Genomic DNA, 140,223 nt, shown 5'->3' with positions numbered 1-140,223 from the left:
CTTAAATGTTCTCAACTTCTCAAAAGACAGACAAAAGTTCATTGATCTTCAAAACTACATAGGGCTGTCATTGGGTTGTAAGATACATTATAATATTTGAAAAAATGTCATGCCTCATATTGAAGAGTTGCAAGAATTACCATTTCAAATGTTGTGACCAAAAGTTTTGAAAAATTGTACTCAAGTAGATGGCTACTTTAATAAGGTATTCTTTGAATAGGTACAATGGTTATTTTAATAGGTGTCAGAGGTAAAACCCCTCTATTAAAGAGAAGCAACCCATTGATTAGAAACATTGACATTATATATATATATATATATATCATCCTCTAGAGATGAAAATTAAAATCTTTTGTTTTTTTCCCTCTTTCACTATAATAATCATACATAGTTCTTTAAAAAAGTTCTACGAACTTCTTCAGTAGTGCTAACTGCAGAGTTCAGACTTTGTTGCATCCTAGAGGCGTTTTGTCAAGAATCTGATAGGAAATTTTATTTGAAATGGAGACATAACACCTTAAAGATAATGTTTCGTGCGCACTTCAAAATCATCATTTTGGATTAACTATATTTTTCTATTTCTTCATTGTTCTTCTTCTTTATTCTAACATGGGTTTGGGTCGAGTTGTGAATTGTTTGGAGTTTATTCGGGTAGAAAGTCCTAGCCCAAGCCCAGATCAACAAGTACTGTTAGGGCCTATTTATGAGTTGGGCCAAGCTCGATCCAATTTGCAAGATGTCTCTGGCCTGCATGAAAAAAAAGTTGAAGAACAGGGAGTAGAGTCTTATGGTCCACATATTAAATCGTAATTATATTTTTATATTAGCACCACATAAATCATATTTTTATACAATAACACCCTTACCCCAAATACACACAACAACAACAATAACAACAAAGCCTTATACCAAACATACATAATAATTTCATAGAGTTTCCCACACTTCCTCTTATAATTCAGTAATATAGCACTAACATAGGTAACAACAATCTAGTAGTCTAGCGATAAAGTAAATCTGCAGTCTTGATTTTGAAGCTTAGGCAAGTGAAGTAGGTTCATTGCAATGATTTGCCAGCATATGAAACGATTTCTGCGCTTCCTCTCCCTCCCTTTCAATATTTTCTGGTTTGTTGTTGCTCATTTGATTGATGGTATCCGCATAATAGTTGTTCAGATAATCAACCTGTCAGAACAAACATAGAATTACTAAGATGAAAAGTGACATAAAAAGCTTCAAATAAGCAATGAACCATATAAATAAGAAAAAAAGGCTTAATTTGTTTACCATATATGAATTGTATAAAAAGTACCTCATTTCGATATTTTTCAATTTCCTCTCTTGTCCTCTGTTTCATTGTTTCGATTTCATGTTCATATAAGCAAAGCTTTTCACGAAGTTGAATCAGCTTGTGATCGGTATCTTCCATTTTCTTAAAAGGTTCAAGAACCATCATCTTGTACGACTTCATCTCAAACTTTTGCTTTTTTTTGCCTGTAAAATTAGTAACATAGACAACAAATTAAATATTAGGACATGTAAATATGTTGCAAAAATGTTGAGAAATACCCATTGTGCAAATGGTGAGAGAGAAAAATAGATTCACTTGGAACACTTAATTAAAGTACCTTCTGAATGCTTGTTGAATAACTTCATATCTCCTTCTGAAGCCATATAACAATACAAGGAACGGTCCCCATTTGACTGTTTATTGCTGCTTCGATAATTTTCCCACTCGTCTTTCCCTCGACCTTCTTTATGAAAATTTCTATGTAAGCATGCAGCTTCCAAATATCCCGATGCAGAGCTCGGAAAGACAAGCAGACTGCTCCCACAATGACCCATAGGTCCATAGGAGTTCTTGACTTCACTGATATTGTAGTCTTTAAAACATTTGAGCAATTTCATTTTTCCTATTCCCACCCACTGAAGTCCACGACAAACAAACACTTAGTTTGATCATTGTAAGCTAAAATTGACACAAAAGCGATAAAAAAACAAAGATTACACACAAAGCATAATTAATTTTCGTGGTTTTCTTTGATAGATCAAATTATTATAATTTTAAGTAGATCAGAGCCTTAGAGATCTCTATCTGCCCCCACACCTAACCATTTTTCTTTGATTTTAAACTCTAATCCCCTTACCCACTTTCACAACAACGATGCAAAAAATTGACAAATACATACATACATAGGGCAGCATTCGGCAAACAATGGGAGACAAATTTTGTCCTATATGACTTAAAAGTTTCGGATTGAACAAAATTTTTGTGAGGATGATCTCTATGGTGAGGAGACCATTCTCACAAAAATCAACCCAATCTGAAACTTCTACCCGCATCTAAGTGATTTACAAATTAATGGTAAAAAATCGACGATCCCCAATTCTATTTCACTTTTGATAGGGTTTGAAGTTTCAGATTGGGCTGAATTTTTGTGATAATGATCTCCTCACCATAGAGACCATCCTCACAAAAAATCACTTCATTCCGAAACTTCTAACTCATATAGGACAAACATGTTTTCTCGCTTGTCTGTTGAATGGAGCCCACACACACACACACACGGATTGAGCTAATTTTTGCGAGGATTATCCTTAGGATGAGGAGATCATGCATCCTCACAAAACATCAGCCCAATCTAAAACTTCTAAGTCCATAAAAAATGGTTTACAAATTATCGGTCAAAAATTGATGGTCAACAATTCTAATCACTATAAATGGGGTTAGAAGGTTCAGATTGGGCTCCTCATCATACAAAAACATCTTTAAAAAAAAAAAATCAGCTCCTTTGAAGCCATATAGGAAAAATCGTTGGCTTCGAGGTCCTCATTTCTTTTTCTAAAATTGATAAAATTCTGTGCGACTTATGAAGGATGACTCATGATAAAACGCATGATCATACCGTCTAAGCACGAAATAAATATTGGATTTCGTGTTTAGACAGTTGGGATGTGAAACAAAAGTAATTAAAGGATGAAAAAGATAGAAAATTATACTTTTCCATTTTCATCGGTGCGAGACCGAGTGTTCTGGACGATGACCATCGGAGGCCACAAGATCATATGATCAGGACCCTCCAATCCCTTCCTTAATTGTTGATTGAATGTTCGGGAATTCGAGGTTTCTCCTGTTCTTCTGCTGATTCGATAATTCGAAAGAGAGAAACGAGTGCGATCGGGTGATCGAAGAGTTGTGTTTCTTGCCCGATGTTCTTCTCCATTTGATGAAGAGGAATTTCTCGGAGAGGGATTGGGAGCCCACATGTTGATGAAGTTGCCGATGAGAGAAAGAGAGTTTAGAAGAGATGGAGAGATTGCTTTGCTTTGTAGAATAAATTGCTTTGCCTTGCTTTATATAGAGAGCGACATGCAGAAACTACTTGGTAATGTGGAGAGAGAGAAAAACAGAGATTGCTTGGTGTGATAGAGAGAGAGAAACTGTACAGTAGTAGTGATGTGGGAATAATGTTTTAGTAACGGAACCGATGTTTGGATCGAATATTTGTCATTTTAGTTGGATCACGGTTGGACCATGTTTCTGTTGGATCGATCGATTTTATTATAAAAACCCAGTCAAAGCGGTCGGACCACCTGTCCCTCTATCTAGGAACTTCCAAAAACTTGGAGATAATGACTGGTTAAAGAAAAAAAAAAAACGGTTCATTAGCGGAACCGATTTATTACAAGATCGAGTCGAATCCGGTCGGACCACCTGTTGCTCCATCTAGAAGCTTCGAAAAACAGGAAGAAAATGACTGATGGAGTCAAGCGCGTTTCAAGCTTACCACTCGTACTGAGATACGATGGATTCTGATTGGTTGGATCTTCGCTTGGACACCAAGCTTATTTTTAATAGTTTAGGAGTTAATAAATTTTGATGAGAACATGCTTTATACAAAGTTGATGATACTTCATGGGCCTCCAAACTCATAAATGGTTGGGCCGTGGGCCTATTATTAATAGGTCACACTAAAACAATCAGGATGTCTCAGCCAAAATAATATCGAACTGGAATTCAATTAAATATAATAATTACATGGAAAATGCTGAAGTTACATTGAAACTGACATCATTTCTGACATTGTGGATGTGTCTATAGAACCATAGATGATTTTCATCGAGATACGAGTGAGTAGCAACTATGCAATGTTACTCCAACACGACTCTAATTATATAATATATTATAATATATATTAAATTCAAATTGGGTATTATCAGATATTCGATTTCGAATTCGAATTTGAATTTGAATTTTGATATTGAGTATCCATAACATTTCGGAGGTCATACACAAGCTTATTGGCAAGGGCGGAGCCATGATTTTTTCTACTTGGGGGCAACTAAGAACTTATTAATAATATTAAATTTTATTTTACAAAATCTATCAAAATCAACTTCTAATATATATATATATCTACAATAATTTAAATTGACAAAATATTAACACATAGCAAATATACAAAATGTTAACATTGTTTTCACAAAAAAAATCAATCACTAATTTATATGCATAAGTTTTCACAATTGTTTCTAATGAGTTCTCATATTTTGATCACAAGTTAGTGGTAACCAAACCTTAGAGTGGGGATCCATGCCGTAAATTTTAAAACAATGTGATTAGTTTATTAATTAGCATACTGTGGAGTGGATCCTAACTGCATCAATTTGTGGCATCCAAAAACATGATCTGGTGCCACAAGGTTATAAAGGAAAAAATTTTAAAATTTTTGAAAAAAATGTTAATTTTATCGTTGAATTTTAATTTTAAATTTTGGAGTTCGGTAACCATCTATTTTTAACATATTTGATTAGGCTAAAAAAAAAAATTATTTCTTTTATTTTTTTTGAATTGATGTTTTCCATGAAATCTAGAAGATTGTGATGTTGGATTGCAAATTTTATAATCCATATAGGCCCAACGACCCTTGGTAAGATTTGAAATCTAACTAAATTAGTTATGCTAGTCTAATTCATAAGGTTGGTTTGTTCACTAACAAACTTGATAAAGTAAGAGAATTTTTACAATAAAGTTGCAACATATAGGTCTACCCAGTAAAGCTCTCTTCAAAAAAATTTAGATTATTCAAAAATCCTTCTAAATATTAGAAATTTTTATGTGGGCTAAACTCTTAAGAAACTATTTTAAATTATTAATAATTTATTAAGATTTTTAAAATTCTTATGGGGGCAATAAGAGGTTTTAGAATCTTTTGTGGGGGCAAAGTCTTGAGAAATCAAATTTTCATTACAAATTACTTAGTTACTCCTTGAGGTTTTATAAAGTCTTGTAGGGGCAACTGCCCCCATTGCCCCACTGTAAATCCACCCCTGCTTATTGGTGAAGCCCATGGGAAAAAAATTTATCAACTGGTTAAAACTGCCAATCAATTTGATGGGGGTCTGTCTCAACTTTTTAGATGGGAGCAGTTATTTTTACAAGAGTAAGGTTAGCCTTACAAACTTGGTAAGATTGCAAATTTTACCAAGGGTCGTTGAACTCACCATGTGGTGTTCGAAAACATGATCGAATGCCAACCCCATCTATTTTGGATAAATTGGGACATTTCCTAGCTTTATGAAAGGGGTAGGTTATAAACAAACTCAGGCAGCCATAAACTTGTTATGGCTTAAATGAGGAGAAGGGTGGGTTGTAGATTGGCTCGTTTGACATCTCGGGTGGGCCAACAGAGATGTAGAAGATAAAATTTTAAGAACCTTGAAAAAAAAAATACTGTAAAAAAAAAAAAAGGTTCTTTTTCGTTTTTTAATATTAATTTTAATTTTAAGTTTGGGAGTTTGGTGGCAGTTGAGTAGTTGTCCAATTTACAAGACGTCTCGGCCTACATGAATTATTTTGAAGAATAGGGAATAAAGTCTCATGGCTCACATATTAAGTCATAATTTATTTCTTTATACTATCACCATATAAATCATATTTTCATACAACAGCAACAAAAACCCTTAAACAAAAATAACAACCACATCAAAGCCCTTAATTACCCAAATACACTGAACACAAGAACAACCACCCCAACAACAACAACAACAACAAAGCCTTATGCCTTTGATTCATAATAGTACTGACATAGGCAACAACAATCTACTAGTATAGAGAGAAAGTAAGTCTGCAGTCTTGATTTTCCTTGACCATGAAATTTTCAAGGATTTAGAGGCTTAAGCAACTGAAGTAGTCTCATTGCAATGATTTGCTAGCATGTGAAATGATTTTTGTGCTTCCTTGCCCTCCATTTCATTTTTTTTCAAGATTTTTGTTGCTCATTTGTTTGATGGTATCCACATAATAGTTATTCAGATGATCAATCTGTCACAAGAAAAAAAAAAGGTTTATTTTATAAGTAATTAACCATATAAACAAGAAAAAAAAGCTTAATTTATTTTACAGATATGTACCATATAAAAGTACCTCATTTTGGTATTTTTCAATTTCATCTCTTGTCCTCTGTTTCATTGTTTTGATTTCAAGTTCACGTAAGTGAAGCTCTTCACCAAGTTGAACAAGCTTGTGCTCGATATCTTCCATTTTCTTAGAGGGATCTAGAACCATCATCTTGTATGACTTCATCTCAAACTTTTGCTTCTGTGTGCCTTTAACATTTGTAACATTGACAACAAATTAAATATTAGGACATGTTTCAAAAATGTTTAGAAAATACCCATAGTGCAAAATGGTGAGAGAGAAAAAAAACAAATTCACTTGGAATGCTTAATTAAAGTACCTTTTGATTGCTTGTTGAATAACACCATATCTTCTTCGGAAGCCATATAACAATACAATAAATGGTCCCTACTTGATTGTTTATGTCTGCTTCGATGATTTTCCCACTCGTCTTTCCCTCGACCTTCTTTTAGAAAATTTCTTTGTAAGCATTCGGCTTCCAAATATCCTGATGCGGTACTTGGAAAAATAAGTAAACTGACTCCACAATGATCCTTGGGTACATAAGAAGTCTTGAATTTACTGATATTGTAGTCTTTGAAAGAGTCGAGCAATTCCTGTCTTCCCGTACCAACCCACTGAAGTCCACAACAAACAAGCACTTAGTTTGAACATTGTAAGCTAAAACACAAAAAAGAAAACAACAATCACAAACAAAACCCATTAATTTCCCGATTTGATAGATCAAATTACTATATTCTTAAGCAGATCATGGTTCTAGAGATCTCTAACCAATCCCCACACCAAGAAAATATATATACACAACAAACACTTATATAAAAAAAATTAACATATATATATATATATATTAATAATACCTTTATTCATTTTATCTTTTAGTAAAAAAAAAATTGGGGTATGTTGGTATTTTATATAATAAATGCTTATTTGTATTGATTGTCAAATTCTTTATTACAAACAAGTCATTTAATTCTAAAGACTAAATTTTGTTGAATTTATAAAAAATGTCTCGTGAGAAAACAAATGATCTGACTATCGAAGCACAAAATCCTATGTATCCCTAATAATATATACATTTTGAGAATATTTACATTTAAGATAAACTCCAATAATTGGATTTCATGTTTACACAGTTGAGATATCAAACAACATAAATTAAGGGCTGAATAAGGATAGAGAATTACTTTTCCATTTTTATCGGTGCGAGATCGGGTGTTCTGGACAATGACCATCGGAGGCCACAAGATCATATGATCAGGATCCTCTAATCCCTTCGATGACTGTTGATCCTTAATAAAATTGCGAGGGACGATTGTAAGGGAATTTGATGAAGATGAATTTCTCTGAGTGAGATATTGAGCCAACATGGTGATGAAGTTGCAAATGAGAGTAAGAGAGTTAGAGAGATGGAGAGTTTGTTTTTGCTTTGTTGAGATAAATTACTCTGCCTTGCTTCTTTATATAGAGAGCAAGAGAGAGATTGCTTGGTAATGTGGAGAGAGAAAGAAAGATAGGTTGCTTGGTGTGATGGAGATAGTAACATTAGTACTAATATTTAAAAAACCGGACCGATGTTTGGACCGAATATTTGTCATTTTTGTTGGATTTACGGTTGAACCATGGTTTTAATTCGGTTGGATCGATTATGTATATGAGAAAATTTTAAAGAATATATGTATATTTTTTTTCTAAAATGTATTCTAATTTATATAAAAAAGATAATACTAAAAAAAAGAGAGGTTCATTAGTTGAACTGATTTTTCTTAAAACCAGTCGATCCCGGTCTGACCACCCGTTGCTCCATCTAGAAGTTTCGAAAAAGTTTAAGTCAAGATACTCGAGACTCAAGCACCAATAAAAAAAAAAACAAAAACAAAAAAACCTCGTACCGAGATGTGATGGATTCTGATTGGTTTGATCTTCGCTTCCGAACCAAGTTTCTACTTTATTTTAGGATTTAATAAAATCTTTATGAGAACCTGGTTTATACATGATGAAACCCCATAGATGACTGGGCCATGGGCTACCCATTAGTAGGCCCACACAATGGTAATTTCTAACTGTTGGATCTTAGTGTTTGCTATCATGCGTTTGGGCCTCCTCGATGATCTTATTAACCCCAATCCAACGGGTACAAAATTGCCAATCAATTGTGGGGCCTATCTCAATTCAGATGTCAGATGTCATTTTTACAAAAGACTTTCTGAGTAAGTGATGACATATACCCCACTTTTTTCTTCAGTCTTCTCTGAAAGTAACAAAGACAATGACCTAAATGCCCTTTTCGATTAAAATTTTGATTTAGTAATTTAAGTATTTGAACAGCATTTTGAAAAGAAAAGAAAAAAAAATAAATAAAAATTTCACCATTGAATCATCAAGAAAGCATAACATTGACTTACGGTCAAAGGGGGTAAGCTTAATATCATTAATATAACAGATGCGTATTTCTAAAATACTCAAAATTTTACCCTCCTCTTTAACCTCAAAGTTCTATCTAGGGGTGTCAATGGGTACCCATTTACCCAGAACCAAATCGGAACTGAAACCGAAAACGCTGGTTCCGGTTCTCTTTTTATTGGAACCGATTAGAATTGGGTCTAATATGGAACCGAACCGATAGGAACCAGAACCATTAGGTTCTATCCAATGGGTACCCACGGGTACTCGGAACCGATTTATTTTGTCAATTATTTTTACATTAGACATGATTCAAGGAAATCCTATATTTTAAAATTAACATATATGATATAAAATTCTTCAAATTTCATATAAACTAAATATTTGAGTTTAAGATGAGTCGTTTCTTTTTAAATTTATTACTTGTAAAGGAAATACATTTTAATATTTGAAAATAAAAGTCATTAAATCATCATTTTGGTGGAACAAATTATTATTAAGTTGATACTTTACAAATAATATGTTATTTTTTAGAAGGAATTTTTTATTATAATGATTTTGAAATAATTTTTCTCATTCGATTATTGAGAATCGGATCCAACGGGTACCCGTGACATGGTTCCGGTTCCGATTCCGGTTCTGGTTCCACTTATTTTAAAACCAAAATCGGAACTGACGAGAATCGGAACCGATAAAATATAAAGGTTATGATTCCAAATATCATAAGAACCGAATCGGAACCGACCCATTGACACCCCTAGTTCTATCACATTCAACCTACAAACTTAAATTGAACCGAATACTTTGAAGCCAAGCCGGGCCGGGCTTGGGCAAAGAAATTTTTTATTTGGCCTGGATCAGCCATTTAGACGAGTCATTGAAAACCCTACTTTTGAAGCTCGTTTAACAACAGGCCATTCATGGCCCAGTCCGACCCATTGAAAACCCTACTTTTTAGTATATCCCTTCAACATTCTTTATGGAGAATCATTCTAACATTCTTTTAAAATGTTTTAATTTCAACATTCTATGCTTTAATCACAATAAACTCTCATTGATAGAATTTGATTATTTTTGAACCTAAGTCCTTTACGAGAAAATATTTACCTTGATCTTACTTAAATCGATTACTTCCCATCTTCTATTGACAAATGAAGGGTATAATGTCAATATATTTCACAAAAATTTGGAAAAAAAAAATATTGTTTCAATTTTTCTCATGTATAGAGACTAACATGATCTCATAAAAGACAACATTGGTAAGAATTGTTTCCAACCAAATTTTATTCTTTTTTAGTTTACAATACTTAAATTTTTTAAGTTTTCAAAGGTCTTTAACTAGGAAAAGGGCTGTTAGGCAGGTTCAGGTCAAGCTTGGTTGAGCCATAACTTAGACACAGTCTGATAGAAGTATATTTATATCGGGCGAAAATTTATAATTAGGTAGCCCAGCCCGACAAGACTTGGATTGATTTTCAGGTCTATAAAAAAAAGGAAATTAATGCATTTTTCATATCATTTGGAACAGTTTGATTTCATTTTCTCATCAACATAGGGTCAAATCGCTATCCTAATTTTTTATTTAAAAAAAAACAAAAAATAAAGATGGAAGTAAACTTTATATGAACAATATGCCTTAGTTATCTTCTGAAGAAAATTATATATCTACCTATACTTAATATATACATATAATATACTAGTGGGCAGGGCTAGGGCCTAATAAATTTTGAAAACGACCCTATGTTGTGGGCTCAAGATCAAGGCCCATCCCTTCTATTTTGGGCTGTTCCATACTGGGTTGGTGGGCCAAGAGGCTCGATTGATACCCCTGCCTTGGAAGACTTAAAACAAAAGGTATGCTGACAACTGGTGAAGAATTTTGTAAATGTGCAATGCCATGCCCTTAATTCTTTTGTCTGAAATTCCATTTGTTCTTAATTGGGTTTTTCCCCCTTTAAGCAACAATATTTAGTCCTTTATGTGGTTATACAAATATTTCACAAACTTAAAGTGCATTTTAATCTTTTTCTCATTCTTATTCGTTCTTGTCTTGGGCTTTCTCAAATGAATAATGATTTTCTGATGCCTCCTCTGACATACGCCCCCATCACAGAACCGTAGATCATTTGCCTCTAGATGCGTAGAACTATAAATCTTTTTCTTCTGTGTCCCGAGGCAAATGATCTACAGTTCTGTGATGGGGGCGTATGTCAGAGGGGGGTGTCAAATTATCACGACTCTTCTCAAATATCTCCTATATATTCAACCTTATTGTTGAGTAAAACCTGCACATTAAGAATTTACTATAATATAGTTAATATTTTAATTTAAAGATAATGGGCCTTTTTTGGTCTGCTAATAAATAGGACTCAAACTTGTGGGCAAAGAGAGATTTAAGCAGGTGAGTTTTTTTTGGCCCAGTCAAATCATTAGATGAGTTGGATTAGGATTTTAGGCCCGATAAAATTGGGCCATTTACAAGCCAAGCCGGCCCATTGACCACCTCATTCAATTATAATTATATTGGATCTATACAAACTTGATAATCACAAAGATCTCAGAGACTCATAACCTAGAGAGGCCCAAGCAGAGTTTGATCATGAAGGATTAAAGATTGGGAATAGTTATCTCAATAAATATTTTGTTAAACCACATATTTTCATTTTTTTTATGCAAATGTAGTGATTCAATGTATCTCATACTGATGTGATTGGTTTCTTACACAACGACAATCATTGCTTTACTTTAATAGTCTTAAAAGTCACGAATTTGATATCATATTAACTTTCTTTATTCATTCTTTCTAGCACTCCATTTAATTTATTGAGTTGTTGTGATAGGATATTATGTTCTTCTTTCATGCTTGGTGGCGTTTCTTGGCATAATAGTCCATGGAATTCTTGGGATGTACAAATTACCTATTACCCAAAGAATTGGAATCAAATTGAAAAATTGAAATCAAAATCAAACTCAGATTGAAACTTGAATGGATCGAATTGAAAATTTACAGTCTGGATTCAATTTCCACCCTTGAAAATTGGACCAGATCGAAAATTGAATCGAAAACCAAATAAATAATAATATATTTATTTTTATTAGATTTAACACAAATAACAACTTGGTGAGATGGTAAGATGTTGTGGCTTTGCTGCATCTCAGATTTGACTCCCTTAAAACCCTCTTAAAATCACTTTTGTTGAAATATTATTTTAGTAAATTTTGGTTCTATCAGAACCTGAAACCAAAAAATTGGTTCAGTCTCAATTCTAATAGTTGGATGTTAAACCCAGACCCAAAAGTCTAAGGTCAGTCTCGATTTCAGCCTTACCCAAACTCTATAAAATTGTCAGTATTGTCCTTTGTCTTCATGAACAAAAATGTTGAAAATTCTAATTTTTTTGTCTATATTCTCATGAGGCACACCAATAATTTTCTAATTGTATAATCAATATGCCTCCAATAATTTTCTAGTGGTATAATCAATGATTGTTATCAAGTACCGCACATGAATATAGGTGCATCCACAATTTTCAACAATACCATCCAACAATCTTTATTATTTATTTATCACTTTGCCTTTTTCAACAATATCATCCAATGATCATTTTTATTTATTTTTCTTGTTTTTCTTTTAATTCTTTTTTGAGTTTTCAGCATTAATGTTTCTATACGTACCAACTTGCCATAATCCAAACAATAGATTTTAGGATGTATAGATCATTCTTTTAGCTTTTTCATGATTAGACTCTAGACTTCAATATGGCTCTCTATAAGCTTTTAAGGGTGTGTTGAAAAACGGCAGTGTGAGGGTTGACAACTCTCCCAAGTTCTTAACTTGTATGTTTGGAGGTTCAACTCACAACTACTTCCTAAAATTGAAAATTGGAGGATTCAACTTTTATGGCATCTAATTTCTAAAGAAGACCTATAATTAGGTCAAATTAAACTTACAATAAATAAACTTTGAAGTAGTGTTGGAACTTATCTGTAATTTGCCTTCCTGCAAATCGCAAAAGCTAAATTGAGTCAAAAGTAGAAATTGGCCAAATCATGATATTAAGTAATGATCAAAAGTCTAAAAAATCAAAAGGAGTTGTTTTGTAGAAAGCGTCATGGTTTGTGGGGCCGATGGTACTGATCAAGAAGGAGTATTGTTCATCATTTATAACATTGGTATTTTGTAAAATCCTAGTTAGGTGAAAGGGTGTAATATGTAACTACGAATTTTCTTGATCTTGAGAGAATCATGTAAAAATCTATGTGTTTTGTGTGTGGTTGCATTTTTATTTATTTTCTATCTTTATTATTCTTTGATCAATTTCTTTACAAAAATAACTTCCTAAACATCATCGCCAAATGACAAGGTTTGCAACTACGATTCCTTTGGAAAAAAAAAAGTGTATAGAGAGGTACTTCTACTGGATGCACTGCCACATCAAACAAGGCCTACATTTTTTGGAGGAAAAACTTGGATACGTACAGTTCAATTGCTTTGAAGGTTTAGTTCAAAACTTGCAAAGTGCCATGTGGCCATTGTTTCCGATCATTTGACACAAAAGAATATTTTGATCCGTACCAAAAATAATAGCTCGATTGATGACTTCTAGCGATATGAGTTTATTTTTAGGGCTAAGAATAGAAATTGTAAGTATTTTATTGAAAAATCACACCATTTAATAAAATCACTTACAGTTTTTATTCATAATACAATGATGTGGTAATATTATTGCCCTATTTTTATAACGGGAATAATGAAGTGGTCAATCGTTTTGGCCTACCAAGAATAGGACCCTAGTCAACTTTTGGAGGTTAGATTAGATTAAGGGTATCAATGGATGCCTAATTGCTCGATTATTTGATGTACTTGAAAGCGATTAGTCGATTTTGGGTCTACCAATATGGACTTGATCATTTAAGGGTCCGATTCTAGGTAGCTATCTTAAGGATCAGATAAGAAATGGGTCTTTTTCAGGTATTCAATGGGTATTCAAGTGGTAAATTTATAACATTAATAAAACTAGTAGTCTAGTTTAAATGCTTACAAAGAGATATTTTGAAGTAAATGTTGTGGATGTAAATTTAAAATAAAAAAGAAAATGTGAAGGGTTTTTTTTTTTTTTTTACATGAACTTCCATTCATTTTCTACATTTTTATATAATTTCAATGAAAAATAAATGGTTTATATATTAATTTTTTATGATTTTATTCTCAAAATTTTGATTTGCTTGAAGAATTTATTGTTGATCTTAACTTTCAATTGAGGAATTACAAGTTAAATGATCACATTTATAAATAATTGTCTATTTTATTGATATTGATATCTTTTTTCTCCTTAAAGAAAAACATTATCTTCCTTAGAGGGTACTCGATGAGTATCGGGTATTTGTAGGTTGGTTTTGGGTCTAATGATGTCATACCCAGAACCGAAATCAATAAGAATTAGAACTGCGATTTTATTTAGGTTTCGATTTTGGGTATTTGTGGAACCAAACCATTGACACCCCCCAGGTTAGATATTAGTTCATATTGTTTTCGGAAGAGTTCTATATAAACTGAAGAAATCAAAAGAGATGCATGATATCCTTTAAGATTACATGAAATATTTGTATAACTATCTTGCACAATCCACATTTCTAATTAAACTAACCGTCTTTATCTTGAGTTTTGATATAATTAATTTATCATCAATGCCATTTGCTAAATAACATCAATCTCTTTTTTTTTTTTTTTTTTTTTCAGACCTATCACGCTTAATTTGACCCTCCAATTGGGGGCTTACATTTACACAGGCGAAGTATACATTCCAAATTAGGGGGCTTACACTCATAGAAGCCTTACTATAGAGAGATTGGAGCCTCAAGAAGAACTGTTGAGAATTGTTTGGGTATTAGATTTGAAGCATTGTAATAAAGAACATTGCATTTCTAAAGAGTTAGGTAGGATTAGACATTAGGATAAGATCTCATTAAAATTTAATTCTATCTAAATCTCTAAAAGTATGATTTGATGTATCTCAATACATCTTATTACAATGTTTCAAATTTAATATTCTGACAACAATAATGTTATTCTTCAAATTTAATACATACTCAAATATAACAAGACCAGACGACTTGGAGTATGCCGATCTACCTAATAGTGGGTCAGACATTCATGATCCGGTACTGGGTCCTGAAAAGACTGTGTAATGCGTGTGGTGTACAGTTATACCCGCTCTCACCATCCTTATCCAAGTTGTGAGGTCGTGAGTCCTCAGGACAATTAAGGCCACTAGTTTTGACAAATGGTATGTCCTTTTGAACTTACATGATAGATGTTTGAGCTTAATAATTATTCGGCATATAAAAGTAATTGATTTTTACCAAGGTAGGTATGTGATCCTCTCAGGTTTCACGGGCAGATTTCTAAATGGAGTTGAAATCACCTTCTCACATCTTGAATCAAAATTATTATAAGATTGCAGGTTTTTTAAAGTGACGAACTCGTTGATGTAAAGTAATGAGGTCGCTAATATATATTATTTTCAAGGTGACAGTTTTGTTGATTTATGTGGTGATGATCTCACTACTTTTAGCAAACTTGCAAGTTCGTTATTTTTATAACCAAAGAGATCGTCACTTTGAAAAGAAAAAAAAATATTAGCAATCTCGCTACTTTACATCAACGAGATCAACACTTTGAAAAATCGGCATTCTCGCACTATTAGAACCAAATAACTTGTGGCCCATTATCCTGCACATTTTGAGTTTTTAACTTGCACAAAGATTCTATACAATTAAGAGACTCTAATAATTATCATTAAATCATAATATAATTAGAAATAGAAATACTCTTTAGGTTTTATGAGAAAATCTTGATAGATAGGAATTCTACTAAAAGAGGATCTCTAGGCCCTCTATTTTCATTTATTTAAGAGGATCGACACCCCATAATAGGCACACATGCATATGCATAGAACGTGTGTAACAAATAAGAGAGAGAGGTTTGTAACGTGGTGATCTCCATTAATTAGTAAAGTCCTAGCCGAACCAACATAGAGAGAAAAAAAAAGGTGAGTCTAAAAATTAGAGAATATATTCGGTACAGATTATTAATAAAAATAAAAACAAAATAAATAAAAATCTTAGCAAGTAATGGTTGATCCATAGAGACAACGTTGATTCAACAATTTTTTACTTCAAAACAATCACGGTTTGAAATATTAGCGGAAACTAAACTAAAACTATTCTAAGATTAATAGGAATGAAAATCATAATGTAAAGAATTAGATCAGTCAAATCCACCAAAACAAATCACCCAATCAATTTATTTATTTATTTTTTTATCTCGATCCAATTAACAAAACTAATATTATTGGATCGAAAGATGAAATCTGTTAATCCAAATAATAATCATAAATCTTGTGATGATATTTAATAAGATGAAATCAAAGGTAAAACATTGAATCTCTAACAAAACATAGTTTTAACTTAAACTTATCAAAGATTAAATTATCAGAATCATAAGAATAAACATTCTATCCAATGTTCACCACTTAAGAAATTGGTATCACACTAAAGTATTCAAGTATGATTGAATCAAATAATTATGTAAGATGATCTTGTTTGAGCTTCGTCGACATCTCTAATAGAGGTCTAGCCACAAATCATAGCAATAATTATAAAAATAAAAATAAAAGAGAAGATGAAAAAAAATTTATGATTTTTTACTAATCTTGGCTTGAAACTGGAAGAGTACTCCTTCTATTTATAAAACTTGAATAGAAAATAAATCCGAAAACCCAAAAAGTAAAAAATAGAAGAGAACTAGAAATGATGATCTTAGAGGATATGAGATTAGAATTTGTTCTAGTCTAGTCTCTTATTTATAGAAATCAGATAAGGATTTCATAGATTCAGAACACTTTCATGTTTTACAAGGACCCTAAACCCTAATTTGCTACATTACAAATCACACTGCCTCAACATTGTACAAATCTCGAGAAAATTTTTATCAACATCACCGTGTCGCCCAAGGTGTTCACCATGTTGTTGTGCTTGTAGGCCTATTGACTTTGGTCTGCGATCCATGCTTTTATCTTGGGTCTTGAATTGTAATGCATGTCTTTAATTATCTTGCTTCATTTTTTTTAATATCGCAATTTTGATTTATTACACGTAAATAACCATAATTAATCCGAAAATTAATAATTTATTAAAAAATAATAATAATCATGGACTATCAACGTATTATGTCTATTTAAGGGATTTTATCTATTATTCACCCTTAAAGTATCTGTAAATAGGACCTTAGAAACAACTTTCTAAGCCCTGATCATAATACCTGGAATGATTCATACGAATTGGGAATTTGCACATGTTGGATCACAAGCATGGAATTTAGAAAAACACGCCTCAAATCTTGGATCATCAATTTAACTTATGGCACAATATAAGTGTATTGTGCTTTGGGGCTCATTTGGGACTGCTAAATCTTTAGATCAAAAATAGATATGGTCCCAACTATAGGTTACCCTGTTGGTATATATGCTTATGCAAAATTCAAAAACAATCATAACAACCTTGAGAGAGAGAGATTCACAATCCCGCAAAGGGACATGAAATCACAACCCTAGTCTTGTGGAGTGGCAGTTATAACAATTTTTAGTGTGTCATTGAAAAATCTGAAATTTTATAGGAATCCCAAAATCTTTGTCCATATTTTTTGTGAGCAAAAATGATGCAATAAAAAAAATAAAGATTGCACAAAACACATAATTTACATGATAAGGCAGTGTGCCTACTCCCTGGCTGAGATCTGGATAAAATAATTACCATATTCTTTATAATAAATAAATAAAAATTAGTCCTAGAGATCCTTAGTCGACATAAAATTAAAACAAACGAAAACCCTAGCTAATCCCCTCACCAAAGAAATTTCATTCAAGAAACATGAAAATATCCCAATTCGATTTGGGGTCTTCCCACACTCCATCAAGAGGAGCAATCAAAATAGTTCCCTGCGTTAATCTGCAGAATATGAGACACCTATCACAACAGTTTTCTAGGATTTTGACAGTGTGAGCCTAAATTATGCCTTCCTTGGACGCCAATGAGGACTTTGGATAGTCCTTGCTTACTTGTCAACCTCGACCCACGTCAGATGGTCCAAAAGTAAATTTGAGTCCTTATTTATGCCACTTGGTTCTTGTCAAATTTCGATGGATATCTACTCATGTGATAAGTAAACAGTCGATATAGCGAGTGGAAGACAGGGTCAGCCCCACACATTTGCGATTTGCAGTCTTCAATATTGTCATTTAGTAACACAATGACAAAGAGGATGTAATGTTAGACAATTTATTTCAATGTTAGTTGGCCAATCACATATGTTTCTGATAATAATGATGCGACGCATTATTCCTAAGTAAGTTGAGAAGTCAGATTAAAAAAAAGTTGTCATAAGTTCCATCAAATATCACTTAGATTCGAAATAGAAAACTAGTTTTTGATTTATTTTTCAGATTTTTGTTATAAATTGTACCTACCATGATTTTCTTTCTTGATTTGTTGATGATAAGTGTATGTGGGACGAAGTGGAGTTGCTCAAGAAACGTGCATGGTGGCCTACAAGTGAAGGGATGTCGATGCATATTAATTGGATTGAATAACAATATTCAAAATTCAAAAACATATTGATATCTATATTTGAATTTGAAATCCTATAGATAATCTTAAATCAATATTCGAATTCAAATTCAAATTCAATTAACTTATCAAATATTCAATTTGAATCGGATTCTTCGATTATATATCCATTAATGCCTTTACCCGGGTTGACCATGCAATCTGAGGTTTTAGCTTTCCACTAGGTTTTGGAGATGCTGAGAAATTTAGAAGAGTAAGAGAGTCGAGGAACATTGTCGATTATTTTAGAAGGATTTAGAGTGTTGTAGAATATCTTAGAGAAATTCAAAATAATTTAAAGATAAGTATAATGATTTTCTAACTAAAAAACTCACTGACATGGCATGTGCAAGAATCATAGATTTTTTTCCCTTACGATGCACATGCACAGATGCACATCCCCATAAACATGGAGTATTTTTTGCTCACTGCCCAACGTGTGTTTCGCTTAGATATGATAAATATGACGTCATCAAATAAAGAGATGATATTTCTCTCTTCTGCCCATGGTAAGTTGAAATCCCTCGATTTTTAGAAGGAAAAATAATATTCTCTCTCCTTTAGTTTTCTTTCAATACTAATCTTCATTTTCCATAACAGCCGCTCGTATAACATCCTAAATCCAAAAAATTCTAGCCCCTACCCCTTAAAAAAAAAAAAAACAATAAAGATTTTATTAGCACTCCAATTTTTATTTTTTTATTTTTAGATTTTAAATCTTAAAAAGTATTGTGGGATCCACATGGATTATCCTATTGGCAATTGAACATCACAGACTTCTAGATTTCAATAAAAACTTCATGGTAAAAAAAAAAATCAAGCTTGATAATAGGATTGAAAATGAGTGGTTACTGAGCACTTTAATTAAAAATTAAAATATAACGAAGAAAAATAATTAAATTTTTTTTTAAAATTTTTTTTAAAATTCATAAAATTTCATAGTCTACAACAATTTTGTATTGGATCATATTTTTGAATGTGACAAGAAGATCTTATTAGGGAGATTCCGAATTTTTAGCATGGGCAGGAGAGAGAAAAATTCTGTAATTATTGTTGGTCATCAGCACCACATGTCAAAATGGTGTTGGCCTGTGAACAACCAATCACTCATGAGCAAACAAACCATTTACTTGTAAGAAACTAAAGAACTAATTTTTCACTTTTTTTCTACTTGACTTTTCTTACCATAATTAATCTCAAGTATAAGAATATTGGCATAATAGGATATGATATTCTTTTTTGTATCACTGAATATTCAAAACAATGTGCTTAAGAGAGAAATAGAAATGCTTTCTATGTTTTTTTTTCTTTATAAAAATTGAATTACAGGTTTTAGGGAGAAATACTCTACAAATATTTATAGGAAATCATAACTTTCAATCACATAAGTTAGCTATCTAGCTATAAAAATGGATCCATTAAAAATGAATTATATTATAAATTAATTTTATATATTTAGATCAATTATATATTCTTAATAGGTAGGTTTATTATGATCACACAATTTTACAATTTAATAATTCCATATGAGTGTTGATAATTTAACGTACTTTTGGCGTACGCACCTGCATGTTGACGTGGAAGCACATAATTTATTATAAAAAGAGAGAAAATTTCTCTCTCTTGCCTGTTTTCTGCTCACATATTTATTTTTTTAGATTTCAAATCTTAAAAAGGATCGTTGGGCCCACATTGATAATCCAACAACACAATCATTTAGATTTCATGAAAATATTCATATTAAAAAAAAAAATAAAAAAAAATTTCAAGCTTGATCCAAGGTGTTTAAAACGGACGGTTACTGAGCACCCAAATTTTAAAATAAAATTCAATGATGAAAAATAATTATTTTTTTATTTTTATTTTTAAAGTTCATATAATTTTTTCATCTACAACTGGATTTCATTAGATCATGATTTTGAATATCATAAGGTAATCAGATCTGAAAGTTTTTTTTTCACTATGGGTAAGAGATTTTTTTTTTTTTTTTAATAAGTTATGTGCTTCCATGTTAGAGTGCAACAGGTGTATGAGCCAAAAGTATGTCAAATTATTAGCACTCATTCCGTATATTATTTAACAACAAGTACATAGCATGTGCCACCTACTAATAAAAAGTAAATCACACTCAAATATATTTGTGGAGGGTAATTCTCGTCTCCCCCATACTTTGAGATGAAGAATTATACCAACATTCTAAATTCCTTACACTTTGACATCAGTGTGGTACCTGTTAAAGAAACTTCGATGTCTATATTAGTCTCAATTATTTTCAAATTGAAATTTAAAAAAAAAATCTTAAAGAAAATAATTAGTTTATATAGGCTTCCCTCACCTTTTTGGTGATTTCTCACGTATTTTGCTTAACATATGGATCATTTCTCTGTCTTGGATTTTTTGTGATTAATTGTGATGAAATTTTTTGCAAATCTTTCCATTGGTTACAAACACATGCACAGCATTCCATATCTTGGATTACAAATCTGGTCGATCATTCACTCACATGTGCACTCACATACAAGAGGAGCTGTTATAACCATAGTTTTAAAATTCAGTGAACATTAAATTTATTAAGAATATAATATCTTAAATTTAAGAATTAGATTTATTTTTTCCCCCAAAACCATTAATGATAATTGCATAATTAGATCCAATCAAGTTTCTGAGTTCATTATGGATGGACAATTGATTCACATGAGTTTTAGTGAATGTGAACTCAGAAATTCAAAGCAACCGAGTCGACTTGGCCGAGTCTGGAGTGGAGTTGATAAAATTTGAAACATAGAATCGTACCTACTATTGGAGGTGGTATCTCAAGGTCCCACTACCAAACACACCAAATGTGAGAATAGCATCCCAACTCTTTTACAAACTATTATCTTCTCTTGCATTATACTCCCCCTAGGCCATGTGAAAGGGGTCCACTAGAAGAAAATGGTTGGTTAACCATGTCAATCAAGATTGGTTGTTTTATTATATGATGGCATCACATGCAATAAATCCAATCATTTACAGATTCAATGGTCAAGATCATCTTGTTGGATTAAATTTGAATTTAGTGAGACACATCTTATCAGGAAGAGTGTTTCAACCATTTTGATTTTGTGCCACGTGTAACATGTAGTCACCACAATAGGATTTCGTTGGGATTCCTCAAGTTGATGTATTTCTTCTTCCATGTTTTGTATTTTGTAGTTGTATGGATCGAATTGGACAAACTTTTTACACATAGAATACCTCATCAATGGAGGCAAAAATTTACTAGAATCCAGAATACATAGAGATTGATAAAGTTGTCTTATGGGCTACTTTTGGATAAATTTTTTCCTTTATATAAGATCTTTGGAGGAATATAAATAAACATTAAAGTTGATTGATGAGTACTAGTCATTTGATTTGATAATTTTTAATTAATTTTTTAATCATTGATTTAATTTTTCTTTTTTTATAATAATCAAATCTAAAAGATGTTTTTCTTAGACTATATAGTTCTAAGAATAGATGGGTTGGAAGTGATGAGGTTATAAGTGGACCCAAAATTTGTGTTTATTAAACAAATTATGTGATGACTTGTCGGCCATTGGGTGCTTTGCGTAAACTAATTTGTTTTTAAAAGAGGTGTTCCTATCATACATTTCATCCTTCCTTAATAGTGCTAAACTGTTGGATGTTTCACACCAAATCTCATTTGAGATTAAAAAAGTCAAGTAGAGGATTTTTTTACTTCTTATCCTAATCTAAAATATGTAACAGCGTGAAAAAAAAAGACTATATTTGACGATCCAAGGCCGTCTAATTTTTCATTGTTGAGAAAAAAATTGACAATCAAAACTGTCAAATTAATGAAATATAGGAGAAATTCGACTTCTTTAAGCCATCAAATCTGAGGAATGTGAAAATTTTAAATGGCCCTGAGCTGTCAAATACGATTTCTAAAATTTGTGAGTTTTTGTCCGTGGTTTGAGATTGAAAATAAAAAAAACAGTTGAGATTAGGATATCCTAAGAATTCTCAACAAAATGGATTAATAAGAAATTAATATTGAACTCAATCGAAATAAGTGAAATCATCAAATGAGATTTAAATCCAACAAAAATAGGTGAAATAAAATCTTTCAAGTAAAAAATATTTATTTTCATTATCATTTGCTTGTTAGTTGAACTCAATCGTAAGATTCAGCAAATAATAAAGATTCGATTAACAAAAGCTATAAATACCATTTGTGGTCCTATGCATTTCACTTCTTATCAGTACTTGTTAATGCGTATCCTAAAGGTGCACGTAAAAGTACAATAAATATACACTTTGGAAATTGGATTTTGTACCAAAAATGCCCTTAATATTTATTTTATTTTTATCAAAATACCCTTTGCTTCTAATTTCCAAAGTGTATTTATTGCATTTTAAAGTGTGTCTTAGGGCACACGTTAACAGAACCCTATATATATATATATATATTTGATTCAAATCATTTTTATGTATAAAAAAGGAAACAAAAGCGATGAAAGCTTAGTAAAAAGCTATAATTAAAGGAAAATGAAAAAAATAAAAGCCAATAAACTTAGTAAAACTATTCTGATAATCCAAAACTTAGTATCAAATGGTTTATTTGAGTCTAGTCAGAAAAAGTTTTACAGTAACCGGATTGACTATGTAATTTAAAGGAAAAAAAATTATATAGAGGAATTGATTTTCTCCCTCCTTTATCCGAGTTTTAGATCGATAAAAGAAAAATACATAAGCAGAGTTAAGAGTCAATTTGTCTTTGAAATGCAAGAAGGGAAATTCTCCACTACAAAGAGAAGTACTAAGAGTGTACACAATTATAAAAATAAATAATTAATTCAAGGATATGGGATTTGTCAAAATTATACATATTTATCTAAAGAAAATATATTAGCTCACTACAACCATTTAAAACGTGCTATATATTCATAAATACATTGGGGATCCGATATACATCTATTGACTTATATGTTTTATTATTTAAAAATAAGGTTATTTATAGCTCACTACAACCATTGAAAATGTGACATATTAATAAATGTATTAGGGACTGGATATGCATGTATTGACTTAATCAAAGCAATTCATATTGTTTGATTATTTAAAAAATGAGGTGATTTAGACATATACAGTGGACGGTTTGGTGAATATTTGAGAAAGTTTTAAAATTAATGGCAAGCCTTCCTTGACCTCTGTCCATTTTAATAGACTAATCAACAAAACGGTTGATGAAATACCGCCGACTTCAATATGTAGTAAAATATTCTTGACTATTCTTTCTCAAATTAAATCTGTAATATTTAATTTCTTGAATGAAAATGTACTCCTTCAACTTCAATTTTACAATTCTATCCACTTCGCTTCAAATCTCAAGAATAATGTAGTATTTTAGGAAAAGTAGAAGATAATGAAATTTTGGGTAAAAAAATTAAAAATTTTCTTCAAGGATTAACGTGAGGTTGAAGTTGATCGAGTGAAGTTAAGTTGTTTAATTAGAAATAAGAACAATGTTGCAGTGACCTCAAGATTGTACCTCATATCGCACTTTCCTGACGTGGAAGTGAAGGAATTATAGATGCTTTTCATCGAGTTACGTTTGAAAACATCTATAGTTCCTGCATATTTCCCCGTCAGGAATGTGTGATATGAGGTACAATCCTGACGTCACTCCAACACAAGTCTAGAAGTAATTTATCATAAAGGTTGAAGAGTAATTTGAACATTATAAATAATTAAAAATAAATAAAATATAAGAATTTTATTTTTTTACGACAAGTGGAAAATGAAGTATGCCATTTCCTATTAATTTAGGAGAGAAGGTGCATGTTACCAATTTGAAAGATTAGAAGATATCTGAAATTTACCAGAAACGTGGATGGTATGTCTGATATAAGTAATTATTTTAAATTATCATTAAAAATATCTTATACATGGCAAACTAATAAATGCATTCATTGATTAATAGTAATAATTTAATTAAAAACTTGTAAATAATTATACATGGAGTCTCTATAAATAGTAATAATTATTAAATAATAAAATATACTAAAAATTAAGTTAAACATAATATATATATATATATATAGGGAAATGTTCAGCACCCTAAGTTTTATCACACACTTTAACAAATGTTTTTTGTCCTACATGGGTTAGAAGTTTTGGAATGGGCTGATTTTTGGTGAGGATGATCTCTATGATTAGAAGATCATCCTCCCCAAAAGTCAGCCCATTCCGAAATGTTTAGCCCCATGTTTACAAGTTGAAAAATCGTGGACCGTCCATTTTTTGTAAATCATTTTTGATGGGGTTAGAAGTTTTGGAATGAGCTGATTTTTTGTGAGGATGATCTCCTCACCATAGAGATCATCCTCACCAAAAATCAGCTCATTCCGAAACTTCTAACCCATGTAGGACAAAAAACGTTTGTTAAAGTGTGTGATAAAACTTAGGGTGCTGAACATTTCCCTATATATATATATATATATATATATATGGATTTGATGTAAGTGAAAGATATTGTATATTTATTTTTATTTTTTACTCAAACCTAGAGTTATCCCACTTTTCATCTCATTTAATGTAAAGTGTATAACATAATATAAAGAGAACTTATTACAAAAAAAAAAAAAAAAGATATGGATTTGACATATATTCAAAGAAATCTTTATAGATTTAATTTTATTTTTTACTTAAAAGCAATAGAGAATTTTACTAACCCTTTAAAACCTTGCCTGCACTGTACATAATTTTAAACATCTAATCAAACAAACTCACAAAGTATTTCATTATCGTAATGTCTCATTGGATGGAGAGAGAGAGATCTACATTGGATTCTTATTGTTTATCTTCCATAGAAATTTTAAAGGAATCTATTATAAGCTCTATGTTTTTTTTCTTATGAAGAATTTAAACATGAGAAATTCATCGAATGAACCTCAAATGTTATATTGATTTAGAGTCGTTACCATTCTTTTTTAGAAAACGATGTAAATAGTCACCTGATTTTTTTAGGCCTTTTTATGCACGAGGATCGTTCAAATTGTGGTGTCCACAAAAAATATATAAATTTTTATGAAGAAGAAGATGAAGAAGATATCTTGATTTGAGAAGATAATCTTGAAGAGAAAAAAAATCAATGGATGTCTTTATCAAAAAAAATATATATATATATATATATATGGGGGGCGTTCAATGGCAAACTTTTTGGCAAAACATTTTTCAAAACATGAGTTAGAAGTTTTGGAATGGGCTGATTTTTGGTGAGGATGATCTCTATGGTGAGGAGATCATCCTCACCAAAAATCAGCTCATTCCAAAACTTCTAACACCATCAAAAATAATTTACAAAAAATGAACGGTCCACGATTTTTCAACTGGTAAAAATGGGTAAGAAGTTTTGGAATGGGCTGATTTTTGGTGAGGATGATCTACTCACCGTAGAGATCATCCTCACCAAAAATCAGCCCATTCCAAAACCTCTAACCCATGTTTTGAAAAATGTTTTGCCAAAAAGTTTGCTAAAAAGTTTGCCCTTGAACGCTACCCTATATATATATATATATCTTAAAAGGAAACATTCTTATGATTTATTTTTATCTAAACAATAATTCTAAAATAAATAAATAAAACAAAATTTTTGAGTAAAATTGACTCGAAGAATCAACTCGTGGAATTATATTGGGTCGAGTTTACACTCCTTGTCACCTCGATTTTCAATCGACTCAACTCGACGAATTTTAAATCTATGCTACTAAGTATAGTGACAAAAAACTGTGATTTATTGAAAAAAAATCATATTTTTAAATATTTTTTGAATTAAATCATGATTTTTTTTTAAAGATCATAGAGTTTTTGAAAAATTCACGATTAATTAATGATTTTTTTTCTAAAATCATGAATTGTTTTTATTTTAAGTATTATTTTATCATTATATGAAATACATTTTTCATTTTACATTTTTATACTTTTAAAAGATATTTTTATTTTTTAAGTTATATCTGATATTTTTCCGACATGATCAATATTTTTTCGATTTTTTTCCAAAGTTTTCTATCGTCAAGCTTTTCTCGAACCCCCGACTTTGTCATTATGCTGCTAACTAGTAAGCAAATCTCCCACCTCATACAAAATAATAATAAAAAAATACATTAAGTAGAGCACAAAATATATTATAAATTTTTTTTTTTTTTGAATTATTATATGAAATAAAGGAGAATCTTTGTAGGCGCTTGTGGCACAAAGAGAAAGGTGGTTGGAAAATTAGTGGGACCCACGATTGATACATATAAAAGGTATGAGGAGTACGCGCTTGTAGCATAAAAAGACTAACGATGGTTAGAAAATTAGTGGGACCCACGAACGATGCATGTAAAAGGGATGAGGGGCACCTGGACCTATAAATACTAGTCTCCCTAGTCTTTACGTTTCTTCTAATAATGCAAAAGGCCATTAATTTGACAAATGTGATTAATATTAAATATTTATATATTATGTAGAGTTTTCCACTAGCCGACTATTTTATGACGTCATATTTCCTAAAACATACGTGAGAAACCACGCTCAGTTTTGAGGATTCCTACAACATTCATTCAAGATATGTTAAAGATACTCCCAGTGCTATATAATTGAATTACTATGGAACAGTTGTGGGCCCGGTTCATGGATAAAATTGATGAATACAAATTATTGCCCTGATTAATTTTAATTTTTGCGTTACAATTATAAAAATTCTAAAGTAACTTCCTACTACATTGAGTCCAACACTATTGATGTGGAGGTATATACAGAAACGTAAATACTTTTTCTTGAGATACGAGTGAAAAATATTTATGATTTGTAAACACCATCACGTAAGCATGACGTTAAATGCAATGTTGTAGGAAGTCACTATAGAACGGCTCCTACAAACATAGTGGAGTCAAGATTTTTCACCCTTTTGTAATGTATGATCAATTTAAAGATTCCTACTTTTAATTTTGATGAATATTTGAGATGTTCTTGTATTTTTAAAGTGATGAAATATCTCTTAGATTTGGTTTCTTTTTAAAGACTGATAGAAATAACCAAAACATCTATCTCTTAATAAAAATCCATATTTTTTTTTTTTGAATCGTGTTAGAGTGACCTCGAGATTGTATTTCATATCTTACTTTTTCTAACATTGAAGTGTGTGGGAAACATAAATAATTTTTCACTTGTATCTTGACGAAAAGTATCTATGATTCCTACAAACTTCCATGTCAGAAAAATGAGATGTGAGGTGAAATCTTGAGGTGACTTCAACATTATCCTTTTTTACATTTGTAATCTTTGATTGATTTATTTAAAAATATATGATATATTATCCTTGATATAACTAACAATAATTAAAGATAACTAGAAAGTCTTCACTCGGTTAGCGTGTACAAACATAGAATCATAGATATTTTTCCTAAGAATACACAACTACACATTTTTTATAAGAATATGATTTTGTGTTCGTGCTACATTAGTTAAGTATTGACCGAGTGAAGACTTTATGATTAGAAAAAATTATTCAAGATAAATTGGTTAGGGGTATTTGGTTAGAAAATACAAGGGTATCCTAGTATTAAAAAAAATACAGAGGGGTAACCTATAATATCAATGAAAACGTGGGGTATGACAGCAAATATTGCCACAGATTGGCTGTTCGACAAATTAATTACAGTCACTCAATCGAAAGGCTGTGATACATTGGAGAAACAAGTTGGTGATGGTGATACGCTGTTCAGCCTGAGACACAGTGATTGCTATTAGACCACTGAGCACCACACATTTAATTAGTTAGGGCATCAAAATTAGCTAACTCAGTTAGACAATTACTTTGAATTCAGCGAAAGAGAGAGGCGGTATCCGGCTCGTGGAATTCTCTTAGGCCGAGTCCTCGCAAACAAACAAAAACACACTTCTCAGTCTGACGCAATTTCTGAGTTGCTGCCTCGGTCTGACGGTCCTCCCTGGCGACTGATAAAACTTTATAACTCGTGGTGGTCCAAATGAGTCCGAAGAGGCACTGCTGTACTAGTCAGATCTGTCCAACTTTTAATTTATAACCGTAGGATTCAACAATTTTCATCACAACCGTTCGAAGTAAAATCGTCAAATCTAAGTAGAATTGGTGTAACAGTGCTGACGTGTTTGATTTGATGTAGACATCTGTATAAATTACGACGGGTGTAAATTCCATAAAACCCCTATTTAATTATTCAATAACAATTGTATCCTTGCCTAAACTTATAACTGATATAGACACGTGTACAAATTATTACGGAGCATGTAAAGTCCGTCAGACCCTATTTTATTATTTAATGGCAATTGTATGCTTACCTAAGCATATACGCGGCACTTATGTTGTGGAAGCAATCATGGGAATAGTTATTAACAAAGAACAATTGTCATTTTCCTTCTAATTCTTCATTATGTTATTGGCCCACTAAACGAATATAATTCACTTATTGGGTTTGATTACGTTAGAAAATTTTAGAAGAAAATAATTTTTAGGGATTACAATTCATTCTTGAGTATGATTATGCATTCTAATGGAAAGAATCCCATATACTTTAATACACAAACTTGATCTTCTAGTTAGGAACTTAGGTCTGTATTATTGTCCAGGAAAATAGAGGAAAATTTTATTTTCTTTGAAAAATACATATTTAGATATTTTGATACTATAGTATTTATTTTTCTATTTAAAAGGATATTTTACCTAATTTTTGAGAGAAAAATTTAAATGAGGATCTCTTTCTCTTTATGTAGATTTATGTAAAATATGTCTAAATTTCTCAAATGTCTTTAATCCAGAATATTCTCATGATTTTTAAAATTATATTATATATATATATATTATGTATTTTTAAATTTTTTTTAATTCTAAAATATACTTCAAATGTTTTAACATTATTCAACTTCTTTATGATTTAATTTAATAATGAAGAACTAAGGCAAGTCGATGATGATATAGTCTTTTAAAATAATTTTGATTTCCCATGATTACCGCCACCTAATAACCCTTTTTTGTCATTTTCCCAAGTTGGAATCAAACACCTATAATCCCTCTAAAAAAATCAATTTGATGGAGATATTAGTTCATGCATATTATCTTTTAGGCAATCAATTACACTACTGATCAAAGTTTCAAGTCATTGAGTTGATTCAAAACTGATCGAGTCAATACTCAAATGACTTATTATTTGAGTCAACTTGAAATATTAACAAATCAACTCAATACTCAAATAAAAAAATAATTTTTTGACGCCTCTTCTAACATACACCCCCATCACATAATCATAGATCATTTGTCTTAAGATACATAGAATCATAAATCTTTTTCTTCTGTATCCCAATGCAAATGATCTATGATTCTGTGATGGGAGTGAATGTCAGAGGGGCGGTGTCAGATTATCACAACTCAAAAAATAATATTTTAATTAAATCAAAACTCTGCCAAATTAATTCATTGGCATATAACTAGTCCAACTTCACTCGTTAATTTTTGACTTGATTCGTCTAATTGGAGAAATCAAATTGAGTTTTAAAATTATATTATACCAAGCCACCAACAAATTGATTAAGGGGTAATATCGTCATAAAGTGAAAATACAAGGGCGGTTCACCCGACAAGAGAGGGTAACTTGGTAATTTCCTCAACCAATATTTCGCCTATATAAAGATAAGCGAGAGACCAAACCAACCACAAATCCCCTATCAATCAAACTCCCCAAAAATACCTTAAACCTCTCTCTCTCTGAACGACTCTTCAGATTTGCGAATGCAGCAAAATGAGAAGATCGTCGCAAACAAACTCTGATTTGGGAGGAAGATCAAAGAAGAACAACGGAGTTCGAGATCGTAATTGTCACCGTAAACACGTCGAAGACGGTTAGATTTCTTCCTCAAATCTCCTCCTCTTCATCTTCTTCTCCTCCTCCCTTCTTGTTCTTGCTTCTCAGATCTTTTTTCTACCAAAAAAAAAAAAAAAACCTAAAACAAAACTCTCGAAGATCTCTCAAATATGGCGGAGAAGATCAGAAACGAGAATGGATCGAACTTGCTTCATGGGAAATACGAACTCGGTCGTATGCTCGGTCATGGAACCTTCGCGAAGGTCTACCTCGCTAGACACATCCAGACTGGTAAATCAGTCGCCATGAAAGTTGTTGGTAAAGAAAAGGTGATCAAAGTTGGGATGATGGATCAAATTAAGCGAGAAATCTCTGTGATGAAGATGGTGAAACATCCCAACATCGTCGAACTTCATGAAGTTATGGCGAGTAAATCAAAGATCTACTTCGCTATGGATCTCGTTCGAGGTGGAGAACTCTTTTCCAAAGTCTCTAAAGGAAGATTGAGAGAAGATGTTGCTAGAGCTTACTTCCAACAATTGATCTCCGCCGTTGATTTCTGCCATAGTCGTGGAGTCTACCATCGTGATTTAAAACCAGAGAATCTTCTCTTAGACGAAGATGGGAATCTCAAGGTAACAGATTTTGGATTAAGCGCTTTTTCAGAACATTTGAAACAAGACGGATTGTTACACACGACTTGTGGAACACCAGCTTATGTAGCTCCAGAGGTGATTGGGAAGAAAGGTTACGATGGAGCGAAAGCAGATCTGTGGTCTTGTGGTGTGATCTTATATGTTCTTCTTGCAGGATTCTTGCCTTTTCAAGACGATAATGTCGTCGCGATGTACAAGAAGATTTACAGAGGAGATTTCAAATGCCCGCCATGGTTTTCCTCTGAATCTCGTCGAATTGTAACGAAACTTCTTGATCCAAACCCTAACACAAGAATCACAATCGCGAAACTCATGGAGACATCCTGGTTCAAGAAATCTCTCCCAATTTCAACACAAGAAGAAGAAATTGGACTAAAAGGGAAGGAATCAGAGACATTAAACGCTTTCCACATAATTTCGTTATCAGAAGGGTTCGATCTTTCACCATTGTTTGAGGAGAAAAAGAGAGAAGAGAGAGAGGAATTGAGATTTGCAACAACGAAGTCTGCAAGTAGTGTGATATCGAGATTTGAAGAAGTCGGGAAAGCGATGAAGTTCAATGTGAATAAGAGTGAATCGAGAGTGAGATTACAAGGACAAGAGAAGGGGCGAAAAGGTAAATTGTCCATCGAAGCGGAGATATTTGCAGTAACGCCTACGTTCTTGGTGGTGGAAGTGAAGAAAGATGGAGGAGATACTTTGGAGTATAATCAGTTCTGTAGAAAAGAGCTTCGACCAGCGCTTAAGGACATAGTTTGGACTTCTCCAGCTGATAATCCAACACTTGCTTGAAGAAGCAAACAAGTGGGAATATTTGAGAATTTAAGATATCTAAATGGTATTGCTAGTATTGAAGACCAGAATTAGGAGAGAATAATGTGATATATTCTGTTTCTCTACTAATTTCTTTCAATTTGATTTCTTTCTTATTTGTATTATTTGTGTTTATATTATTGTGGTGGTGAATTTGTGGTATCTGATGTAGTGTTATTGGAGTTGTTTTTATGTGGTTTTGGATATCTTGGTTTTATTATTTGGCTTTTTTTTTCAACTGTCTGTGGCTCAATAATAGAGCTGTCCTTTCGAATCATTCTAATCAACTTTATGGTTGATTTAGACTTTACCCCTCTATATTTTGGTTAAAATTTGAGATGAACCCCCGTTAGGTTTTGCAAACGATGATAGACCGCCCTGGACTTGGGTCTTGACGTCTTGTCTTACAAATAATCATAAAGTTTACGTGTGCCAGTAGAAGAAGCCAAACCAGGGGCGGCCTACCTATACCAGAAAAGCCCCAATCCCTTTACACGCGTCAAGTGTCCTCTTGATTTGTCCCTATCTACACAACCTGTCAATGTAAGTGTAGGCCTCTGATCTAGTTGTTGGATTTTGATATGACATGATCAACTCACCTTCACCTTCAATCTCTAGTCGAATTCCTAGATTTTCTCTCGATAAGAAGTGTGATAAAGGGACATCATGACTGGTCAATTATTTATAATTTGTTTATTTACTAGAGTTTGTAGTGTGCTCTTTGGGATTACTGGGTACGAGGTAGAAAGGGAGAACAGAGAAAGTAGAATTACGTATGAATTATTAATAGAAGGGTGAGGAGAAGAAAAAGGTTATGTATGAAGTTAATAGAAGCGGAGGAGAAGAAAAAAAGTAATATATGAAATTGAGAGGGATATTATATTGAAAAAAGTCAAAAAGAGAAAATACACAAAAGCCAGAGGGGTATTTTTGTCCGTAGAAAATAATAAAATTGGCGGAATATCATTAACAAAGTATGATGATAAAATTGAAAGAATATTATTTAAAAAAAAATGTAATAAGTAAAGTTGAAGAAGATATTATTGAAAATGGGTGGAAGAAAGATAATAAATTTGGAGGGTATTGTTAAAAAGAGAAAAAAAAATAATAAATAATAAAATTATATTCATTTTTGTTTGATTTCATTGAAATACATGAAAAATTTGTGGTGGAAAGTGGGTAGGTTGAAAAAATGAATTTTTAATATTTGATTGTATCAGAAAAATACCAAAAAAAAAATCAATGAGAAAAATAAGAAGAAGAAAAGGACGATAAGGAAGAGAAAGAGAAAGAAAGAGATGGAGGTGGAATGACGACGGACTAAGGTGAAGATGAAGAAGAAAAAGAAGAGGAGAAACAGAAAGAGAAGGAGAAAGGGACGGTGATAGAGATGTATCAGGGATAGAGGTTAAGACAAGGAAGAGAAGGAAGGAGAGAGAGAGAGGTGACATTGTGTTGATGTTAGTGATGATGGTGATGGTGGGAAGGGAAATAGGAAGAAGGAGATGCATGGGTTTTCTAAAGTGGATATGTGTGTGAATTGTGTTTTTTCACCATTTTCCCATCGACTAAGGTGGGAAAATGAAATTTAATATTGAATAGACCTTTTTATGAGGATGAAAAGTCAATTTCCATGGAAAATTTTCATCAAAGACAAGAAAATTATAATTTTTCATGTTTAATTAAGCATACCCTAAGTTTAGTGATAAGATTAACTACTAACCCCTCTTTGTGTTGGGAATAAAAAGGGGAGGACAACCATTCTTTTCTATAATATAGATTATTTAATAGGCAAGTAGGTTAGTGGATAAATTAAAGGGATGTTTTTAATCTAAATCATTGCAAAGGTGTGAGTTTGCAAAGGTCTTTTTTTTTTTTTTTACTTTAACAGGTCGTACATACCATTTTATCTGGCACGTGTATAATAAATAAATAGTCACCTTTTTAGTGAATGGGTATATTGAAATTTGAAATCATGACTTGGGAAGCAAATTTAGTCAATCTTACTATCCCAACTAATACCTGGTGGATATGTGAGTTTGCAAAGTTGGTTGAAGTCAACGAGGGTTCATACCATGACCTATGTTCAAAACCCACATTCACCTTTTAATTATTGAGAGCTGCTATTGGCACCCCAACTTTCTAAATTATCTATCACACCCCGATTAAAGATTAAAACACACTATTCAAGCATTACTAAGGTTTGGCTCAAATTATTATCTCAACATTTAACACTTGTTCAAACAATTTTAATAGTTGTGTACTATTATGATTAGGCATATATAAATTCTTAAACCCCAAAAATAGAAAATTTTTGTTGGCACCCTAACATTTACTTATTCTCAACTATTTGCTTATTTTCTTTAATTTTAATTGGTTTGTAATAAGTAAAAATTGGGGTGCTAATAATAATTCTCTAATTATTAACCATTAATTTTGCTTGCCTAGCCTAGAAGGAAAATACAAGTCATTGCAACTTGTATTAACCCTTCCTAGAAAATTCTTGATTTTTCTATGTCTACCATAAAAATCATGTCTTGTTCTCAAGATTTGAAGGTTGAAATAGATATAAGTTAAACATAGGGTAAAATATTTTATCAAAGAGATTATAGATTTTACTAATTTTATAAAAATGAAGAATTTTTGGCTAATGGTTGATGATGAGGGCAATTAGATGTTATATTGATCCTTAGAAAGATAAAGATTAAGGGAGCATGTGAGAATCTCATTATTTGATGGACAATAATTCAAAAAAAATTAAGATGATATTTAAAAAAATTAGAATTGTTTTTCAAGGGAATGTGAAGAGCTCTTTTGGATACACTAAAAATATATATTTTTTTAATTATGAAATTTGAAAAGCTAAAACCATTTGTTTGACTTAATTATAAAATATTATTTTTCAAAAGTAAACTGAAATTTTAAAGAATTAAAAGGAAACTACTTTCTCACAAAGCTACTTAATTTCTTTCCCGTAATTTACTAATTTAACTTTGTATCCAAACAAGGTCGAATTCTTCTCGATTGTTCGTATTTGGCTTTTTTTTATTTTTTTTTATTTTTTTTTATTTTTATAAATGAGTTGATTTTTGAGTTGCTGTTCTGAGTTCTGACATTCCAAAAGACAAAAGGAAAATGCTGCAATGACTTTCTTGGACACTACGTTCAACGCTGTGTTGACGTGTTAGTTCATAGAGAACCGTTGATTTTTAACTTGCATCTCGGAAGAATATAGTGCAATAAATACACTTTAGAAATTGAATTTTGTATATACCCTTAAAAATAGAGAGATTTGTCGGCAACTCTATCTTTTGCAATTTTATTAAAAAAACACTCTTACTCTATCAAGTTTGTTGCTACACAAACATTACTTTATGAATCATGCTACCCTGACTAACTCAGTAAGATCTCAAATCGTACTAAGGGTCATTGGTCTAACATGGATAATGAAATTAGCAATCCAACAACACAGCCTTGTAAATTTCATAGAAAAACTCAGATTAGATAGAAAAAATGAAAAAACAAATCTTTTTGAGTTTGATAGTAGATGTTGTAAATAGATGGATATCGAACTCTCAAATTTAACGGTTAAAATTAATTTTATTTTTTTCAATATTTTTTTTTGTAAAGTTCTTAGAATTTTGTTCTTTGTAATATTGTATATTAGATCATGTTTTTGGACAACGGAAATTGATGTGTTTAGAATCCACTCCAAGGTTTATTGTGTAACAAATAAACTCAATTTTCTTGAAATTTATGACGTGGATCCACTCTGGTGTTTGCTTAGTGACGAACTTCATAAAGTAAGGTTTGGTGAGTGACGAACTTCACAAAGCAAATTCTCTTGGAGTTGTTAGAACTCCAATGGAGGTTTTGTAATAAAAGTGTAATAGTTAGGTTTGTCGGATAAATCTTTTTAAAAAAATATTTAGGTCTGCTAGGTAAATATCTCTTAAATTTTAGTTTTTATTTTTTTACCCAAAATACCTTGATGCTAATATTTCCTTTTCAGAAAAAGTAATAATTATATCTAAGCAATTCACTTTAATTTAATATCATGTCAAATTTGGGCAAAAAAAAATATAAATCAACTCTCCTGATGTAATAAGTTTGGTAATTGTAGATCTGTACTTCTAGGAATACGTGACTCCCTTGAAATATATTTTTTGTGGGGAATTGTAATTTTGTATCCCAAGGCATACAAATCTATGATTCCAAACTTATCATGTCATGCGAGTTGATTGAGTGTGCCGTGTGAGGATAGTCAGATTATCACAATTCAATATAATAACTACCCGACATTACTGTAACTATTCACAAAATGAATGCTATATTATTCTCACAAAAATAATGTTGAAATGTTTAAAATTTGCATTCTTTACTTTGTTTCCAGTCGAAATCATAAGTGCTATTTGGTTTTGTTAAAATGGGGTGCCACCTGACCTTGCTTCGGTGGTTTCATTAATGTGACAAAGAAGGAGGTTTGAAATGAGTATTTCTAATATTTGAAGACCAAAATGTTAATATATATCATGGAGGATTGAAAAATACTAAAACACCCTTCATTCTTAGTTTTGGAGATGGCAATATATAATACTTAGGGAGGGGAGGGGGAATAATTTTCCGAACTGTGATTTTAATTTATAGTTTTGGTCTCTCCTTGCAAAATTTCTTATTAAGTCTCCACTTGTCACACTTTCATTCCTTATAACTTATCAGTTTGTACATCTTGTACCTATAAGTATACAATCAAATCATCACCAAACTCACATCAATTATTAATGGTCTCGCTAACTCAATAATGTGAGCGTTCTTCCATCGTCAAGATTCAAGGGTGCCATCATTTTGAAAATGAAGGGTTATCTCAAATATTCACCAAGACTTGAATGGGTAAGGCCTCTAGGTTGATAGGTATGTCAAAATTATCCACAAAAAAAAAAAAAATAATAATAATAATAAAAATAAAATAAAATAAAATAATTTTGATCTTGGGGGTTCTTTGGTGGACTCATACATAATTCAACTTGATTGATGATGATGACTAACGATAACTAATTCGATAAATTTCATGATTGAATCTTAAATTATTTAATCATTTTAATTTTAGTTTATTAATTTATTTTGATTGATCTAACAAGAGAAGGTTTGAATATCATAGGATTTGTGGGCCCAAATAATTTTGCAAACAAAGCAATCTCAAGAGACCATCAAACATTTTTGTTTAATGTACTAACTCCAATAAAATAATGTCAGTTAGAAACTCTATTTAATGGTGATTTTCAGATGCAATTTCACAATCAACACTGGTGAGTAAAAGATATACTGCGACCTCCTAATCATCCAGGTTAGAGTAAGCAATTCACTATCAGCAAAGGCATTTAACCAAATCATATTTGTAGGATGTTTATCATGAAAATTAAGATTAGCATAGTTTCTTATTTGATTGAATTTTATTATTTCTATTTATTAATAGGTTTTTTTTTATTTAGAATTGTTCTCTATTATTTTCTATATAAACCCTCTTAGAATTCAAATAATCACTATCAAAAGAATTAATTAATTCTATTTTATTACTCAACATAGTTACGCCTCGCGGCGCACCTTGAAATGAGGCAAATTAAAAATGTCTAAGCCGTAAGGCTCAAAACTAAAAGTAGCTAAGGCTTACACCTCATACCAAGGGTCTCACTAAAGGCATCTACCATGGTGTGAGACGTCACCGAGGCATACGCATTTTGACTGAAGCTTATGCCTCACATTAATTTTTTTAATCTTTAAATAGTGAGTTTTCTTATTGTGTGCCCAAGTTGAGGGTGCTTTTGGTAGAAAATTTTCTTTTTGAGAGAATTTGGGTAGTAAAATTAATTTTTGAGGTGTATTTAATGCATCTTAACGTGTGCCCTTAGGGCACAGTTTAACAACACCCTTAAATAATACATACTTCGTCCCTTTTTTCTTTTTCTCTTCTTCACCTTTTTTTTACTAAGATTTTATAAAATTCTTCTCTACTTCCATTTTTTTTTTGTTGCCATTAGCATGCAACATAATTGGAATTAGAGTTAAATTCTAATAAAAAATAATTGTGTACCCAACAAAAGTTGAGTTGATTTGATGTACAAATTTTTTTTAGTAATATTTATTATTACACAGAAGTAGTTAATGAAAGAAATATCATTTAATAATATTTTGCAATAAACATAAAATAATTATTTAGTGTGGAAACTTTCAATTATTCAAATATAGGATAGAATACTTTTTGTTAGACATAAAATAATAATATTTTATATTATTATTTATTTTAATGTATTAAAATTTAGAATTTGATTATGTAGACTTTAATTTGGAATATGGGGTGGCTATCCTAATTTTTTAATTTTTAATATTAATTATTTATATGTTATATTATTAATTTTAAAAAATATCATGGGTACGAGACTCACACTTTATGCCTTGAGGTTTACACCTCGGGGCACTGGTCAGTCGAGCACTTGGCTTTACGCTTTGGCGTCTGAAAACATTGGGCCAAAGAAGGCTAATGGTTAAAAAGAAAAAAAAAAACTCGATTGAAATCTCAATTTGGTCTTTCTCATTACCTGTTTGTGAAAACATGGTCCTCAGACCACTCTTGCCTGTTATGGAAATGGTCAATATTTACTGTAAACGAGGATTATTTAAAATCATGGTAAAAAATTAATCATTAATTTTGTTGTGACAGGCCCATATTTAATCACAAGAATTCAGAAAACTATATTAAACTTCAATTTTTTGTTGCATGATTAAGAGGTATTAATAAACATATAATCTCGTAGGGATCAGCACCTTGCTATGGGATTTCATACTTAGTTTAGTTTAAGAATCTATAGCATGTAAATAATGATTAAATGTCATATCAAACCACTAATCAGATTTTGTATTAGTATATTAAAAGACACAACGCAAAAACAAATGAAATATTTTAATTTTTAACCAAAAAAAAAGTCTTAAATATTGAGATCCAACTAAGTTATATTGAACTCTATCTTTCTAGCGAATCGACCATAGGGTCACCCAATACGACAAGTAACCACCAAATGGCATGACAAGGGTGAGGCCCCCTTATACCAATCACTCTTGTATTTTTTAATACATGTGGCGTCATGCCATGGTTCATCAGTTTAGCACATATAACACTGAGTCAAAAAGGGCTAAATTCAATGTCCAGATCTGTCAAATTTGGCTTTTTCCGTAGTGTTTTTCAAAACAACAAATCTTTGTTCCAACCTCGAGCTTATTGAAGGAAAAAAAAAAATAAAGTGTAACGATTTTCTCTGATACACACCCCCATCAGCGGGATATGTATAATCATAAATCTTTTTCTTGTGTAATCTGAGGTAAATGATTTACGGTTCTGTGATGGGGCGTGTGTTAGAGGGGAACGTCATATTATCATGACTCAACAGAAAGAAAAAAAAACGAAGACGGACCCCCTTTTCAGGAGTTTTGTGACTATGGCCATAAGGAAAGAGGCTTCAATCTTTAGTCGGGTTACCTTTGTCTTTTAAACATTTTGTTATGCTCTTATTTTGTTGCATAATTAATTGTGAGCCAACACTACCAACCCATGTACAATGAAACATCCAATTAAGAGGTTTCAATAATATTAATAACATAAATAATGCTGAAAGTACTGATGGTGTCTCCTAACTACCATTTTAAGATAATTTATTATGAACGATGATCAGATGGTGGACGTACAAAGATAAACAAACGAGATCTCTTGGGATTTGGTTACTCTAGCATGATAATGTTGCCACTGCTTCTTTCAAGTATAATAAATTTGGTTATTAAAGCTAGCTAGTGATATAGGTGATTAGAAGTTCATTTCTTGTTAAAATATCGTACGACTGCTAAAGCCCTTTTTTTTTGCTAATCAAGTTAAGGCGTATTAAATTACAAAATGGGTTACACCTCCTAAGACCACACAATTTGAAGGTTTCCCAGACCCAATGAGTCATCATAACACAAACATTTTCTTGCTGCATCCAGGCATCTCCCTCTCCTTGAGCATAACATTCCAAATGCTTCATTCTCTATTCCTTTCCCTAAAGAAATTGCTATGGTGCTAATGCGATTTATTATCTTTAAACACTACATGAAAAAATACGACACCAAGGTCTGTCGAATTTACCCTTTTTTGCATGTAGTGAAATTACTCTTAATTTGACCAGGTCACCACCGGTTCGACGAAAAGCACGCAGATCTGCATGGGTCTCAATAAATGAGACCTCTACGAGCCTCCCCTTGACCTGTCAACATCTATTTTAATACAATCCACTTAGTTTAGATCAACAAATTTCCTTAACATTAACGAAAGGCTTATATTGCTTACCAAATTACCAGGCTTAGATAAAATTCTCTTATCTTTTGTTGTCCAACAATGATTTTGGGGCATTAATCTCTTAGATCCATACAATAATCCTTGGAGCCGCTTTACATAATAGACCTGATCTTAGGGATAAGTGAAGAGTGAACTGATTTTGAGACGCTGCCTTTGTTGAATTTTGAGTAGGATAGCCATGCAATTTATAGCATGTAGAAATGGTGTGGCCTTCTCTTCCACAATGTTCACACTTAGGGCGAGGTCGAGATTTATGGCGAGAATTGACACCTGATCTGTCACCACCACCTGATGTCTTATTGGAAACAATAAGTGCTGAAGCTTCCATTGACACATTTGTCTTGATGTGAAGTTCTCTTTGTTTATCCTCTTGAAGAATCAAAGAGTAGACTTTGGTTACAGAGGGTAGAGAATCCATGAGGAGGATTTGACTCCAAATTGCCGCATAAGACTCATTGAGACCCATCAAAAACTGCATCACATGTTCTTGTTGTTGGAAATCTGATATCGCCTTGAGTGCTGCCCAAGAACATGGGGGAAAAGAATTATACAATGGTAACTCTTCTCCAAAACCCTTGAACTTAGTGAAATAAGATGCAACAGAAGAATGATCTTGTTGATGTGACCTGATGGCACATTTGATCTGATAAATCCTAGGAGCATTGTGCTGAGAAAATCTTTCTTGTAGATCAATCCATACTTCATGAGCAGTTTCAGCATAGATCACACTATTGGCCAGATCCACAAAATTGAGGATCCAAGAAAGCACCATCTCATTACATCTTTCCCACTGTGAAAGTTTCAAAGGCTGATAAGTTTTGAGTTGGACCCCCAAACTTATCAGCCTTTGATAAAGGAATTCCAAATTGTACTCATTAGATTATATTAATGACCAATATGCTTTCTAATAGAAGATACCAGAGAAACTATCAGGACTAGCTACTCTTATCATGATCATTTTGTGGATGACACAACAATTATCTCTCTCCCCATTAAGAATAAATCAATGGTTCTAAAAAAATTCCTTAAGAACTATTGGCAGGAAGATCACCCATAAAATAATTCATTAATATTTGGCCTCTCTAAAGTTAATGCATGTGGATCCTTTGATCTAGGGATGTATATGATAACATAAAGAAGAAACAATCAAGAAACCAATGTAACATAAGATTAACGAGATTTGGTTAATTATGCCTACATCAACGTATACAAGTTGGGAAGTTTCAATATTTTTGAGAATGATCACAGCCTTATTTACAAACCTTAGGTTACCCACAATCTGAGATCGACTTCCCCTTTTGGTTACCAAAACCGTAACCAACTCATTTTTCTCCCCCAAAATACCATATAATAAGAAATAGGTTAAAAATATTATTCCAAAACAGTGACTTGGTGTACAGTCCGTTTTGCTAACAGTATACAAGGTGTATACATAACCGTTAATAACTTAGAGAGCTCTTCAGAAGCACACTTCCCAATTTCCTTCCTGATTTTACAGATACAATACTTCTAGTTGTTCGCCTTAGCCATCATGTAAAGGAAGCAAGCATTCCAGTCTGCTCCACTCAAACCACTATAGAATTCCATTCCTTGAGTGCCAATTTCGATCTTTTCACCTTCACAAGGAACTTATATAAAGAGGGGAGCCTAGCTAACATCCTTAATTTCCTTCCATGACTTCTAAATCACTTCCAAAAAATCCTTCCTATGTGCCCAAAAGTCTAAAAACCAAACTGCGTAGGTTTAGACGGACAACTATCAAGGATATGGAAATTGGCAGATAGTGATTTGAAGCTAATCTGAGGTTGTGCTCAATAAGAGGACTCTTGAATTTTGCAACCAAGTTTGGGGAAAGAAGAGCTCTATCCAAACTAGCCCAAATTTTGGCTGCCCCATGTCTATTGTTGCACCAAGTGAAACCAGTTACACAATGTGAAAAAAACCTATATTTGACAGCCCAAGGCCGTCGAATTTGACAAAATTCGACCGACCAAGGCGTCAAAATTTTCATTGTCAAACATTTTTTTTCGACAGACCAAAACCATCAAATTAATGAAGGATTGCATAAATTTGATGGCTCTAAGCCATCAAATTGGGGAACATAAAAAATTTCAACAGTTATGGGCAGTCAAAATTCAGCTTCTAAAATTTGTGAGCTTCAGCCCGTCAAATTCTCGTGTCAAAATTTTCAATTTTCACATAGTGTTACCTATAAAATCAACACCCACTAGTCCCAACAAAGTGATGAAGCCACCAAATCTTTCAGAGATCTCTGGTTAGGGCTAATCCCCCCTCCTCTTATAGCAGAATAGCATTAAAATATTTAGCTTGAGAGAGATCTGTGAGAAGAACACCCAGAGGTCTCATCTCTCCTGAATCTAACAGGCTCCACAAAAATATAAAAGTATTTCAATAGGTTATTGATGAAGGCTTACAAAATTAAAATGTGAGGGATTGCCTTCACCAATTTAATTTGAGAAGGCCATACCATAGAAATCTAATGATATCAAACTACAACCATAATTTACATAAATATTAGAAGTTACTGTGGAGTCTTTTTAAGCCCCACCCCTCGAGATGTGTGATGCCCTTGATTAGGCTTGATGGATCTGTCGACTTTGCTGCTTTAGCGGATGTTGTTTCAATCTTGCTCCTTTGCTCCAAGAGGCTAGGTTGCATCTGAGTTTTTGATGATCATGAAGATGGAGAAGGGTGAGACCTTGGTATGGTGCTTGACAATGATTCTCCAAAGATCAAGTTAGATTGGAATAATATTGGAAGGTAAAACTGAATTCAGATAACTTAGAGAAGATGATGAGCAGTGAACTCAGAAGGGTGATTTTGTTTAAGCTTGATTCAAAATATGAAGTTCTGACCATCTGTCAGAAAAAAAAGAATGAATTGATCTTATAAGATTCCAAAGAAATTCTTCGTTTTCTTCCGGAAGTAGATGATTATTCATCTGCTTCTCACGTTCCGGGAATAGCCGGGACATTGAGGAAAATCAGGAAAAACATTTCGGGAACGATCTGATTCTATTTCTGGTTGCTCCATTTGAAGAAAGGAGGGATCCCGACACAAGCAGCTAATGTGGTGCCCCTACTTTTGAAAGTGGCTAGATTTAGATTCTTTGGAAAACAACTAGTAATCTCTTGGAAAGACACATTCTTATGGTATAGTATTGAGATTTCGAGTCACTTATTAAGCAAGGGAATCGAATAGAGTATTTGAAAGTTGACTATAGTGGAATCAACGTGATCAACTGTAGGTCACAAAATTTTGTAATGTGTGAAAAGCGGGCACCTTGGTCTCATAGCAGCTATTCCAAGCAAATAGGGAAAGGGTCAATGTAATATGAGGATTAGGGACACATAGGTCACGGAGTCGAGGGAAGAAGAATCAATTCTGCCAAAGACTTGACACGGTGATAAACGGACTAATCTTTGAACCAAGCAAGACAGCGGTTGACTTGAAGGTGCAGGAGCCATAGGTAGAGTAGTGTGTTAATGTTACGATTGAAGAGCAAGTGTACTTTAGGAAGCTGTTGAGTGCCCGATGAGGTAAAAACGTTTTCTTCCGAACAGGAGCCAATGGATGAAACACTTTCCCTAATTTTTCCAAAAAACCATTTTCTTTTGTCGACCACTCATTTTCATTCGGTCCCGAAAATGTCTTCCAAAACACCTTATCTTTAATGAAACACATGCTACACAATAAGAAAAAGATTTGGAATGGGGTTGGGGCCTAAAATTCTTATTGAGAAGCCCTTTTTGGAATTCGCATGCTTTGACATGCTTTGAATCCTGCTAGTATATAGACCAATACCTTTCCACCTATCGAATTATATCAATCATTTATTTGAAGAAGGCCCTCGCTACTTTGATTCTGTAAAATCTCCAATCCTTTGTCTTACTTTAAGTGGGGTTTTTATAGTCCTGTGTTTGGATAGGTGTCACGATATAACTTACCTAGGTGTACAAGCCAAGTAAGTTATGAGCTGGTTAGTGCAGCTAGTTGCGTTCTTGGGTTCTGTTCCATTGCCTCATTAATGTTTGCACTTGAGTTTGATTAAAAATACCTCAATGGATTAATTGATGAGTTGAACCGATTTCATGATTTTAGGGTTGGTGAGTCAGAGGATGTCATTGTCAGCTCTGTCTTGATAAGTGTTAGTTGATATCGCATTAAATACGAAGATATCTTTTGGGTTTCCAACTTATATTACCTTGAATTCTTTGTCATCTTGACTCTGAGGTAAAAGCTCGGGTGTTATTGTTTTTCCTTTCCCGCGGTGAATATTTATATGGATTCTTAGGTCGTGTATATTAATACCTCAAGATTTTCTAGGACACATGTTATTTCTCTATGTTGTGACTAAAATGGGATCCATAATTAATAAGGCACCAAATTTTTTATTCGTTCTTTAAAATAGTAGATTGATTCAACCAAATGGTTTAAGTCTCAAAATTTGTATATAACATTTCTACTCTAAAAAAAAATCAATCAATGTGACTAAGTACTCTAAAATATCACAAACAATCTTTTTTGGAGATTGTGGACATGATATTTTCGTTTTCGAATATCTCTCCTACTTGGGTTTGGAGTCGTCAATATTCTTTTTTGTAAAAGAGGTATGAATGGTCACCCGAAAAATAGTTTTTGAAATATCATTTTTGTAAGTGACTCTCATGTGGAGAAGATCTATTGATCTACCCTAGATCTAGAAAAGGGGTTCCATATTAGGAGTAGGGAAGGTGTTAGGCACCTTACTCTCTCCACCATTAGTGGTAACCTCGAATTCGATTTATTTGAAAATAAAAATGAAAAGTCGGAAAGATCTGATTTGTGCCCTCAAGCACGAGGGACATTGATTTTGGTTTAAACCGTTAATGGCCTCTTTATTGAAAAAAAGGGATCTTCTATGATTTCAACCTTGGGACAAATTTTAAAAGTGTAGACTTTTTGGTCAAAGTCCCATTTCCATAGGGAAAGGGCTTAAGGCCATAGTCTCAAATTTTTTGTGGTGTGTGTGCATAAGTGTAGGTAGAAGGAGAAAAGTGGAAAATGAGAAGTGAAGCAGAGAGAAGGGGGATTATTTGTTTATTTTTTATCAAAAAATCCACATTGTTCTTGATATGACCTTCTTTGACCATTAAAAGACGAGTCTTCTTTGACTTGTCTTGGTAAGTAGAGGGTTGAGAGTGAGTAGTGAGTTGAGAGTTGAGAGTTGAGAGTGATTCTTTTAATTCAAGTTTTGGGAGTTCAAGCATGTGTGTTTTTTGCATATGTGCTCAGGCATGGTTTTTTGCATGTGGGGGTATTTTTTCAAGGGGTGTGTGTTGAGAATGAAAGTGATTTTATAGGATTTTGAAAGTTATTTTTAGGGGTAAGATGGGGTGAAATAATGAAAAGAAGTAGAATGATTTGAGGTTTATAAGAGGGGGTGTATATAAATTGAGGGTGGTGGAAGGACATTTGTGGAATGGTGTATAAGTGGGTCATTTGTGGGCTAAATGGGTTGGATCTTTCAACCCATTTGGGTTGGATGTTAGTTGAGGTGAAGATGAGTGGTGTTTGGTTAAGAGAATATGGGTGTAAGAGAGTGGTTTGTTGATTGAGTATTAGGTGAGTTAAATGGAGTGGATTTTAGTTAGAAGAATGAGTTATGTAAAGAATTAGGTGATTAGGTTTTAGGAAGATGAATGATGTGGTGACATGTTTCCAAAAAGTGTGGAGTTGGAGTGTTTAGATGAATTAATTAGAAAGAATGAGTGTTTAAATGAGTTGAATGGAAGTAGATATGACTGGTGAAGATGGGTTTGTAGGGAATAATGAGGGTAGGTTAGATAAAAGTATGGGTTGAGATGTGGGTAGATGGATTTTTTTAGAGAAAGGTGATGGGGGTAGATAGTTGAATGAGAGAGGTGAATTGAGGTGGCGAAATGTGTTGCACTTTGATGATCTTGGTAATTGATTGTGATCTTTGGGCTTGGGTAGAATGGTTGGGTAGTGAGTTGAAATGATAATGTGTTTTAAGTCTAATAGGCTTAAGTGGTGGGTTGAATAGGCATAGCAATGGGTTAAATTGAATTGGACTAGGGTTGGGTTGGGTTAAGAAGTGATGATAGTGTACAAGGGGGTGAGGTAGGTCTTTAGCTTACGGGTCATGTAAAAAGGGCCTTAGGCCATTTATTAAAAAAAAAAAAAACTTTTGAAGGTTTGGGCTTTGGGGCCCATTTCAATTTTGTAGATTTGGGGCATTTTGCATGGAGGCCCTATCAAATTTAGGTGTCTATATGATATGTACCTTATAGGTTGCTTAGAGGAAAAGAAGTGCATCAGTGTCCCAGTCTAAACTTGAAGTCCTTTTCGCCTAAGTCGTTAAGGGTTTATGAGACGTGAGCTATGAAAGATTTCCAAGTTCCCTAAAGCATGTGATCCTCTAGTCCAATATACCAATACAATCATCCAATTTCTATTTGCTAGTCACAAATTTTGAAGAAAATATATGCATAATTGAAATAATTCCAGTCATTGCGAGGAACTATGACTGAGATTGTATCACTACTAAAATGGGGCTGCTCATCCTCTAACCATCCTCATTAACCCAGATTGTATCCCCTGTGATCTCTCACTTATTTTATTGCAGGATATGTCTTGTGCGTTTCTTCGATTTCAGCCATTTTTAATCGAAAGGGTGGGGCCCCTCTATAGCCCCTGGTTATATATATAGGGGACGGTTCATCGGACATAAGTAAAAACATATGTAAAAATAATAGTTTTTCAAAATATGGGTCAGAAGTGTCAGATTGAGCTGATTTTTTGTGAGGATGATCTCTATGATGAGAAGATCATCCTCACAAAAAATCAATCCAATTTGAAACTTCTAATCTCATCAAAAGTGATTTACAATGTGGACCGTTGATGTTTTACTAATAATTTGTAAACCACATTTGATGGATTTAAAAGTTTCAGATTGAGCTGGTTTTTTGTGAGGATGATCTTCTCATCATAGAGACCATCCTCACAAAAAATCAGCTCAATCCGAAATTTCTAACCCATATGTTAAAAAACCATTGTTTTTACATAAGTCCCATGATCCCGCCCCCATATATATGTATATATGACTAAGCACATTGAAATAAACATATCAAGTTTCAACCACAAGCAGTTTAATTTACCAGCATGATTAATAGCTAACAAGTTGTTAGAGAATTACATGTTTTGCATAGAGATGCAAGAGGTATGTTGTCTCATTACAAATGATAGGTTGTGGTGGACATGTATATCTTTAGTATAAATCAATTAGTATTTTATATTCCGAAGTAGTGGTGATTGGGATTTTAACTCTAAATAGTAGGAGTGATTTAGGTTAATTAAGATCTTTATTTTAGGTTTATTGTCTATGTCCTGCTTGATGTAATTATCTTTCTAAAAACTATATTAGGATACATGTAATGATCATCCAAGTTGTCAACAAATCTAGTTCTTCACCAGTAATAGAATGAAGTCATGGTGTATATTGCAATTTAACTGTTCCTAAGAGACTCAAGTACGTTAACATTGGCATGGCTACTTGACCTTCAATTTAGTCACGAGTGTCAATAAAGGTTGTACTATTTGGCACCACTAATAACAGAATGATCAAAGACAACATGCACTAATTGGTACCTATGGTGTTTTGAATTCAGATGTTCGGACTTCTGTCATCTGGTCTATCTGTAGTGCCCAGACTTGGGTAGAGTACTTCAAATCATTAGTTTGCTAGGTAGAACCCCATCTTAATCAATTTATGTTTTTTGCTGGCCACAAACTTATTTGCCTGTAGTAGTAAAATCCACTCTCAATATACATGTGATGAGCTTGGGTTGCTAGCACTACGTGAAAACTGGAAAATTGTACAGAAAAAATTGATGGGCCAATGCCCACAAAATTTAGAAACTGAATTTTGACAGGCTAGGACCATCGAAATTCTTGATGTTCCCAGACTTGACGGCTTAGAGCTGTCGAATTTCTCTCATCCTTCATTAATTTGACAGTTTTGGCTCGTCGAAAAAAAAAATTTTGACAATGAAAAATTCGATGCCAATTCGACCTCTTGATCCGTCGAATTTTATGAAATTTGATGGTCTAAGGCCATCAAATTTGGGCTTTTTTCACATTATAGCTAGTTCATTCTTCCTATATAAGATTCATACCGTAGAGCGATGATTTCATGTCCTTGCTCTACAGGTGCCAAAAATAAATATATAATGAATCAAAATCCCCAAAGCATATCCACCATGCAGAGAATTTCTTTCTTAAGATCAACAAAATAAATCAGCGATTATTAAAAATGCGGCACAATTGAGCAACATCGAAGTACTTTAAGAGTTCTACCCTTCTTTCTACAATGCTGAAGGGCATCAGATTAACGCAAAATTTTTGAAGATGATTTGACTACATTGGAAAAAAAAATCAGGTCGCCAAGGGAGCACTACGGGAAAACTGGAAAATTCGACAGAAAAAATTGACGGGCCGAAGCCCACGAGTTTTAGAAACTCAATTTTGACGGTTTAGGGCCGTCGAAATTCTTGATGTTCCCAGATTTGACAGCTTAGAGCTGTCGAATTTCTCCCATCCTTAATTAATTTGATAGTTGCAGCCCATCGGAAAAAAAAAAATTTGACAATGAAAAATTCGAACCCTTGGTCCGTCAAATTTGGGTTTTTTTTTTCACATTGTGGAGTAGGCCTTGATTGATGTAAATTTTGGCATTTTTTCCTCTTCTTCCAAAATTTATGGAACATTACTTGACTGAAGCCGGTAGAACAGCTGACTTTATGCCTCCTATTGTCATGATACCACAGATTGTAAGTGTCACGTTATATATGCTTTCCATAGGGGATTTCTTTTGTATAATGTCAGATGCTCATGGTTGTATATACGTTCCATATTAAATATTTTTTTCCAGTTTGTGGCTGGTACATGCCCTGCCAAAGATATGTTCTTCATGATGCCAAGAAGCATGGCAAACATGCTCCAAAGCAGGAGATATCATGGTTTCTCCTCATGGTAGGGTTTTTTAATCTTGAAGGTGCTATTAAGAAAACATGTACAGTCAAAACAAGAAAACAAATCGAAAAACAAACATAAGATGCAATCACACAAAGAAACACCAATTTTACATGGTTCCTTGTCCACGGATCACATTGATTCCACTATGAAAAGAGACCTCGGAGTTACAGATTTTACTCTTTCACCAAAACGAGAAATATACATAACCCAGGAAACCTAACTAGGGTTTTACTTAATATTAATGAAATTATGAAAATACCCTTGAAAATTCGGGGGCGAAGGCGTGACTTGTTACAGTACCTCCTTGTTGACCAGTACTATCTGGCTCCACAAACCACAACAGGTGCCAACTTAGCCAAGTTGGTAAAGACGTGTGAAGTGTTGATCTCATGACCTAAGTTCAAATCTTGTTGAACTCACCTTCATGTTTACTACTAACCATCTTGCTTGCCTAGAAAAAAAATGTGGGTGTCATTTAGTTCTTGCATGTATTTATGAATGTTTGGGGCATTTGGAAAGAAAACAAATTGTGGTGTTCCGATAATAAGGAGGAACCTATCAACGGTTTAAAGTTTAAACCTTATGATTTAAGGGTTAATTTTTCAGAAATCTAAGATCATCAGGGAAGCCAAATAATATATATTTTTTGACAACTTCATTAGGCGGGAATTTTTTTATAACAAATGGCTCCTAATTTAGTAGTTGATGATGGGTCAGCTTGTCCACCTAGTTAGTAACTGAATCTTATATTTCCAAGAAGAAGAAAAAAAAAATTAGATATATGTTTTTTTTCTTCTACTGATAAGCATAAACATATGCTTTCATTAAGAGCTACGTGGTTGATTAGTCAGAAATTCAGTATGCATGCTGTGCAATTTCTGCTCCAGTTTCTTGAATACGCCAGTTATTGCTAATATAAATTCAACAATAATGAAAAATTAAAACAAATGCTAAAGGCAGTCCACCTAAGGAAGATGCAATTCAACCTACTACCTCTTATGCTGTAAGCCATCGGAGTTTTGTACTCATGATTAAGCACTAAGATTATCGATCTTAAAAGAAAACTAAAGTAGAAACTAAAAAAATTAAAAAAAAAACCCCATCTCCAAATCACTTCATGGACCAAGTGACAACAATCATTCGGTTTCCCTCAGCAGTCCTTATTCCCATCCAAAAAAAAAAGAACATCTTAATTTGGATGTCCATTTAGCGTCGAAGGCCCTCTAAGACTCTAAAATTTAAACCACTTATATATCCACCCCACCAATTAAAACTAAGCCAATACACCAAACACCTAGTTTTTTCCCTTTTTTGTTCCTTTTTTTTTTTTTTTTTTTTTGGGGGGGGGGGAGGGCTAAATTAACAATTTGTTTTAAGGTAAAATAGCATACATCAACGAAGAGGCATAACCCTTATATTACAATAAGAGAATTGAAGGAAGACCTAGCCAGTCTCCTATGTCAGCCTTTCTACCAGAGAGGAAGATCTAAGAAAATAGATAATTTCATTGAGGACCTAGAATTCAGAGCGAGATTTGCAAGGATATCAACTACTCTATTTCCTTCATTTCAGATATGTTTGAATCCCCAATGCAAGGTTGAAATAGCGTCCTTTATCTCTTGTAAAGAGAAATCCCAAAACATGAAGTTATTAGAACTATTTAACATTAGAAAGCATAACAATGACCACCTTCAAATATATTATGAGATGGATATGATTTCCTAGCCTCACGAGGCACCTTCTACTCTCCCACAAACATTTCCTATATATTTCCAATTTCTCCAATGTCCAACAAACAACAGAATATTCCGAATGGATTTTTATGCATACGCCATTCTATGATTTGAACATTAACCATTTGAAGTCAATCTTGATAAAATTTTCAATGACTTTTCAATTGCTTGTATTGTCAAATGACCAACACGGCAGCTCCATTATTGTATTAGCAACACTTCAAAGAAAAAGCTTTCATTAAATTGGTTGATCATTACATGGGTCCTAATAGTGTTTCCATAGAGAATTACATCAACTAAAAACATATAAAGCATACTTATTTAGAAAGATTCTAACTACCTAATTAATTGTTGTTTTTCTAATTTGAGAATCCTAATTTTCTCATAGATCATAAGATACAACTTTCCCATTTTAATGATTCGGTCTTATGAACATTTATTCAATACACCTCTATAATCTAATGCCTTCCCTCAAAATCATGGGGATCAAGTTTCTCCATCAGGTTGAAAAATATCAAGCCTTGAAAGTAGTTTTTGCCTTGGATTGGATTGCCGAAAAAAAAAAGTCCAATAGTGCTGGTTGGTAGTCACCCTTTGTCTATGAAAGTACATCACTGTCACATCCCACTCATTTTGTTTGGAGTTGTAGAAATCGGTGGTTCGCAAGATTAAGTCTGCCATGATCTTTCCTAAGAGCCTATAAATAAGAATTGTGCGCATGATTAAAATAAATCTCTCATTGGATGTTGGATTGGAGAGAATTGGATAAAAAGAAAATAAGGGATTGTGCGGCATGAGTACAAGGGTCAACACATTTACAAAGATGTAGAGGGATATAGCATTTGACTGAAAGCATCGCACCTTATTACAGTGCATCATAACTAATATTATAACAAACACATTGACTTCTATAATATGAAATAAAAATGGAATGATAGATCTAACATCTAGGAACATATTTGGCACCTTTTTTTTATTGTCAAATTACCTACATAATAATGTATAATTTATGGTGAGGAGCCAAGCAATTAGGTTTGTGTGGAAATAGAAGGGGACTAAAGTTTCCCTTGAAGTACCAACCAATAATTTCTTATCAAGCTTAAACAATTGAAATCTCAAACTTTTTAAATCAATAACAATTGAAAATGTCAGCAACTACTCAATTGTCGGTGATGATCAAGATTTATCGAATCAGGAGACACCATTTAATGATGTAATCTTTCTATGATAAGTGCATGCTTGATAGACCAACCTTGGATGAAGGTGCTAACTTGCAAAGTTGGTAAAGTTGATACACAACCTAGGTTCAGAACCCACTTTTACTCACTGATTACGGACCATTAACCTATTTTCTTATTGAAAAAAAAAGGGACCAACCTTGGATGTCCCTTCTAAGCATTGGAGACCACATAAGGCCTTCAAAGAGAACTGTGAGTCTCTTGGAATGGCCAATGTACTCCACAACTAAATACATCAAGGAATTTTTTTTCATTCAAATCAAATAGGGAGGAGGAAGACTCTATGGAAAAATGGTTGTTCAATTCAATGTTGTCTAACGAGGAGTTAGAACACAAGTGTGATCTAAGGGTATGTTTGATTGCACATGGAAAATAGGGTGGAAAATCACATTTTTCAAGTGTTTGATTGCACTTGGAAATGGAAATTCATTTTCCACCCCATTAAAAAAGTCCACTAAATCATGGATTTCACTTTCCCACACATATTGGTGGGAAAATGAAATCCACCCATATTTTCCATCCTCAATTATTCCCTACTACCACCACTACCACCACCACCGCCACCATCACCATCATTACACTAACCTCGCCGTCGTGTCATCGCCGTCGTCACCTTCACCATCGTCGTCGGCTCCATCTCCGACCACCTTCTTTCTCTCTTCTTCTTCTCCTTCTTCTCCATCCCTCACCTCCTTCGCCACCACCACCACCACGTTCTCCCCCCATTCTTCCTCACTTACCTCCGTCGCTGCCATCTTCGTCACCACATCCTCCCCCCACCTTCTTCCTCTCCCCCTTCTCTCATCTTCTTCCTCCGTCTCCTCTTCTTCTTTTTTCTCATATTTTTCCATGATTTTATCCAAGTGAAATCAAACAATGGAATTTGATGTTCCAACCCTACCTATTTTCCACAACTAATTTTCCATGGATTTCAAATTCCATGGAAAGTGACTTTCCATGCAATCAAACATACCCTAAATGGAAAAATGGTGGTTCAATTCAATGTTGTCTAACAAGGCGTTAGAACACAAGTGTGATCTAAGTAAATCAATGGATCACGTTGGGAGCCTCCGTGGGGTTGGGAGTGCGACCTAGGGACTAGTCCCATCCCATTGGGAAAACCTGCAATATCAAAAAATAAAAAGAGAAGAAGTAATGATGTCCGTATATACCATTTCTATTTGACTTCTAATTCTAGTCCATCACCATTATAATATCTTCAGTACTTACAGTGCACTACGTGAAAATAGGGGTAAATTTGATGTGACTCTTTTAAACACTACGTGAAAAAAGGGCTAAATTTGATGGATCTTGGCGTAGAATTTTTTCACATAGTTATAAATAGGTCATCTACTATTAAAGGCAAAACCATCCCACAAATAGGCATTATAGTAGGGGCTAATCACATGAAAATTAATAAATTACTCAGCCAATGCACATGAGATATATTTGAGTATCTAAAGAAAAAACTAGAAAGATCAACAATCATATAGTATAAACCCAATATGACACCAGACATATTCTCCAACACTATTTTGATCATTCCTGCCTTCATTCAGTTCCTGATTGGAATTGCATGTTAAAACTGGAGAGGGAGATAATTAGAAATATTTGATTACCAGAACTTCCATTGCAATATTGATCTGCTGATTGTTTGGGCATGATGGGAAGCATGGAAAATGGATGGTTTGACAAGCAACTGAGATAAGTTTACATTTGCTCGAATCTGCACAGTACAGGGAGATGATGAAGGCAATTCGTTTGAGCAATCCATAGAGTACTTATAAAAGTGAAGAGCGTGTAAGAACTAAGGTGATACCATTGAATAACTGATGTCCAGTTCATAAATTGTGGGTTCCAAAAGATAGTAGTGTGCCCAGTTCCAATAAGAGTGACACCGCTGATACAGAGAACGTGCTGAGCAAAATGACCATGAAGAAGGAAGAAGATAACCAAAATCTTGGCCATTGAATATAAAGATTCAAATGTCGAATGACTAGAAAGTGTGATGAGGACGGAGCAAGTTCAGGGATCCAAAATGAATCAAATTTGGATTCAAATCTTGAAGAATGTAGCATTTATGGGGATGGGGGTTAACAGACATGTTACCAAAAGAGATTCTTTGGAACTTGGCTCAGAAGGAAACCAGGTTGCAGAATTTGAAACCAAGTTCTTCCAAACTTCCTTGGAGGGAGGAGATTAAGTTAGCAAGTAAAAAGGAATTAATTCCTTTTAAAGAGGAAAAGATGGGCTGGAGTGAAAATCGGGTTTGGAAGGATGAGAAAATCCAGGATCTGATCCATACGGGTTTAGAAAATCCAAATCCTTTCCAAACTCTTCAGTGGGTAAGGAGAGTATCCAGAAAATCCCAAACACCAATAACCAACTAGTGTGCTATGAGGAACAAAAGTAATCCAACCTGTAATAAGGAGAAAAAGCAAGAGATGAAAAAAATTGATGGAAGAATCATGAGTTCAATCTTGAATATTCTTGAGCAGTTATAAATGAAGATAGCTGTGTGGAATACTTGGGGGTCTCAATCACCAGAATAAAAAGGTTGAAATAAAAAAAGACGATATTTGAAAATTGAGTTTGAAAGGTGGGATTATGCGAAACTAAAGATCAAGAAGTAAAGACAAGGTGAGAAAAAGTACTGAAAAAAAAAATAGAGTTCATTGATAATATAATTTAGATGCCTTCGGGAGAATTTGGATATCCAATAATTTTCAAGTTGGTAAAGATAAATGAATCTAGCCAATTTGTTCTTTGCAAGGTCATGAAGTTAGCATACTCTTATTTTTTTAGTGTTGTTTGTGCTTCAAATATAGCTTTTGAAGGGAAAATATTATGGAGAGTTATAACTGAAATCTCACTAGAGATGAATGGACCTTGAATGGTGTCTAGGGGTTTTAACTTGATGCATTCAACCCAACCTTTGGTCGGGTTTGGGTACAGTTAGCTAGGGTTCAGGATGGCCTTTGGGCAAAAAAGAATTTGACCAAATCAAATCGGGTTAGGTTTGGGGAAAGACACCCAAACTTAATATTGTTATAATTTTAAAATATTTTAAAATTCTTTATGTCTTTGTCATTCACAATTCACATTTCAAACTTTGGTCAATCATCATCATCTTTTTCTTTACATTTGCTTATAATTTCATGTATATGAACTTAACTAACAAGCGTTTGGTGCAATGGCCAAGACATCCCTCCAAAAAGGGAAAGGTCCAGAGATCAAGCCCCCTTGTTAGTCACCCATAGGGATTTATGCATGCTTACCTTGTATGTGTGGTTTGGGGGTATTGCATGTACCTAAGGGATTTGGGCGAGATATGGTACTCTAAGAGGCCAGTTGTCTCGCCCTTTTTAGTTGGACTATGAGTCCAGAACCCCCAACATAAAAAAAATTGTATGTGAAATCTATTTTTAGGACAAAAAATTGTAACTTTCTACATACCACTCATCTTTTATATAAGTCATTATCATTACTAAAGTATCTATTTTCTTGTTTTAAACGTTGGTGCATTCTATGTGGTTGATGTCATAGAAATCATTAGGGTGGTTTCAAGGTAAATATATCGGTCTTTTTTTTTTTTTTCAATCCATCTTTTCTATAAATTTTTTGTTGTTGTTGTTGTTGTGTTGTTGTTGTTGTTGTTGTTTATTTATGAGAAATCAAGAAACCATATGGAATCCTATAATCCTTTTAAGAAATCAACCCATAAACTTTGTTTTCTTAATTTTCAAGAATCCTTGAATCTTAAATGTTGATTTCTTGAAACTCTCATTTCCTCATTCTCTTAACATTTAATCCTTACCCTACATACCATAACCCTTTCCTTTACCATACAAACATAGATCATTGATCATAATTGCAAATTGCTATGGTTGAATCCCACAACCAAAGCTTTAGGCTTGACCATAAACTTTTAAGGTAACCCTATTGTGATCAAATCCTTAACCCAATCTCAAATCAGATTTTCCTAACTCCCCTTATTTTCCTCTTCTTTCCTCATCATCCTGTATGAAATTGGTATTAGAGCCTCAGTTCTAGAAACAAAAAATTAGCAGATCATGTTGGGGGAAGATGGACTCGACAAGCTTGTTCTCAAATGAACTAACAATTATGTTGTCAAACACACCACTCTCGGGCATATTCTCATTGTGTTCATGACTGAATTATAAAGGAAAGTGAAGAGTACAAACAACAATGTGAACTACAATATGAAGAGCTCAAGCAACAGAACTTATGCATCAAGTGCAATTATTGTGGACATTATAAAGCAGAGTACTTGAACTAGAAGAATGAAGATAATGTAATCAAAATCCATATGACTAAACTCAAGGTGAGTAATGAAAAAATAGAGGAAGAAATCTATGAACTTGGTTTTAGCGAGAGTGAAATGAACGAGTGCGAGGCATCATCATTATTGGATCTTGAAGAAGAATATATGTTTGAAAAATCTAAACAATAGGAAAGGAAAATTGTTGAGTCGCTACATCCTTTACCATTTACACAAGTTTTATCACATGGAAAAGAAAAGATAAATAATATTTGGGATAAACCAATGAGTTACATTATACATGGAGCAATTCTTACAAGAAAATTAGAGTTCAATGGCTATTTATTTGATTTGATGATATTAATTGGAGCGTAGAGGGAACATTGATTGAGAAGCAAACTAAGATCATATTGCACGTGGATTTTAAGGACCTGATCTGTTGGGAAATTATCACAATTTTATTTCACTAGTGGCTAAATCTTCCCAGTCGGGGAAAATTGATAGAGACATCAACGCTTGAAGAGTAAATTTTATTTTTATTCAATTTTCTATTTTAGGGCTTCATTTCTATATGTTTTGGGCTTATTTTCATGTTTTATTAGCTCATGACCTAAATATAATACTTAGCGATAGTTTGGTAAATTTAGTTTGTCTTTTATTTAAGTTTATAAAGATTAAAAATTTAGGAGCGAGAAAGTTACAAAACTTAGGTTATTCATTTGATATTTTAATTTTATTAGGACTTTGATAGGATGCTAAATCCATCAGATTCGATTTACTTCAAGGGTAATCATTCCACCAAAACTCAATAAACTTTTATGCAATAATCAAAATAGAATAACAATCATCCTTAGATAAATAAACTGAATTAAACTCCTACCTAGACTAGGACTTGATTAATTTAGATATTCTCCTAAAATAACTGAAAACCCCAAGAAACTCCTATTAAAATATGACCCAAGTATAGGGTTCCCAACATCCTATCCCTTTAAAAACAAGACTTGTCCTCAAGTTGGAAAATCTGGAAAACGAGCCCAAAAATCATGATATTCTTCCCAAGTAGCTTTATCCACGGAATGCCCTTCCCATTGAATCAACAAGCTCGTAATTGCCCGATTACGCTTTTCGAAAATACAACCATCTAAAATATTTTCAGACACCCACGAATTGAAGTAATTTTCATCGAAGGATGGAAGATGCGGGACAATAGTAACATGGACGCCCAATTTCAGCCTTAACATCGAGACATGAAAAACTGGATGAATACGACAGCTAGAAGGAAGATCCAGTTTGTAAGCGACTGGACCAATGCGTTCAAGAACCTGATAAGGTCCATAAAACTAAGGAGAAAGTTTAGTAAAACCTTGTGGAGCCACCGTCAATTGTCTATAAGGGGTTAAACCTAGAAAAACTTAGTCCCCCGCCTCAAATATGCAATAAGAGCGATTTGGGTCTCTGAAGAATTTCATACGAGTCTGAACTACTTGCAAATGTTCTTTAAGAAGTGACAAGGTACGATCGCGATCAGGAAGTGCCAGATTGATTGCATGAACTGTTGTGGTGTCAAGTAAATATGATGCCATTGTAGGTGGAGGAAGATTATACAAAACTTGAAAATGAGTTATTATGATTGTAGAATGATAATTGGTGTCATACCACCATTCAGCCCATGGTACCCAATGCGTCCAAGCATGAGCTTGTTGCCCACCAAAACAACGAAGATATTGGTCGAGACTACGATTGGTGACTTCAGTTTGTCCATTAGGTTGAGGGTGATACACTTGAGCTTTGACATAATTGTGTGCCTTGTAAGGTGAAAAAAAAAAAACATCCCAAAGGGTGCTAATAAAAATTGGATCACGATCGCTTAGGATGGAATGAGGCATTCCATGCAAACGAACTACAAAACAGTAGTGGTGGTGTAAGGATGAGAAAGGGTGCTAAAATGGGCATACTTGGATAGATGATCCACCACAACCAAATAGAAGTTTGACGACCAGAAGTAGGCAGCCCTTCAATGAAATCCATAGATAAATCTAGCCCACATCCTCTGGAATTGATAAGGGATTGAAAAGACCTGAACTCCATGAGGAGTAGCATGAAACTCATACATTAACTTTGAGCACCATTGTGAAAAGGGGAGGGGGAGGAACCACAAAACGACATTTTAACGAAGAATCCCATAGGTATAGGAATAATGTTTTTCTGGCTTTGAAGAGTGTTTGAGACGATTGATAATGGACATCATGGTAGAGTATGTATGACATTCCTAAATTATGTCATCAAGCCTGGAGAAAATAGAAGAAAATAAAACATGTAGACCATAAGCCTTGTGTAGTCGAGAAAGAGAATCCACGGTGGTGTTATCTGTACCCCGACGATAAATAATCTCATAATCATAACCAAATAGCTTAGAAACCAATTTTTGGTGCTCGATAGAAGAGACATGTTGCTCCAAAAAATATTTGAGACTACGATGATCATTGTAAATCTTGAAATGTCTACCCAATAAATAAGGCCACTATTTTTGTACTGCAAAGATAATAGCAAGTATCTCCTTATCACAAATGGAAAGGTTTAAGGTTTTACCAGAAAGTCTTTTACTAAGATATGCAATAGGACACCCTTCTTGCATGAGAACAACTCCCAACCCGCCTCCTGAAGCATCATCCTCAAGGCAAAATACTTTTGAAAAGTTTGGAAGTGATAAGATTGGCATTGAGGTCATAGCTTTCTTCAATAAGGAGAAGGCCTAAATAGCCTCACCACTCCAAAGAAAATAATCTTGTTTGAGCAATTGGGTCAAAGGAGCACTAATTTTTCCATAATCCCTAACAAATTTGTGATAATATCTGGTTAGACCCAAAAAACCATGTATGTTTTCAAGGTTGAAGAAGTAGGCCAATCCACCATATTGCAAATTTTTTCATCATCTACGGCCACACCATGTGTTGAAATCACGTGCCCTAGATATGCAATAGACTCTTGTCCGAAGGAACACTTGGATTCTACAAAAGACCAAGAACTAAAGAGAGATGGCGCAAATGTTGAGAAAGAGATGATCTATACACAAGTAAATCATCAAAGAAAACCAACACAAATTGCCGCAAACATGAGCGAAAAATATCATTCATAAGACCCTGAAATGTGACTGGGGCATTTGAAAGACCAAGAGGCATAACTAAAAATTCATAACAACCATCGTGATTACGAAATATTGTCTTGGAATGTCTAGCTCATGCACCTGAATTTGATGATATCCCGAACAAGGTCAAATTTAGAAAAAGTAGCCGCACCATGCAATTCATCTTCAACTACTGGAATAGGCACATGGGTTTTAACTATGATTTTGTTGAGTGATCAATAATCCACACACAGATTCCAAGAACCGTCCTTTTTGTGAACCAATAAAACTAGAGGTGAATAAGGACTCGAACTAAAGCGAATGAGTCTCACCTCTATCAATTCCTAACAACCCGTTCAATTTCATTTTTTTTAAATTGAGGATATCGATAAGGTTGCACATTGACTAGGGAACAATCAGATAAAAAAGGGATGCGATGATCATGAGATCAATGGGGGATAAAAACATGTTGGCCCGCCAAAAATACCAGAAAATCGATATAGCACGATTGCAATTCCTTTTGGAACACGTGTGTTTATCAATGAAATGGGTTGTACCGATAACTGTAACAATATGCCATGACGTTTCTGTAGCAGCAATCGGTGCATAATATCCCTATCGGTGATCATAGAGGAAGGAGATCCATCCCCACTCAACTTATAATCTTGATTATTCATTGTAAACATCACTGTTAAACTTACAAAATCCTAACTAATCAGTCCCAAGGAACGTAGCCATTGAGTTCCCAAAACAACGTTGCAACCACTAACATGCAAGAGGATAAAATTTGTTGTGAAAACAAAGCCTTGTAAATTAAATTGAATGTTATCACATGCACCTAGGCTTTGGATGAATCCGCCATTGGCTACTATAACTTTAAGAGGCTGTCCACGATGAATCGTACATCCACCATGTTTTGCTAACAATGGATTGAGAACATTGTGAGTGGATCCCAAGTTAATTAGAATAGTAATCATTCATTTCTTTAACATATCCATGATGCGCATGGTTTCAGGTCGAGTAGAACCTGTAAGGGCATGCAAGGAGACTTCAAAATTGTGGGCAACAACATCTGCTTGATGTTTTGACTGTTCCTCTGGTTATAATTCAACAGCTTCCATGAGTAAAACTTAAGGACGTTTGCAACAGTGGTCTGGCTTATAAAGGCCATCACAATCGAAACACAAGCCAAGGGATCATCTCTCTTGTTGTTTGGCCCCAGTGAGCCGTTTTGAGACTGGGGACAAAGACAATGCTGATGAAGTATGTCCTGAAGTTGAAATGACTAGATGAAGGTTTAAGCACCATTTCACGATTAGAAGGCTTTTTAGCCGACAAATCCTGAATCGCAGCTAGTTCTTCTTCCTTTGCCATAGCCAATTCAAAAGCCTTCATAAGGCTCAACGGTCATAAATTTTGTACGCTCATTCTAATGTCGTCACGTAAGCCTGAAGTAAACATGTTGATCAGATGCATTACCAAGAAACCTGGGACCAAGTTAACTAAACGTTCTAACTTGGTTTGAAATTCTCGGACTATGCTGGTTTGCCTGAGCTTTGAGAGTGATCCACCAGAATCAACATGTTGTCGAGAGTCGAACTGAACACACTTGGCACAAGAAATTTTTTGCCAACTCAATACATCCACCGAGTGTGACATCCAACAATACCATGTAATGGCATCACCAGTCAGATGTATTGATGTGCGTGACACTAATTGGTTATTCGAAATACCGTGAATTTGTTGGTATTGTTCAATGAGAAATATCCATCCTTCTGGATCCGCATCGTCAAACTTTGGAAGTGTTATACAAAGGGTTCTACCTTAGAGCATCACCCTTGGCGGCATAACGACATCACGTTAGCACTAATATTGGCGGCCAAGTGGCGCATCTTGGAGTGGTAGAACATCTAGTTGCTGGAGAGGACGACCACCTTATAAATCTGAATCTGGTCTCTGTGGGACATTCAAAGCGAATCATTCACAATGTCGTCTTGCATTTTGCTAGTGTTCTAAATCCTACCCATCGAAACGAGAGACAAGAGACAAGGGATTGCAGGGTCTCCTTAATCTCCTGCACGTGGTGTTGAGTTGATCGAGCCAAACATCTTATTAATCTACTCGATCGTTCACCTCCTTCATCGACACCATGACTGAACCCAGGTAAGAAGTTGTTGGTACCAGAAGATAAGATGCTAAACACTATCAGTTTCGATTCACTTCAAGGTGAATCGTTCCTCCAAAACTCAATAAACTTTTATTCGATCAAATTGAATAAAACTGAATTACACTCCTACCTAGATGAGGACTCTATTAATTTAGATATTCTCCTAAAATAATTGAAAAACCCAACACTCCTATTAGATATGGCACTCCTACTAGAATACGACCCAAGTATAGGGTTCCTAACATACTCTTGGTTGATTTTCTTTATTTATAGATTGTATTGGGGTTTATTGACGAAGAGGAGAATGAAAAATAAATAAATTATTTTCTTATTTTGAATGTTGGTGCATTTAACACGGTTGAGTCATGGAAATCATTGGGGTGATTCCAAGGTAAATAAAGGGGCCAACTAGTTGCACACCACTAATCGTTGGTTGAACACCAACTTTAAAAAAATTCCCTTATTTTTTTTATATAACCACTGTTTTATCCTACTCATTGCATTTCAATAGGGTTTAAAGCTTATTCATCTTCTTGTAGCTTTGTATTCTCTACTTGTGCTCTACTTTTCTAGTGATCTCTACTCGTGTTCTATTTTTCTCGTGATTGATTTTGCTCGTGTTTTCTTGGAATCGAGGTATTTCTTGCAAAATGGTTTCGAAACGTGTCATTTTGTAAATATGGTTTAGAAATAATCAAGTACTCCTTGCAAAAATTACTAAACCAATGATAATTTCTACGAGCATGCTTGAGGTAGAAGAAAATGAAGATTTTAGAGACAGAAGATGAAAAATTGGGAGAGAAGTTGGAGATTTTTTCTCATATCTTTTCAAACGTATGTACAATAGTATAAATAGGACTAGGAAAATTAACCCTCTAATATAGGGATACAGCTAATACACCTCCTACAATCAGTCAATATAGAAAAAGGAAACTAAATCCTAGGAAATTAGGTAATCAACTACTCGAATCCCTTATTTACAACCTATACAAGTCGGCAAATCATAAGGGAAAATATTCCCTAATTTTCGAGAATAAATCTCAGAAATTCTACACTCCCCTTCAAGTTGGGTGATATATATTAATCATTCCCAACTTGCAACTCAGTTTTTCAAAGATGGTTCGAGGTAATGTTTTGGTGAGGACATCTACAATTTGATGACAAGTTGATGTATATAAGAGGTCCACAGTTTTTACATCTAACTTTTCTTTGATGAAACGTCGATCAATTTCTACGTGTTTGGTTTGGTCATGATGAATTAGGTTTCTTGCAATTCTTATAGCAGCTTGATTGACACAATGCATGATGATGGGTTCAATAGTTCTGATGCCTAGTTCATTGAGTAGTCTTCTTAACTACATTCCCTCACAAATCCCATGGGTCATAGCTCTGAATTCAACTTCTACACTGCTTCGAGCAACTACTGATTGTTTCTTACTTTGCCAAGTTATGAGATTTACCCACACAAATGTATAGTACCCAGTAGTAGATCTACGATCCATTGTAGAGCTTGCCCAGTCAGCATCTACAAAGACTTCAATTTTCTTAGTGGCATTCTTACTGAAGTACAATCCTATTCCTGATGTCATTTGAGATACTTGATTATACGATAGACCGCCTCCATGTGTTCTTCAGTGGGGCTGTTCATAAATTGATTTACAACACTCACTGAAATACCAATATCTAGTCTAGTGTGAGATAGGTAAATGAGTTTTCCCATTAATCTTTGGTAACAGCCTTTGTCCACAGGTGCACTGTCTTCTTTGATTCTGAGCTTCACTGCATAGTCCATGGGAGTTTCAGCCAGTTTACACCTCATCATTCCAATTTCCTTGAGAAAATCAAGTACATATTTTCTTTAAGATACAAAGATGCCTTTCTTTATTCGGGCTACTTCTATTCCTAGGAAATGTTTGATATTTCTAAGGTCTTTGATCTCAAATTCCTTGGCTAGGAATTCCAGTTAATTCATTTCTGCTATCGTCTACAAACACAACTAGGATAACTATTCTGCCAATAGGGAAATGCTTGACGAAGAGTGTGTGATCTGCTTGGCATTGATTGTACCCATATCTCTTTAGAACTTAAGAAAACCTATTGAACCAGGTACGTGGAGACTGCTTCAATCTATATAAGGATTTCTTAAGTTTGCAGACTCTATTGGTTGTAGCAGGAGATTCAATTCCAAGAGGAATGTCCATGTAGACTTCTTCTTCGAGATCACCGTTGAGGAATGCATTCTTGATATCTAATTGGTAAAAAGGTGAATCCAAGTTAGATGTCAGGGAGAAAAGGACACGAACGGTGTTAAGCTTTGCTACAGGTCAAAAAGTTTCCTGATAGTCAATTTTGTATGCTTGAGTAAATCCCTTAGCCACAAGATGAGCCTTGAATCTTTCTACACTTCCATCTATTTTGTGTTTGACCATAAATATCCACTTACATCCAACAACTCATTTTCTTGGTGGTAATTCTGTGAGTTCCTGGGTCTTGTTTTTCTCTAAGACACTGAGTTCTTTAAGAATGGTTACCTTCCATTCAAGTACCTGAATAGCTTCAAGAATGGAATTGGGGACCTACATCTGATCAAGATAGCTGATAAAGGCCTTATATCCTGGTGAAAGACTTTTATAGGATACAAAGTTGTAGATGGGGTAGTTTGTACAAGATCTTACAACTCTCCTTACAGCAATTGGCAAATTCAAATCATCAGAAGGTAGCTTAGTAACAGGAGTTTCGGTGATGTTACCTTGCAAACTGTCAGGGTGGCATGTACTCAGGTTGGACTCCTGGACTGGCTCAAGATATGCTCGATTCTCCGTTCCCCCTTGAGTTATTCTCCTCTAAGAGTAGTCAAGAAGACCACTCTCGGGAATTTGAGGGATATGGTTTGAGACAAAATTTGTGGGAATCACTATTTGTTCGGATGAAGAGGATGACTGAGTAATGATATTCCAAAGCTGGTATTCATTGCCTATGTTTTCCCCTCGAATGGCAGGTTTGGGATAGTATGGATATTGTTCAAAAAAGGTGACATCCATTGTATTGTAGAACTGTCTTGTGATGGTTTTGGGATCCAGTTTACCACTATGATGCACATGGACATAAGTAGAACATCCGAATTTTTTTAAGGGAATGTTAGACACATCTAGAGTGTGGATATGACTCAAGGAGAGTACTGACAAGTATTTTGAAATTTAAGACACGAGAGGACATTCTATTGATAAAATAGGTAGCCCTAAGGACATCTTCCCCCCCCCCCCCCCACCCGAACTGTTTAGGGACATGAGTTGTGAACATGAGAGATCTAGCTACCTCAAGAAGATGCCTATTTTTCCTTTCACCCACCCTGTTTTGTTAAGGTGTGTCAACATAAGAGCTTAGATGAACAATCCCGTGACTTAACAGATAATCATTAAGAATTGAAGCGAGGTATTCCCTAGCATTGTCAGTTTTCAATACTTGGATCTTCGTTTGAAATTGGGTTTGAATCATGGCATTGAAAATTTTAAAGATCTCACATGCTTCAAAATTTTCTTTCATGAGAAATAACCAAGTGATTCGAGTATGATCATCTACAAATGAAATGAACCGACGTGTCCTTGTTATGTTTCTGATTTGAGAAGGTCCCCAAATATCAGAGTGAATTAGTGAAAAAGGATGTGATTTTTTATATGGAAGATTGGGATATGAATTTCTAACATGTTTTGAAAATTGGCACACTTCACATTGAAAATGCTTTGAATTTTTATTTCTAAATAATGATGGGAATTTTTTTTCAAATACAAGAAATTGGGATGACCTAGGCGATAGTGATTCAACATGATTTCACCATCATTATTGGACTTACAATTTAACAAAGCTTTATTCTAATACTAAACATCTGACATAGCTTGGAGGACTTGTCGTTCTGAAGGGTCTTCACCTTTGAGAAGAAAGAGTCCCGAGCACTCTTTAGCACTATCAATCGTCTTCCCTAGATCCAAGTCCTGAAATTCACAGAGGTTATGAACAAATTTAGCCACACAATTTTCATCACGGGTGACTTTAGTAATTGATAAGAGATTACAATCAAGGGTGACATAATCGAGAATAAGGGATTTTGAAATTTTGGTTGAACCAATCCTTATTACTTTGGATATAGATCCATCGGCAATTCTGATAGTGTGTCCTTGGTAGGTTTTAAGATTTATGAGAAGAGAAGCATCACTCGCCATGTGGTCTGAAGCACCTGAATCAACAATCCATGGTTTCTTAACCTGCTTCACACTAAGAGTGTTGAGGGTGTTACCTGATTGAGCCAAAATTGCATATGATGTCGGAGTTATCAAGGATTGTCCAAACATTTTCTAGAAAAGCTCAATTTGCTCTTTGCTAAATAGGGTAGATTCGGTTGAAGTAGGTCTATCAGTTGTAGAGGCAGTATTTCCATGGCTTTCTTTGTTGGTGTGCCGTGAGGACGATGGCTTCCAATCAGCTAGCTTGCCATAAATTTTCCAGCAGTTTCCTTTGTGTGACTAGGTCTACGACAGTGGTCACACCAAAGTCTTCCTCTTGTCCTCGGATAGCAAGTGTAGACCCTTTTCCAATTACTGGAACGACAGATTGAGAACCCATCATCATCTTTTTTCGACTCTCCTCTTGGCGAACTTCGGAGAAGGCTTCACAGATGTTTGGTAAGGGCTTTGTTCCTAGAACTCTGCATCGCATATCATCAAGATCTTTGTTATGCCCCATCAAAAATTTGAAAACCCACTTCTTTTCGACAATTTGTTTGTACACACTTCCATTCATGAACCTCAATGAGGTCTAACTGCTGACAATACTGAGTGAGAGAGTGAAAGTATTGGGTAACCAAAGACTCACCTTGACGAAGATCATGGAGAATGCTTTCGGCCTCAAACAGTTCGGACATATTATCGGAACTGGAATAAGTATCTCTAGCAGCATCTCATATTCCTTTGGCAGTATCATAGAGAAGGAAGTTCTCTCCAATCTCGTTCGTCATGGAATTTATCAACCATGACATCAACATATTGTTATCGGATTTCTATGTTTTGTATTTCAGATCATCTTTGTTTGGGGCCGCTGCACCTCCGGTGAGGTATTCATCTTTCATCTTTCTGCATACGAACATCATGAGGGATTGGGACCACTGAAGGTAATTGTGCCCATTTAATTTGCGACTGGTGATGGGTAGAGTGTTGTTCTCAGTTCCTCTATTAGAGCCTATCATCGCAGGTTCGGGATTGGAGGTAACTTTAGATGAGGAGCTATGTGTTTTTGTGGCCATACCATATTTTGTCATGTGAGAAGATGGGTTTTAGAAAAGCTCTGATACCATGAAGATTTTGCAGGCAGAAGATGAAGAAGAATTGGGAGAGAGAAACTGAAGACTTTTTCTCATATATTTTCAAATGTATGTATAGCAATATAAATAGGACTAGGAATTAGAAAATTAGTCTTCTAATCTAGGGATACAACTAATACACCTCCTACAATCAATCAATATAGAAAAAGGAAACTAAATCCTAGGAAATCAAGTAATCAACTACTCAAATCCTTTATTTATAGCCTATATAATTGAGCAAATCACAAGGGAAAATATTCTCTAATTTTCAAGAATAAATCTCAGAAATTCTACAAAAACAAGTGCAACATTTTTTTGGTAATGAGATTTTTTAAGTGATGGAGTGCAATTGCTAATGGATGGTGTGCAACTAGTCAATCCCTAAATATATCAGTCCTTTTTTATATAAAAAAAAAGAAGTTAATCCTCTATCTTCTTCTTCAATCTATCTATTCTACAATTATTATTTTTATTTGTGAGAGATCAAGAAACTATCAAAAACCCTCTAATCCTTTTAAGAAATCAACCCATAGACTTTGTTTTCTTGATTTTCAAAAAATCTTGATTTCTTGAATCTCAAATCTTGAATCCTTGAATGTTGATTTCTTGAAACCATTTTTCCTCAACCTGTATCCCTTTCCTGATTCTCTTAACCTTTAATTCTTACCCTTCAAACCATAACCTTTTCTTTTACCATATAAACATAGATCATTGATTATAATTGCAAAATGCTATAGTTGAATCCCACAACCAAACCTTTGGGGTTGATCCTAAATTTTTAAGGCAACTTATTGTAGCCAAATCCTTAACCCAATCCCAAACTAAATTTCCTTACCCCCCCCCCCCCCCCCCCTTCTCTTATTTTCCTCTTCTTCCCTCATCATTTTACATCAACTAATTTTATGGTAAATCATATAAAAGTATAGATTCTTTATCTCCAACAATATTTATTAGTGTTGAAAAGGTTCTTGGTAGAATAAATATTTGTTGATGATTTGATAGTATTTTACAAAGCCACAAGAAAATCCTTATCCCACCAAAAAGAGTTATTAAACAAATATGAAATATTTCAAGTCAAGGATAAATGTAGAGAAAAGCCATTTCTATGTGGAAAGTAGATATGGATCTAATGAAAATTCAAATGATTAGGGAGATTATTGGCTTCGTAGGAGAAAGGCTTCTCTCAAATTATTTGGGGTGCCCCTCATTTACTAGAAGATTGACAAATGAAAAATGTTTCCAATACCGACAACAGTTCCCATTGAAGCTTACAAGATTCAGTTTGTTTGGCTCCCCCCAGCAAAATGCTAGAAGCACTACATTGAGGTATGAGTTTCAATGAGGGCGATTCCTTGTCGAACTCGCAAGTGAACCCCTTTAGAACCTTTCTTCTTTCATATATTTGTGTTTTGTTGGTAGAGAATATCTTTAAGAAGGTGGAGAGCTTGAAATCCAAGCTGTTGTCTTTCGGGATCATCTAACTTTATTGAATCATATTCTTTCTGTAGACACCCCAATTTGAACGACCCCCACTCGAAAAGGACCAACAAAAGTATATTTTATCCAAAAAATCCATCAACGGGCCTAAGGGCCCAAATCTTTAAAAACTTGTTCTTTTTGTTCAAATAAAGGCCTTAGGACTTCAATCACTCAATGAACCCCCACAATAAGGTCAATTCATCATTTAAATTCAAATATCTTCTCAATCCACCACCATTCTAACCCTAAACTTAAAATCAAGTCTTGAGCCCATTTCTAAGCCCATCTAGAACCCACCAATCCTAAGTAGCCCCAAACCCCCATTTTAGCCCTATCTTAAATCAAAGCCTAACTCTAACTTAAGATGATTCCAATCAAATTCCTAACCTAGACCACAACCAAATCCTAAGCCCAACCTAAAGAGGCTCAATCCAACTCATCCTAAAATTAAATCAATTTATCCATGGACCACCATTCACCTCTCCTTAAGCCCAACCTATGAAAACCCAATCAATGCCCATTTGACCAAGGTCAAAGTCATCAAACCCTAAAAAAGCTCATGCTGACAAAAAGGGACACTTGTCACCACCACCATTCACATCCCAAAATCAATCTATCAAACCCAATCATCATCCTCAACCCACACCACTTGTCATCATCAAATCCCATCATTTCATCCAAATTTTCATCACAAACCATCCCTCCACCCCTTCTCCTTAATCAACTCACCTAACCTACTTTCATACCATTTTTCACATGTTATCACCAAGGTCACTCTTTCAAAACCTTTTAACCAAACACCCACACCTCTCAACATTAACCAACACTCAATCTAGGTATGGGTTGTCTAACCAATCAAATTGGATTTTATCCATAGGTTTGGAATCAAAAGAAACCCACCTTTGCCACATTTACCCCTCCCTAACCTCAAAATCCAAACTTTTCATACTTGAAAGCCCATGTCATTTCCCTTCACCATTTACCTTTAACCCTTCTAACCCTAAAAGTAACCTTCAACACTGATAAAAACCCATATCTCCCTCTCAAAAAGTACATGCTTGAACTCTCCCCCTCATCTCAATCTCATATACTATCAAGCCCCCTCCTCACTCTAAAACTAATAAAAATCCCTACTAATCTTTCTACTTTCTCTCTTTTTCATTCTCTTCTCTTAAAAAAAGGAATTCAACATAATTCTACTAAGGACCTAAAAAGAAGAAGGAAAGAAGAAGTCAAGGTCTCAAGGTGAGTTTAGAATAGGGTTTCCTTTTATATCCCCCTCTCAATCCCCCTCCTCTATCTCTACATCTCATTTTTTTAATTTAGTTTAGAAAATCATATGATGTAATGAATACCCTCCCCTACCTCTGATAAATAAGACTTTGATTCGATTGAAAGTGTAGGGAATGTAGTGAGTTTCAAAAGAAAATTATTTTAAACCTTTCAATATTTTGTGCACCCACCACAAAACTTGTTTTAATGTTAAAGTTGATTGAGCCCTGATTGGGTCCTTCTCATTCCATGAGAGTGGGCCAATAACCACAAAGTCGGCACTTTTCAAAACTTATTTTCTCAAGGCAAGACATGTTAAGGGTGCCCCACTCAATGAGGTGATCCTCATAGTCTAAGCAGACATTACAAATTCCTAGCATTCAAGGGCATAAAACTATCATTTATTAGAACTTTCTATTTTTTTTCTCTAAAAAAATGGTTGTGTTTTTAAAAGCTATCACCTTTGTGTGGAGAGATAGGGGTACCTAATACCTTCCCCGATTTCTAATTGAATCTTTACCTAAATCTTAGGTAGACTCATGATGAATCTTTATAAGAGTCACTGCGATGCCCAAAATGTTAATTCTTCATAAATACTTTTCGGGTGACCATACACACATTTTTCTAAAAAAGAATGGTGGCAACTCCAAATCCAAGTAGCATTAATCTTTGGACTCAAAAATCATATAGCTATACTTTCATCTATGCCAATTTACCTAATCTCTCTTGTTCCAATTCAAACATTGGTGATAAATGCAATTGAGACCATTTGTTGAATTTTTTAGAAGGGGGAAAAGGAGAGTTCAGAAAGAAATTTTGTCTTGTTAGATGGAATACACAACAAAGCAAAGTCAAGAAAGTGGTATTGGGGTGAGGAAGCTTCAAGATGTTCACCAAAAGGGCATTGTAGACACCCAAACAATGCCGAGGTAGTCTAGGAAATGTTCAAAAGTCTGTGAAAGAGGATGGAACCCAAATTCTCCAAAAATCAAAGGAATGGAAGAGTCCAAAAAGTTTTGAGCTAAGTCGAGCAAGATTTAAGCTGGGTCCTTTCTTGAAACATAGACTAGTTCCAAGAAATATCGAGTCTACTCTTAAAGGATAGCCCAGTGTATTTTTAACCTAGGTCGTTCTTCTAGCAAAGACCAGTACAGTCTTGATCTAGTCCTTGCGTCCTTGTTTCAAGAACGGACTCAAAAAAAATTGGTTACAATTTTGGTCCCAACTACCACGTGGCACTCCTCTGGCATGGTTCTCTTGGACCACCTCCATTTGTCTCCGTTCTAGAGCCAAAAAAATAAATCTTAAGGTGTTTTTACACTTTAACCCACTCTAATAAAAGAATTACCCTCTGTATAAAAAATTTCCATCTTTACTCTGACTATTTTGCCAACTAAGTTTCTTTGAAGGCTTTTTTATAATTACTCTTACTTCTTCAAGGGCTTCAAGCTCATGTGCCAAACATTGTGGAGAAATCTTAAAAGTTAATTACTTTGTTAACCTCATTGGTTGAGAGACAATTTAAGGTAATTGACCCTTAGAACCTGTTATTTGAATATAATTTTTTCCCTCTTCTATTAAGGCAGTTGTTGAAATCTGGGCTTAACTTAAGAATATTGACATCTTTGCCCACCAAAATAAAACTCTAGAACCTAGGGATAACTTACCCTCTTAACCCCAAGTTGTTAAAGCATATGAAGCATATGGGAGGGCAATTAACCCTTAACACCAACTGAGAGTAGATAAAGTTGTGTCATTGCCTTGTTTTTAAATGACATTATCCTCTTCCTCAAGGCTTTGGACAACTATATCCTTTAAAGAATTCTCTAGATACCTTGAAGAAAATCACACTCTTATCCTTTGATCTTCTTGATTGGTGAGACTCATTAAGGTGTAATTGACCATCAAGGCCTCTTTAATGGAGGGTAATCAAGGTCCAACACTTAAAAATTCTTGTAAATAAGTTGAACTTGTGATATGTGGACACTTATATCCCCAAAGGTCTAAAATTGCATATAAATAGAGGAGGCTCTTTAGAAAGGGAAAAAAAAAATCTTTCAATCCCAAAACCTTGCCCAAATCTTTTCTCAAGCCCATCTCCACCTCCATTGCACCTCAAGACTAGAAGGCCTCCATAGGAGGAAGCGATTGAACATTAAATTCTTTTTGTGCCCCTTTGTCAAAGATGTTTGGAAGAGGGGGTGTCAATGGTTTGATTGTCGAAAGCCTACGCTATTATATATCTTGCTCATCATTAATTGATTGAGTAAAAGAGGTGGAAATAATCAAATGTGCTAACTTAACAAAGATGGAAAGGCATGTGGAGTGTTGATCCTAGGACTAGGTTCAAAACCGGTTAAACCGACCTTCACGTTGACCCCTAACCCTTGTAGCTTGTAAGCTTAAAAAAAAAAGTGGAGGAAATAATCAGGTTTGGATACTTATAAAGGAAGCTCCATGGGTTGTTTTGATATGCTTATAAAACCAAATTCGCTCTTGGTTAACTAGCAAATTGGAAATTGATTCGACTGCAATTGCTCATGGTATTCTAAAAGTTAGGCAATGATCGATCTCAGACCTTACCATGAACTCAACAACTAGCAAAGTCTTATTCTAAGATAAGGCAAACAAATAGGGAGTTTATCTTTCAGAGGAGAAGCTCAGCACTAACAGAATTCTACCAATTCCTTTCAACACCCCACAACTGAAAGATGGCCTGACCCACCTACTATTCTAGCTATGCTATGAATCCAAACTTGGCTTTAATAATACGCCTCCACAAACTACTCTAACCAAACAAATCACCAAAACCAATTCCCGAAAAGAGCCGAGTTTATACACCTTGGGTTTCGAAACCCAAGCCTCACTTCTTTTTAAAACAAATACTTCTCAGATGAAATTTTCTTTACCGGTACTCACCAGACCAAATAAAATCTCTAAAAAGCTAGTCAAAATTTTCTTCCACACTTACAAGGATTGAAACTAGGGAAAGGAAGTAGACCAGTGACAGTGTTCTTGATCAATGTAATCTTTCCCCTTTAGATAAGTATCTCGTGTTTAATAAGCTTACGGCGTTACAACTATTATACAATGCCCCCAGTGATAACCCAAGATAAAAAGAAGGAAAACATCTCACTTGACAACCCATCGAATCAACCAAAAATTTGTGACATGACCCATAACAAACACTATGTGAAAAAAGACCATATTTGACTGCCTTGGGCCGTCAAATTTCATAAAATTCGACGGACAAAAGAGTCGAATTGGCGTCAAATTTTTCATTGTCAAATTTTTGTTTTCGACGGGTTGAAACTATCAAATTAATGAAGGATGGGAGAAATTCAACAATTCTAAGCCATCAAATCTGGGAACATCAAGAATTTTGATGGTCTTAGATCGTCAAAATTCAGTTTCTAAAATCTGCGGGTCTTGGCCCATCAATTTTTTATGTGGAATTTTTCAGTTTTCACGTAGTGAAATACCTTGCGTTTTTCAAGATTCATCACTAACTCAAATGCTGCATAGAAAGAATACAGAAGGCCACAAAGAAACTATCAGATAAGGCGGCCTCACATCTTCACACACCATCCCTATCAGTTTGAAGGAGAATATTAACGGAAAAGGCATTGTAATAAGGTGCATGCATGCGGTACAATATCACTTTTTTTCTATCAAAAAGCTAGGGTGTTAAAATGGCCCCACTCTACATCAAAATCAAACTACATGTATACTTCCGCAAATAATTACAAGTTATTTCATGATGACTAAAAGCTAATTCTGAATATTACATTACAATAATCTATAATGGAAAACTATATCTCGAACCCCAACTTTTACATTACAATCATCTATGATGGAAAACTATATCTTGAACCCCAACTTTGGAAGGGAAATTCACTACACAACGAGAAGTTGCCCATAATCTGGTCTAATCTTCTCAAAACCAAATCCACTCCCACCTTCTGAAGATAGGGCTTCGTATTTATATTTATCTTTATAATAACCAAATCCACTCCCACCTTCCGAAGATAGGGCTCCATATATATATTTATCATTAATAAGACCTTCCTCAAGGGTCTTCCAAAACAAATGTTTGATAGGCTTTTGAACAATACTACTGCATCCCCAAGCACTGAAAAAAGATTGGCTTCACTTAAGACCATCATAAAAAATTCATCTTTGATCAAAATTATTTTTGATGTCCACCTCAATCAATTAGAAGAGGGGCTAAACTTATGATTTCCCCCTTGAAAAATCATCTATTTTGTTCCTTCCTAATATAGTAAGTAGTAGCCGTGAAAGCTACATAGGTTAAAGCATATCATGGACTGATTTGGAAGGGAACGGGAACTTCAAACTATAAGACTCTCTTCCATCACCAAGCCAACTCCACTTCATCTAATCCCAAACATAGCAAGAATGAGCTTCCAATCCAACAGCTATAGGAACAACAAAATAGGATGTGGACATGTGATCATTCTACTCCAAGTTGATCCAACAAAGCACATATCTTGACGGGATCACGGAACCCTTTATAACCAAAATTTCCAACATTGAGAGATTTTAATGCAAGGCCATCCAAGTAGTGAAAGAGTATCTAGGGAATTGTCTAGTATTCCACCAAACCTTGCTCTATTCAAGGTAAGCATCATTCTGGTTTACAGTTTCCAAGCACTCTTAAAAGTGAACTTACCCTTGGTCATCAATAACCAAACAAAACGGTCATTTCTACCTTGATGACTTGGCAAAGGGTGGCACTGAACCATGTCAAGAATTTCGTGCATTCTTTCATTATACGAACTGATGAAGAACAGCCCATTACCATCATGCTTGTGGGACTAAGGAACTGCCCAATTAATTTTTCTTCTAAACTGAACCAGAATAGACCTGCTCACCACCCACGGATCCTTCCATGTAAAGTAGACCTATCATCCCCAATAATAACCTGAATATGAGTTGTTGCATGCATCCTCTCTAACCTTCATAATTTCACACCATGCCCATAAAACATTTTGAGGAACCCATCATGTCAACACATCGCCATTACAAATGTATTCAACTTACCCATCCATAAAAAAATTATCATTGATCACATTCTAGAAAAGTTTAATCACACGATCACAATGTGATAAAAGACCAAATTTGACGGACCAAGAGGTCGAATTTTTCATTGTCACATTTTTTTTTTCGGCCAAAACTATCAAATTAATGAAGGATGGGAGAAATTCGACAGCTCTAAGCCGTCACATCTAGGAATATCAAGAATTTCGACGGTCCTAGACCGTCAAAATTCAGTTTCTAAAATTTGTGGGCCTTGGCCCATCAATTTTTTCTGTCGAATTTTCCAATTTTCACATAGTGGAGCTTCATTCTAACCCAAAATACTTCTAATGCCATGTCCACCTTGATCTAAGGGCCGGCAGAAAATTTTCCATCTACGAGGATGCACCAAATACCCAAGAGAGGGCCCTTTCATAGAAAGCATGCAAAGGAAAATTCAATTCTGTTGATGGCTTATTTAGGAAGGAAGAAGATTGAGCTCTAATATATCTGGAGACTAACACAAAACCAATTTTAAGAAGTTCTAATTGATTTACAAACTGCAAATGACAAAATACGTATTTTCTCTAGCCCTCCAATCTTGGATGCATTCTGTCGATGAGGGGTTGTCAAAGGGAAAGAGACATCCAGGGAAAAATAAAGTAATACCCAAATATTTAACCGAGAAGGACCCTTCCTTGGACCATAGGGCATCAACAATTTCACATTTATTAACACGAGCCACATAGAAAAAACCAAACTTTTCACATAGCTAACAAGGAGGCAAGATATCATAGAAATTTAACAGTCCTTATACCTCAGACTAAGTCCATGGAATTTTTGGGAAAACGTAACACATCAACAAATTTTAAATTAGATAGAAGAGCACCTTTATCACTGGGGGCATAATAACCCCCTCTATCTTTTCTTCAAGGAGGCAGAAGAAAACTCCAAGGCTACAGTAAAAGATATAAAGATAAGGGTGATCACCTTGACAAAGACCACAACCACAAGGAAAATAACCATAACTCAAATAATTTAGGATAACTGAAAAGCGAGTAGACACATATTTCATCACCCACATGACCCAAATACTAGGACAACCAACTGGTTAAGAATAGATTCCAAAAAATCCCATATTACTCTTTCATCTAAGCTTTTCTTAAATCATTTATAAAACAAAATTTTTGGGAAGATGACCTAAGAAGATAATTCCTCACCATTGCGTGAGGTATTAGAACTGTGAAATTTAATTAATCCGCCTACCTTTCACAAAAGCTGATTGATTTTGATGAACCAAACAAGGGAGGAATGAAGCTAACCTATTGGCCATTAATTTAGTGATAACTACAAAATTACATAAGAATTTTGGCCTAAAAGTACGTAGACTTTAGACAATGATCTTTTAGGGATAAAATATATGAACGTGGCATTTACTTCCTTTTAGCACTCCGATGATGGAAGAAACTTGGAATAGCTACTGCACACTTCATCCCCAAAGGAGTAACAAGAATTTGGCACCAAACCATCCTGCCCCAGGGGCTTCATCATTTGGGGCCTCACAAATCACACTTTTTATCTCCTCCCTAAAACGTCTTAAAAAATTTAGCCGTAAACTTTCCCATTGTCTCGTCCTAGATAGAACTTGCATGTTGTCAACTAGCTCATTAGTTCCTTTTCTAGTAATGTTAGAAGCCACTAATGAGTAGGAAAGAAATTTTTTTCCGATTTCCTTGCTTGAGCGGTTTTGACTTTGGACTTTTTCCTTGCAAACTCTCTTCGGCTTCCATCTCTAGAAATAGCCACTCAGTAGCCTTGTCATGTGTAGCAAGATTCAAATTTAGACAATCATACTGAATTTGATTTTGTATCACATAAAACATATTGGTATTTCACCTTCCCAACATTGATTCAACCAAAAACTTCTCGATTCACCACTTAATCACCTCATTCACTTTCTTCAGCAAGCTAACCACCTGGAACATAGTATTGCCTTGAAAAGTGGAATTCCAAGCATGCTACACCAATATCATTATTGAGGTGTCTCATCACACAGGTTGTTGAACTTTATTAGGATCACATTTGCATCCAATTAGGGCTTTCTTTCTAATAAATTGGATTGATTAACAACATCTTTTTAAAAATTTAGACAACTGTTTTAATTATACATGGTGAAAATTAAAATAACTTCTACATCCAATAAGGGTTTTCTTTGTATTAGTTTGAGTGCTTAGGATATATTGTCTTCAAATTTTACTTGTTAATTGTCTCTCTCTCTCCCTATGTATATATAGAATTTCAAGTTGACATATTCGCATCTAGCTATCCCTGAAATTCATTTTCTATGAAAACTATTACACTCAATAAGATCTTTCTAAAGGAGAAGCTGCAACATCAAATTTAGGGGCCAAAGGAGGCACCCATAAATTTGGGGCATAAACTTCTTTCCATTTATAATATTTGAGAATTTTAATATTAAACAGTCTAGATCATCAGAAGGTATTAAAATCAGAATATACCATGCAACTAATTCAAATTAACTACTTTATGATCTACATAATGCAAATCAAACTGCAAAAATAGGGATGAACTCTCACAAATTACATAAACAAATGAAAACAATTCTAGAGTGAACTGAGTGTACCTCAACCGAATAAGGGATAAGTTAACCACTATTGAATTGAGCCTTGAGGTTTGTAAAGCTGTCACTTCTGTCCAATACCTAATTGTGTTTTCTCCTTTAATCTTCTCCATTGACATTCTTCTCCTGTTGCATCCAACAATAAGGAATTAAGAGAGAACAATAAAGACAACTAAGTCTTGAGTGATGAAATCATTTAAATTGTGCAAAATTTGATTTACATTAAGGAATGACTAAAGATTCTCTCTAAAAGAAATTCAAATAGCATCAAGTCTTAAGATTCAAAATCACTAAACAACAGATAAAAATTAAATCATACATATTTGTTGCCCACTTAGGGTATAACTGTTTCCTTGGCAAACAGTTTTTCTAATAGGAAGATTTTTCTAACTTCTAACCCATCAATAAGTTTTATTTTCTACAGTAACAGCTTTCTATAAGAACACCATGTCCATCTGCCACAAGAAAAGAAAGAAGAAAGAATAGATGGAAAATATGGATTTACTATATTTAGCAAAAGAAATTAAGAAAACCTGTTTGATCCTTCTAAAAGAACCCAGATTTAGGCGAGAATCCGATTGAAAATAATTTCTACAGAAACAGCTTTCTTCAAGAACATGTCCATCTGCCGCACTAAAAGAAAGAAAAGAGAGTAGATGGAAACTAGAGATTTACTATATTTAACAAACGAAATTAAGAAAACCTTGACTGATTCTTCAAAAAGAACCTAGATTCAGGCGACAATCTGATTATAAAGAGATCTCAATCTACTTTTCCCTCTATGTCCGACCAACACGAAGAAGAAATCAAACAATAGGGGAAAAATAGAGCAAAATATTATAATATGTAAAATAATATAATATTCCACAATAAGTGTTACAGTTTTCAGTTAAATTCAACCAGAGTACAAGCGTACCTTCTTATCCCATTTTGAGCCCCAAGGAACCCTCAAAAGTCATACCTTTTGACTTTATTAAAATAAATAACTAGCACAAATAAAAATTCATTCCAATTTTAAGCCTTACTTAGGGTCATTATGTGTTAAAATGAATTACCATATTAGCAATCCAACACCACAGCCCTCAAGATTTCATAGAAAAACTCAGATTTAAGAAAAATAAAAATAAAAATTCGGCTTCATCCAAGGTTTTAGAAAGGATGCCCACCCAACTTCCACGAAACTCCTAAATTTAAAAATTAAAATTCAACGACAAAAATTTGCTATGTTTTGAAAAAAAAAATTGAAAGTTCATATAACTTTGTCCTCTGCAACCCTGAAACTTGGGATCATGTTATTAGATGCTAGAAGGTGAGCCCAAGGACCCTTCGTAAGGGTGGAATCCTTACCAACTTAGTAAGGCTAGTCGGACTGTTTGCAAATTGATTTATATTACCCCAAAAAAAAGTGATAAAATATATTAAAACCAATCAAACGTAAAGATGTTACCATGTTTTGCTTTACTTGGACTGAGATTGAAGGAGTTAACTGAGAGACTAAAAGATAAAAGGAACTAAGAGAGAGAGAGAGGGTCGGGCTTTAGTTTCCTTAAAGAGTATGAGTGGCAAAAGATATTGGTTACAGCTTTGGCCGGGAAATAATAAGAACGTCAGATTCGGGCAAAGATGAGCTGACAGAAAGAGGAGTGAGCACGCAATGGCCACGACATACCCTTGGTACAGTTCCCTGAGTGTGCTCACTCTCTTCTGTCAGTATCTCTTGTATCCAAATAGAAACATAAAGAGGTTTTCTTCCCCAAAAATATATATATATAAATAGAAATGAAAAAAGAAAAATGAATCAGTTGTGAAATCATGCAATAAAATGCCACCATTTGAGGAAAGATAACAGAACCCATGGACTCTCTCACTCACTCAAAAATAAAGAGAAGTTTTCTTTAGGGTAATTAAGATGAAAACGCAGGAAAGCAAGAAACAAAGCAAACCCACTTGCAAAATGAAAAGCAAATGGTCAAGAAGTCAACTATAGACGTTGGATTATATTCAAGATGTGTTTGATGTGAATCTTGAGGGAAAATAGGTCATTATCTAAGATGAACCACCATTGAAGACAGCTACAGTAGTAGGTTATGGCTAGCAGAATTACACGTAATCGATCATACGACCATTGTCTGTACTTTATGAAGAGAAAATTGTGGAGAGTGAGAGAGAGAGAGAGGTTTATTAGATTTAGAAAGGACATAGAAGGACAGGAGTGTAGGAGTAACTTTGGTTGGGGGTGTAATTTTTTTATTGAATTAATTTGATGCTTTTTAATTTGACTGGTAGGTCTGTTTACTCGAGAACGGCCATTGTAAGTTGGAACTGTTAAAATTTTAGATCGATCCTTGATGTCTTGGCAACGTTTGTTGGAAATTGTGTAGATTTCTGGGAAGATAAGACTGGATAGCGTTTATCTCTATTCATCAGCTTGGGATGGTGACCTCTCCTTTGCACCCCCACTTAAAACCTTCCAATTCTACCACAAATTTTTTTCTTGATAAGTAGCATTCCACAAATTTTGTTATAAGCCACCTAATACATTTTTACTATTTAATATTAAAAAAGAAAAAACGTTTAATCAACGTTTCAAATTACAGATAAGCCATTTTCTTACATGTTCGTTTTCACATGCCACTTCCTAGTTGTTTCTAAAGATTGAATGGGGTTTTTCACTCCAAATGGAAATTAGTTTGGAATCTGGTCCAAATTTTTGGTTGGAAGGTTCTCCATCTCGTTTGCCCAGTTTATTCCTTGAGGAAAAAGCGTGGCACTCATCTTCCTTCTAAATGTCCTCTATGCAAGTCAGTGGAGGAAGACCTTCGTCATCTTTTCTTCCAATGTCCTTTTGCTAAGGATATTTGGAAATATTTTGGTGGACTCTTCGGTTTACCTTAACCACGAGGTGGTTTGATTTCTTATTTAATTCGATGTACCTCGGATGCAGAAACTCAATTAGCCAAGTTGGTCCCTTGGATTGTTATGTAGGAAGTTTGGTTAGCTCGTAATCTTTCGATCTTTGACTATTAGAAGAGAACAAAGAATGATGTAATTAAGAGGTTTAAAGGTTGGCTGTGTCAGTTGAATGAGGTCTCCTTTCAAAGTCTCAAAAGATGTTCAGTGTCATTGCTGTGAGATGGGAAAGGCCTCCAAGGGACTTTCTGAAACTTAATATTGATGGTTCAAGCATTGGTAATCCAGGTAACGGAGGTTCAGGATTCATTTTCAAAGACCATCAAGTACTTTCATCAAGGCAGGTTGTTGCTTCTTAGATAATGGAACGAACAATTTTGCAGAATTTAGTGCACTCCTTCTTGGTCTTCAAAGACTTCCCTTGATTGGCCTCAAGTTAATCATTGAATCTGATTCAAAGTTGTTTGTGAATGCCCTAAAAGGAGTCGGATCCCCTGTGGAAATTGGAATTTATTGTTACCAAAAGCCTATATATTCTGCATCAACTCGAGTGGGACATCAGACATGTTTTTAGAAAGGCAAATAGCTTAATTGATGCTTTGGCTGTTTAAACATCAGAAATTTGTACTTCTGAACATTTTATTCTGTATTTAACTTAACTTTGTTAGCCAGTAAAGCCTATGTGGGAGACCAAAAGGCTCTCCATAGCCCAAGGCATTTGTAATATCTTCCTCCTTTAATCTAAATCCTTGCTTGATTAGCTAAAAAACAAGGATTTTTGAATTTGAAGAAGCAAAGAACGATCGTTGAAAAATTTTAGAAAGAAAAATCTAAGGGTTTATACAAAAGATTAAGATGAGGTTGAAAACAATGGAATGAAGATGTGGTTTAAGAGAAGTAAATCTCGAAGATGACCCACTTTTTTACACCCTAGTTTCTTTTCACAAGCACTCATCTTCAACCCCTTTGGTACAATTTTTCTCTCTACCGTCCATCATTAGTTCTCAACAATCATGTTTTGGAAGAGAATCACAAAAATGTGAAGACTTTTCCCTCTAATTTTTCTTGTAGGTGCCTTAAGATCCTTAAGCTTTTAAACTTGTAGGGTCCTCCAAATTTCCCTATGCTTTCTAGTTTTCTCTATGGAGGTGTTTCTACTATAGGGAAAAGAAAAATTAAAACATTTTTCAAAATTTTAGGCATTTGAGGAATCTTTCCATTTACTCAACTTATCATACTTGTTACAACACAAGGATTTTAAAAAGTTGAGGTTTAATAGATTAAAATAATTTTCCATAGACCTTGAAGATTGATTGATATTGGGAAGAAAAATCAAGGGATTTTGGATAGGTCGAAGACAAGTCTATTTGACATTATTTTTTCGACGGTCCATAAGAGAATACTAAGGTAAAAGAAAAAAAATGCTAGTTCAAAAAAAAAAAAAAATTTAAATTAATTTCCAATATGGTGAATTTTCCAATTTAAAGATTTATTGGAGTAGACACCCCATATTTGCATTCACTTGATTTGGCGATCCGTCATCCAGTTGTTGTGGATTCCTAATGATGAGCGTAAAGAACTAGAAAATTTGGGGGAGGCTTCTTCCAATTCCTTATGTTTTCCTCCTAATCTTTCTAATTCTGCTCTCTTCTTTCTCCTTGCCACACGACATAGAATTATGCACACTTAGGATCACTATATTATACACTTGATTTTGTAAGTACGTACTCTTAGATTCGATATAAACTTTGATAACTTAATAACCTCGCTACGTTAGAAAAATATAACCTCAAGACTTAGAAATAATCACGTTGGGACTAAAAGAAATCTCACGTCAGAATTCGTAAAAATATTTAAAAATCATCAAAATGACAAGAATATCCCTTATGAATTTTGGACCTCCAAAAAGTCTTTAAAGTACCTTCATTGTCTTTAGAATATGATTTCAAGTTTAACGAGACCCAAATCAACAAAATCAGAGAATTTATGAAAAATCGCAAAATGGCAGAAACGCCCCTTGATATCCGACTTGTACATAGAAACCTTGACTCTTAGGAAAATCGAAATAAAAAAAATTATAATCAATTAATCAACCAAATATAAAATCGACCAATCAACATTTAAATTAAAATTTAATCAACCAATCAAATTGAAATTAAAATCGAATGAACCGGTTAACATTAAAATTAAAATCTGATCGATCAATCAAATTGAAATTAAAATTTAATCAACCAGTTAACATTAAAATTAAAATTCGATCAATCAATTAACATTAAAATTAAAATCCAATCGATCAATTAAATTGAAATTAAAATCCAATCAACCAATCAACATTAAAATTAAAATATAATTGACTAATCAAATTAAAATTAAAACCCAATCAACCAATCAACATTCAAATTAAAATTAAAATGAACCAACTAACAAATCAATTCAACCCATAGACGTAATTGATAATCCATCGGTTAATCAAAATAAAAAAATTAAAACACAATTAATCAATCAAATTAAAATTTTGACTTAATCAAAACAAAATTGAAAATTAAAATTAATTTACCTAAGTCATTTGAAATTTTAACTTAATCAAACAATCAAAATTAAAATTAAAAAATTAATCATCAATGATCCACCAATGTGCCACGAGTTGCGAAGCATGAGATCATGGTTCCTTTCATTTTTTTCATTAAAACTCAAGTAGAGAAAGAGAGTCTCTCTTTGGTTCGGTCAAAGAAGAAATAAATAAAAGAAAGAAAGAGAAAGAATAGAAGAAGAAAATAGAAACAGTGTGCTATAAAGAAAGAGACTTCTCTTTTTCTTTGGGGGCTCGCATTTTTTTAATAGAAAAAATGGGAAAGGTACAAGAGAATTCTTTTGGTCTCTTTCTCATACACATTTGTGCAAAGAAGGTCTCCTCTTGGACAGCAACTAAACGAAAAAAAAAAAAGGAAAAGGGAGAGAAAGAAGAAAAATGATCCTACCTTTTTTCGTCCTATAATAGCCTAACACCTCATTTCATCTCCTTCTATTCTATCTATGTTTTGCTGCCTAAAGATCCCTTCACCATCATCACAAACCAACCACATCATTCTAATCATCTCTTCTTTACAGTAACCCACAAACCAGCACATAACTCTTTCATCCCAAGTAGGTAGAGTAAGACATTCAACTTTTACTCAGATTATGCTCAAATTATGCTCAGACCTTATGCTTAGTGTATGCTCATATTTTACTCAATTTTTAATTCATAATTTTCTCAGGTTTTGCTCAGATTTCATTACGCAGTTTTCTATCAATAAATCTGTTATCTTCTCATCATGAATGCGTTGAATGGAGATGCGCCTTTTTAAAATCATCACTATACTATTGCACACACATGTACTTGCATCAGTCAAGGAGAATTTCCTAAAATTCAAGGATTTGACATTTTTAGTCCAAGGAGAGGTTACCCTCAAGAATCGATCCTACGCCCTACGCCCTCCACTCATCTTTTTATTACAGCAGCCCACAATCTTCATGTTCTCCTTCTCTCCACTTCTCATGTTTTAATAATAGCAAGTTTACTACTATTTATTCTCCACAACACCCCAACAACAATTTTTCTCGACAAACCTCCTAACAACAACAAGATGGTTGATCATCCTTCTCCGTGCCATCTTTATAAACATCCTAACGACAGCAAGTTTGTGTTTCTCCCTCCCCATAACACACTGAATATAGCAATAGCCATTTTATGTCCCTCTCTATCTTGATCAATGTCTAGAGCGGTCTGACATCATCCTCAATGTCTTTGTTGTCTTCTGCCAATGCCCCCAGCAGCAACGGCACCATCATCTTCTTCACGCAACTTCATCGTCTCCTCAATCCTCTCCTAACGTCGCCACGGAACAACCCTCTCTCCTCTCTAAAAACGTTCAACCTCATTTTGAGTTGCGCCTGAAGGAAAGCGCATAATCATCATCTCGTCGTGGAGGTAAGTTTCATGATACTTTATGTTATTTTTTTTATTTTATCTATTTTTATTTTGTGTTCCTTCTTTTCTTTCTCCTTGTGTTTTTCGATCATATCTTCTTCTTTTTTACACTAATAGGATTAGAAATTTTTGTGTTTTTAAATTCTAGACCCTCATGTTCAAATAGACATCTTTTTAGGATTGCTAGAAATTTTCCAATCCTAGAATGACTTACATTATTTTGATAAATTTCATTATTAGGAATGAATGGTTGTTCAAATTAATGGATTATGATACGTGGTATTAATACAATAATTTGTTTGCTAAATTGATGAATATTTAAGACAAATATTTGGTGAGTTCCGAAATTGGCGTATATCTCTATTACTAATTTTTGAATCTTGTTTATGTGAATAACTCATCGATTTAGAAATTTCGTGGTCGTGGTGTGACTATTAGGAAATATAGAAATTGTGCGCATTTCAGAATGTTCTATCCATACTTATGATTTTTTTTTGTTTTGAGAAGTCCATGTTTATATTTTTCTAAAAACAGAAATTTCATGTCCAACACTACTTCATTTTTGAAAAATTCATATTCATAAATATCTATTTTGAAAAATTCGTGATTAGAAGTTTCTATCTTAGAAAATTTACAATTGAGGCTTTCTAATGTGGAAATTACATAATTTTCTATTTTAGAAAAATTCAACTTCATAAATGTCTACTTTAGAAACTTTGTGTTTCGTAATTGTCCAATTCAAGAATTTTGCTTTTCTACTTAGAAATTTCGTGTTGATTTATGATTTGCTAGTTTGGAAACGGCATGTTCTTTTGAAATTTTCTATCTTGAAAAATTCATGTTCGTAAATTGCTAGTTTGAGATTTGTTGCATATTTGTAATTTTCTATTTTGGAAAGTTTATTTGTATAAATTTCTAATTTGAAAATTTATCATATATTCATAAATTTTCAATTTGGGTAATTTCATACTCCCAATTTAGAAACTCCACAAATTGTCAATTTAGAAATTTTGCATTCATAACTTTCCAATTTGGGAAATTCTTATTTCTTTGATTTGGAAATAATTGTGTATGCGGGTTTAATTAATATATATTACCATGCAAACTTTGGAATATAGGATGAAATTAAGGCTTTTTTTAAAAATTTCATTTTTGTGCGAAATTCAATGAATTATGTAAATATTTGAGAGAATTTTAGTCGTATGATTCGTCTAGCACATCCGATATAAATTGATGATTATGGGACTCTAGCTTGACTTTAGTTTTTGTCCGTTGACTATAGGATAGTTTTAGATCGTAGTAGAGACCAATCATCTTGATTGGGTGGGTTCGATGCTTAACCCCTTCTGAAACCAATAATCTAACCCCTTACACATTTCTCTTACTCGTGGATTAATCCGATTCATTTTGGAGTTATCTATGGTTCCTAGACCTAAACTAGGTGGCGACTCCCTATTCCTTAAAAATCCCCAATTTATCAATTGGACCCTTCTTCGCTATCTAATGAAAAAGGGTTTAGGTGATTTCAATTGGTCTTGTAATTTCTATAAAAAATATATATATTATACTATTCTAGTATTTTTTCCTCTTTAATAGTTGTGTTGCATTGGAGTTAAATTGAATCATATATCCGTTCATGTCTTTAAATTCTCTGTTTGGGGGGAGAGACAATTAGAGAACAATGAGAGATAATAAACTCTATAAGAGAAAAGCAAATTACAAAATTTATTTTTTAAAAAAAGAGTACGAAGAACATAAATAAAGAATTTTCTTTGAAAAAGAAACCCTAGAAGAGAATGACAAAACTTGAGCATCTATCAAATCATTTTCTACTGATGTTGGGTAACAAGGACCTAGCTACCATGTCATTGGTGGATATCTGGAGAAAGGAGTTGTACTAGGCCTCCACCAGGCGGGCTAAGATAGGGAAAGGAGAGAGATCAAGAGGAAACTTTTGAAAATAAGGAGTGGTTCCAAGGGGACTAAGAAGAAAAGAAAAATGAGATTGATAGCATATATCGTGACTCCAATAACTAATATGTACTCCAATCATCTTGAGATCATGAATTGATATTGGACAACCAATCAAGAAGTGAAATTTTTTCTCACAATTTTGAATTGTCTCATTCTTGATAAGAAAAGATGTTCAATTAAGTAGCTTTATTTGGTATTCATTAACGAAAACTGACAGTATTTCCCATATTTTAATTTCATTAGTTCATTCAACATAGGAAAAAAATGGTGTAGCATTAGAAATTTTCTAAAATTCAGGTGCTTTATTATTTAACAAACATCCACTAGGCTTCTACCTTGTAAAAATAGACTAGTTAGTAACATGCCTCATATAATCTTAATTCGACACCAATAAAAAAAAATCTTGAATTGACTAATTGAATTTCTATTCAGGATTTTCAAAGCAATGCAAAACCCGAAAGTGTTGTCGCTGAGCATGTGTAAAGGGCCTCTACATGCCAGAACTTGAATTTCATAAACAAATTGGGCAGTTCAAATTGCAGAAAACCTAGCATGAGACCACCCTATTGGCACCCCTTGGCCTCTTTCTGTTTGAACAATACCGTAGGCCTAGCCAACTAGAGAACCTCACCCACAGGTAAAGCTTAAACTGAACTAAGAACGCCTCTTATGTCAGTTCAGCAATTTATCAAAAATTCTTATCGATTGGTAAATGTTGAAGAGGAAATATTCTTTCTATAATGTAATGTACTCTCACAACAAGAACAAAAGAAAGAAGAAAAACTAAAAATAAAAAAAATTGAGGGGTGTGTGTGTGTTTGTGTGTGTGTGTGTGTGTGAGAGAGAGAGAGAGAGAGCATCCAATGGTGAATGGGAATTTTAAGACCCTCACACACCTCGTGCTATGTGACACAATAATCCAAAACTAGGTCTTCTATTTCATCTTGGTATCTACCACAAACATTCTAACACATTCAAAATGAAATAATGTTCAAAGTCACTAACCAGCAATAATTGAAATAAATCTCTTCAATTTTAATATTTTTATTTACATATTTTCAGAGATGATCTTGTTAATAAATTTTCTTATTTCATGATTATCTCTTGATTTCGATTAATTGCAATAACTCTTACCAACCAAAGGTATTGATTTTGATGTCGGAATTTGACTCCTACTCTTCTTGCAAAGATCTCGATTTTGATATCAGAATTTGACTCCTACACTTTTCAAGGCAGGGTCAAAGAAAAGTTCAAGTAAAATTTGCTCTGAAAATAGAAAGCAGAATATGATCTGGGTCACTTGTATCTGTAAATGTCTTTTACAGGCAGGAGATCTAGTTTACAGAGAAAGCACAAGGAACTCTTTGAGCTTCGGAAAGTGAAGAAAGTTATGCCTTAACATAGAAATGGTAGAAATATTCAAGAACAATATAATCATATTCACAGCCTCATCCCATACATAGGGATAAATCTATTCATTTCCATGAACCCAATAGGATTTTTATAGAGAAATTACATCAACCAAGATATAGAAAGCAAATCAAATAAGAATGATCTTAGTTACCCCATCATTGACTGATAGATCAATTGCCCTCCTTATTAGAAAATACATTCCAGACAGTGCACCACAAGTTTCCTTTCGTGACAAGGTGTACCATATATAGTGCATCTTATGCACATTATTACAACGAATTAAATCTCTAATATCCCTCCTCAATACTCATATATTCACTAATTGGATTGTGGGGCCGGTATCCATTATCAGCAGGTTATTTTTACATAACATTATCCATCCAAACTTTGGACAAAGGTGGAGGTTGTGTCAAGTGGCAACCAGTGTAAAACTTTTTCCATCTCCAAAGAGAAGCTCTAGAAGTAAATCTTTCTTCCATGTAAAAAGGCAGAGAGAGCGAGAGAGAGGGAGAGTATTTCCATGACCATTCTTGATTGGAAGTTTTCTTGGGTGGCTCATTATCTTGGCGTAGGTCTCTAAAACTGTATAGTCCTCTCCTAATTATGTAGGGTTGAACACCCATTTCCTTCTTACCAAGGTGATCATACACTTTTATTGTTCTTTTGATATGATATTTTGGCATTCTTCCTGCCTAGATTTCAATTGACATGATGATCCGTGAAGGCTTTTACTCCTTTTGCCGATGTGGTTTCTAAACTTATGTTGTACATAGCAAGCGATGGGAGGGTGGTAAAGACTCCCTCAATCCAATTTGGCGAACCTTCAATTCTCTTCCAGAAGGAGGATGATCAGGCCAGTTTGAGGAGGTTTTGATTTTCTCTTGTGGCCAAATTCTACTGACAAAGGAGAACTAAACTTTAGAACTGATATCAAATTCATTATAATGTTTTCTCCTTTCTTTCGATTAGTAAGCCTATTTTGAATGAGTTCAATAACTTGATGAAGCACACAATTAGGATCTGGTTGGAGCGGCTTGATGTCTCTTGCTATGTATGTTGTGCAAGTTTTGAAATGGAATCCTCTTTTCAAGCCTTCTAACAAAAGACTTCAGTTATTCCAGGATGGACCACCTTCCCTAACCTTCCATACTTTTGTTTTGAAAATACATAAATATGCGTTATTTGGCTACAGTGGTAGGGGACGTCCTGGCTAATGATCAAGCAACAGAAGAAGGGCAGTCAATTGAATGCTGCTCGAGCATGTGTCCTTATTCACCCCAAAAAAAGTAGAAGAAAAAGAATACAAATAAAAAGGACATTGGTTATTGAGGGTGCAGGATTTCAGCAATCAATTGATTACGTGCCATTGGCAGTCTTTATTATTGATCAATGCCGTAAAGCAAGGTCCCAAAGATGAGGTTATCAACACAATATGAAAACACAGCCAGGCGAAGGGATGAACCAGCTTGTCTAGAAGGAGAAGGTCTAGAGAGGAAGAAGGAAAAGGCAATAAAAATTAATGAAGCTCAATTTAAAATTCTGATGGAACTACTTGTCTCAAAATCTGGAAAGTTGAAACAAAACAAAACAAAAAATGATTGGGGAGTTGTCCAAGCTATGAATGGTAGAAGTGCTGCTATTCCTGATGAATTTTTGGGATCATTCTATCAGAAAGCTTGGAGAATCATCAACTAGGATTTGATGATGGCAATTCGAAGATATTTGGGAATGTATCAACCCTGAAACGGTAAATTCTACCTCGATTGCACTTATTTTCGAAGGTTGAGGTACCTACTTCCTTCTCTTTTGCCTGATCAGCCTAGGCAGTTTTTTATACAAGATAGTCTCAAATTTTAGCTAATATGATTTGTGAGTTTCTACAGAGTATTATTACGAAGGAGAAGGGTGTCTTTTTTAAAGCATGCAATATCAACGATAACATGTTGCTAGCCCGTGAGAACACCAGAGAATTAAAAAGAAAGACTATTAGAGACAATGGACCCTAATAGGGTTTACATAGAAAATCCAGAGTAATCAAAAGTAGAAACAAGCATTAGATAAGGAATCCTAATCAAATCTAATCTTCTCAAAACCTATCCTAATGTTCTTAAATATGATAAAGTGTCCCACAATAAACCTTACTACAATTCAACACATTTTAATACTTCAGTAGAGTCTAGGAGAGTAATATTAAGCATAAGCTCGGCATTCCAAAGCATATGATTGGTTAGAATATAATTTCTTTTAAATGGCTCCAAGAAGGTTAGATTTTTTGGAGGTTTGGCTCCGACTAGTAGAAGTTCATCTATAATCTTTCGCATGTTTTTTAGTATTAGCAAAAATGTTGGCACATGAATTTTTCCAACCTACGTGGAATCTCAATTAGAGGGATCCCATATTGCCCTCTTTTTATTCATAGTCGATAAAAGCACTTGGTTGAGGTATCAATTGATGGGTGGAAGAAAAAAAATGAGTCATGTGGGGATTTTTACCAGTGCCTTCTCAATTGCCATTGGTAGAAACCTCTGTAGCATTTCCAAAGCCTCTTAGATAATCAATGTCAAGAAAAGAAAATTCTTTATTGCAGGAAAACAAGAAGTAGAAATAAGGTAGATCTAGGCAATTCGAGAAGTTTTAGGCACTTAGGCTTCTCTGTAGGTAAATTTCCTACTAACTATCTAGGGGGTTCCTTCCACAAATGGAGGATTGGAAGTCAAAACTCCTTCAGAAAAGAGGGGGGGGGGGGGGGGGGGGGGAGGGATGCAAATCAAGAACTAGTAACGAGTTCCAACGAACATTTTGTAATTATTTAGGTTTTCACTTATTTTGGTCTAGATATATTTTTTTTATCGCTTAAGATTATTTTAGATTAGTTGCTTTTTTGTTTTGAATTGTCTTAGGGTTATTTTAGATATTTAATTTGAGTTAAGGTACTATTAATGTCATTTTTTAGGTCTTATTTTGAGGGATCAAAACATGTCATATAGAGTCAACAGATAACGGTTGTATATATAAGAGGTCATCATTATCAACAACCAATTTTTTAAGAAAGAAAGATGGGAACTAGCCAATGTGTGTGAATAGCCACGCAATTAACAAAATAACGGTCAAATACCATTTTCTTATTCCAAGGTTGGATGATCTCTTAAACCAACTCAGTGGTGCTACTGTCTTCAGCAAGCTTGAATTGAAAAATGGTTGCTATCAAATTTGGATCAGGTTAGGGGGTGGAAGACAACTTTTAAAATTAGGGAGGGCTTATATGAATGGTTGGTTATCCCTTTTGGCCGTTTTAACGCTTCTAGTACCTTCACGAGGGACATGAATTGGGTTTTTCTTCTTTTATTGGCCATTTTGTAGTCATATATTTTGAAGATATTCTGATTCAAAACACAAAAATTACTCCTACAACGCCTATAGGAAGTTCTCTTAGTTTTATGCCAGGAAAAGCTTTTTGTGGCCTTAAAGAAGCGTTCTTTTATGATGGACAATGGCTTGTTCTTGGGGTATGTAGTTTCTCAAGATGGGATCTCAATGGATGAGCCCAAGGTTGATGCTATCAAGGAGTGGCCTCAACCGACTAATCTACATGTGGTGCAGACTTTTCATGGTTTGACTTCATTCTACCGTTGGTTCGCTCCTAATCATTGACTTTATGAAGGCTAGAAGCTTTCTGTGGACTGAGGAAACAACCAACTCTTTTGGCTTGATCAAACAAAAGCTTTTATCAACACTTATTCTGGCAAAGCCAGATTCTAGTCAACTTTTTGAGCTTCATTGTAATACTTCTAAGATAGGATTCAGGACTGTTTTGAGCTAAGGGGTGAGGCCGGTTGGATTTTTCAATGAGAAGATTAATGAGGCAAAATTGAATTACATCACGTATGACACAGATATCTATATAGTGGTTTAGGCCTTGAAGCATTGCCATCATTACCTAATTCAGAATGAGTTTGTTTTATACATTACTCGTGAAGCTTTAAAGCATACCAACCATTAGGACAAACTCTCTTACCATCATTGTGTTGCTATCGATAAACACTACATCTTAGACAATTATCTAAAGATCATCAACTCCAAAATGAAGTCGCAAAATTCAATTGTTTAATCAGGTCAAACCGAACATTTTCTATAAAACTTTCAATTTTAGGAAAATTGTGTTTTCTTTTTTATTTTTCTTGTGAGTTCTTTTTTTCCATTTTTATTATGTTATTATAAGTAATTTAAGCATATTAAAAGTGGTTAAATCGAATTGGAGTTTTTATTATTTTTGGAAAATTTTCTATTTTAGGTAGATTTGGTACTTTGGGTTTATAAATTGACGAATGTAATAGTTTAGAAAGCACGTTTGATTAATAAATCTATGTTTTTAGAAACTTTTCTCTTTCTTTTTCAATTGCTAGGTATTCTTTTTTAATAAACAGACTTTTGATGCCCAATTGTTTGGTATTCTTTTGAGAATCAAAGAACCATTAATGGATAATCGGAGGTGTATGATTTTGGTGGAACATAAAACATTCGAGTTTAAGGAAGTCTAGATCCAAAAAACTAGAGGTATAAAGGTGAAGGAAAAGGGCATAAGGTTCAAGGCAGTCCTACATTGAAGAAGGTGGAAGCATCTTGGGTTTTGAATAGTGTAAATCTTGCAAGAGGTTCTTCAAAAAAATTTAGGGCTAAGTATTCCAAGGACAGTAGAGTCTTCATTATCCAAGTAGAATAGCGACGACAGATTCTTGAAGCTTCAGCAATTTTCAAAAAGATTTGGTTCACGAGGTATTAGATTTCCGGAAGGTTTAGGAGAAAAGGTCTAGGGAGAAATATGCCTTGCTCTCAAGATGTTAAAACTAGATGAGAAAATGAAGAAACTTGTAGAGAAGGATGTGAAGATGAAGACACTTGTGGAGAAGGATGGATTGGTCAATTCTAGGATTGAAGCTGTCCGAAAACCTCGAGGCACAGCTACTAGTGGTCTGGGGTTGGAGGTGAGTTCTAGTCTTGGGGACAGTCAAGATTTTAACAAAGGAAAAGGCTTCGGTAATTGGAAATGAGCGTTTATCTATAGTGCGAGCTCGATGGAAGCAGATTGGGAAGGATTCTTAGTGGATATTAAATAGAATGTAGGTCGATCGTTACCGATTAAATTATTAGCTTGGGAGGCTACCACTCAAATCTTAATGTTAGGAAGCAGATCAAATTTTGTTAAGATAAACACTAGGAGATTGAACTGGTGGGAAACTCATTTTTCAATTTACACCCATGGTTCACGGACTGTAGTAATTTAAAACCAGTTTGGAAAGAAAAAGGTTCTTGGGTTCAAATCAACGGCCTGCCTTTCCATTTATGGGGTAACTTTGCATTTAGAAGAATAAGAGCTCGGTTGGGAAGTCTCATGGAGGTGGATGAGAGCATTGTTCATCGCTCCAGGTTAAATAGTGTGAGATTGAAAGTTTGCAACTCTCCATGGAGGATGCCGCGTGGCCTCTACCTCTGAGTTGACGGATTCAGATACAGGCTAGGGCTGGAGGTGGTGAGTGGTCATGGCGAGGGGCTGGATCTCTCTGTCTATTTGGGTAATAAAGAGAAAAATGTCAATACCTTAGTCGAGTGAGGTATTTAGGTGCACGAGGGGTGGTTGCAGGAGGAGGAGAGGGTAGCCGGCGTTACCTAGCATTAGAGTACTGGTCAGGAAGTTATCAAACCCAGCAAGGAGTTGCATATGTAACAAGTCTTCTATTTAGAATTTCAAACATCACATTGGCATCGGCACACGTGGCAAGAGTATTAATGGATTAATGACACGCTGATGGGATAAGAAGCAATTTTGTACAATCAAGTTGTTGGCTAAAGCAGCAAAAAATCTGGATTATATGAGGTGGCGGCAGACTAGTGGGGTGGTGGAGTGCAGTGAGCCCAAAAGTATTGGAGCCGGGATTACGATTTTAGGGATTAGTGGTAGTAGAGATGGGTTTAGTATCAAAGCCCATTACGGTTTCAGGGATCAGTGGTAGTGGAGATGGTTTTGTGGTTACGGGTGAGTGGAATGTGGATGGGGAATTTAGGGTCTGGTCGCAAGCTAGCAGCTGGGATCAGGGTGTAAGGACAGAGGGTTTGTTCTGTTTCTTAGTGTTATTGAACATTGAAGGGTCGTGTGTCCGAGAAATTCACTCTCAGTGCCAGTTATGGGTGGTAACAGGGGGACAGAGAGGTTTTGCAATCTATTGTTGAGTAAGAGGGATCAAAGTAGGGCTGCTTAGCCAACTATAACACGAGGAAATCAGCTAAAAGATGGGAGGAAGAGGTCCATTATGAACCCGAGAAGGAAAGGGATGAGTCGAAGGCTATGCAGAGATTAGGGAAGCCTTCTGCAGAATTCATTGAGTCTGGCTCGTTAGAAAAACTGGGAAAGGAGGGTATGGATTAGCAAAAAAAACTTGGTGAATCTCACAAACTAGCTTTTGGCCAATATGCTGGAATCGGGTCTGAAAGTGAGCATGTCAGTCAGAAATGAAGGTAATGTGACAAAATTATTGATCAATGTGGCCATGAAGACTAATAAGGGAGTGGCTTTCCATATTTAAAAGGTGGTGGGGCAGTAGCCTCTATCAGAGGTGGCTCTTTTGATAAGAGAGCTGTGGAGATGTCGTCGAAGGATCGATTTCAATTTGAATTTTCAAGGTTAAAGGTTACGAGACTTTTGTCACCCTATGACAATATGGTAAAGGAGAGAAACAAAAGACTGAAAAAGGAAATCATTCAACTCAAGAGATCTGTGGAGGAATTTTCATTCACAGCCACAAAAGAGAAGAAAGTCAAAAGGCACTTTGATAAGGTCCTAATAATCTCATTTTGGGACTGTAATTTCACCGAGATTACCATCGTATAAATACTAGTTCCCTTAAAATAATAATAAATTTTATTAAATCCCAAATTAATGTGGCTAACAATAGTTTGTTACTAATTTCAGGTGAAAAGGGCACATTCGGAAACCAACAAAAGAAATAACAATTACTGTTACAACATGCGAGCAAAAAGGAAGCATCCGACAAAATCTTGAGGATTTTGGACGTCACATCACCGCGCTGCAGCTAACCAAGATCGCGCCGCTGTCATTTCAAGGAATTTGTCTTCGAGATTTTTACAGAAGCTTCGGTGATTGTAACTGATTGGGTCATTTGAATCGAATTATCCGTCAAACCACCCCGATTACCCGAATACGAACATTATAAATTGGGAGGTTGATTTTAGAGAAAGGGGCTCTTCTCTCCTTCTCTTCTTCCATAATTTTTGGTTTTCCTTGCTTTTAATTCTCTGTAATTTTTCCTTTGGGTAAGCTTTTGAGTGTAGTGAGAACATCAAGAGTAAACCATTGGCTCTATTGTAACTCTTTTGAGAGATCATCAAAGAAGGATTAAAGTGCATCTTCTTCTTTACCTATCTTCTCCTTTATTTTGTTATTTTTCTGAAATTACAATGCTTGCAATGATTGGCTAAATTCTCATTAGAGAAGTTAAGGAAGCCATAGCAAATTAATCCCTCTAGTGTAGATTTAAATTCTTGTTTTGCTTACATGTTTTAATTCTGAAAATTCTCTTATGATTAAGGTAATCCAGCTTATAATTTTGATCCAACTTAGATAGTCATTACTTAGATAAGTTCAAGAATGGCTATGCTCTATGAAAAATCAGAAGATAAGTTGGGCAATCTCAATCATACTAGTGTTTTCATGAATATCTTTTGATTACTCTTAAGGATTTAATTGTTCCTCCATCCGATCCATGAGCAATGACTTGCTCCATGGATTGAGTTATATTCAGAATTTATCGACATTATGGATTCATTGCAAAAGCCTACTTGACTTCTCTAATCTCTCTCTCTTAGATTTTCAATCTTTCTTTTCTGTTTTTAATTTCAATTGCAAATAATTTTCATTTCATTTGTGCAACAAATCAATTTTGTTTTTAAATCAATCTGTTTCAAAACTTTGTTTTGGTTTCTAATCGAATGAATCTTTGAATCTTCATTGTCCCTGTGGAACGAATTCGACTTACCAAAGTCCATATCTTAAATCTTTATCTCTGCATTTCCACAAGAAGTTTTACAACCGATCAAAATGGCGCCGCTGCCGGGGACAGCGAGTTGATTCATTTTTCAATTCGGAAAGTATCCGAAATAGTTTCCGAAACATAATCGAATGTGTTTTGCTTAAAACAGAAGCCAAACGAACAGAAAAAAAATTTGAAAAAATTTTCATTACAATCCTCAGGATATCAGAAACCATTTTCAATTTGAAAAATCGATTTTCATCAAAATTTTACCCCGCCGCGGTTGCCCCTAGGTGCTCCGCGGTGACGTGGTAATATTTTCTGCTGATTTTTGTTGAGCAAGTTTCTGACATCATGGACATTGTAATGGACATACTGGTTTTTTCTATAGCATTCTGATTGGAATAATTTTTGTTAATCACGTGACGGACTCGACGGAAGTTAACGGAAATTGACGGAAGGCAACACATGGAATTTTTATCCACTGAATTGATTCTATCACCAAGAAGATCAGTAAATTAAATTTTTCTCTACATTTTTATTTTTTATTATTTTTTTTCTTAGAAAACAACTTGTATTAGGAACTAGAACTTGTATTAAATTTTAATAGTATCCGAGAGGGCTCGGATTGTAATAGAATTAGGGACGGACGATAGTGGGACGAAACTATCTCAGCCCCTCGGGTTCGTACACCAAATTTGGTGTTGGTGGCCCGAGTCGACTCAACTCGATCATCCCCCGTCTAGAACGGGAGGTAAATTTCGAAACACTCACGCATCACTCGCTAGTAAGTTTCTATATTACTTTTGAGTGACTAATCTGTACACATTGGATTGCACATAGTAATAAGGGAACCCTTACGAGGATGGCACCATAAGATAAGAATCGGAGTTCATTACCGATATCTTGCCCTTCTAGGAAAATCAAATTCACAGCAAATTAATTAATTAAAATTTGATTAGACTGGACTCTAGGTTCCATCAAGCTCATTAAGCAAAGTTAATCAAAAGTTGCACCAATTGCACTTTTTGATCGTGAACAGTGCCTAAGCGCAATCTTGCCCTGTAGTTCTACGTGAATTCAGGGGATAGACACACGTCTATTCAAGACGAGAGGTGATCTAAGAGTGCCCTTGCTCAGCATTGTACGCCACCTCTCCTCTAGAGATTAAACTGGTTGTTCCGATTTCAGAGATTTGGGTTGGAGGCTTTGATTATTCCTTTAAATCAGTTAGGAGCTGTCTAGTAATAGGCACCCAGTTTTCTCGTGTGAATTTCTCTCTCCTATTTTGTGCAATTTGGTAGTGTATGTTAGGTAGGAGATCGCAGAAAAATCCAATTATTTTTTATCCGGAGATCACAAGGTCTCATCCACTACCTAAGGTTAGACGAAAAAGCAACACCGTTCTCACTCCACCAGTCCCAGAAATGGATCCACATCCACTTCCACCCCATCACATCCATGAGGATCAACGAACGCTCAATGAGTTGTTCGCACCTATTACTGCCAACCCTCCATCATGTATAATTTTACCTGCCGCTAATGTAGCACAATTTGAAATTCGAGCAGCCACCATCAATATGCTGATCAAATTCCACGATTTCGAAAGCGAACAACCGTACAATCACCTCAATAAATTCTTGACCTTATGTCAGACATTCAAAAATGGTCATCTCGACGATGAGAATGTCAAGCTTAGGTTATTTCCACTCTCTCTCGAAGACCATGCTGCGGCTTAGTTAAACTCCTTGTCCTCCAACTCTATCACTACGTGGGATGAGTTGTCGAGAAAATTCATGGCCAAATTATTCCCTATGGCAAAGACGGAACAATTCAAAAATACCATTCAGAACTTCAAGGGAAGACCGGATGAAGAATTCTCCCAAACTTGGGAAAGGTTCAATGACCTTCTTGTTAAGTGTCCGCACCATGGGATAGATAAAGTCCAATTAGTTAATTTCTTTTACCGAGGTCTCCCAACAGCCAGCGTATTCTTCTCGAGTCTATGCATCAGGGTAAATTCATGAATCAAACTCCTAATCAAGCTTATGAATTCTTAGTCGAATTGGCTGAGAATGCTCGAAATTGGAGCACAAACATAGAAGATTTCAATAGAGGAGATTTAGGAGTCAAGAAGCCGGGCATGTATGAGGTTAAGTCTGATCCTGAACTCAAGAATGTCATGAATAGCCTTGTGAGTAGCTTACAAAGTCTCAACAAAACGTTCGACGCTTTCAGTGTCAAAACCAACTTTCAAGAAGCCACTCCAATCCTTCAAGTCGCCACAGAGACATTTTCATCATGTCAGTTGTGTGAGAATTTTAATCATTCTACGGAGAATTGTCCCACCTTGACTCTCTCGCAATCAGAGCAAGTCAATGTTGTTGGAAATTACAGCACGTATAGGAAACCCACTCCTAACTCCTATAGCCAGACGTACCATCCCGATAATAGGTTTCACCCCAATTTTTCATATCGACAAAGTGAACCTATCCAATCAGGAAGTCCTCCAGGATTTTAGAAAATTTTCAATCGTCAAACTCATGCCAGTACGAACCTATCTTTGATTCCACAGTCATCCTATTCTTCACCTCAAAATTCTGATCAACGGGCGATCATTGTCGACCCTATGACAAATTACTCTCCTCCTGTTGCTCAACCAAACTCAGCATTAGAATCAATGATGGCTGAGATATTAAAGCAACAACAGCAACTCATAGAGCAACAAATCAATTCTGTTTTTAAATCAATCTGTTTCAAAACTTTATTTTAGTTTCTAATTGAATGAATCTTTGAATCCTCATTGTCCCTATGGAACGAATTCGACTTACCCAAAGTTCATTTCTTAATCTTAATCTCTGCATTTATTTAGCAAGTTTTATAATCGATCACACTTAGTTGGTGTTAATGTCGCTTAAAATTTTCTCTTGGAATGTGAGATGGTTGAATGCGACCACGAAAAAAGCAACAGTTAAAGCATTCTTATGTCAACAGAAGCCCTATATGGTGGTTTTGCAAGAATCAAAGCTGGATAAGGTCAATAAAAATGGTGATTAAGGAGATTTAGGGCATCTAATCTATAGGGTGGTGCGAGTTTCCTTCTTAGGGGGCGTCGGGTGGAATTATTCTTCTGTGGAACAGGAAGTTGATAGTAGTGGAAGATAATCTCATAGGGGCCTTCTCAGTTTCAATTTTATGTAGGAGAATTGAAGATGACTTTACTTGAATTTTTTCAGGGGTGTATCGTCCGACAATAGAAAGGAAGCTGAGCTAGTTTTGAAAAAAAATAGATGATATCAGAGGTCGTTGGGATAAACCTTGGATTTTGAGGGGAGACTTTAATGTTACTCATTTCTCATTCGAAAATAGCGGGGATTCGAGACTTACTCCAAAAATGTGTACATTTTCGAAGTTTGTTGATCGTAACAATTTGATTAGTCTGGCGCTTGGTAGGGGTAGGTTTACATGGACAAATAATCAGGATAACCCAATTCTTATAAGATTGGACCATTTTCTTATTTCTTTGAGTTGGGAGGATTATCCAGGATAAATGACCAAACCCTATGTTAGATCACAGTCCTATTTTGCTAGTGGCGAAGGTGCCAAGGAATCGTCCTACGCCCTTTAGATTTGAGAAGATGCAGTTAGATCATGAAAACTTTGGGGAGTTGATCGACACTTGATGGAATGAGCTATCGTTTGAAAGTAGACTAGGGAAAGTGTTGAGGTTGAAATTGAAGGCTATCAAAGATAAGTTGAAAACCTGAAACAAAGAGACTTTTGGTTCTGTGACTGCAATAAAGAGTGTTGTGATGTTGGAACTACAAGAGCTAGAGGATAAGGAGGAGTGTGGATGTTTGGGCGAAGGGGAGAGGTTGCGTCGAGTGAATCTTAAATCTGAGTTTCAAAAGCTAGTTGCTAGGGAGGAAATCTTTTAGAAACAAAAGTTTAGAATTCATTGGTTGAAGGAGGGGGATAGAAATACTTCTTTCTTCCACTGTATTGTGAATTTTAAGAGTTGGATCAATTTTATTTTGAAGTTTAAAGTTAATGGTTCATGGAAGGTAGGAGAAGAAAAGGTTTGTAAGGGGGTGCTACAGTTCTACAATAGCCTTTACTCATAGGAGCAAGTGGTGAGGCCTACTTTAGACTCTCTTCATTATCATAGCAGCTCCCTGGATCTCGAAGGTGGCTTGAGAGACCGCTCAAGGTAGATGAAGTGTGAGAAATGGACAGTGGTCTGGCTAGTGATAAGGCCCTAGGGCCGGATGGTTTATCTCTAGGATTTTTTAAAGCTTGTTGGGGACTAATGAGAGAGGATGTGATGGCGACCATTAACGACTTTTATAGGGAAGGATTTTTAGACTTGGACTCTAACTGCATTTTCATTACTATGAGTCCTAAAGTGTCGGGTACGGAAGACATAACGGATCTTAGACCAATCAATTTGGTGAGTTCAGTATATAAAATTATATAGAAGGTTTTGGCTTTAAGGTTTAAGTTAGTGCTTAACAATGTCAATGGTCTGGTTCAATGAGTGTTTGTAGCAGAGAGAAAAATTATTGATGGGGTTCTTATAGCAAATGAATGTATTAACTTGCGTAGAAAAGTTAGAGTCTCGGGTTTAGTTTTTAAATGGATTTAGAGAAAGCCTATGATCATGTGAACTAGAATCTGATGAAATATCTGCTGCGGAGAATAGGATTTGGTGAAAAGTGGGTTGGATGGGTTATGAAGTGCATTTCTACTCTCATTTTTTCGATCTTGGTTAATGAATCTCCTATGGATTATTTCAGAAGCTCTAGGGATCTTCGACAAGGAAATCCATTGTCTTTCTTTTTGTTCATGATAGTTATGGAATCGTTGGGAAAGATGTTGTCCAAGACGGTGATCGATGAGGAGCTTTCTAATTTTTCCACCAAGGTGGGAGGGCATGTGATTTCCCATCTCCAGTTTGCGGATGATACCTTAATTTTTTTAGAGTATTCACTGAGATAATTGAGTTTTTTGAGTTGTTTACTAGGGTGCTTCGAGACAATTTCTAGAATCCCGGTCAATCTTCGCAAAAGTAAGTTGTTTGAAGTAGGAGATGAAGAAGGGGTGGAGGTGGCGACAGCTTTGCTAGGATTTCAAATGGGAGTTCTGTCATCCACGTACTTGGGACTTCCTTTGAGTATGGGTTACATTAGCAAGGAAATTTGGGAGCTGATTCTTGAAAATTTTGATAAAGAAAATAAGTTTTTGGAAAGCCAAGCTTTTATCCAAAAAGGGGAAGATTACTCTCATTAAAAGTGTTTTGGCTAGTATTCCTATCTATACCTTTTCGTTGTTCTCCCTACCTAGAAATGTGAAAGTGCAATTAGATAGAATATGTTGGGATTTCTTATGGCATGGTAAAGAGGAGTTAAAAAAAATATCATTGGGTGAGTTGGAGAAAGTTATACCTGCCTAAAAAGAATGGGGAACCTGGGCTTTCGAAATTTTGATTACATGAATTCGACTTTGTTGGGGAAGTGGCTTTGGAGGTTTGGGGAGGGAAATAGAGTCTATGGAGAAAAGTAATTGTGAATAAATATGGGGTGAATGATAATGGATGGGAGAGTGGTCCGACTAAAATGGCATCAGGGTGTGGGGTGTGGAAATGTATCCTTAGAAAAATTCTATATCTTAAGAAAAAAGTGAAATGCAAGGTGGGGAGAGGGGGTAAGGTGAGATTTTGGGAGGATTGGTGGTGTGGGAATGGTCCCTTAAGGACATTTTTCCAAATCTTTTTGTTTTGTCATTGAAAAAGAATTAAGTAATCTCATGTTTCAAAAGTTTTGATACTGGAGTAGCTAATTGGGATTTTGGGTTTAGAAGATATTTTAATGATTGGGAAGTGGATAATCTTGGGAGGTTAACTTCTTTGTTGGAGAGCAGTAGCATAGAGAGTTCCTCGAAAGATCAAAAAGTGTAGGGAGGTACTAGGGATGGGAAATTTACAGTGAAATCTTTGTATGATTGTATTGCTCCTAGTATAGTAACGTCTTTTCCTTACTCTTTTGTCTGGGGTGGTAAGATTTCTTCGAAGATTTCAACTTTTCTTTGGATGGCAGCTTTGGGGAGACTCGTTACTATGGACCAGTTGATTAGAAGGGATTTTATTTTGCCAAATCAGTGTTGTATATGCAGATCTCAGATGAAAATGGTGGACTACTTGCTCATTCATTGTCGTGTGGCTTATCACATTTGGTCGCATTTCTTATCTTTGTTTGGTATCGTGGGTTGCTTTCCTAAATTTATCAAGTCGGCTTTGGAGTCTTGGCTGTCGTGGAGAAAAGCTTTCTCGTCTTCTAAATGGATTCTATGGTTCTTGGTTTCTTTCGTAATTTGTTGGGGAATTTTGAAACATCGCAATCAATACATTTTTTAGGGGAAAGAGGCTACAATGGAAGGATTAGTTATTACTATTTTGGAGCTCTTATTTTCTTGGAGTAAATTTTATAAGGAGTTTAAGGGGATCTTCTTTGAAGGTTTTGTTGTGAGATGGGACAGGGCTTGTTCGTTGTTGTGAGAGTCTTTTGTTTGTTTTCGTTGTTGTTTGTTGTTCATTTTTCTTATTTCATTTTCTTTGTTCTGGGTTGGTCTTCTCGACCCTCCTCATTTTCCTTATCTAAATAAAATTATCTTTACCAATAATAAAAGAATCAAAGAACCATTGGAAGATTGTTCTTCTCATTCCATCAAGAATCCTATCAATTCCTTTATAAACTAAAAAACCAATACCATAATAGTTTCCCCAGATCTACCCTATACTCTATTACCTAACCCCAACCAAAAAACCTAAACTTTCCCCAAAACCTAATTGCAAAATGTCGTAATTGAAAATTTTATCATTTTTTACATTTCACAAATCTATAGTCATTTGGAATTTCGAAAACCATTTTTCTTTTTTTTTTTTTTTTAAATCTTTAAATAATTTATCTTTAACCTTCATCACCATAAAATTTGCCTTTCCACCACCCTTCCCAAAGCAAAACAATCTTAGAATCGAACAAATCTAGGTTATCCTACATCAACATGCTATCTTCTAGCCTTATATTCTTAGTATTCATTCTTTCTATCTCCAAAAACTTGTCTAGAGCGTTGAAATTCCTATTCGAAAAAAAAAAAAAAATCTTTCAAGAGAAGGGGAATCTAGTAGAAAAACCCTTCTAATTAATTGGGAAAATATTGCAACGTCAATCAAGGAAAAAATTACAAGTTCAGTCTTACTTTTTTATTCTAAATCAAGCTTTGATGTTATGGTTCCATAGAGCATCACAAAGCGAAGTTAGTAGAAAAAAGCAATGATCAAATGCATGCCACTAGACTAGGATGAGAATTTTAGCTTGGTGGTTAAATCAAACACAATCCGGTTAATATCTCTTGCAACAATTCATAGATGGGAACATCAACAGTTGTATGGCAAAAACACCATCCTTCACTAGGTCGTCTATGGACTCAAACAAGCACCACGTGCTTGATTTGAGAGATTTAGTATTTTCTTTAATGCTCATGGGGTATGAGTCATTGTAGCACTAAATTTGTGATGGAAAACTTGTGCCCTCTTCACAATTTTCTAAGAGTAAAAATCACATTTGAGCCTTCTAGACCATTTCTCTAATCAATCAAAGAATGTTTCAAATCATCTTGAGAGGACTAAAATGAAAGGGGCTAAACTTATTCTACTCCTAGGTGGTTGGTCAAAAATTCATCAAGATACTCATATGATGATACTAATTACTATCGAAGCATTGTCAGGGCACTTCAGTTTCTTACCAAACCTTAGGGGTGGCAATGGGCACCAATTTAATCGAAATCGAACTGGAACCAGAAGTGGTGACCAAAACTGGAACCAAAAACACTAATTCTAGTTTCCATTTTATTGGAATTGATTAGAGCCGAGTCTAAATGGAACTAAACCAATAGGAATCAAAACCATTAGATTATATCCAATGAGTACCAGTGGGTACCCAAAACCAATTTATTTTGTCATCTCATCTAATACAATGTATAATTCAATGTATGCTTTTATTTTAAAATTTATGCATGCTACATAAAGATCTTCATTCTTTTCATATAAATTATGGATTGGAGCTAAAAATGAATTATCTCTTTTAAAAATTTCCTACTTCTAAAGAAGATAAATTATTATTCTTAACAAAAATCATCAACTTATATATTTACTATAACAATTTATAAATAAGTTAATTTTTTAGATAATATGTTAATTTTTTGAAAGGAAATTTTTTTTTTTTTACAATGATTTGTATACTTTTTCTCATTTGATTCTTGAGAATCAAAACCAATATACCCATGTTTTTTTGCTGTTTCAATTTCAATTATATTTATGACATATTGAAAGCGTGTGAATCAATAGATTTGAAAGAAATTAAGATATTGTGTTCAATTAAACACACAAAACCAATTTAAATCAATAAATTCAAACTTGAAAAATAAAGGAAAATCAAAAATTAAATTGAAACAAGAGAAATAACTAAATTTTAAATTTATTAAATGAATATTATCTCAAAATTCGTATGTGAAGCTCCTTATATAGATAACTTCATCATAACTTATAATCTTTCCAAAATACTAAAAATTAACATTCCTAACCTATTTATAACATAATAGCTACTTTTTAAATCTATTATAACTTTATTTGAATACATCTAAGCACTTCTAATTACAGTATAAATAATAAAAATAAATTATAAACTAACAACGAATTGTACTCTGAACCTAACTATGAAAAAAATCCTACTAGAACTAAAAATATAAATCTTACTAATATAAGAAAATATAAATCCTACTAGAATTAAGAAACTACTAAGATTCTAATTAGGATTGTAAATGTACTACATAGATCCCCGTTCTTAAAGAGAACTTGTCATCAAGTTCGACATAGATAAAGAAACTTCATCATCAGGATAGTAAGAAAAGACATCACCTTCATAGTGAAACGCATATGCCTGTCGAAAACATGATTGTATTTGGCTGGTTGAAAAGGCTTCGATTGACATACAAGAGATGCAACAAAAAAAAAAACCTTCACTTTGTTGTGTATGAAGGAGTAGGCATCGGCTTTCGCATTATATGTGATATCCTTGTCATGGAGCCAAAGTTGACCTAAAAGTATATGGTAAGTACGAATAGGGACAATGTCGCATAAAATTTGATATGTGTATACACATATGTTGAATGCAAGGTTGCATTGTTGAGTGACTTGATTGCGGTATTCATCATCAACTCTCAACCTATTGAATAAGGTCTAGGGTGTGAAGTTGTGAACAACTTGAGAGCTTTCACCATATGTGACGAGATAATGCTCTCACTACTCCCACTATCAATGATCAACTGGCACAACTTACCTAGAACTTTGTAAGTGGGGTAGAACAAACTGTGTCATGTGGGAGGATTAATATGAAAGAAGGTTGTGAATTACGCAAAAAGGATGTTCTTCAACTTCATCATATCCATATGCGTCATAAACCTCAATTCTATCATTATATCCAACATTATCATCAACCCAACATTTACATTCAGCCTCCGCATCTAGGATTTATCAACTACAGCACACCTCAAGGTGTGTATAGGTTTGCCACATTTTATCCCTTCTTTAGCTTGGGGTATGCATAAGGGTTGGTTGGCTTAGGTTTAGGAAGGAGTAGTTGATTGTTTTTGTTGGTTTCGTTGGGGTAAAAAGGGGAAGAATTATTGTTGTTTAGGGGTTGGAATAAAGGTCCAGGTTGGTTGGCAGGTGGAGGTAGATGGATCAAGTTGGGGCATATTTCAAGGTGGATAATTATTGTAAGAAAGATGGGCAAATTGGGGCTAATTGATTTTTTTTTATTACTGTTGTAGGAAGGCTTAGAAAAAGATAGGTTCGATCATGAAAGACTCTACCTTCAATGTGTTGTAGATGGTGGCATGAAGGGAGGTGTATTGATGTTTAGCAAGCTTTGCTTGTATCTTCTAATTCAGTCCATTAATAAATCAACCAATTGTTAGATATTTGTTCTCATGAAGCCCGTTACGTGAGATGAGCCTTGAAAACTCATCTACATATTCTTGGATTGTTGGATACCTTGCCTATAGTTTGTAAATTGATAAATAAAGCTTGTACATAATTCGGAGGAAGATAGCTTTGTTTCAGTAATTGTTTCATTGTGGGCTAAGATTGTACTTGATGAAAACTTTCACGAAGTCTATCCCGTTGTAGTTGTTCTCACCATGATGAGACTGCGCTGGTAAGTTTAAAGGAAACCAACTACATTTATTTTTTTTCGGGTATCCCCATATACTCAAAGAAACGTTCCACAATAGATAATCAATCAAAGAAATCCTCAATGTAGAGAAGATCATTGAATTGTTGGACATCTGCCTTAAGCGGATATTTGACATGAGGGCCATGATTACCATTCTTTCGATGGTTAAGACACTGGTTGTGGAGGAAAAAGTGTTCAGTCTCCCCATAATCATGGTGGGGTTAAGTGTGGTTTTGAATGTGATGAGCCTTTCTTGGGTTTGGTTTGCGATATGGAGTGATCGATTATAAAGCTTGCAATAAAGATGCAAAGATAAAGATTTGAATTAAGACTTTGGGCAAGTCGAATTCGTTCCACAGGGACAATGAGGATTCAAGGATTCATTCGGATAAAAATGCCAAAACAGAATTTAGAAACAAAAACAGATTAGTTTTAAAAACAAAACAAAGTTGTAGTAGAAACTAAATTGAAATTTAAACAGAAAATAAAGATTGAAATTCTAAGAGAGAGGGATTAGAGAGGTCAAGTAAACCTTTGCAAGTAATCCATAGTGTAGATAAATTCTGAAATTAACTCAATCCATGGAGCAAGTCATTGCTCATGGATCGGAAGATGGATCAATTAAATTTTTGAAAGAAATTAGAAGCTATTCATGAAAATCCTAATATGATGGAGATTGCCCAATTTATATTCTGATTATTCACATAGCATAGCCATTCTTGAACTTATCTAAGTAATGGCTATCTAAGTTGGATCAGAATTATAAGTTGGATTACCTTAATCAGAATAGAATTTTCAGAATTAAAATATGTAAGCAAGCAAGAATTTAAATCTACACTAGAGGGATTAATTTGCTATGGCTTCCTTCACTTCTCTAATGAGAATTTAGCCAATCATTGCAAGCATTGTAATTGCAGAAAAATAATAAAAGAGAAAAGAGAGAATAGGTGAAGAAGATGAAGATGATGATCGATCCGAATTCTTCTTTTATAGCTCTCCCAACAATTTACAAAGAAAAAGAATTGAGCACTCTTGATGTTCTCACTACACTCAAGAGATCTCTCAATAGAAAATTACAGAAAATTAAAGAGAGGAACAATCAAAAATTGGAGAAGAAGAGAGCAAGGAGAGGGCCCATTTTCTAAAATCAACCCTTCAATTTATAACATTTGTATTCGGGTAATCGGGTCAACTTTTCGGATGATTTGCTTCGAACTACCCATTCAGTTACAACCACCGAAGCAATTGGAAGCTTCTGTGAAAATCTCGAGGACAAATTCCTCGAGATGACCGCGGCGCGGTCATGCCTAGCTGCGGCGCAGTGACGTGGTGCCCAAATCGATCGAGATTTTTCTGGATGCTTCCTTTCGGCTCATGTATTGTAACCGTAATTGTTTCGCGATTTGTTAGCTTCCACGTGCGCTACAATTAACACTAATATATCATTAGCTCTATTAATTTGGATAAATAAAATAATTTTGCAATTATTTAAAGGAACTAACATTTATGTAATGGTAATCTTAGTGCAATTGTGGTCCCAAAATTGAATAATTGGGACCTTATCATGGAGGATGATGGGTGAAAAGGGGTTGTTTGGGACTCAATCCATAGGTATTGATGGATTCAGGTGGGTAGAGGAGTGGAGTATGGATCCAATTCATCAAGGTGTTCAATGTAAGGGGTTTGTTGGGTTTGAAAATAATTTTGAGGGTTATATGGAGGGTTGGGGATGTAGAGCAGTTGGTTGGTATAAAGGATTGGGGTTGGTAAAAGGTTGGGGTCGAATTGCGTAGCATAATATGATTGTCCGTCAACGAGGTGGTGTTAGGTGGTTACCTCATGACTGAAAATTGGTAGAGAATTTTTTGATTGTCCAGGTTGATCTTCTCATTCCTTCTTGTCATTGAGGTAGTCAAAAGTAGTCAAGAGTATGTTTTGCATGTTGGTGAGCAAGCAATTTTAAAATTCTTGAAGCATTTGATCCAATCATTGATCCAATTGCTTCATGGTGACGAAATTGTTCCTTTCAACCATGTTGTTATGGACCGCAATCAAAGTTCTAATACCACTTGATGTAGTGGAAGCATGTGTATCAATAGATTTGAAAGGAATTAATATAATGTGTTCAATGGAACATTCAAAACCAATCAATAAATTCAAGCTCGGAAAAGAAAGGAAAATAAAAAAATTAAATTGAAACAAGAGAAATAACTAAATTTGAAATTTATTAAATGAATATTATCTCAAAATTCGTATGTGGAGCTCCTTATACAGATGACTTCATTATAACAACTTAGAATCTTTCTAAATAATAAAAATTAACATTAGTAACATATTTATAACATAATAGCTATTATCTAAACCTATTATAACTTTATTTGGATACTTCTAAGCACTTCTAACTACAATCTAAATAATAAAAATGATTTTTTTAAAAAATTTAAAACTAAAACTAACAAGGAATTGTACTCCCAACATAACTATGAAATAAAAATCCTACCAGAACTAGAAATAAAAATCCTAATAAACAAGAAAATATAAACTACTGGAATTAAAAAACTATTAAGACTCTAACTAGGATTGTAAATATCCTACATCAATTTATTTTGAACCCAGAATCGGAAACGAAAAAAATGTTATGGTTATGGTTCCAAGTGCCTTAAGAACAAAACCATAACCAACCCATTGACACCCCTACTTACCCTCATATATCTAGACATCATATACATTGTGAACTTAGTTCTTCAATATAGGCATGCTACTACCATTAACACTTTAAAGGCATGAAGCATATTCTCAAATATGTGAAGGATCCATTCATCACAAGTCCCATCAACCCAAACTTATCGACCAGAAAAAAAAAAGTATTTATCCCTAGTTCGAGATTAACCAATGAAATCGATTCCTTATTGTTGGATAAAGAAAATGTTGGGTGGAAATTTTCCTTGGAAAACATATGAATGGATTAAAGATTGCAAGGAATCTTTTTTGGGCACGGAATGGTAAATTTGACATGTTGTTAGAAAGGCAAACAAAGTAGTTGATGCTCTAACATGCTTTGCTTCCAGTAGGAGAATATCATGATATTTTGCTTCAATAGAAGATCTAAGATTTATGTTAGAAAAGCTTACATTGGTGACTAACTGAATATTCCATAAATTCACATAACTTGTTTCAAATCTTACATCAATATACTCATTGGTTCCTTAGCAAAAAATAATAGATCTCTTGCCCATTCTGCCACAGAGATTACATGGATCTTGTTTCTTCTTTTGTATTTGTCATACTCTTCTCTAGTCCAATAAGTGTATTTTTTGACACTAACAATGTTATACACATGAATACAAATCCAATATTTCATGCTCGCTCAAACATATTTCTTAATACTACACTTTATTAGAGAAAAAAGAGATGTGGGACACAAATAAAGCCAGTAGTACACAAATCAAGCCAATAGTCACGAGTTCAAATGAAAATTTTGGAATTATTTATATTGAAACTTGTTTGGGTCTCGAATTATTTTTATTTTATTTTATTGGGATTAGTTTTAAATTAGATTTTTTTGATTTTTGATGTTTTTTAATTATTTTAGAAGTCCTATAAGTATTTAGGTATTATTCACGTCATTTTTTTAAGCCTTATTTTGAGGCATCAAAGCTTGTCATATTTGGTCAATTTTATGTTATTTGATAGATTATTCAATTACTTATCCAACACAACCTAGATTTTATAATTTTGATAGTTTTGATGAAGTTATGGTCAAAATACCGATAAAATGTCAGTTTTACACGAGATTTGATTTCTTATGGTCAAAAGAATCATTTTTATGTAATTTTAGGCTTAAGATTTTGAGTCTAGTTTATATATATAACTATTGTAATTAGTTGAGATCAATTTTACACAATAAAAATAAAAATTCGAATTTTTCCAACCATTAGAGGTCATTCATCTTGGTGTGTTTCCAAAAAATATTTGATGTGATTCCAAGGTTCTATCTTTCTATCCCTTCTCTTTTTCTTTTAATCTTATAGTTATTTTCTTGATAATCTCTTAATCCTTATTGTTCTTGATTTTCTTTTATTCTTTGTTATTCTTGATTTTCTTAATTTTTGAATACATTAAGTCTCGAATCTTGAGTTCTTCAAACTTATTTTATTCCATCATTAATCATTTCCCATTTTCATTAACCCTTCTTCCATTAATCTCTTTTTCAAATATACCATATACTCTATCACTTAACCCCAACCAAATATCATAAACCTTCCCCTAATCATAATTTTAAAATGTTGTAATTAGAAAAAAATTTGTTTTACACTTCAACATATCGTCAATTGGGATTTTGAAAACTCTTTTTCTTAGAGAAAGAAAAAAATCTTTCAATAGTAAATTTTTCCTTCATCGTCACTTAATTAGTCTTTCCACCACTCTTCACAAAGTAAAATAACCTTAGAATCAAGTAGATCTAGGTTGTCATGCATCAATTTGTGTATCTGAAATAAACTTGGAATAGATAGAGATGGTACAAGAAGTCAAAACAAGATTCCTTTTACCTTCCATCACAACAACAAAAACAACTTTCTATTGCTTGTCATTTATGGCGATTTTAGGCATAATGTTATTAATTATGAATAATTTACAGCGTTTTTAATATAAAAACTAGGAATTGTTAATTTTATAGATTTTTTATATTAAACAACATAAATGAAAGAAAATTAAAAAAGAGAGATTTTATTGCCACACCAACATTTGATAACGCCACCCAAATTCATATGTAAATCAACACACACTTAGGACTACATTGGCAAAAGTAACGAGTATAAGGAAATTTTGATTTTCACAAATTTTTATGAGAAGATTTTGCAGAAAGTTGAAGATCATATCTATTGTAGATATAGTGCTAAAGGTTTCGTTATTCAATTCTATCAGGGAAGGTTTATCAATGTTGCTGGGTACAAGGTGGTTTCTCTAAAAGAATGCCATGTTGTATTGAATTGAGATTGGATCTCACATGTACAAGTTACATTTGATGCAGAACGAAATCATCTACGTATTACTTCAGATAGACAATATCTACTCAAGGTATATCCATAAAAATCAACTCATTCGGTGCCATCAATCAAAGAGCAAGTTGTGGAAAATGAATATTTGACATCAGCTTCAGAAGGTGTGTCTACAGTTCTAAAATTATCACAGAGACAAGATCATGAATGGATAGAACATCAAAGGAGCCTAACGAACTCAAATTGACTTAATCATCTCAATCGAATATAATGAAGACTTTACCAAGATTGAAAATCACAATTTAAAATTAATGGTTCAGCGTAACATCAAAACACATGGATGAATCTTCACAAAATGTGATGAATCACATATTCTTACAATCATCCTCGAGCATTTCAAAATTTTAGTACGAGTTTTCTTCAACCAGAGAAAAATGATACGGGACACAAATCAAACCAATAATCATAGATTCCAATGGAAATTTTGAAATTATTTATATTGCAATTTCTTTGAGTCTAAAATTATTTTTTATTTTATATTAGTTTTATATTAAATTATATGATTTTTTATGTCTTTTAATTATTTTAGAAGTCATGTAAGAGTTTATGTACTATTCACATCATTGTTCTTTAGGTCTTCTATTGAGAGATCAAAAGATGTCATATTGGATTAATTTTTGTGTCATTTGACATGTTATTCAGTTAATTAACTAACGAGACTAAAAATTCACAATTCCAATGAGTTTTGAAAAAGTTACTGTCAAAATATTGATGGGGTGTCAATCTTACATGGGATTGACTACTCATGGTTAAAATAGTATTTTTTATGTAAGTTTAGGATTAAGGTTTTGAGTCTAAATTATATATATAACTATTGTAATTGATTTTATTAGTTTCATAGAATGAAAATAAATTTTACAATTTTTCATCTTGGTGTGATTCTAAGGTTCTAACTTTCTATCTCCTCTCTTTTTCTTTTAATATATATATACCTTTAATCCTGAATTCTTGAATCTTAAAGTCTATCAAAATTTTCTAACTTAAAGTCTTGAATCTTGAATTCTTGAAACCCAGTTTATTATACCCTTAATCCTTTCACATTTTCTTTACCCCTTATTCCATAATCTCTTCTCCAAATCTACCATATACTCTATCACTTAACCCCAATCAAATACCCTAAATCTTCCCCTAATCATAATTTAAAAATATTGTAATTGGAAAACATTGTGTATTACATTTCAACATATAACAATAGGGATTTTGAAAATCCTTTTTTCTCAAGAAAAAAAAATCATTTAATAATAATTATTTTCTTCATCACCACTTAATTAGCCTTTCCACTACTATTCCCAAATTAGAACAATCATACGGACATGAAGCATAAGGAATCAAAGTCCATGCGTCTAAACTCAAGCCGAGTAATGAAGAAATCGATGAACCTGATTTAAGTGAGAGTGAAACCGACAAGTGTGAAGCATCATTATTGATTTGTGAAGCATATAGTTTAAAGATTGTGAAAAAGAAAAGACAGATCATGTTTTGGATAAATCAATTAATTACATTTCACATGGAACATTTTAGAGTGCCAATTTATTTGACTTGATGATATCTATTGGAGCGTAAAAGGTGCATTGATTGAAAAACAAGTCATAATCAAATTGCATGTGGATTATAGCAACATGATTTACTGGGGAATTACCACAATTTTATTTTGTCAAAAACGAAATCTTTCAACCAATGAGAATTGATGGAGACATCAAAGCTTGAAGAGTATATTTTATTTTTTATTAAGTTTTTTATTCTAAGATTTATTTTTATGTTTTTTGGTCTATTTTAATGTTTTATTGGCTCATGGTCTTAATATAATGTTTAGTGGTAATTTAATCAATTTAGTTTTTCTTCCATTAAAGTTTATAAGGGTTAGAAATTTAAGAGAGAGAAAATTTATAAAAAAAGGTTATTTATTTGGTATTTTAGTTTTATTAGAATTCTTAGATCTATTTTCTTTATACATAAATTGTATTAGGATTTATTTTAACAAAGATTTTAATGATGAATAAAGAATGGGTTTCTTGAAGTGAGTTATCCATCATTCTTAGTGTGATTTTAAGGTTCTATCCATCTATCATTTCTTCTTTTTTATTTTCTAATCTTTTTTTATCATTATTGAAATCCCTTTCCCATAGCTCTTAAACCTTAACTTAACATTATACCCTTTTCTTTACCCTATAATATTCTTATATTCCTAGATTCTTAATTGTAATTGCAAAACTTTGCATTTTTACCTTTCAACATATAGTCATTAGGATTGTCGTCGTAATTACAAAATCTCATAATTAAACCCCCAACAATCCATATCCTTTTTGGATTTACCCTATCGTAGTCTAAATCCTTAACCCAATCCCAAACCAAGTTCTCCCCCCCCCCCCCCGCCCCCGCCCCCGCCCCCGCCCCCGCCTCTCTTTTTCTTGCATCAAAAAGTCATCTTGAGCACACCAAAATTCAATTTATTTTTTCAAAGTTTCAATTGACATATGAGTTCACTAAAAGCCTACCTCGAGATGCTACTTCTAAATCATTTGCAAAGTTGAATCTTCATGATAACCCATTGCTCCACTTGAGGAAGTGATAAAAATAATGGTAGCCTGGATCATCCAACTCAATGTTTCATAGCCCACACGTGGGCTAGGGCTCCTCACATAGTTCACATGATTTAGCAAATTCTCAAGGGAAAGTCTATTCAAGATACATATTCTCTCACCAATTAGATGAGAGATTACGGTATTTTAGAAAAAAAAAAAAAGTCAGTAAACTTACTAGTTATATGGAAGAAGAAAATTTAGAAGGGAAGGTTTCCAATTCAACAATTTCGAGAATATTTAATAGAAAAAAAGTCATATATCAATTACAAGAAGATTTCAAAAGGAAACTCTCCTTTCGCTTCAGATTATAGATTCCTTGCAAAAAATATTCTTAATATTTTCCAATTTTTTTATAAACATCAATTTAAACCTGAGTAAGGTAAACAATTCAACACTTTGGCACTCTCAAAGTTTCTCTCAATTTCGACTCTTTCTTCATCTTTATCTTCTCCTTTTGAACTCTTCTAGGAAATATGTCTCAACTATCACTCCAAATTATTCTTTTTCTATATTCCACGTGCATTCTTAAAAAAAAAAAAAAGGATCCTTCATTTCATTTTAATAACAATTTGCCTGTTCTTCACATGGTTGACAAAATATGGGAGAAGAGTATGTGTCCCAAGTATACTAGTTAGTTTTCTCGAGGCACTTTCGATCCAAGAATAGCCTCCATGGAGGAATTCTTTTAACTTTTCTTTCCATGGTAAGAATGCAACTGGGTGAAAAATGTGGAATCCATATATGACCAATGGTCGAAAATTATAATGTTATGGTTTAGATTTGGCATTGGTTATTTGCAAGAGATAAGCAAATACCAAAAAGTTCTATTTCTTAGGAAATATGTGGTGGTTATCCTAATTTTTCTATCTTTCAATATTATTTACTAAATTTCCATCCATGTTAAGCTTACACCTCAGCGAGCTGGCCGGACAAGTAACGTTGCCTCATGCCTGAACTTTTGAAAACATTGTGGTCGATGTACTTCTACAACATTCTTTCCGAGAGAGTAGATAGAATATAAGTAGTTCAACTGTAGATTCAGATTTAATATTATAGTTTGAACAATTTCTTCAACCGTTGAAATGAATTGTGCTAAAAATTAAATAATAGGTTCCACTCATATATCAAAGAAATTTCTAAGTTTTAGGAGGAATTGGCTCACCAAAAAGATAGATGTTTGAAGTGTGCATTACTAACACCTACTTGTTGACAACTGAAAGAGAAGTGCATGTTAGGTAGAAGAGATTTTAAGAATCAGAAAAAAGAGATGTGATTGAGAAGCTAGAAGCCATGTTCGTTCACCTAGTATTGTTCTGATAACATACATTAGGAGACAAAGAAATGGAGTAGATGTTCCAATCATTGTCAATTGGAAATCTCAATTAGATTCCAACATATAATCAAAATAAAAAAATAAAGATCCAAATAGATTTATAATTAAAAATCTCTAAAACAAATAGGAAAACTAAGTTATGAGGATAATCCTTATCTACTTTTAAGAAAAATAATTTCTATCTTATGGCTTCATTTTCAAACTTTTCATGATTATCCTAGAATTGCTCTCTCTTGGGATTATACGAGTTTTTGTCTGACTGTTGGAAGATTAGCCTCACAATTACACCCATATGGGAGGACATTTTCTTTACTTATTCTATTTATTAATTTTTTTCTATCGTGCTTGTGGTTCATCTTGGATGTATAGAGAATCCAAGATGGAATTCAACACCATATCCCTAAAACACTGGCAAAACTGTATACCCTTTCCCATGCTTATAATGAATCTCGATTATTAGTTTTCTAGCAACTACCTTAGTTTCAGTGGTAAGGCTACACAAAGGATTCTAGCTAATACTACAACAAATTAGGGGAATAAACTTCTTCTCAGTTACCATTTGTGAGCACTGGTATAAAACATTCTAGATGATCGGAAGGTAATGAAATATGAATACAGCGTATAAGTAGAACCAAAGATTAATCACTTATGATCTATATCAAGCAAATTAAAGTACAAAAATATCGCTGAACTACCACAAACTTCATTTACCAACAAATAATTGGAAATCAAACTTACCGTTGAACTGAATCTTGAGGTTTGTAAAGCTATGTCATTTCTTCCGTTTCATCTAACAATAAAAAAATTAAGAGAGAATAAGATTCTAAACCAAATAGATCTGAGTCATGAAATCATCACATCATGTAAAATTTAAGAATGTTTAAAAAGTAGTTACAGAAAAAAAAAAAAGGCTTCAACTTAAGAGCTCCTCTTTAATGGATCCAAGTGGTTACATTAAAAAAAAAATGGTAAAGATCCTCTTTAGAAGTAAATAGTGTAGGCCCAATCATTGCCCTCCACATGGAGTCTATACAGTGGTAACTAAGTGGGTACTTAAAGCTCTTGCATCTAATGGAAACACATAATGGCTACAAGAATGGATGATTAAGCATCCCCTCTAAAGAGTAACACTAGTAGTAGACATCATGGATTGATTTCAATATTGAATCTTTAGATTCAAAACCACTTAATCACACTTGTAAGTTACCCAATGGGGTATATTATTCGTTGGTGAAAGATCAATCTTCTAATGGGATGCTTTTTATTCAAGAACACCATGTCCAATTGCCAAATAATAGAAAGAAAAGAGAAGAGAAAAATAAATAAATAGAAACCTACTATATTTAACAAAAGAAATTAAGAACACATAATGGCTACAAGAATGGATGATTAAGCATCCCCTCTAACACTAGTAGACAGCATCGATTGATCTCAATATTGAATCTTTAGATTCAAAACCACGTAATCACACTTATTTGTTACCCAATGGGGTATAATATTCCTTGGTGAAAGATTAATCTTCTAATGGGATGTTTTTCCTTCAAGAACACAATGTCCATTTGCCACAATAATAGAAAGAAAAGATAAGAGAAAAATAAATAAATAAATAGAAACCAACTATATTTAACAAAAGAAATTAAGAAAACATAATGGGCACTCTATATAAAAGAACCTAAATTCAAAGCGAAACTAATTAAAAAGAATTTTCAACCGACTAACATGAAGAAGGGATCAAAATTAAAATTGAAAAAATAAAAATAAAAATAAAAGAGAGAAATTATCATATAGAAAGGATATAAGTATCTCATACTCTATAGAAACTTAAAGTTTTCTGTTAAATCCAATCAGAATTCAAACATACCTTCTTATCCGATTTCATGCTCCAAGAGGACCATCAAAAGTCACACCTTTAGAATTTAAAAAATATATATATTAAAAACCAAAAAAGAAAAATAGTTATTCACAAACGGACAGATTAAAGAGAATTAAATGATAAGGAGAGGAAGAGCAAGAGATAAGGTTATGGTAGATAAGGCTTTAATTAGAGCGACAAAAGATATCAAGATCGACGTTTAGCCGGGAAATGACTAGGATGTCAGATCCCGGCGACGGAGAACTGACAGAAAGATAAGTGAGCACTTACCGGCAACGGCATACCCTTTATACAATTGTCTGTGTGTGCTCACTCTCTTCTGTCAGTCTCTCATCTCTTACGCCCAAAAATAGAAACGTGATATAGCGGTTATGTATTCCATAAATGGAAATTAAATTTAAAAAAAAAAAAAAAGGAAAATAGTCAGATCTGAAACCACAGAATAAAACCCAATTAAGGAAAGATGATAGAAGCCATGGATTCTCTCTCTATATCTAGGGTTTGAAGAGAAAGAGAGAGCATTTAGAGATGCAAAACGCAGACAAGCAAACCCACAAAATGATTGGCATATCATAGGATAGGGTTCTATATCGTCTCAAGGAATCAACATATGCACGTTGGATTATAATCGAGATATGCTAAAGTGAATCTCGAGGAAGATTTAGTAGTCCGTACCTAGGGTTATTTCCTAATTAAGAAAAAACGTTATCTATCACGTAATTATTCACACGAGTTAGTGGCACGTACCTTGTCTGTACTTCTACTACAGCTTGTGTTGAAGAGAGAGAGAGATGAAGTAGTTTGGGGAAGAGAGAGAGAGATGATTGATAGGTGAGTGAGTGAGATCGATTTGATGCTTTTGATCAGATTTGAGTTATTGGTACAGCTGTTTGTAGCCGTCTATGGGTTTTGAGGTGAGGGTGTAATGTTTGTTGGAAGTTGTGTGGAACTGTGGGGATAGATAAGACGCTTGATCGTTTAGTCGCTTTCCAACTTGAGATGATGGCATCTTCTTTACTTTCCACTAGATATTTTCACTAGATTTAGTCAATCAATCACAAGTTTTTTAAAATATAAAATATAATATGAGCTTTTTATAATATGATTTGTTCTAAACTAGTTATAAAGAAAAATTATTTATAAAAGTGACTTACTAATTTTACCAGTTTATGAGTTCCCCAAAAATTCTGTTGTGATTAGTTTCTATTCAGAATTTAAAAATAAATAATGCTAAAGTGACTTTAGCCTCAAAACTCATATTACACTTCTTAACTTAAAGCGAATGGGAATCATAGGTACTTTTCATCAAGATACAAGTGAAAAAGTATTTATGATTTCTATCTACTTTCACCTCAAAAAATGCTATATGACATTGTAGCTTGAGGTCACTCCAACACAATTCTTCGAAAATATAGTAAGAATTTTTTATAATATAATTTATTCTTTTATCTTCTCTTTTTCTCTTTTTCTCTTTTTTTTTTTTTTTTTTTTTTTTTTTTTTTTTTTTTTATGACAGGATTCCAAAGTTGTCGATCATGTCTAGCAGAGACAAGGTAACTAACCTCCAAGAACACCATATCATACACAAATCACTCAGGTACATGCAATACTCTACAAACCACACATACCATGTAAGTAAGGATAAATCCCTTTGATTTATTCTTAGTTTCATAGACAAAATATTTATGAAAATGACTTACTGATTATATCAACTTAGGAGTCACCTTAATTTTTTTTCATGATTAGGTTCTATTCAAAATTTGAAAAGTATAAAGGATTAGGCTATTTGCATGGCCATTTGTGCTCACTTCACCCACTTAAACAAATTTTGGGTGGAATCTATAGAGGTGAGTGGATGCACCAAGCATAGAAAGTAGAGATGAAACGTCAGTTGGTAACCATGTTTGGTTACGGGTGTCAATTCAGCTCGTTGACATGTTAGCCTAGTTGGACCACCTGAAAAAAAGAAGGTTAGGCTCTTCATATTGAGCTTGTAGATAAGATCATATTCAATCATTTTCACTCCATCAAATCTTGTTGGGTAATACCCGGCCCATTACTTTATCTTATTGATATATTTATAATATATTTAGTTTTGATCTTATACACCCAGGGTACCCTCCTCCCACACCTTAGTACGTGCCACGTAAGCCACAAATCCAAGAAATTAATGTCGAAAATATCTCCCTCTATAATTTCCTTGGATTGTGTCATACATGGCATGTATTGAGAGTGATTTTTTGCTCATAGTGTATTTTACACGGGTTTGCCATAATGCTAGAACTATAACAAATGCATTTATCGTCATTAATGCATAAATAAACATACCAATTAGTAGTGACTCTCTAGTGCAAACCACATCAACCATAGCAAGGGTAGTTCTATATATTGAAGATGCCATTCAATACACACGGGCTCATGTGGTTGGTGGATCTCAGATTCTGTGAGCAAAAAAAATTCATGTATTGAGGTGTGGGACAAGGGTTTCAATATCCTTGGTGTGTATGCTCCAAACTCAAAATTTTTTTTTTTTTTATGAATTGATTTTCTCGTAAAACTTAAATAGAGGTAAATATTTTATAATTACAATTTAACTCTCATCTATAATCATTACATGTTAAATAAGACATCATTCTCAAATTTGATCGGGAAAGCTTGCCACACACACACACACAAATTATTTGAAAAGTACAAAATTTTATTAAAATATTGATTTCTAACTATTTTATTTAGCTCAAAACAGTTCGATCAACCGGTCAAATGGGTCAGCCCAAAAGTAAAACATTGAATAAACTATTTTTGTTTCTTCCCAGAACCAGGCATGCTCAAAATGCAAAATTCTTTTTACCCTACTCTTTCTTCAACCTTGTGATATATTTACTACAACCTTCAAAATATTTAACCATAGAATGGGGAGAATTTATAGGAAAGATTTTTTAGATTCTTTTTTGTTTTTTAAATCGAAATGCAAACCAAACTTGGTTGCCTGAGGTTGTTTGGCAAGTACCAAATCACTGTTCGATAATGAAAGGGAGAGTTTATGGGGGATTTGTTGCAGCGACAGTTCGAGGTGCTACATGGATTAAAGATTTCATCCATGCCTTCTATTTTCATGAAAGGAACACATAAAATTTAGGAACCGACTAGTTCCACTCCACTAGTAACTGGTTGCACTCCAACCTTGAAAAATAACCTTATTTTTTATAACCTCTATTTTAACCTACTACTTCACTTCATTATCAATTTCATTACTTCGTCTTCTTTGCTCCTGTAAATTGTAAGCGTGCTTGTTATATATATGACTAAGTATTTCTTACAAAAATTATTGAACCAACAATTATCTATGGGAGCATGTCTGAAGAAGAATGAGAGAAAAAAAACAAAATCAAAGAAGTGCAATATTTTTATTTTTGTTTTGGGTACAATCATCCAAATGAAGTGCAAAGTGAAATTTTTAAGTGATGGGGTGCAATTAGTAGTGGGTGGTGTGCAACTAGTTGATCCCTAAATTTAAAGTATTAAGATTTCACCATTATGCAATATTTATCAATGAAAATCAAAATAATAAAATCAAAATAAAGAATCTTTGTAACGTGAAATCATATTATATTGCCCAAAAATCTTAATTAAAAAAACAATTTCATCCTGAATTTTGTATTTTAAGACATGAATGTTGTTTAAAATCCAATGTATTTTTATCAATGTTTAAAATCCAATGTTAATTGAAATAGTATCACCATGTGAAAACTAAAAAATTTGACAAGAAAATTCGACGGACCAAAGCCCACAAATTTTAGAAACCGAATTTTAATGGCCCATGACCGTTGAAATTTTTTATGTTTCCTAATCAGACAGTTTATATCCATCAAATTTCTCCCATCCTCCCTTAATTTGATGGTTTTGGTCCCAAAAAAATTTGACAATGCAAATTTTGATGCCTTGATCCATCAAATTTTATGAAATTCAATGTCCTTAGGCTGTCAAATATAGGGTTTTTTTTCACGTTGTGAATCTAGATCTAGTTTAATCAAATCGACTTTCTTATAGGAATGAGTCTTGGATCCTAATCCATTGGACCATCAGTTTAATCAAATCAACTTTCTTATAGGACTGAGTCGTGGATCCTAATCCATTGGACCATCAGCTCAGTCATGTTTTTGAAACACCATACTTGTCGCTTTCTTGCCACCTAAATTTTCAAGTACTACATTCCGACCCTTCATTAACATTCATGATGACACATTCTTAAAATCATATGGAGAAATGTTTCAAAAATCATGAAACAGTGATTCTATGAAAAAATTCTCAAAAGAGTCCTGATGAATGCATGAGATAAATCATACACGGTTGACGTGGCAAGGGCACAGAATCGTAGATCTTTTTCTTCGGGATACAAAAGTAAAAGATCTGTGGTTCTGTGCCCTTGCCACATCAGTCACGTACAGACCGTGTATGATTTACCGCGTGCCTTCATCATTATTCTTTCTCCAATTGGTTGGACCGCAGAAGGATCCAAGTTCAATTAGGTTCTACCAATTTATATTTTTAAATATTTAAAAATATATATATTTTCCTATATTACCATCATTTTTTTATAATTAAAATTCATATACATTAACTAGATCAATTTTTGAAAGGTTATCTGGGGTTAGGCAGGACCCAAACCAGAACTACAGCCTAATATACATTTACCATTCCAATCCTCTCCAAGGATTCTTTGAAATTCAAGGTTAATTAACAAAATCAATTAATTACAAAATCATGTTGGATTTTGTCTGACCACGATTCTGTTCAATTTTTAAAACATTGCTTCGAAGTGTAGTTTTCTTTTGTTGTTAACATTTTTTTAAGGATATTGGCAAAAAAAAAAAAAAAACTGGATTTTATTTTATTATTTTTATAATCAGCCAAGTTGAAACCAGTGAGTGATACATGGACCACAAGCGCTACTAAACAAAAGGATTGTCTAAACACGATCATGTCTATCTTGGGTTTTATCTTTTGTTGGTCTAAAGCGTACAAGGAGTTTAGGGGTCTGTTTTTTGAGGACTTTTTGTACAAGTGGGATGGGATTTGCGGTTCTGTACGTGAGTAGAGCTGTTGTGTAAGGCCTCCCCAGGTTGGTCAACTCGACCGTCTTGGTTTTTTTCATGAATACAATGCTATTTATCAAAAAAAAAAAAAAATACATGGACCACAAGCGCTACTAGCCACAATAAACAACTAATAAGTAGCTAAGAACCTCTTGAGTAGGAGTAAATCCATTAACCTCTTGTACATCCATCACGTTTTAGGAATATTGTTTTTATTCTAAGATTTTACAAATTTTTGTCTACCAGTATCCTTTTTAATTAACTTTCTTGTATTGTGATGGGTCCAATTCAGTTCTAGCAACATCATGAGGTTGAGGGGTGAATGGGGAGGTGGCCCTTCTCCTGCAGGCTCATGACAATCTCATAAAGACACTCCTTCACTGGGGTAAACTCAAGACCAAGGTCTTTGAGCCTTTGATTTGTGAACTTATATGGCTTAACCCTTCATCCGAGCACCTATAATCACTCCCAACAAAAAAAGTGTAAGGAAAAAAAAAAAGGAAAAAGAAAACAAAAAGACATTCTTATTCAAATCAATTTTTCTAGAAAATCATCCTAAGAAAATGGATTTCCAATTGTTTATGTTTATGTTTGTTTGATTGCAACTCAGAAAATGTTTAAAAGAGTGGATTTTTTTTGTTTTTGTTTTTGGGAGGGGGGTGGTAATTGTGAGAGAATAACATTAGGATTTTTCTGCATTGACGGGAAAACATTTTCCTAGAAATGGGCTGGGAAATTTTTTTTTTGGGTAAGATGAGAAAATCTCGAAAATCTCTATAAAATTGATATTTCTATCAAAATGTGCAATCATACACCCACAAGAGAGACAGAGACAGAGACAGAGAGATTTGGCCTAGTGGTCCTCTTACATATGCCACACCATTATCATCATCATCAATACTTATTTGAATGACTTTTCCTTATCATTCCACCCACCCCACAATGAATGTTTGGTTGACCTTTAAGTTCAAATGGTTATTATATGACAAAAATAAGTCTTATTGGTGATTTCTAGCCACTCATACTGACATTCAATTTGCTTAAAACTATCAAAGTCTGAAAAAAAAAAAAATAAGGGGTAATTCAATCCCCCCACCCTAAGTCAGCATCCATCGGGTGCCCTACAAATGGAAATTTGGTGCAGCATTGCACCAACCCCTATCAATCTCATCATTTTGTTTTAACTCGCTAAAACTTAATTGACTTTGTGAAAGAAAATAGGTCGACAATTCCAAAGATCAACAATAATTACACAATATTCATCTTAAAGCCATCCAAAAGAAAAAAATTTGAAAGAAGATAGATCCTAGTTAAGAGTCACTGCATCCATCAACGTGAACAATTAGAACTTAACCAGATTTTAAGTGTACGTGGCATTATTTTGATCACTAATAATTGTGGGCCCACTCTTTCGTACCTACTCAATATGATAACTTCTAGTCATTAGCATGATGATAATGGTATGGATATGATGATAATATGAAAACTTAATTAGTTAAGTTGGCAAGGCTTGAGGAGTGTTGAGTTCAAATCTTGTTGAGTCCACCTTAACCTCTTCCGACCATGATATAACTTAGCCTAGCCAAATAAATATATGATGACGCACTACGTGAAAATTGGAAAATTCAACATAAATATTTGACAGGCCAAAGCTCACAAATTTTAGAAACTGAATTTTGATAGTCTAGGACCGTTGAAATTCTTGATGTTTTTAAATTTGACGGTTTAGAGTTGTCGAATTTCTCTCATCCTTCATTAATTTTACAGTTTCGGTCTGTCGAAGAAAAAAATTTGATAATGAAAAATTCGATGCCAATTCGACCTCTTAATCCGTCAAATTTGGGTTTTTTTCACATTATGACGATTTACTTGTTCAGGATGGGGTTTTCGGGTAAGAACTTAGTGAGTATTTTGACAACATCACCACGATGAAGTCCACTCTGAGCACAAATATATAGTCCAAAGGCTGATGGGATTTCATAGATAAGTATATGGGCTTGGCCATGCACATCCTCCACATGCACATATGCCTGCGTAGGGTTGGCGTAGGTCTTAACAGCCCCGGTGAGGTACTTTAAAATGTGAATTGTACTAGCGTTAATCATGGGCTGGAGAAGTGGTCCCAGCACTAGAACCAGGTTCACAACCACCAGATTCCACATTTCTGTCCCTAGAAATCTCCCAAGTCGCACGTTCTGCCACCACCTTCGAGTGGCAATGCCAATTCTGCCCATACCATTTAAATCAATTTTTCCATCATGAGTTAGAAAAACTCCAATATAGAATTGGGTTAATTTATGACTAAGAAAAAATGGGTAAGGGATCGAGTAACGGGTTTTGATAGGTCTTAGACACTGAACCCATCCGATCGCAATGATCAATCTTTACTATGATCAAATATGTATTAAAGTCGATGGGTAAAGACTATATAGTCAAGCTAATGTTCTAGGGTCAAAGGTCCAATTAAATCTTATGGTTACAATTCGGCAAAGAATATCACATAATTTCCTCAAAATTCATTTATTGGAAAAATTGGAAAAAGCCTTAATTTCATACTCAATGTCTCAAGTCTCGTGTGGTATAATAAGTGCATCCCTAAGAAAAAATTACTTAGTACATCCCAAAATCCCAAAATAATAGGGATAAAATAAATTTATAAAAACCTTGGTGTTCTTGTAGAATTCGAGATCGCTCCAGCATATCTCATCGACCACCGCGTCTGGGCTTCTGTTGGGGTCCATGTGGACTACACCGATTGAAGATGTGAAGACTACTTGACGAACTTTGGCTTCCGCTATGGCATTCATTACATTCCTTGTTTCATTCAATGCTGGCTCCAGAAATATTTGTTCCTTCCTTAGTAAATAGAGGAGAATCATCACCACTTCCATCACACAAACAAAAATATCGTCCATCCTTAGTTATTCCTATTAGAGATACACTAGAATTTACCCGTGATAGGTACGGGCATCCTCTTGAGATTAAGGGGTAAAAGAGAAAAGACAATAAAATTAAAGGGGGTATTAAGAAAAAGAAGAGAAGAGGAACGACATCATATAAAATTGAAAGGGTGTTCTTAAAAAGAGGGATAGAAGAGTAAGGGTAATAAAGTTGGAGGAGTATTCTTTGAAGAGTCGCAATCCAATACGGTGTCCCATTCATATGTGTCTACATGGCAGTTTTCAATTGAATAATAAACACGTTGGGCTGCATGCATGACTTGGTTAGGAGTCCGAGGTGTTTTAAACTCCAAACTAAAGTGTGCCACATAGACAGTGTTCTTATACAGGGTCACCCTATTGGATCCTAAGTCTTCTTGAAAAGGAGAGAAGATAAAAGGGAATAAAATTAAAAGTTGTGGTAGACGAAATTCACGTGAGATTGATTTTGAAACATCAAGAAAACAACTATTGTGTTTATTTAGGATTTGAGGAAAAACACAGACTTCCTATAGATCAGTTACGATCTACTAACCATCAATTTCTTCCTCAGTCATTGTCACACTCTCATGACCAGTTCCTTTAAAGGTTAAAGAGCTTTTTCCATTGTGTAGAAAACCAAATCTTAGAATTCCTTGAAGAGGAATAAGAAGAGAATGGGTACAACCATTAAAAAGAAAATAAAAAAATATTTATCCAGACCAGAAAAAATGTATTTAATTTTGGGTGAGAGAAAAAACAAACATTTGCAAACTTGTTTTTGATGAGATGACTAAATTAATTGCCTATGTTACCATCATTACCCATAGGCGACTTCACCAACTAAGCTACTTTGAACCTAGCTTCTTGATTGAAGAAGTTGAAGAGGCATTATGGAAAAGTGATCAACTTTAGGCCAATTTACCATTCCGGTTTACTGTTCATTTTAATTACCAAAATGTGCACAGAATTGAATTCGGGGTTTTTTTAAGTGACAATTTCGCAGGTCTAAAGTGACTAATTGGAAAGAGTCGTGATAATCCGACTACCTCACATGGCATAATCAATCGATTACCTGATATGACAAGTTCGGGAATCGTAGATCTCACTCCTCGGGATACACGGTTCCCTCAAGATACACTTTTTAAAGGGGAAGTGCAGTCACGTATCCCGATGAGCAAGATCTACGATTTCCAAACTTGTCACGTCAAGGTAGTTGCTTGAGTTTGCCACCAGGGATAGTCAGATTATCACGATTCAATTGGAAATAGTCACTTCAAAACTGTCGAATTCATTATTGCTCTGAATTTTTTTTAACGAAAATGTGGTAATTCATCCTAATTTCATGTCCAAGATAATTTTTTTATTTTCTTCTGGTAGCCAAGATGAAATATTTTAATTAGGGAGAAAAAAAATTCAAATTTTAGTAAGAATCCTGATAAACTCACTCGAAAAAAGATACTCTAAACTGCACAGGAGTATAGATATTTTCCTCGTGTATCCCGAGGAAACAAATCTATGGCTCCATGCACATGCCACATCAATTGAGTGGATTGGATTTCATGTCAGTTTAACACGACTCTTTGAGTAATTTAATTAGAGAAGAACTTACTGGATCATTTGTCACAGGAGAAGCCATGTGGAAGACCCCATGACAACCCTTGATGGCATTATAAAGACTCCTAGTCCAAAAGATCAGCTTTGCACAAAACCAACCTCTCTTTTGCTCCTTTAAGCTTCTTCAAATGGGAGTTCTTTGGGTCATCTTCGACAAATATATATAATAAATAGGGAGCCGTTGGGGCACCAACTATTTGACCAACACGCATTGTCTTACATGGGTTAGAAGTTTTGGAATGCGCTGAGTTTTTGTGAAGATGATCTCTATGATGAGAAGATCATCCTCACCAAAAAATCAGTCCATTCTAAAAAATTTAACCCCATCAAAAATGATTTACAAAAAGCAGACTGTCCACGAATCTATTAGAGCTCATAATAAGATCTCACTCTTACTTTATTTATTAGAACTCATAATAATAATTCACAGAAAATAATACATAACTTACCTGGGTTTCTAACGGTTCCTTTAACAGTGTAACCTTTCTCTAACAGAAACTTGACGATCCATGATGCAATGAAACCTCCGGCATCAGTCACACATACTATTTGACTGGAAACTGATGAGCTTTCCACCGGCATGCATCTTACACTTCCCCTCAAAGTTTCAACTAAATTAAATGTTTTTACTCCTTTTACAAATTATACAAGAATCCTACACTTATTTATACATGGGCAGTGGCACTGACCATAATTAAATGTCGAGTAATGAACAAGGGATTATTTTTTTGTTAAAATTAATGTGGAATCATTCATCGGCAAACCATATTTTCTTGGGAAAAATCAGGTCATGATTCCTTAATCATATTGAACTTAAATAGAGAAATATTTGGCCTAGTACAACTTCCAACTGCCACACCATTATCATCATCAATGCTTAATCATATGAATTTGGTATTTAGTTGAATGCATCTTCACCATATAATCATATTTAAAGCTTTGTCTTCTAGGGACATCTACGAAAAAAGTGATCAACTTTTGACAAATTTACGACTCCAATTCACAATTTATTTTAATTATCAAAATGTGAACAATAATGCATTTAAAGGTTTTTAAAGTGACCATTTCCAATTAGTCACTTTAAATTTGTGAAATTGTCACTTTAAAATCACCAAATTTGTTATCGTTCTGAAATTTTTTAACAAAAATATGATCATTCACATTTTAGTAATTAAAATGAATAATTATTCAAAATCGTAAATAATTCATTTTTAACTCACGAAATGAGAATTCACCCTATCTTCTATTAATTTTTATCCATAAGACTTATTATATTATTTGTATTTGAGGCCTGCTTGGTATCATGCAAATGATTTACAACACTTTTTTAACCGCAAATTATTTGTTAAAATTTGTGAAGGGTTTAAGAAGTTCATGGAAATAAATTTCAGAATGTGATCAAACATATGTAAATTGGGTCAGGTTCAAAGGACATATGAGAAAACATATGTAAAAACAATGTAACATTAATAAATTTTTAAAATACAAGTTAAAAGTTTCGGATTGAGCTGATTTTTTGTGAGGATGATCTCTATGATGGAAAGATTATCTAGGAGAAAAAAATCAGTCCAATCTGAAACTTCTAACCCCATTAAAAGTGATTTAAAATGTGGATCGTCGATTTTTTATCATTTTTTGTCAATAATTTGTAAATCGTTTTTAATGGATTTAAAAGTTTTTAATTGAACTATTTTTCTATGAGGAAGATCTTCTTATCATAATAACTATCCTCGCAAAAAATCAGTTCAATCCAAAATCTCGAACCCATATTTTGAAAAATCATTATTTTTTCATATGTTTTTACATATGACCCTTGAACCGCCCATGTAAATTAGATTCCAACAAATGACATTTGCAAATGATTTGCTCCGTACCAAATAGGGCTGAAAGGTAATTTGGAAAAAGATATCATGACGACAGGCATCTAACCAAGTGACACATTTCAGCCTGCAATTAGTGTCTGACTCACCTTTAAATGTTTATATGTACTATTGTGAACAGAAGGTAGGGAGTGCAGAAGCGGACCGAGACCAAATTTTAGTGGTCATAAATGCATAGGAGAACTACTATTAACACACCCTAAAATTTTACTTATTATATCCCAATTAAAATTAAAGAAAATAATTAAATGGTTGAGAACAAGTAAAAGTTCGGAGTGCTAATAACAGCTCTCTCATATTCTTTATTATATTTCTATTTTTCGGATTTAAGATTTCACATGAGCCTAATTATATTGTAAATTAAGAATGTCAACAAGTGCCCAGTTATCAATTTTGAGTCTACTATGAGAGACAATTAATTTTGTGATCAGTTATGAATAGTCATTTTAAGGATCCATTAAGAATTAGATCTCCATTAGATAAATAAGTAAATTGAATTTTATTTTTATTTTTTTAATTATTTAAAAAGATATTTATATTTAATATTTAATAATATAATTAATTATTAATAATTATTAATTATGAGGAGGTATTTCAATATTCAATATCTTCTCAAACAAATAATTTAATTTTGAAGTCTAAATTAAGTCTTTTTTTTAAACTTCTATCCATATTTTCATCTTTTCTTTTCTTCTCAAGTTTCAATTTAAAAAAAGAACAAAAATACACTCACACACTTGGTTAAATTTTTCTCATCAATCAATAAAGAATTAATCTTTATGATTAGGTCCACCAAGGGGCAGGCCTATAATGATGGAACCTACGAGGCAAAGTAATAATAATAAATGAAAAATGTTATTTTAACATTAAAATTAACATTAATTCTCACATTATTGACGTGGGTATATGTACAGAATGTTTTTCATCAAGATATGTGAAAAAAATGTATCTATGATCATGTGTGTACCGCGACATCAGCAATGTGAGAATCAATGTCAATTTTAATGTTAGTCCAACGATTCATAATACATAATTTCTATAGACAGATGAGGTACTCTACTTATTAAATGATCAGTAAAATGCAACATGCCAAAGTGTCCTCTAAAAAGTATCACTTTTTAGAAAGAAACATGTCATTTTGTAAACAGGAAATTCCGAATTGTCAAAAGGACAATGATGAAGTAACTTGTTTTCATTGGGATCTTGGTACGAGATTGGGTACGTGGATGACCTGGTAATGGTTTAGATTCATAAATTATTTTTATCGGGATACCAAAAAGATATGCGATTCTGTGTCCTTGCCATATCAACCGCGTATCCAACCGTATATGAAGACTGCGTGCATTCATCATTATTCACATATATATACATGAGATGCGATTACTTCGATCGAATCAAGGAGAAAATGACACGTGGCCAATACTTAATTAGAGACGAACTGGCAAAACCCACTCATCAACCATTCTGGATCTTTCAGTCAACTTTTTTTTAATTTAAAAAAAAAAAAACAATGATTTTCTAATTTGAAATTAAGTCTTCACTCGGTCAATACTCAATTGATGTGGCATGCACAAAGGAAGATAAATATTTTCCTCACGATACACAACTGTCTATCTTTTATGGGGATGTGCAATTGTGTATCTCAAGGAAAAAAGATTTATGATTCTATGTCCATGCCATGTCAGTCGAGTATTAATCAAGTGAAGATTTTCTAATTAGAAAATCAATACTTAATTTGAAAATTAACAACCAGATCTACAAGATTGATTCTAATATTTATATCCCAGAAAAGATTGCTTAAAAGGTCAAATTTCAGTTTGAATTAATTTTATTTTGACAATTTTTTCATCAATTTTTAAGGTGATTTGACCTTTAAAAAGAAAATTTCATGTAAGAAAGAAAATTCTTATTTGTACAAGTGGTACTTCAAGCTTGGAAAGAGCATAAACAAATTAATGGCATTTCGTTATCTTTTTGAGTTTTCAATCTGGTTCCACTTATTTTTAGAAAGTTATTATTCTAAGGTGGAAAATGCTAGTTTTAACCCCAAGGGTTGAGACTCTCAATCAATATGACTATTTGGATGTTAGGGATTCCAAAAAAAACGTGTTTTAATCCATAAAAGATTGCAACTGATATATAGGAACTGTGCGTTCTTGTTCAAATCTTAATGGTCATGTTGATGGAGAGCCCAACGGTTTGTAGAGTCTATTTAAGCAATTGTAAATAGAAGAATTTTAGGCGAATTAAAATATTTATTATTGCAAAAAAATTTACTATTTTGGATAATTATGGTGGGGATACAAAGTGAACTAAAAGTCGTAGAGTCTATTTAAACAATTGTTAGAGACTTTTTCGTTATGATTATTCGCAATTATTATGATGAATATTCAGAATTTCTTCAATAAAATTTCAGTTGTTTTAGAGAATTACTCTCTTATTTTGGTCTTTTGGATTCAAGATTTTATATCAGTAAGTAGCCAGTGATCTTCTCCTTCATCTCGCCATGGTTCAGCCGCATCATTTTGAAAGATAAAGAACAATTACACTGTTCTACACACTACCTAATCTTATTCTTACATTTTCAGTGCGATATTAGGACAATTGTTATGAGGCTTAGCTGCTCTAAATAGTCAACATGAGCAGGTCGCACCCTCACTCGCCCAGTACATGTGATGTGTAGGCATTGCACGTACCTGAGGGAGGGACCCATGTGCCTTGACTCGGATCCTGGCTCTTTCGGTCGTCCCCCTGGTCAAATGTAACTTCAGACACCCCCATCATAAAAAGAGAAAAATAAACATGAACAATTAGAACTTGACCAAATTTTAGGTGTAGCTTGTTATTTAATCATTAATAGTTTTGGGTCCACCACATCGTCAATGATACACCAAGACTAATCATATTCGTATTAGCGATCTTCAAGCCATATTGATTCATCTTGAATTATGATACCAATGTTGAGAGGCATATATGTATATATATTTGACAACAAATCTGCGATGAAGGCAGCTCTCACCACAGATATACTGAAGGTGGCTTGAGATTCATAGACAACTATGGGGGCTCAAGCCATATCCTTCACATGCACGTATTCTTGTGCAGAGTTGGCATTATATTTCATTAAGTTTTTTGGTCGCGAGTCAAATATATTAACCATAATAAAATACTAAATATATATGTTGGTATATATGTATATGTTGGTCTTGTATAATTCGACATTGCTCCAACCTATTGTCAACTACCATGATTGGGCTTCTGTTGGGGTGCATGTAGGCTGCCCCCAGTTGAAGATGTGAACACCACGCAAACAAACACCCATCTTTTATCTAGCTGATGGTATTAGAGTACAAGAACATAATAAGATGCTCTGTAATCGTGGTTTTAAAACTTGTTCAAAACCGAGATGTATTGGCCAAGTCATATTGGCATCACCCACCAACGAGATGTACGGACAAAGTATTAGGGTTTGGCAACATCTCGCAAGACCAACGATACAGTATCAGACAAGATTTTCGAGATGAGATCTCCATTCTCATCTCCAAACCCTATCCTTTCAATCCCAAATCAATTTTTTCTCCTCATCTCAACCAAGCGACCAGAGAACAAAGGGGCATGGTAAACACTTTCTTCTTCCACCACTAAATAAAAGACAAAATTGTAGGGGGTTTGCTTCATCTTCCTCCTCCAAATCAAGCAATCTCTTTCTCTCATCCATAGAATCATCTCAAAAAATTTAAATGGTTTAAAATCATTCTCATTGCCGAACGAGACGACTTGAACAAGACAAGATGACTCATCCAAGACAACTCAGAACAGGCATGGGTGAGACGAGGCGTGAAAACGAGTTTTAAAACCATGATTGTAATAAAGGTTGTACTGTGATGATACACAAATCTAATATAGATTTGTGTAATGAACCTAAAGATACAAGGACTTAACTTCACACGCCATTAACACCTAGATCCATTTGGCATATTGAATAGGTGGGTATTTTTGTCCTCTCGTTTTCTGAAGTAATTAGAAGGTTGAGGACAGTCTTGATGTCGAATATTGACTAAAAAAAACTCACTTACAGAAATTTTTAAGTGATTAAAAACAATGGGCTGGGCTTTTAAGGTTGAGGGTGTTTTTGAAGACTTTCAGGATGAAAGCATTTCAGCCACATTTTCGTAAGCATCCCATCAGTTTTAAGTACCTAATGGGTGTCTTAAGATTTTTATCCAAACCTCCATGAGTTCCTTGAAATTACCCCCTTTTTTTTCTCCTAAAACGAAATTACGAATCAAAGCCGTTAAAACCAAGCTCAACACAAAAACATGCAGGAGAAGATTTATATAGAAAATGCCAGAGAACAATCCTAAATAAAAAGACAAACTCTACATAGCAAACTCAATTAAATTTTAATCTTAAATCCTAATCCTGTAAGAATATTATTTGGTGTGTGGCTAAGACTCAAACTCAAATAGGCATTAATCTGACCATGATCTGTTTAGGCTAAAATGAAACCCATTAGATTATAATCGAAAAAAATAATAAAAATATTGGTCCTTTGAGATATAAAATCAAGGGCTCCCTAAGCATTTAAACGGTAGGACACCTAGACAGACATGGTAAACCCATCAACGCCCTTGAGCCATCCAATCTGCATGTCTGTGAAAGGATGGGTTCTGGGTTCTGGGTTCTGGGTTCTGGGTTCTGGGTCAAGGATCATGGGTTCTCACAAACCAAAATAAACAGAAGTTTTGGCAACTAAATAACAGCCAAGAGACATTTCACATACACAACAAGGCACTGCACACAAGACTCCCAATCTGAACCACAATTAGAAGACCCAGATGCAATGAAAATTTAACAAACCACACATTAAGCTAAAACTATCACCACTGAGTTTAAATTATATATTTAAAAAAAAAAACTTAAGTCTACGCCCTTCCAGACGATTGTAAATTCAACTACCACCACTGAATTCAACTACAACCATTGTTTTTAAAATTAACTCGAACCTATGACTACTATACGGGAAAGGCAAGTAGCAACTACATTGCGCCCTGTCTGCCCGAAAACAGGAAAAAAGAAAAGAAAAAAAAAAAAAAGAGACTAAATATGATTTATTTACCTGCCAGAACACAAGTGGCTTCTCTACTGGTAAGATATAGATCATCAGCCACTGATCTTTCTAGCCCGTTTCTTCCCACTAACCTTGTCTGATTCCGAAAATTTCTCTTTAGCCAAATCCTCCTCACTTTCTTGGACCTTCGACGTCCCAGTTTTCCCCTTACTTGAGCTGCCATTAACACTGGACTTCTTGTCAGTTTTCGGAGTTTCACCCTTGGACTTGGTGCCAACCTTCGATGTATCATTCTTGGACTTGGAATCAGTCTTGGTTGTATCATTCTTGGACTTGGTGGCACTCTTTGGTGTGTCATCCTTGGACTTGGTGGCAGTCCTTGGTGTGTCATCCTTGGACTTTGTGACAGTCCTCTGAGTATCAGCTTTCAGTTTATCCTTGGATTTACCAGTAATGGCATTCTTGATTCTAGCAGATCCGTCAGTGGATCCGCTGCCAAGGATACTGTCAACCTTCAATTTACCGATAGATTTTGTGGCCTCCTCTTTGGATTTACTTGTGGAAGTTCCTTTCCCCCTAACAGCCCAAATCTAGAATTTAGTCCTCAGCATCAGAAAAAAAAACCCTAATATCCAATATTTGATAAATTGAATACTCATCTACTAACCTTTTAGATGAAGTATCTGTCTTTGCTTGCTTGGTTGGAGAAACTGGATTTGTTTTCGCCTTTTTAATCTTAGGCCTGGTCAAATGATGAATCAGAAAAATAGACAGAAAAAAAAGGCAATAATTTGAATTTTGGCGAAGGAAAAAATTTGAATAAAAAAGGTCTTCTATAAGCCTTGAGGCTAGGTCCATGAGCCCCACAAGGCTCACATGCCTCAAAACACAAGATATTTTTTAACATGCTTGGCTTAAGAAAATTCAGGAGTTTTGGAGAGCCTTTCCCATATCCAACAAAACCAATTTCCCTGCCAAGCTCAATACCGAGGTCAAGTTTCGGCAGACGGGTATTACAAATTATGGACCCAAGAGCCAATACTGTCTTTTAGCTTTCGTAGGGCAGGGGGAATCGAGTTCTAACCTTTGAAAAAACAAAAGTTGGGAGAACTATAACTATGGGCACATGCAACACTTGGGTTTCCATGAAGAAGCAAGTAAGTGGTCTCCACAATTGAGTATTAGAATGACAAAGAATGAACATAAAAATAGAAACATAATATAAAGCTACATGGTGGTAAGTAATGTTTAAGCAGCACATGTGAATATCAAAATTACAATAATAGCACAAAATTAAAATGCTTTTCTATAATTCATTCCACCACTTTTTTCAACTATCTTGTTGAGGGAAAAAACAAGATTGTAAAAAACCAAAACAAGTATAATGGTGACACTTACATATCAGAGGTAGCAACATCAGGACTAGGATGATCAGTTACTTGTTCCTGTTAGAAAAATGTATCAGCATAAAGGCAGTATATCAACCACAGAAAAAAAAAATTAGAAACCATGAACGTGTACCCACCACATCTTCCATTGTTTCTTTCACAAGTTCCCATCTTTCTTTTTTAAGTGTCAGTATCTCTACATCACCATCAGTGTATAAAATCTGGCATATAAGAAACAATCATCAAACAATGTACATAAAAAAATTAGAAGAGAGAGAAACAAAATATTTGGTGTATAGAACCCATAAGGGGCAAAATCAACCTTATGCTTCATTCTAACAGGATCAAAAGAATCGACAATGCCTTCATAAAACCTGCAAAACATCATAAGTATCAGCACCCATGACTACAAAGTGTAAGAATCACATTCTCATGCAAGAATACAGGATCAGTACTTACGTCTGATCTCTAGGCCACCAAACTTTCATCTTGGAACCAACAAGGTTCTCACCTAAATCTTCCACAGAATCTGGTGTTCCAGACGTCTGCTAATCAATAGAATGAGTTAAAGTACACTCTATGTTACAAACTACTTAAACCAAGAAATAACCGTATACGCAATGGAGTGAAAATGTCAAAAAAATTATAAGAACAAAACAAAACGAGTGGAATCAGAAGAATGACTAGCAGAAAATCGATTGCTATTAAAGAGTAACTCGGGATTCACACCTCTTCCTTCCCTGGAGTACGCTTCCTCTTGGATTTTGTCTTGGTGATTTCATCCTTAATTATTGATTTTGCAGCAGGCTTTGGAGAAGAAACCACTTTCTGTACAATCATAACAGCAAGAACATGAAAAACTTGTTGTCTAGAAACTCTATGTACTGTTTACAAAGAATAGAGAGCTTCTATTGCCACACCAACTTTTGCTAACACCACCCCAAGATGTGTGCTAATTCTTTGGGGTAGCATTAGCAAAAGTTGGTGTGGCAATAGAATCTCTCAAAGAATAGTAGATAAACCACTGCAAATAGTACCTTGTTACTTGATTCTCCGATTACAACCTTCTTGGAAATAGTCTTCCCTCCACTCAATGGTTTACGCCTTTCATCGACCTTTTTACCCGACTGCTTACGTCGCTTTGCTTCCAAATCACTTGTCGCACCAGATCCTTTCTTCATGGGTGATGGAGTATTATATTCATTAACTTTTGCAGAAGATGCTTTTTTACTTGACCGTCTATGCGGTTTTGCTTCTATTTCAATGTTTCCTTCTGGTTCCTTTTTCAAGACATCTGCAGATGGTGGGGCTTCTTCATCCTCAATCTTATCAATCAACAAAGCTCCCTTCGATTCTGACGGAAGCCCAGACTCGGTGTCTTGATTTGTGTTCTCTTTCTTCTTTCGTCCCCGTCGACGCTTGGAATGAGTTCCATCATTTGATGATGGTGATCCAACCTTCAGAGTTTCATCCACCTCTGTCAGAATTTCTTTCCCATGTACTGAAGGCACAGCTGCCTCGTCGATAGATGGATCTTGAGAATTTAAATTATTAGCTTCCTTGCTTCCACTTTTTCTCGTAAGTGGAAGGTCCACAGTTTCTTTACCACTCTCAATCCGAGAAGGGCCGGATGCTTCTGCTGATTGTGTTGAAGAGTTAGGCTTTCGACCCCTTCTTTTCCTCGTAGTTTGATTTGGCATATCTTCTGATTTTACTTCCTTAGGGGAGTCCAAACTGTCAGGCTCAGCTTCAGCAACCTGAGTAGTAGAAGGAGAAAGCTCTGGATTCTTTTTTGGAGAATCCAAACCAACCAATGAGTCATTATTGTTAATCTCAGCACTACCGTTGCTTTTAACTAACATTGGTGTTTCTTCCACATCAGGAGCAATTTCTTCAGTACACACCACTTCTGATTTTACTTCTTCAGGCACCTGTTTCAACAGATAACAGATATTTGCAAAATTCTCTGAAGAATTAGATAATACTTTTAAAAAAATAAAAAATTTAAAAAGAATTTAATAACAATACTTGCCTGCGGTGGCTCATCAGAACCGGTCATTTCCAACAATTTGATCTCATCCTCCTGAAGCATATCAAATCAATAAGTCAGAGATAGATCATGATTATCATTCTAATCTATAAGACACATTCCACTTATAATATTCATTTAGAATATTAATTGGATCAATCAAAATTATGTAATCCCGAAACCAGGTGATCTTTGTTTCGAAAATATTTTTGTAATATTAAGTGGAATTGCAAACCATGTAGATTGAACAAAACTGTGAACCGGGTAAATAACAGCATCAATAATCAAGTGGGTGCATAAATAGATACAATACCATAAAATGAATCATGAATCAGTATCCTCATGTGATTAAATAGAAAATAATGTAAAACATCAAATCAAAGAGGTTATATAGAGAATGGGAAGCACACCAATTGTTCATCAGATGAATTAACATCATTGTCCACAATGGTATCAGATTCCCCTTGGCATATAGAGGCAACAACTTTAGTGTAATCTTCTACAGACATTCCCATGGATTCCACTGCTTGCATCAGGCACAGCTTGAGCTTATCTGTGCAATTTCCAAGAACTTTCTCGCCCAGCTTTCTTGCAATGGGCAAAACATCCTGAAACAAGACGAAAAGTTTCAGTATATCCATACAGTATGAAAAAAATATATATATATATAGAAAATGAATCATGGGGTCATGTAATAAAAAAACGATTAACCGGACAGATTCAAGGAGAATATATTACCTTGTTGTCCTTTAACACACTAGTTAAAAGTGGAGAGAGAAGCTCCACAGAAATATCTTCGCTTTCTTCAAGAACGAGGGTCATAATTGTCTCCATGGAGGAGAAGACCTTATCCGGATGGGAGTCCCTGAAAGTTAAGGAACGATGTTGCCTCACTAGTAACCATACAAGAGAAAAGAAGCAAGTGAAGAGCACACAATTTTGTAGCTAGTAAGTCAAAACAAAAATGATCAAAAATTCCCTCCAAAAAAAATAAAGATGGTCAAAAATGAATGGATAGGGTGGCCACACCCGATGGATTTTTATAGAGCACACTAAAATTATATGCATCAATGAACTGCAAAGTACATTAGTTGAAAAGGCACAAGATGCATATGGCAAACAAGATAAAAGTTATGGGTGATTTAGCATAATGTAAATAGCAAACAAGATCAAAGGTTTTCTACAGGTGAGATTGCGATGGGTTGAAAATTAGGATGAATATGCATAATTTATTTCCCATAGAGGCTGAAGAGCTTGAAGACTATGGATTTGGGGGAGAAAAAACAAGGGTTTTTGGTTAACAGCTTTTAGATCACAGATTTTCAAGGAGAAATAGGGGTTCAGTTAGAGCATGAAGACAAGAGCATTAAAGCCATTTATAATAGTCTCTCAGAGAATACCTAGGTCAAGAGGGGCCTGTCATCAGTTCAAAAACAGTGTATTCTCTAATATTGACCGAAATGTGACAGGAATGTCTAAATCACCCAAAAGTTATCATCTGTTCATGAAAGAGAAGCTACACTTTATCCAAGAGTAATAAGTAGCATGAATAAAAAGGAGGCACGATGCGTTTTGAGCTAATATAATGCTTTTTTATTTATAAGCAAGCTAATGTATTGTCTCCCACGTAAAATATAAAGCAGCTTTCTCTTGAAGAAATGACTATCACATAGAATAATTGAAACAAATAAATAAATAAATAAATATATATATATATATATAAAAGTTCCATTTCTTGCGAAACAAGAATCAACAATTAAGGCATTAAACTCTGAACAGACAAAAAGAAGTTGAAAGTAATCAAAAGTGCGATGAGGCTACGTATCCAAAACGAATGACCACTAACATAGAAATAATTTTGAATAGGAAGCAAATATCACAGCTTTTAAGAGCTTTAAATTTAAAATTGAAATGGCACTAAAATGAGTCCACCCATACTGCCACTGACTAGCCTGCGTTGGAGAAAAGGCTGAGAGGTACACTAAGGAAATAATTTAAACCTCCAAAATGTTTTCTTTTATTTAGAACGTGACTTTCCTATTATGACCTTCCAAGATGGCCCCTACGATTTTTACACCTAACGTAACAACACATAAGGGAATTTTAGGGTTACCCTCAAGTGCCACAGCCATATCATAAATTATCTCCATTTAGCACAACACATCATACCACAAATTCAACACAGTATAGCATTCACCAAGAGAAAGACAAAAAATAAAATAAAATAAAATAGAAGGGACGCAGGTTGAATTTTGTAGGGAAAACATAAAATAAACTGAGTATCAAGTGTTTGCTTAGCCTAAAATCAATAGATGTGACCACCTTACAGCTAATTTAACAGATCTATTTGTTTACTCTAATGATAGTTAATAGTTTAAGCATAGCTCTAGTAGACTGGGTTGGCCGTTCAACCAAACCAGTTTAGCATACATTGAGTAGTCTGAATGGCCATTAACCAGATAATTTCTTCAAAAACAAATCTATCATCAAAACCATTCCAGCCAGCCAGTTCAACTAGAAAATCATGTGGCCATAGTGGTTAACTCATCCTTTATTATTTCATAATTAGAATAAATTTCCTTATAATATCATGGTTGAACCATATTAATTTAATGGGAATTCAAACACTTCACCAACTAGAGATGATCAGTCCAGTTATCATAATGTTGGTTTTAGTGGGTGAAACAATGGAAAACATTTATTTCAATAAGCGACAAAGCATATTTAGCATCAAAGTAGCATTGGTTAAATACTCCTTGGCAAGCTACATTACCAAAGAGAGAGAGAGAGAGGGACAACCCCAAATAGTTGTGACTTCTTACCTTATGGATTTTATAAAATATTGAAACATCTGAACTATTAATGTGTCACATTCTAGGTCCAGCATCACAACACAGGAACGGACCTTCGCCACCGTTTCTAGAATTGAAACTCTCTTGGAGTAAGAGTCACAGGATGTATCAAACAAATTCTCAAACGCTTCTACAAACAAATTAAAAACTTCCTGCAAAGCAAACAAACAGAAATGCATCAACAATGCCAACAAAAAAAGAGTCCGAACTGCCACTAAAACTGAAAACTGGAAGTACTGGCTAACATGAAAATGACATTAAGCTATTCTTTGAATTAAATTCTACACTTATCCCAATAGATAAATAAAATATCTTTTTTTAGGGTAATCAGGGGGGAAAAATA

The 140,223-nt window shown here is 34.2% G+C and overlaps 5 protein-coding genes and 1 pseudogene across 40 annotated transcripts in view; 1 reads left to right on the top strand and 5 right to left on the bottom strand.

Annotated features, from left to right (window-relative positions):
- Positions 1-778: 778 nt before the first annotated feature.
- Positions 779-3,409, bottom strand: LOC147392716 (protein SUPPRESSOR OF GENE SILENCING 3-like). The gene is made up of 4 exons (XM_086457193.1): positions 3,001-3,409; positions 1,629-1,926; positions 1,313-1,494; positions 779-1,185 (listed from the first exon to the last, which is right to left on the bottom strand). The coding sequence occupies exons 1-4, from the start codon at positions 3,265-3,267 to the stop codon at positions 1,039-1,041; spliced, it is 894 nt and encodes a 297-aa protein (XP_086313319.1). The 5' UTR covers positions 3,268-3,409; the 3' UTR covers positions 779-1,038.
- Positions 3,410-6,140: 2,731 nt separating this feature from the next.
- On the bottom strand, positions 6,141-7,838 carry LOC147392715 (protein SUPPRESSOR OF GENE SILENCING 3-like). Its single transcript, XM_086456614.1, has 4 exons — positions 7,606-7,838; positions 6,741-7,038; positions 6,428-6,609; positions 6,141-6,325 (listed from the first exon to the last, which is right to left on the bottom strand). Exons 1-4 carry the CDS (start codon positions 7,786-7,788, stop codon positions 6,254-6,256), a joined length of 735 nt encoding a protein of 244 aa, XP_086312740.1. The 5' UTR covers positions 7,789-7,838; the 3' UTR covers positions 6,141-6,253.
- Positions 7,839-30,207: 22,369 nt separating this feature from the next.
- LOC147392714 (CBL-interacting serine/threonine-protein kinase 6-like) lies at positions 30,208-31,988 on the top strand. Its single transcript, XM_086457071.1, has one exon. The coding sequence runs from the start codon at positions 30,528-30,530 to the stop codon at positions 31,803-31,805; it is 1,278 nt and encodes a 425-aa protein (XP_086313197.1). The 5' UTR covers positions 30,208-30,527; the 3' UTR covers positions 31,806-31,988.
- Positions 31,989-39,704: 7,716 nt separating this feature from the next.
- Positions 39,705-117,983, bottom strand: LOC147392713 (uncharacterized). Of its 33 annotated transcripts, none has more exons than XM_086457086.1 (9): positions 117,780-117,983; positions 117,021-117,066; positions 115,898-115,949; positions 87,575-87,663; positions 77,590-77,712; positions 75,835-75,901; positions 53,851-53,957; positions 40,195-41,048; positions 39,705-40,121 (listed from the first exon to the last, which is right to left on the bottom strand). In XM_086457086.1, the coding sequence occupies exons 5-8, from the start codon at positions 77,703-77,705 to the stop codon at positions 40,265-40,267; spliced, it is 1,074 nt and encodes a 357-aa protein (XP_086313212.1). In that variant the 5' UTR covers positions 77,706-77,712; positions 87,575-87,663; positions 115,898-115,949; positions 117,021-117,066; positions 117,780-117,983; the 3' UTR covers positions 39,705-40,121; positions 40,195-40,264. The 33 variants fall into 33 exon arrangements, 17 of the variants coding, with proteins under 17 accessions (XP_086313212.1, XP_086313211.1, XP_086313208.1 ...); XM_086457085.1 differs by having other exon boundaries at positions 87,575-87,658; XM_086457082.1 differs by lacking the exon at positions 117,780-117,983 and adding an exon at positions 117,303-117,608 and having other exon boundaries at positions 87,575-87,658.
- A 6,007-nt stretch (positions 117,984-123,990) lies between these two features.
- Positions 123,991-127,242, bottom strand: LOC147392712 (cinnamoyl-CoA reductase 1-like; annotated as a pseudogene).
- Positions 127,243-133,451: 6,209 nt separating this feature from the next.
- LOC147392711 (sister chromatid cohesion protein PDS5 homolog C-like) overlaps positions 133,452-140,223 on the bottom strand; it is a 13,649-nt gene continuing 6,877 nt past the window's right edge. For all 4 annotated transcript variants that reach the window (XM_086455277.1, XM_086455278.1, XM_086455279.1 and 1 more), the window contains 12 exons: positions 139,851-140,032; positions 137,767-137,893; positions 137,439-137,636; positions 137,032-137,082; positions 136,037-136,930; positions 135,729-135,827; positions 135,459-135,544; positions 135,322-135,373; positions 135,137-135,220; positions 135,010-135,056; positions 134,279-134,353; positions 133,452-134,187 (listed from right to left, as the gene is read on the bottom strand). In XM_086455277.1, coding sequence (XP_086311403.1) covers positions 133,704-134,187; positions 134,279-134,353; positions 135,010-135,056; positions 135,137-135,220; positions 135,322-135,373; positions 135,459-135,544; positions 135,729-135,827; positions 136,037-136,930; positions 137,032-137,082; positions 137,439-137,636; positions 137,767-137,893; positions 139,851-140,032 — 2,379 coding nt within the window. In that variant the 3' untranslated portion in view covers positions 133,452-133,703. The remainder of the gene's footprint in view (positions 134,188-134,278; positions 134,354-135,009; positions 135,057-135,136; positions 135,221-135,321; positions 135,374-135,458; positions 135,545-135,728; positions 135,828-136,036; positions 136,931-137,031; positions 137,083-137,438; positions 137,637-137,766; positions 137,894-139,850; positions 140,033-140,223) is intronic.

Source organism: Akebia trifoliata, chromosome 10, assembly GCF_017979445.1.
Source record: "Akebia trifoliata isolate Shusen 1 chromosome 10, ASM1797944v1, whole genome shotgun sequence".
Classification (NCBI taxonomy): domain Eukaryota; kingdom Viridiplantae; phylum Streptophyta; class Magnoliopsida; order Ranunculales; family Lardizabalaceae; genus Akebia; species Akebia trifoliata.
The sequence above is the reverse complement of the archived record's forward strand: the minus strand, read 5'-3'. Positions and strand labels throughout refer to the sequence as shown.

Bases quoted from the DNA above. Each gene is read 5' to 3' on its own strand.
- LOC147392713 (XM_086457073.1), bottom strand. The intron at 53,958-75,834 runs GTGCTCTTCTAT...TGTACTGTGCAG, and splicing joins TTATGCCCCCAGTGATAAAG to ATTCGAGCAAATGTAAACTT. The intron at 41,049-53,850 runs GTAATCAAATAT...CCTTTATCAAAG, and splicing joins ATATTGCAATGGAAGTTCTG to GCTGATAAGTTTGGGGGTCC.
- LOC147392714 (XM_086457071.1), top strand. From the start codon at position 30,528: ATGGCGGAGAAGATCAGAAACGAGAATGGATCGAACTTGCTTCATGGG.
- LOC147392715 (XM_086456614.1), bottom strand. From the start codon at position 7,788: ATGTTGGCTCAATATCTCACTCAGAGAAATTCATCTTCATCAAATTCC. The intron at 7,039-7,605 runs GTAATTCTCTAT...TGTGGACTTCAG, and splicing joins GCACCGATAAAAATGGAAAA to TGGGTTGGTACGGGAAGACA. The intron at 6,610-6,740 runs GTACTTTAATTA...CAAATGTTAAAG, and splicing joins ATTCAACAAGCAATCAAAAG to GCACACAGAAGCAAAAGTTT.
- LOC147392716 (XM_086457193.1), bottom strand. From the start codon at position 3,267: ATGTGGGCTCCCAATCCCTCTCCGAGAAATTCCTCTTCATCAAATGGA. The intron at 1,927-3,000 runs GTATAATTTTCT...CGTGGACTTCAG, and splicing joins GCACCGATGAAAATGGAAAA to TGGGTGGGAATAGGAAAAAT. The intron at 1,186-1,312 runs GTACTTTTTATA...TTGTTCTGACAG, and splicing joins TTGAAAAATATCGAAATGAG to GTTGATTATCTGAACAACTA.